The sequence below is a fragment of the Dipteris shenzhenensis genome, chromosome 17, assembly GCF_047967505.1.
Source record: "Dipteris shenzhenensis isolate YYH24624 ecotype China chromosome 17, Dip_SZ_1.0, whole genome shotgun sequence".
Lineage (NCBI taxonomy): Eukaryota > Viridiplantae > Streptophyta > Polypodiopsida > Gleicheniales > Dipteridaceae > Dipteris > Dipteris shenzhenensis.
In genome coordinates this window covers 34,457,898-34,580,440 of record NC_141612.1, presented here as the reverse complement: position 1 = coordinate 34,580,440, position 122,543 = coordinate 34,457,898, and the positions used below count along the sequence as shown (strand labels likewise).

Here is a 122,543-nt window from a genome sequence, read left to right as displayed (position 1 = left end):
AGAGATCAACGATTGTATAAGAGCCGTGCCTGAGCGTCGATCAGAATCTCCTTACGGTCATACGAGCCAAGAGGTCTAGTGGAAGTCTATATCAGCAGTTCTTTTCTTTACAATGAGTCCACACAGCTAGCCTCTCCTATTATCAATCTTGCCACGGGATGGACAAGAACTTTTGACAGTAAAATAGCTCAGAAGCTATCATAGAGCGAAAGAAAAAGACGAAGAAGGAGAAACGACCAAGCACCATGCATTATCCGTGGGAATCGAAGCTGCAAGGTGAATCATAATGGTTTGAGTGGGAGGCTTTATATAGCCATCAACGTATTTAGGCCGACCCAGTCGGTCCATATTCAAGCAACGTTTCACCTTATATGTGCATTTCCATGCAAAGTCCCATGGGCAATTAAAAATTTATATTCTCCAATAGCAATTCCGCACAGACTAGCATAAGTTTGAAAAAAAGTCATGGTCTAGCTTTTACGGTAAGTCCAGGAAATACTTCTTCCAAAAAAAGTACACACATAGGTGTGTGTGTGTGTGTGTGTGTGTGTGCCCAACTGTCCGCCCGCACAATCACAAACCCACACCCTATGAGGGTCACCATGTCCCCTCATAGGGAGGGGATCATGGTGCCCACCTTTAGGACTGAAAGACATCCAAACAAGCCTAGAATAGATCAGGAGTGTTTGATCAATGCTTCAGGAACACCAAATTATGAGAAAGTCAATTATAATCCCTAATCAAATTTTGAATTGAAAAAGTAGAATTAATATCAATTTTATTAGATCCTCAGTCTTGATAAAAAATGCGAACACGACAATGAATTTGCCCAGAAAATCTCAGAACGAATCGCTCATCATTTGCACCACCCAATGAGACAGTAGGCATAGGTCCACACACATCAATGTGAACCAACTCCAATGGTTCAAGCCTCTTCTTGCCCAAAGATTTTTTATGTGAAGACCGTGTTTTGCTTCCCATACATGCAATGCTCATACATGCTAAAAATTAAACACGGGAACATACTGCAAACCAAAAAGTATCTTCATTCTTGTCATGCTCATGTGTCCCAACCAATGATGCCACAAAGAGATAGATGGCTGCTCGGTCACATTGATTAGATTATCTCTTATGCCCGACACATGCATTGAGTACAACATTCCATGCTTGGAACCTCTAGCAATCAAAAGTGACCCTTTGCTAATTTTCCATGTATTGTTGCCAAAAAACACATGATAGCCATCATCATCAAGCTGTCCTGTACTTATCAAGCTCTTTTTCAGATTTGGAACATGCCTAACATTCTTGAGTACAAATGTAGAACCATTAGGAAGAGACAAGTGGATATCTCCCACTCCAACAATGTCGCATGGATAATCATTTCCAAGTCTCACGGTTCCTTTCCTTCCTGCATCATAAATGGTAAACCACTCCCTATGTGGAGTGACATGGAAAGATGCTCTTGAGTCTAGTATCCAATTCTGTGACAATGCATCATCACTAGTCACAAGAAAAGCATGCTCAAACATAGAAGCATAAAGAATGTCACCCTCATCACTTATGGCATTCACTTCCTCTATATTGACTGTGGATTTCTCTTCCTTCTTGGGCTGCACATTAGCTTTGCCTTTTCTTTTATTGCTCTTCCATTTGTAGCAATCCTTTTTAAAATGGACTTTCTTCCCACAATAGAAGCATTCCAAATCCTTTTTGGCCTGGGATTTTCCTCTAGATTTGCTTCTAGACTTGCTTGTATTTCTATCCTGGTATTTCCCCCTGGAATATGACCTCCCTCTCACATTGAGAACACTTAAACTTTTAGTTCTAGCATTGTTCTTTCTATTTACCTCCTCAGTGAGAAGGGTACTCTCAACATCACTACTTGTCAGGCCTCCTGCATGGGCTGAATTGCTTATAGTAGTCCTAAAAGTATCCCAACTTTTAGGAAGGGTGACCAATAAGAACATTGCCTTAACTGAGTCATCAAAGGCGATTTTCTGAGTTGAAAGTTGACTGAAAATTGTGTTAAACTCATTTAAATGGCTAGACATTGAAGTCCCTTCTTCCATGCGAAGATCTATGAGTTTCTTTAGCCAATACACTTGACAAGCGGCACTCTGCTTCTCATAAAGATCATGTAACTTTGTCCACACACCATAGGTACTACCTATAGTATCTTTCACATTGGAATACACCGATTTTGAAAGTGTGAGCATGATTGTAGAGCATGCAAGCTCATCCAATTCCTTCCACTCTTCATCATCCTCCTAGTCCTCTGGCTTTATGCCTTTGCATTTTATAGGCTTTACTTGCATCTTCTGCAGCAGAACATTGTAGATTTGCTCCTTCCAATAGGAGAAGTTTGTGCCATCCAATTTCAAAATGTTAAACAATGCATTCTCTGTTGTCGAAGCCATCACAATGGATGATAGAACAACCAGGATACACTGCACCAATGTACCAAACTCAAGCCCAAAAAATATCAATTGTAATGACAACAGCCACACTGTCACTGTCACAAATACATGTTCTGATGTAAGTGACGTCACGGCATCCCAAAACTAGCCAATAGCTTTTGCATGGTAGCTTCGATGCAAAAAGCGTAAATAGAAGAACTATAGCTTGTAGGAAACTCTACAACTTCTCAGTTTATAGGAGGTTCGAAATCCTTACATATTTCCTTATATCTGCTGTTGGAAGCCACCACCTGCAAACTTTTACTGCTGTAATAATAGTCTTCAATAGTTTTGGCCTGTTTTGAACTGTCAATATCTTCCCAACCGTACTCGGTTGCTTTTGCTGTAAACACCAAAGTTGTAGACAACCAATAGATCTATAAAATTCTAGTTTACTAAAGGTCCAAATTCATTATGGATTTTTTATATTCACTACTGAAAGAAGCCCCCTGCTCACTTTTTCTAGCCGCTGTCATAAACTGTCAAAACTATAAATCATGGGCATACCAGGAATCATAACTTTTTCTGCAAATCTCGAATTGACACGCTTTCAAAAATAATATTTTTCTACAAATCTCGAATTGAAACGCTTTCAAAAACAAGATTGTAGATTGTCCAAAAAACTAAAACTTCTTAGTTCAACTCAGAAGACAATTCCTCATGGATTCTCTGATATTCACTTCTGAAAACAGCCACCTGCTCACTTTATTGCTGTCACAAGACTGCAAACTACCAATCACCAACTTTTCTTGAAGCATTCGAGGCATAAACTCCAATGAAATAGCCCAACAATTCTAAAAAATTTTGTTCAAAAAATTCCCTTAGTGGGAAGATTATTGCACTAAAAAATAATCCCTTCCTGGGATACAACTTTAGAAAAACACTGCCCACTTATGCTCACTTTCACAGCCAAACAAAGGCTCAAAATGCATCAATTGTAAGCAAACTTTTAGCCAACGTTTGGCTTGATATATGCATCAACTTGAAGGCATAAACCCAACTGAAATCTGAATGTACCAGCCACCTTTGATCAATTGGAGTCCACCACAAGCAAAAGACGTTTCAGCTTTCGGGCCCCAAAAAAAAAAACTTTCGGTGGCTGGAATTGTAGAGCAGTAGGTCATTTTTTACCGTAGATGGATAATATTCCTTCTCCCCTGCTCAAATAACGCAATAGACTGTTCGGAAAGATGGGCCAGGTTGGAATATGTCAGTTTGTGCGACTCTGGGAGCCTATCGCTGCTGAGAGCACACAATCCACCCATTGGATTTTGCCGGTAGCCCAGCCTAGTGTAGGTAGTCATATGCATCATTGTCTAGCCACCATGATGTACGATTAGGTGGTTGCCATGGGAGAATTTCTCGGTTGACAAGATCATAATAATTCAATGGGATGAGGGGAGAGGAGCGGTGGCACATGCACCCAACTTGCTGGTAGCCCAGCCTAGCGTAAGCGGTCATATACATCATCATCTAGCCATGATGTGCCATTAGATGGTTGCCATGGGAGAATTTCTTGGTCATCGGAGCCAAGATCATAATAATTCAATGGGATGAGGGGGGAGGAGCAGTGGCACATGCACCCAACTTGTTGGTAGCCCAGCCTAACATAGGCGGTCATATACATCATTGTCTAGCCATGACATGCGATTAGATGGTTGCCATGGCACAATTTCTCGATCATTAGAAAATTCTAACAGTTTGATATGTTCTTATATTCTAACTCCAACTGAATGCTAATTTGAGCATGCGAACTAGATGGTCCCTCATGTAAATTCATTGTTATTACAGTCTAATTTTGACTCAATGCTAATCTGAGCCTGTGAACTAGACAGCCCCTCATGCAAAGTCATTGTTTATTATAGTCAACTAAAGTAAGGCAAGATCGAAACATGACATTAGATTAGCATTCAGTTAGTTCATCAGACTGTAATAACAATAGTTCTCAGTCATAAGAACAAGAACTATTATTATTACAGTCTGATGAACCGAGTAAATGCTAATCTAAGCTTGTGACCTAGATGGTCCCTTATGCAAAGTCATTGTTATTACTATCTAATTTTGGCTCAATGCTAATTTGAGCCTGTGAATTAGATGGTCCCTCAGGCACAATCATTGTTATTATAGTCTGATTTCGAGACTGAATACTAATCTGAACCTATGAATAGATGGTCCCTCATGCACAATCATTGTCACTAAAACAAGTGCAGCAGTTGTTTGGGATTAGTATACTATTTGGAATTTACAATTTCCTTTGTTTGGGATTTATTGATTGGGAAAACAAGCACGGTGGTTGTTTGTTATTTACTAAAGGTTATATTTTGTGGGGGTTGCAATTAATCCTAAACCAACAATTTCCTTTCCAATGCCTACCTCCTCTAGCCAGTTCCTACCTCCTTTAGCCTTAACTATCATACAACTAACCTGTCATATTCATGGCTAGGGGTGCCAAGTGTGCGACTCTATATCCCTTACATGTATCAGGGGTGTCTGATCATGTTGTTGCAATAACTGAGTAGCCAAGTGATTCTTTGTGGCATTGCCGGTTGGGCCATATGAGCCAAAATGGAATGAAACTCTTATGTTCTTTGGGTTATGTGTACACCTCATTTGAGTTTTTTTGACTTTGAATTTTGTGATTTTTGTCTCTATGGGAAGTAGACTAAATCACCCCATAAAAGAAGGGGAAAGAAAGAGCTTGAAAAGCTTGATTTGGTGCATTCATACATATGTGGTCCCATGCCTACATGGTCATTAGGTGGGGCTAAATACTATTGTAGACATTCATTGATGATGCAACTAAGAAAGTGTGGGCTTATGCTATGGCTAGGAAGAGCAATGTGTTCCAGGTATTTAAAAAATGACTGGCTTTGGTTGAAAATCCATCAAGAAGAACGCTTAAATTCTTACAGACTGACAATGGTTGAGAGTATCTCTCTCATGACTTTTAGCATTTATGTGATACATGTGGTATCAAGAGGGAGCTCATGTCCTCTCATACTCTAGAGCAAAATCTAGTTGCCAAAAAGATGAACCGCACCATTTAGGAAAGGTTGCAATGTATGCTTTCCAATGCGGGTCTTTCTAGTGGTTTTTGGGCTGAGGCAATGAAGATTGTAGTCCATGTGATGAATAGATCACCCAGTAAGAGTTTGGATGGTGCTATTCTTGAAGAGGCATGGAGTGGTAAGAAGCCCTCTTACTCTCATTTTCGTATATTTGGGTGTGAGGCATATGCACATGTGCCAAAAGAGCTTTGAAAGAAGCTACATTCTAAGTCTAGGAAATGCATCTTTCTAGATTATGGTGAAAGTGTAGAGATGGGCTATCGTCTCTGGGATCCAGACACAAAGAAGATCATATAAAGCCATGATGTGGTCTTAAATGAGAAGAAGATGCATAAGACACACATGAGGGATGCGGAAATTAGGAGAATCAGTTTGCAGGATGTGAATCCCCCTATATGTATGTTGATAGACAGCAAGCTATCCATGCACCGAATGTGTAGGAAGTGGTGCCACCAGGTACTCCTATAGGTACACAATCAAGGGCAGATGATGGATCATCTGTTAGTGGAAATGATGAGCCAAATGTGGTTGATATGCAGGCAGGACAACAAGCTGCCCTTGAGAAGATCAACTAGAATGTCTAGACCGCCTAATAGATTTGTTCCAGGAGCAGACTATGTGATGCTTATCAATTGCGGGGGAGCCTTCCTGCTACAGAGAGGCTATGATGCGCGAGAGGATCAATGCAAGTTGGAATATGCTATGCAATCAGAGATGGATTCACTCATGAAAAATAAGACTTGGGACTTGGTTCTTTGCCACATGGAAAGATTTAAAGCATTACCATATAAATGGGTCTACAAGATGAAGGTCACAGGTGATGATATGCCCAAGTACCAGGCCTGTTTGGTTGCTAAAGGGTTCAAGCAAGAGAAGGGTGTCGACTTTGATGAGATCTTCTCTCCGGTTGTGAAGACGACCACACTTAGATGCGTACTCGAACTTATGGGAGTAGAGGATGTGGAGCTTATGTAGATGGATGTCAAGACAACTTTCTTGCATGGGGATCTGCATGAGGAAATTTATATGATATAGTTGAAAGGCTTTAAAGAAAAGGGCAAAGGGCATTTGGTTTGCAAGTTGAAAAAGAGTCTCTATGGCCTTAAGAAAGTGCCTACACTAAAAGGGCTAAGGATAATAACCTGATGCTCCTAGCACTTTATGTGGATGATATGCTATTAGCTATAGCAAGAACACTTATGAGCTGGATGCATTGAAGGCCAAGTTTCATGAGGCCTTTGACATGAAGGATTTGGGACCTGCATGTCATATTCTTGGTATGTGCATCACACGTGACTGGCGTAGGAAACTACTTTGGCTTTCACATAAGGAGTATGTTACAAAAGTGTTGCAGCATTTCAATATGGAGGGGGGGAAGGCAGTAAGTACTCCATTTCATCCATATGTGAAATTGAGTCAAATAGATAGTCCCAAATCAGACGAGGATAGGGCCATGATGGCTAAGGTTCCTTATGCATCAATGATTGGGAGACTTATGTATGCTATGATAGCTACTAGATGTAGTGGGAGTTGTTTGCCGATATATGGATAATCCAGGAATGAGGCATTGGGAGGCAGTTAAGTGGATCATGAGGTACATGAAGGGTACCAAGGAGATGTGCATCCGCTTTGGCAGAGGAGAGATGCATGTACTTGGGTACATAGATTCAGACTATGCAAGGCATGTGTATAGCAGGCATGGATGATTTTTCCCTCTTAGTTTCATTAAGAAGCGAAACTTTTATATTGGAATCGAAAGTTTGTATGCCCTAATAAAAATAAAGGATTGAAACATTTGCCAAGATTTGAAACTTTTATGGGAAATTTTTTAAAGTTTCGCCAGGATTTACAACTTTTTCTTCAATTTTTAAAAGAATATATATATAATTGTAATATGTGCTATTGATATTATGAAACTAAAGAAACTAGCTTGATAAACTTTCGCCAAGATTTTATATTAATATATAAATATAGCTCCGATAAAAACATCCCTGATAGCAGGAGATCCAATTCTGGTTATGTGTTCACCTTTGCAGGTGGTACAGTGTCGTGGATGTCTTGCACGCAGAAGTGTGTTGCTTTGTCTACCACAGAGGCCGAGTATGTTGCAGCCACAGAGGGTTGCAAGGAGACTCTATGGCTTGATCAACTAGTGGGAGATTTGGGGATTCATACTGGTGTACCGACATTGCATAGTGATTCCATTAAGCTATAAGCACGGAATACGGTTTTTCATGCAAAGACCAAACACATTGAGGTTAGGTACCATTTCATCAACGAGATACTTGAGTATGATGATGTGGATACTATCTACAAGTTGGTCAATATGATGGGGTACATGGTGCAAGAGTTTTTTCTTATATGGTGCCTTGGGATCCTCTTTTTGACCCCATCAAGAACCTTATGCACTTTTGCCTAGTGTGGGTCACTTTGAAGCTCTTGCCTTTACCTCTTCTCCAACATATTTCCTCTATTGGGATAAGTGTCGGGTTATAGAGAATGTGAGAAGAAAGTTTCTCCTCTAGATGGCCCTTATCTAGCCCCTCTCTTGTTGGCAGAAACTTGCACAAAAAATTTGAATAGGTGCAGGCTTCCAATCTCAGCTAGAGTTGACGTACGAGAGCCCTAATCCCCATTATTTGAATCCATCAGCTCAATATTAGCTTCACAATGCCATCTAGACCACCTTTGTAGGCCAGCTGCACCATAATGAGGGTCGTCCCCGATAGAGGCTAGCGACATGTCGTCGCTATCTGGATTGCCATCTTCAGATGACGTTCTGGGGGGTCCCCAGGGGTATCCCCCAAACCTCCTAGAACATTTCGCTCCATCTGAGTCATTTAATTCTGAGGTCTAAATGTCTAACGCTGCTTGCAAAAATCATGTAGGCCCGTGAGTACTGTGGTCCTACGTGAAAGGTGTCCAACAATGGTTTTGGAAGAGCTCCAAGGTGACAAGTTGGTCCCTTTCTCCCAAGTCATTTGATTGCGTTCAATGCTGCTTCTAGAGATTACATAGGCTAGCAAATACGGAGGTCCAACGAGAGGTACCAGAGGTGCATCGTAGCAGTTTTGGACGGTTGGTATGAGGATATCGTCCACACTTTGGATGTCATCTGACTAGCTTTCTACAAAGAGGCGCTGCATCGTCACTAGCAATGGTATGGCGATGGCTCATCAGGGTAAGATGTAACAATGTGTAAAAGGTTGTCCCCATGGAGCACAGGATGGTTTTGTCAAAATGGCTGTCGTCTTCATAGGCACCTCATAAAATAGGAGCACTTGCATCTTCCAACATGGTTGCAAAGGGTACCCCCCTACCTTCTACAATTGTCTAGTGATGATGTCGGAGACTCTTCATCCTAGAGTCCTAGGTGCAATGGACTCTTCAGTCCAAAAGGGTGGGATCCACCACCTACCCCACCTTATCACACCACCTTGAGAAGACATTGTTGCACCATAGTTTTCCACTGTATGGGGGCGGCCTCTACAATTAGAACTTGGAACCTTTTCCTTTGAAGTTTGCCAAAAGCATGTAACCTTCCGACATGAATGAGGACGGAATGAATGTTGAGGATACACCGGACATGATTTTAAGTGCATTCAACTTTCGACCAGAGGACATCACTCATTGAATCATCATGCATTGCTCTGGATTATTGTTAGTGTCTCCATAGTCAGCGCTGCCCATTCGCTGTCATTAAACTTAATGCAAAGTTATATTCTCCCCATTCGCTACAAAATCCTTTTACTCTCATGCACGTGGAAACCCCATTCATCCCAGATACGTTCCTGCACCTTGAAGATTTCCTTTCAGCTCGTCAACTGCAACTAGTCTACTGCAAGATTTCTTTTCAGATCACGTTCACTCTGAATTGCTCTGGTCGTCTAGACTCGAGCTACCTCCTGCTCGTTGATTCAATGCTGCTGGCCGAGAATTTCGCTGACTGCAAAATCAGAACTTTGGGCGTTCAGTAATAACGGGCTGCAAAAATTTATATGTTGATTACTTTTGAACGATTCATCGACCGGGCACGATCAGGGGTAGATATAAAATGTATTGCTTGTAGAAACGCGAGAGATAAATTGCATGGAATTGTATGAAGATCAATCAGAACTTTTTCGCTGCTTATACTAGGTCAGAAAAAGGACAATATGTACGTACAAACGATTAATGCAAAGGCAAAATTTGCAGAAATTCAATACTGTTGCCTTGGTTATGAAGTAGCACGCTAGCCTTTTTTCTACGTTTTGAATAACAGGTTTAAGTTCCGATTGCCACAGTCGGTTTGTAAATTTGATATTTTCATTAGTGAGGAGCAGACCTTTGGAAAGCAAAGTTTTGGCAACAGAAAGCAAATAAAATTTTTTCTGTTTTAGAAGCAGCCGTAGCTTAATAATTCTTAAACAGGAAAAGAATTGATGTACGTATGGAGGTAGCGAAAGGAGAACTCCTCAGCGCGTCCCAGGATCTATAAGAAGTCTAGTATGAATTGCTGGAAACTTAGGAAAGTTTTTGGACACTTTACGTAAGAGAACTGTAAATTTTTGACGTGTAGCAATTGTGCTTCGCCTCTAGAAACATTGTTGTTTTCATATTAATACCCCAGAAATGCTACAACATGGATTCAGACAGCTTCGACAGCACGAATATCATCACTGGACGGCGCCACCACCAAAAGTCACTTGCACGCTACATGCTTAAGGTGGTGAGCCTTCAAGACCGTCGCTTAACGTAAACTTTACATCGTGCAGCTCCGGAATTTGGATTTAACGATCATCGCCAAGTTAACAAGACCGCAAAGGAGTGTTGCCGGGGGAATGGGAATTTGAGCCTTCTACTCCTTCGTCGTATGGGTGTGGACAGAACGAGTCAAAACAAGGGTGAGTTTGAAATGCTGTTGGTGCTAAAATTACAGAATTCGTATGCAGCTTGATCAGTACTGGAACAGCTCAATTCAGCCCAGCTTAAAAAATTTCTCTTTGAATTGGACGATCGAGTTCATAGAGTGCATCCTAGGAAACATCTTCTGTCCCGGAGCGAGCACTCCACTGGGGTCGTATCTCGCCTTCCTTTCTATGAGAACTTCCCATTTGTCTTCACCGAATTGGCGTTGCCAATCCACCGTTTTGGAGATGTTGGGCAAGTATTGCTTCTCACCAATTCCGGCGCTCTTACAAAACTTGAGAATGGCCTCGTTCTGCTCGATAAGGTCCTCGGTAGTGAGAGCTCCAGGCAAGGCGGAGGGGGATCTCAGGAGGGCGACCAGATAGAACACGTCTTCATCAGGAAAAGCCACAGACGTGCGAGCGTCCCATCTACAAACAATCAAGTAGGAGTTAGTCCGTGGATGAATTGGTGACCATCTACCGCCAAAAGCATTTGCAGTGAACACCATACGATTTGCCTGCTCTCCATCTACCACTACGAAAAGCATTTTCGGGCTTCTACTTGACCATCTACAACAAAAGACTCGTGCAGAACTTGCCAATATTGACGTGGTGCTTCGCTTGCTTGCTAACTATTTTCCAAGACACAACTAGATCGAGAGGTTTGTGCCGTGCTTACTTGCTTCGATTCATCGGATATACGAGAACCGGACCTCCACCCTTGCTTCCAACAATTCGCTTGAACACTACTGCGTCAAATTCTGCGATCTTACTACGAGGGACAAATAGGTTGAGCCAAGGATGCGGGATGTCCCAGAGTCCCTTTTCACGTAGTTTGAGCTCGCCCGTATGAACGCGATCCAAAAATTCCACATATGAGATGTCAGTGCTGTATACCGACGACGGAATGCAGCGAAGAGGAGCTAGCAAAGTCGCCACCTTCTGTAGAAAAACAAAACGCTCCTGAATGACGTTTCTTCAAGCAGAAGAATCAATTTCTTCTTTCACGTCCCACCCCCCCTTGTCTCTCTCTCTCCTTCCCTTTCGTTGTCTCTTTCTCCTTTTCTCCTCCAGACAAAATGCAAAAGTTAGTAATTTAATGCAAGTTGCAACCCGCATGCGGAAATCTATCAACAGCCATTCTAGAGCAACAGTTGACTTACCTCATCTATCGTATCCGCTTCAGCTGCATTGTAATTCTTTGTAACCTCTAAGTAATAGAGGACCTCTCCACTAGCTGGTGGCCGTTGCAAGCCGCCTGCGGTATTCTGCGGCTTAAACAACGACGATCTCCAGTTGTCTAGTAGGCTTTCCGAGTTGGCAACCACAAATCCTTCTACGTAATCGAACGTTTGACCTTTGGGCTGTGAGATTAGGTATTCTTGATCTTGTGTGAAGACGTCGAAATCGGAGTAGAGGGCTCGTATCCACCTCACCTGAACAGTTCCACGACAATGAGATGATTAGAGAAGACTTCTTAAGATATATTGAACTCATGAGAGGCAGACAACAAGCAACGCTGACCGAGACCAACTAACGCTTCTCTGCCAGAATGATCCATGAGTTTATGGGATTTTCTGTAAACTCACCCGCTCGGGTGCGGGTTCCAGAGCAATTCGTGCCTTCGTGATAATTCCATATTGGCCAAGCCCACCGAGTGTCGCATGAAACAGATCTGAATTTTGATCCGGAGTGCAAACCATCGTGTCGCCTTTGCCTGCATGACAGTCATCCTCTTGTCGTGAGTTATTCAACGTGCTTATATCTACGACGTTTAATGGAGGGAATACAAAAGAGAGTACCGTGTAAGCTCTTAAACATGAACTCACTATACCTGTAACTACTTCAAGCTGGTACACGTTGCTGATCTGCGGGCCGTGTAGAAAGGCTTGTCCACTGATCCCAGCATTCGAAAGTGTGCCTCCCACGGTGAGATAAAGGTAGTCCGTCCATGACTTCGGAGCAAGCCCCTCTTTCAACGTTGCGTGCAAAACATCTATCCACAGTTCTCCACCTCGAACTTCTGCGTATGGCTGAGTCCGTGATGAACCCTTGTAGACTTCAATTCCACGCAGGGACGACATTTCTATCACCACACCATTTGCAGTTTGAGCTTGTCCGTGTAGAGAATGAGCATGACCTTTGGCAGCCACCGTAAGGTTCGAGGAAGGCCCCAAGAGGTAAATGGCCTTTACTAGCGTGGAGATGTCCTGGACGGAAGAAGGATATAGCACAGCTCTAGGCGAGGAGTTTGCCATACCGCCAAAGTCTCGAGCTGCTTCCTTAAGATTATCAAAGGCAAGCCGACCCTCAAACTTCAAAGAATTGAGGAAGCCACACTCAGCATGAGACAGCGCCGAACACAGTTGTAGGTCAAATGTAGCTCCAAGAGCAACAAGAAGTCTGCTGATTATGAGTAGTAATAGCATGGCTGTGCCTCTACTTTCGTTAATCCAATGGACGTCGTTCTCCATTGAAGTTGCCTTAGTGTTTCAGAAGGGTCGAGAGACCTTAATCTCTTGAGCTGTTTCTCTTGTCTTTTCAAAGACTCTCAGAAGTGTTGCTTGCCTCTCCGCCTCTCTCTTCTTCCCTCTTTGGGTGACAAAGATGGAAGACTATGAATAGGGGGAGCTCGAAGCCTCCTTAAATGGAATATACATGGCTTGCGCAGTGCTCTGCTTGTGTATCTTTATATGTCCAGTAAAGATTTGTGGGCGTCATTCTCTGCACCCCTCGTTTCCCGAGCCTAATGGAAATTATTGAGAATCCCACATGCGATTTCACCTCTCGATTCTAGGAAGAGAGGCTGGCAAGCGCAGCTAGCAGATGTACTTTGGGTTTGTAAAAAAAAGAATGGAGAGAGTGGGGTCGAAAAGAAGGAGTGTGACGAAAGAGCGGCAGGGAGGGAGCAAAATGCAGAAAGCAGCAGGGGGGATGACAACAAAAGTCAACCGCAAGGGATGTCTGGGAGGAGAGGCAAAGCCGCAAAGCAAACAGCAAACATTGCAATCTGGAGGCCGAGAGATCAGAGAAAAGGAGGGGACTGTATATAGATGGTGGAGTGGGATAGGGTCCCCGGAGGAGACTCATCAGAGAGTACTCTCGCCGTGCCCACATCGTGCTCCAATTGCGTCTCTCTGCTCAATGCTGTCCTCAGCTACAGACTCCAGACCACTTCACGTGGGGTAATGCAGCAGGCTACTATCAAGTTTACGTCATTTTGGGTTTGTCTGTGACTCTGTAGAGCAGCCGTATGCGCAGTATCAAAGATTTTCAAAACGCATGTTCACAGAGATGTAGATCGATCAATGCGGAGGTACTTGAAAGAATACGATTATCACCATAAGATGATATGCGTGGGGTTGCCTGTCGCCTCTCCCACTCCAGGCTCTTCTCTCCAAGGTACAGCACCCCCACGGGAACATATTTCTGTCATCTCTTTGCTTTTGCAATTTTATACTGGGATCCTAGATCTCCGTATACGTCGATTGACGCCAAGAAAGCATCGAGCCAGCGGCTCGAGTACCACCTTTCGACAACACAGCGTTGTGTTTTATTCTGTAATATATGTTTGAAAAAACCTTTTACCATCCGCTTTTGACATCCATTTGTTGCGTCTGGTTGTCTTCTGTGATGCGATCCAAATTTTAAAATATTCGGGTGATAAAATACGACAAAGTACGAAACCAGACCATATACTTGTAAAACCAAGTAGATATACAGGCAACTTTGTGTCTCTTTACAGGCAAGCAAATTCGAGAAACTAAATAGATCACAAGAAAAAATGCTCGATCGGAAAAAAGAAACAAGAGAGAGACAAAAAATTGTCTTGCTAAATTGGAAGTACTGTTTTTAATTCTCAAATCTGCAAATTCTCAGGAAAGACTTTCAAATTTTTGAAACCCAAAGTGTTTAAGATTTGTTGAGAATATTATTTTCTTGAACAAACACACACCTTTTTATAAAAAAAAGAACTAAAAACACACACATAATATAAGAGAGAGAAAAAATGTTTTGTTAAATTCGAACGAATGGTTTTGAGAGAGAGAGAGAGAGAGAGAGAGAGAGAGAGAGAGATTCGAATAAAAAAGAAGAGAGAGAAATGCATTCGAATTCCCGAAGGCCAAAAAACGCCTTTTCAATTCACAAGGCGTGATGACGTCATCGACGACGTGGCATGACGCCATTCGGGGGGCTTTTTTGTGTTGGGGCAGGGTGGGCCACGTGCACATGACACAGCATGGGGGGCGCGTGGTATTGGGCACTGTTTGGGCCCAGTGGCACGTGCATGTACGTGGGGAGGTGGCAAAACGGGGCCAGACACGTGGCGAGAGGCGGTAGGAGGGGTGGCGAGGCATCAAAGAGGGGGCTTTTTGCGGAAGGCAAGATCGTGGAGCGTATCTGGAGTTTTGTTGGCATCGAAAGATTTGTCATTAAGAGCCCCCCTTCCCTTTCCTTCCTTTCTTTGTTGGCTGACGTGCTTCCTTACAAAGCTTCCCTTTTGTTTCATCAGCAACGTAATCTTTCCTTCTCTCCATTTAGTATAATTTCCTTCCTCACCCCTAGTCCTTGTCCCTTCCTCTAAGGTTCATCTTCGGGCATTAGCATGTCACTTCGCACTGGTTGCAATAGTAGTGGTTGCACACTAGTGCTTGCTAGTTTTCAACCCCTTTTGCTAGGTGGTTTGCATATCCTTAGCTACTTCAAAATTGGTTGCACACTAGTGCTTGCTAGTTTTCAACCCCTTTTGCTAGGTGGTTTGCATATCCTTAGCTACTTCAAAATTCTACTCGATGGTTGCGTTTTTGCTCACTTTTCACTCAACCTAACCTCAAATTTTATTCTTTTCCATTGCAAAGGTTGAGGGGTCTCCATCTCTAGAACCAAATTGTTTCCAACCGCTCACTCTAAACTTAAGTTTCAACATTTCAATAAAAACTATTAAGATTGTCATATGGTCTATATTCGACCAAATGTTAAGGGGCCTCCTATTGGCAAGGCATCTTTCATTACCTACAAAGAGGAGAAAACTTGTTTAGCAATAAGGACTCCAACAAAACTATAGTAGTTTGGTTTGCCAACAACTGAGAGCATGGATTGACAACTAATGTAAAATGATGCATTGTCCCAATGGTTTGGATAAAAAAGCTTGGCACATGTAGTCATAAGTTGGCATGCTTTCCCAAGCATTTTGGGTAACTACCAAAAGCGGAGAGTGTGTGTAGGTTGGTGATTGAGGGTCCTCGTTAGTGGAATTCATGTTTAGTCTGTGGAATTCATGTTCAGTTAGTGAAATGTGAATTTGCAGAGAAGAGATATGGATCTCACATTGTCACGAGGTTAGCTCGAACGGTAAATGATGAAACGAAGAAGGCATCTTCAATTATCGTCAATGGAGCGCATCAAAGTGAAGCTCGCTGGCTGAACGTATACATCCTGATTGAGCTCAGCTTCAAGTTGTGAGGAAGAGTGCAGGCCCCAAGGATCCAAAGATCTTCGTCGCACAGGGTTGTCACATGAAGTTCAGCTGATGAGCAGCATAAGCGACTGCGGCGCATGAGCTACCACCATCCGCAACTGCTGATGAGAAGGATTGCCTGATGTGCATTGCAATTACAAGCCCACGTGATTGAGTGGAAACATGCTGCCTAATCTGCCTCGCACATTAACTCTCCGCAGGGGCCTTTCTTCACGATTCTACCATTTCACGGCAGCCTGATGGATCCCCCCTTGACTCGTCCTTGAGAGTGGACGCTCAACAAGCAAATGCTTCAGGCGTCGTTTTCACCTTCAAGACTCTATGTAGTATGGGCTGCAAGGCGTGCTTGCTGTAATAACTTGTTGGCTTGCAAATGGGTTGGTTGAAACTTGGTTGCCGTGTGTTGTGACATTGTTCTTTTTTGCTGAGTTTACGTGACAACAATGATAAAAATCTCGACTCTCTGATTCAAAGCTTGTCTAGAGCAGCCTGTCTTTAATATTTGTCCCCTGATTCCAAGCTTCCAATACGATTGCACACCTATATACAAGAAAATGCCAAGCCCCGAGCAGATCCGAGATCAGAGATTCAGAACCAACACAGCTTTCCTGTTTTGCTGCACCCTCAGCACGGGGTCACATCTTGCTACTTGAAAGTTCTGCAGGTTGAGCTTGAATGGGCTTTTCGTGGTGATTTGGACAGTGGAGGGACCTTGCTTGCACAATGCAGACCCAATTCTTCTCGGGTGTCTTTTACAACAGTTTTCCGTTGTTTTACCCAATTCCCCACGTCCTGCCGAACATATCGTTTTCCCAAAATCTCCCCGATTCCTCGTCTTCAGACGTTAGTCAGCGAACTATAGTCTCGCACAAGCGATCATGGCATGTCGTCGCAACCGCCAAATTCCCCTGCCTTCCCCACAGCGAACGGCGAGCCATTGCAGTTTCTGTACAGGGTACGTAGAGCACAAACGTCCTAAAATATCGCCTTCCTATACAATAATCAACCCTCATGGCTCCTCTCTCTCTCTCTCTCTCTTTTCAAAACGCCATCACCTGCCTCTGGTGTGAAACTTACGATAAATGATCACCACATATACCATCATGCTCTCCTTTTCCCAACGTCAAGGATAACATCAACCATACTTTTCTAGTGGGTGGAAAAGTTTGCGAGCAAATCTTGTACTGCCACTATTTGGATTTCATCCCAACAATTCGCAATTTGCAATCATTGCTGAAGATTTCTTCGGCCCCAACTTCAGGGATTGCCAAGCTAGTACTCTCGAAAACTTCCGATCAACCTTTGGGATTACAAGTTAACACCCCACTTGGTTCCCAGCATCAAATTTTTCTAAGGGATAAGATTCCCCCATATGCCATATCATCATGCACCAAATCTGATTTGAACTTACAAATGCACGGTTATTTGTGCTCCATCAGTTCATATTCCTCTCGATATCTCTCTCTTATATGCCATAGCATCTCCTCAAATCTTGTTTGAAGTTAAAAACGCATTATTTCTCTTCCCCTCAATCAAATTCATATTCCCTATACCCTTCCTTGTGCATATTCCAAGGTACAAAAGATGCTAGATGTCTACTTATTCTTGGATGTTTTTCCAAGCCAAAATTGGGGGACAATGAAAAGACTTCAAACTTAAATGGTAAGGTAGAGTTGTGTTATGACTTTGACAACTCATTATTTAATCCAGACACTAACAAAACAAGAGACCCTGCAGTAGCACGGTAGACACTACACTTACTAATAAGTAATAATATTCCCTCAAGGTGTTTTGCTCATCTCAAACATTTAAGCATATTCGATAATTTAGTAGAAACCTCCCATCCTAAGAACTCCCTAACCCTCCTTGATGCCATTTCTCGCTGCCCAAAGCTAAGGAAACCTTACAAATCCTATATCCAATCACATAAGCATGTCTTGTGAGGGTGCATATAAATGTACATGCGGGGCCACATGCTTGAAAGAGGAGATAAGCAAACATATGCATCAATATTAAGCCTATTTTCATACAGTCCATCATAATTATGATGTTAGTTTATTATTCATCCTTGAAAATTGAGATACCTCATTACTATCTTTTAAAATTTATTTCATATTGCCTAAAGAAAGACATCTGCATGGTTTTGGGTCTCATAAAGAGAATTCAAACCAAGACTTTCCCATACATCCCAACAATTTAAATGGTTTTGTGAGGCTATGGAGACTAATCGTAAATTAAGTTTTTGGTGTTTATCCTCCATCATTGACTTCATTTGTTATCTTAAGATTACAAGTGGCATCGTATATTTCCATTGCAATACTCTCTCTCTCTCTCTCTCTCTCTCTCTCTCTCTCTCTCTCTCTCTCTCTCTCTCTCACGCACGCACGCATGCAAGTGGCATGCGCACGCGTGCCCACACACACACACACGTGTACACACACACATGCGCACGTGTGTGCCCACATGGTGTTGAGTCATGGGTGTCATTATTTTTCCATATTAAGTCCCTCAAAGTTGTAATGATACCATATGACATCTTAATATTAATATCTTACTCAAGTAGAAGTTGACTACAGCTTCCATCTTTAAGTCCCATAAAGTTGTAATGATCATAAATGGCTTCCTACTCTTAATATCTTACTCAAGTACAAGTTGACTAATGCCTTTTTAATCTTAATCTCTTGCTGAGGTAGATGGTGAATTAGCTTACATAACTTTATAGTTATAGAGGCCTCAAGCATTCCATTTTAAACATTTTAAGTATGCTCTAATTACGTTTGTTACAAATTTCTCACTAGCTTTAGACTTCACAATATGATATACTTGAATGTATTCTCGGTAGGAAAGATATAAATATAAATTATCTTACTTCTCACTTTATGTGGAAAAGTCTTGTTTATGTGACTTTTGGTTTCTAGGAATAGCAACCTAAAATAAACAAAGGTAGCTTTTGATTTGTACCAAAGGTACCTTTTGATCTGTACCACAGAACTTTGAATACATTTTCTGAGGGCACTATTATTTTTTTGTAGCTTGTTTATGAGAATCTAACATGGCATCTTGATGACTTGTTGGCATTGGGCATACTAATTTACTTTTCGTAGTACATATGAACTCTAGGGCATGCTTGGTTGTCACTATTGATGGGTTTTAAGCTTTTTTTAAGAAAAGGTTTTACAAAGATATCCCCTTGTTAGGTTCCATTTCATGACTAAAATATAGTGTCACTATGTTAAAAGCATATATTTATTATTTTCCTATAATCTAAAACTTATTAATTTCTTCTAATGTATTCAAATTCAAGTGGGCACATGAGAACCTCTATCAAAACAAGGAGGTAGCTTTCACTCATGGCTCCATTTAAACAAAGGACCCAAACTAGCTAACATCTTTTTGAGACATATCCATCTAAAGATCACTGATGGAACATTGGGTATTAAGTTTGTCCTGGCTTGTTGAGTAGGAAATCAGACTTTTCCAATTTCTTAACTTTTAATTAGGTGGAGCTTTGAGGGTTGGCTAAGGAGAAATTAAACTATAAAAATTGTATGGGCATTTGTTCCACTACCAATACGCTATTCCTTTGAAGGTAAAACTCTAGATATTGATGCTACCTTTTTTCTTATCAAAAGTCTTTATGATTTCATTGTAATATATATTTTCATAATATTTTGAATTAGTTTGTCATTATAAGGTCTAGTTGTTAGTATGGATGACCACTACATCTCAATGCCATACTTTGGTCTCTCTTTGCATGCTCCAAATATTTTTTAATTCTTTTTCTATTTGATTGCATAATCAAGCAACTTGGCCAATCCTTCCTCTCTAATCTCCTGGTAATCTCCTTACATTAGCATATCCAAAACCACTTCTCTACCAATAGTTCTCTCTAGCTCCTTTGGAGTGGGATCCAGTTTCATCTTTGCACATGAAACCAACATTTCCTCCACTATTTCCACATTACCCCTTTGCATTGGAAAGATTCATATCTTTAAATTTTCAAGATGAAATTGTATTTTTCTAAGGCGTTGATATTTTTGAATCAAAAACCAAAAATTCTAGATTTTCGAGCCCCATATAATGGACTAGTAAAGGGACTAATACCCTTGGAGCCTTAGTCAAAACTCCCTAAAGCTCTTTCTCTTGTACTTGCAAGGTCTTTTTTAAACAATTTGCACACACCTAAACTCATTCCACTAAACAGACAAGGGGTTTCCATGGAAAGTTCTCAAAGGGGTTAGAACTTAGCCTCCATGGGAATTATTTCATTCACATGTGTCTTTTGAAAATTCCTTCAAGGGATTTATCAAATCGAATTAAAAAGGATTGACTATCCTTCCATTATAAAAGGGATTCTTTGACTTTTGAAGCTAAATTAGTATTTGTAAATGATTATGGCAATCTCCTACCAAAGAAATACCATAAAACAGTTGACCCTTCAAATGCACTTGAATAATGACCACCTTAGAATCCAACAATTGATTTCTTAAGAAATTTTCTAGTGGCTATTGGATGTAATTTTACACTTCATTTAAAACATTAGTCATGCTAGAATAAAACACTACTACACAAGAGGTTATTTTCATCATTTATTTATGATGCTTTTAGGTATTGAGAACTTCTTTTCAACTAAAAAAAGACGTTGCATTATTTCAAAGTAGGCAAAATGTCAAAAGTCAAGTTGTGGTTAGTATATCTATCATAATATCCTTGGTATGATCACTAGCACCTATTTCATTGGTAGTATCAACATTTATATCGACACTAAGATTGCTAAAAGTTTTATAGGAATTGGTTTTGAATATCTCAAATAATAATATTGCTTTCTACTTTTGATAGAAAAAAGATAAAATTTGAGAGATTCCACATCAAGCTAGGGTTGAAAAACCTTCATATAATCACAAAATGAAATATCATTATGCAAATGCAAGATCACTAGCACAAGAAGAAAAACTCTATCCATGATGAATTATTCAAGAAGTGGTATTATATTGTCATCCTCAACCAAGTCCTACATCCCAAATATGTCTATCTCCAGTTGTATCCCTAAGTCTCCTATATCATTGAGAGCTATAGTAGCTAAAATTTGATCCTTTGGTGGTGATGCAATAGAATTAGTAGAAGATGTACTATCCATTAGAAGACGATGAATTGTCTTCTAAAACTTCGTCTCTAGCAATAGATGGATCAATGGGGAACATTGGCATCTCCAAACCCACTTCTCTATCTTCAAAAGATCGTTTACCTCATGTAATAGCTTGGACCACATACCACCATCTTGGATCAAGACGATTTGGACAAAAGATCAACCATGGTCTGCATGAAAATACCATTATTAATAAACATACAAGAATTGCTTTAAAGCGAGGTCATGATTAGATTAATTCATTTTTACACAACTACTCACATTGTTCAAGAAGAACAAAAGTATCACTTTCATATGTCTAGAGTTTGGTAGAGTTCTATGGAAAGAAATCCACCTCTGTCTTTCCTGATTGTAGCATTGGAACCATTACAGATAACTCTAAACTATTCTACATCAAATTTAAAATAATAAATTGTTTAAACCCACTTCTAAGATATCTTGCATGGTCCCACAATTATCTAGCTATACGGTGAGAAGATCATATAAACGCAATGTATCGTGTTGTCAAGGCCTATTTATAAAACCCCTTAGTTGTAAATTGTATTATTAATGTAATTCACCCTTTTGCTATTCAATCTATAAATGTATTTTCAAAATCCTTTTTGTAGCACCATTCCATATGTGAAAATGTGAACAACAATAAAATTAAATATGTGCTTTTGTTGAACTCACGTGATAGTCACATATATTCTTGAGTGACCTTCTTAAGAAGAAGATGGACATTTGAAGTACTTTCTTGACTTTATTATCCATGATCCCATATCCAAATATGTTATTCTTCTAATCAATGCATTCACAACAACACAATGCATCCATAGACGTGCACACAGACGCATTTCCTTAATTTTAAAAAAAACTTACGAGCGTGTCTATTTGCGCATCTATTAGCGCATCTACAGACCTGCATCTATAGGCATGTCTATATAACAGACAAACGTGCCTATAGATGCACTATTAGATGCTCTATAGAAATTTAAAAAAAAAACAAAAAGACATGCTTATAGACGCTCTGCAGATTTATTTAGTGTGGTTGAACAGAATGCTGTGTATGCTGTGTGATTGCAGGAATCCCATTTCCACAATGTGTAATGCAATTTTTGCGGCCAACCACATTTTAATTAGCACGATTCCACGCATGTCTATAGCCGACGATTACAATTCTAAATAAAACATTACAACTCCAAAACGTTTTGTTCACAAGGCATTCATTGATAGAACATTGCACAAGGAAATTGAATGCCAAAAAAATAAAAGGAGTGTATATTAATTCATAGCCCAAAAAGTGCTTGTATGTAAATATAGCACAAGCCAAGCCACCTGTGGCTTCAAGTATAAAAAATAAGAGGAGTGTATATACAAGAGAGGAACGAAGCCAAGCCAATGGCTTCAAGTACAAAAACGAGTAGCTAGCACTAATTCTAGCACTACTTCTACGACTAATCTAAGTCATCCGCGTCCTCGCTCTCTTCTTTGTCACCTCCTTCATCGCCTTCTTCCTCCTCAGTATCCTCACCTTCTTCCTCCTGAATATCCCAGGGGCCTATAAACGAGGGACAACATGTATCAATGTATGAAAAATCAAATCTTTATTTACAATATTAACATTATTTAAGTACTTTAAATACCTCGGGGGGCACTCCAGAGTCTATACTACCGACTCCTGGGGGGTGTTTTGAGTACTCGTCATGTATGTGTATATTTCCTGAGGAGTGGGAGGGTGCCCCAAAAGGTTATATAACTACTGTAATACAACATCTCGAAGATCAGGCAAGGCTCCTAAAGAGCTTCCTGGCCACATGATGAACTAAAGAAAAGAAGAGAAGAAGATTTCCCATCATGCATGCCCTCTTTCCATCATGCATGCAATCCCGTGATTTCCATCCTAGATGTTCTCTTTCCATCATGCATGCAATCCCGTGATTTCCATCATGCATGCCCTCTTTCTATCATGTGTGCAATCCCATGATTTTCATCATGCATGCCCTCTTTCCATCATGCATGCAATCCTGTGATTTCCATCATGCATGCCCTCTTTCCATCATGCATGCAATCCCGTGATTTCCATCATGCATGCCCTCTTTCCATCGTGTGCAATCCTGCTTTCCATCATGCATGCCCTCTTTCCATCATGCATGCAATCCCTTGATTTCCATCATGCATGCCCTCTTTCTTTATCCCACCCTCATGCTGCAGTCCAATTTCCCTCATACAATCACTTATTTCCATCATTCATGCAATCCCTTATTTGCTCACGAATGCCCAAGGCATTGAAAATTCAACTTAAACATGCATGCAAGGGAAAGGAGATTAAAAGGAAAGAAAAGGCAAGATGGGAGAATGGAAGGAGGAGTGAGAATGGAAGGAGAAGGCGGAATGGATTAAGGGGAAGGGGATTGAGGAGGGAGAACGGAAGGAGAGGGGAAGGGGAAGGGGAAGGGGAAGCAGAAAGGGGAAAAGGAAGGGAAAGGAGAAGGCGAAGGGGAAAGGAGAAGGGGAAGGGAAAAGGGAAGGGGAAGGGGAGGGGAAAGGGAAAGGGGAAGGGCTAAAATGCATGTTTGGAACTGTCTGTCGGAGTGCATCTATAGATGCGAAAAACAACGCATCTATAGGTGCGACTACCTATTTTTCTAAAAATTTGACGCGCTGTTAGATGTGCCTTAACACGTGCTCCAACAGATGCTTTTTGACAAAAAGGTGAAAAGGACATGCACGCAACCCCATGCTTAATAATATCAATCTATATTGCATGCTTAATAGTGACGTGATGAAAAGATGGGTGACAAGATACGAGGATGCAAAGGCAAGAAGACAAGGAGAAAGGGCCCTCTTTCATACACACCATGGATCTCATGTGTCATACCCTCAGCATCTAAGAGCACTTCCAAAGGATATTCATTTGGATTGGCTACTTGAGGAAATGGAGAGAGCAGAGAGAGACGAGGGGATGCATATCACAATGGAAGAATGGGAGTATGCTAGAGGCTGCATGCAAAAGGTCGGTATATATAATGTTATGCATAAGTTAGGAGCTTTCAACAATTTAGGTTTCTTATTCAATTGATTTTGTCTTGGTGTAGTGTACTATGTTCAATGCTATATGGTGTGAGGGCAAAAATTTTGCGGACACAACGGATTGATGATAAGAGAAACACACAAGATTGCGGTGTCATTGCTAGCTTTGAGGAACCCAATGGAGCCATGGATGATTATTGTGGCATAATCCAAAATATTATTAAGCTTGACTTTTGATGCTTCTTCGTGTATGTTTTGGATGTGAAGTGGTTTAAGGACATGGTGGAAAGAGGCCCTAATGCAAAAATCAAATGCCATGCAAGTGGCTTTGTAACTATTGACTCCACAAAGTTTTGGCAAAGCAAGAGCACACTAGTACTACCGCAACAATGTGAACAGGTACCATACACATATATAAAAATACTCACTTTTGAATATTTGATACCTTTTATGCAAGGAAAATAACATGATTGTATTTGTGTTTGAATTACCTTGTCTATCAACCAATGGTTGATAATAATAAGTGGTGGCATGTCATACCTATTATGCCTCGTTCCAAAGTGATGTATAGTACATTTACTAATATGGAGCATATGGAGGATGATCATGGATGGAGGTGGTGATGATTGTGATACGAAAGAGGAGGATGATCATGAGATAGGAGATACAGATATTCAGGCCATTATCCATGAGGACGAGCCTGCCAACTGTGATGCTGATTTTGATGAGCACATGAGTAGCACAAGTACTAGTGGACTGAATGTATTTGTAGATCTCAACATTGGTTTGGATTTTGAAGTAGATAGTTTGGCAAGGGTTGATTTCATTGAGGATGAGATCGAACCGTAGCCCATCATTGATATTGGCAAAACTATTTTATATATTATCTCATTCTCCTCACCTCACTTAATTTTTGTACATGTGGGTTTGCCAAAAAGCAGTAATATTTTTATTAAAATTATGTGCTTTGATAATCATGGGCAATGTTTGGAAATTAGTAATGCACATTTATCAGCCTAAAACAAAATTTTACTCTGTATTCTCTGTTGTGCATTTCTAAACGCGTCTAAATATACATCTAAAAGACAATGTAGATGCACTATTAGATGCGTTAATAACCGTGCTATTAGATGCGCTAAAAGATGTGCCCATATTTTCACTATTCTATCTGCACCTGTAGACACGCCCGCTATTTTGCACGTCTATCAGGCACATCTATAGCTGCTTTGTCTTGTTGTGATTCCACAAGAAAGTGGCACTCATATAGCCACACACAATATACTTCTTGTACTATACTATAAGGTATTGAAGTTATAAGCATGCACATTACAGTGATCATGGACATTGCCTGTAATTTGCAACAAATTATTATAAGTATGAGCCAAAATAATAAGTAGGAGCTTACATGCAGATCACATCCCCTTGTGTACTCCTATTAACTCTCATTGTCTTCCCATTGCTCTCTTCTTAACGAAGAGCTTCTTGTATCCAATGACATGACATGTATTTGGGGAGAAGAGAAATGTATGTTGGATATGGTTGTCTTATGTCTCTATCCAAATCTTTCCTTGAAGATCCTCTCTTTGTTCTAGCCCCTCTTCATATCTATTTGTCCAAATTTTCATCTCATTGCTATTGAGAATACAAACCTTATTTATACTGAGAATACAAACCTTATTTACCTTCTCCCTTAAAGATTTTGTCATCTTTCTTGTAATCCATTATCCTTGAGGAATATCACCCACCACAAAATTATAATCTTTAAAATTGCCAAAGGGCTCAAGGGGTCACTACTTGAAAACCATATGATCATGTGCATTCAAGGGCTATTATTTAAAACTCTTATTTTGTAATCATAAGGCTTTAAAATGGCCCATACAAACTAATGTTTTCTTTTTCAATAGCCCAATTAAAAAACCCCTTCTATAAGTATATTACTATTGAGATTTATAGATTTTTTCTATTTACAAAACCCTTCTATTAATATGATGAGTGACCCCCCCCCCCACCCCCCCTTTCCCCCCAAGAGTTAAAGGGGCGGAGGCATACTAAGATCCATGCAATCTGCAAGGAAGTTTGTGATATATGCTACAACTCTTGCACCAACCAATCCTCTTCTTTGCTACCCTCAGGCCTATACATTAGGACTCTTGCACCAATCTTTCCTAAAAAAGAATGATGTAACCCTTGCCTCCTCTATGGAAGAGAACATGCATTTAGTAGTTCAACATTTCTATGGAAGAGACCATGCATTTAGAAGTTCAACATGCATTTCTATGGAAGAGAACATGCATTTAGTAGTTCAACATTTCTAGAAATCACTATCCAATTCTATGAAATCTAATGAGGAGGAACTGAGATCCAAGAGAAATGCTAGAACAAAGACTATTATGAGATTTGATGATTTCTATCTTGAGAGAGAGGAACTGGATGTGATGGTGGCTGATGGAAAGACACCTGGGGAGGATGGCAAATCTTCTCGAGATCTACAAAATTTTATGGGATCTTGTAGACTATTTTCTCTTGCTAATTTGGCAGTAGAGTGTCGTAGAGAAACATTTGCCTTGGAATTTGAATGGGGGCATCATTAAACTTATTAATGCTCAAGAAGGCAATAAGGAGGAGCTCAAAATTGGAGACGTCTCACTATGTTGAGTTGTAGTCATAAGATATTTGCTGAAGCCTTAGCTCTTAGGGTACAAAGAAGAATTTAAAAAATTGGATCTTACAAGAATAGAACGGGTTCACTAAAATATTTGCTAAATCTTTAGCTCTTAGGATACAAAGAAGAATAAACATTTTGGATCTTACAAGAATATAAACGGTTCATTAAAGGCAAATATATTCTTGAAGCCACATCACTATATTTGCAAAGGATGTGAGTATGCAAAGGAAACTCATTAAGATATTTGCATTCTCAAAGTTAAATTTGATAAGGATTATGATAGACTAGAATGGGATTTTATAATCCAATCTCTATACTAGTATATGGGACTTAGGCCTATCTTTGTGTCTTATGTTCAAACTATTTCTCAAAAATACTATAGCCAAGGTGAGTGTCAATGTAGAAATGACACACATCCCTTTCTCCTCAAAAGATCTATTAGACAATCCACTTCCTCCCCTCCTCTTGAACATAGTAGCTAAGACCTAGGATGGCTCCTACACGAACAAGTGGAAGAAGGTGGGATTAAAGACATTGAGCTTCCCACTACAAGACACAAGCTACTTTTCGACATCAATACCGATGCTAAATCAGAAGATTTTTTTTTAAAAACAAGTGAAAGTGTCAAAAAGTCTATCGATGTGGACGTCGCAAAGAAACTATCGGTGCGAGAGTCAATGTCACCGTCGGTAAAATATGCTCGACATTGTTGGTATGGGACACTGTAGTGTTGGTACAAGCGTCGGTATATACCGACGTTTTTATAGAAGCTATAAAAAAAATTTGTGGGGCAGGATGGGGCTTGTTTCAGGCCCATCTTGCCCCACATAATTTTTTTCCCATTAAAATCATGATTAAATGTTACAAATGCGAAGGTGTACATTACAATTTTGTAAAGAAGGTCTACAAAGTAATGGCAAATGTGCCGAAGCAATGTGCTACAAAATGGCAAATCCGTTGAAGTAATGCACTAATGCACTACAAAATGGCAAACGTGCCGAACTCCAAAATGGCAAATCCATCGAGATAATCTACTACAAAAGGGAGAATATTGAACGACTAAATGTTCTATCCTACTATTGCTCCTCCTTGTCCTCCTCCCCCTCCTCACCCTCGGTCTCTCCGCGTGCACCCTCCTCGCCCTCGATCTCTCTGCATGTGCCCAATCCCTCGCCCTCCTCTTCTGCTAGCCTAGCCGCTTCTTGTTCAGATCTAGTCCCTCTGTCCGGATCTCCATATGGGTTGAATGTTCCTCCCTAAGAATGAAGCAAGTCAGAAAAACTAAGAGCATTAATTGTAAGACAATGGTGATAGTTAAATGATAATGAAGAGGAATAGGGTATACTCACATGATGCACCCTTTCCCAATCAATGTGGACTTCTTTCTCCTTCTCCTTAAACCATTCTTGGCTCCAATTTTGAACGCCCTTCTGTACTCCTCATTGTCTAGAGGCCTTCCTATCATAGATTCCTGTGGATCCAAATTCAATTAGTTAGATATGAATGACAAGACATTTGAACAATTGAACATATTAGAAATTTAGTAGAAGATAAATATATACTTACCACCCATGCCTCGTGCCGATGCCACCACTCCAAAGGTGCGAAGAACCTACGATCTCTAGGAATATCCTCACTGCCCTCCGCTGAGGCTCAAACACATCTAGATTCTCCTTGTAATCCTTCTTCGCTCTCTTCCAATCCTTCGGGTCTGCCCACCTTGGCTTGTGCTTACCATCCTTAACATCCCTTAATTCGTATCTACGAGACTTAAGGAGCTACCCCATCCATGTAAGCATGGCATTTTGATCAAACTCATACTCTTTAGGATTTGGAAATTGTCTCTTGAGGGAATCTATGATGGCCTCCTTGGCTTTCTTGTCTTGTTGGTTCCAAGGTTTGAGTATATCATTGGGGAAGTGGGTGCTCACCAACCTCCTCATGTATCTTGTGATTGCCTTCCTGTCCTCATCCTGTATAGCCTCCCCAACGCTGCTCACTCTATAGGATAGGTCCTCAGGAAAAACAAAGTCTGAAGGATTCGCAGTGGATGGAGTAGCAGAGCTAGAGCATGGGGCAGAGCGAGCGCTTAAGGAGTGAGGGAGCTAGTGGTCTCTGGTGTGCTCTGGCCTATGAGTGGAGAGGGCAAGGGACCTGACTGGTACTATGTCTCATGATATAGGGGAGACCTGGAGGGATGGGAGTGTGCAAACTCCTTTACATCCCTCATTCTACCACAGCAGCCTCGACCCTTACTACTCTTTCTAGGCCTATGATGGGCATGCCCAAGTGATGACCCCTGGGATGGTTGTCGAGTAGGTAAATCCATCAATGTCCTTGATCTACCCATAAGGGGTGTAAGAGAGGGAATAGTTGAAATCCTCTGGGATAGGAGAGAGAAGAATCTTGCTACCTCCACGTCACTCATGGATGAGACAAACCCATCAGGACTCCCGCGTAGTGCTCATGGATGAGACAAACTCATCTAGACTCTCGACGACGAAGCCATGGGCTGCTAGCAAAGGAGTTCCCTAAGGGATAGTGGAGTTGGTCCATGAGGAGTCTCATAGGGGTAGGCCCCTAAGGAGTTGGTTGAGTGGAATCAAAGTCCTCTCGAGAGTACAACCCATGACATCTCCTCCTATGAGCGGTCCCATCACCACGAGGTCTGTGCTCTCTGGACGTGTGATGTGCTGACATGGCTAATTTGGGGGGATTGGACAAACACAGACACAAACAAGAAAAACACAAACAAAAGAGTGGGTAAGAAGCAAAAAAATCAATAAATACTTACAATTTACTAAAACTATGAAAAGACAATTTACTTAACATTATATATTATACATTACAATATGTATCCAAAAGAGTATTCATATACAAAATTTGGGTCCACCAAGAGTGTTCAGGTACAAAATTTATCTCCAAAAGAGAGTTCATATACAAATATCCTCATAAAAAGAGTATTCTTAAAGAAAATTTGTCTCCAAAAGAGAAATTCTGTAAAAATTCCAAAAGAGAGAAGGAGGTCTACTGCTCTGCATTACTATCACTTGTATTATCCTCTTCCTTGTGGCTAGATGGGTCACTTGGGACCTCATCTTGCACATCTTCTAATATATATTGATACTCTTCTTGGACTATGTACTCACGGTCCAAGAAGAAGTCTACACAAACCAATATGTCTTTGATAGTCTCCTCCTTGTTAATGAGTGGCTCAAAGCAGTCTCTCCAAAGCTTGCAAAGATCCCATAGGTTTTTTTGTGCGACCCTTAGAAAATGCCGCTCCCGTTGATCGGTCTGGACCCCACCCATGGACATGCACTTTGACGTTAAACTTTATCCAATCTGCATCATGCATAATTTTTTTTGCTACATGTGATAGCAGAGTATTAATGTCCTGAATGACAGCAAGATGGGGAACTGGGCTAGGGTTTACAAAAGACTGTCAAGGACAAGTGCATTCCATTTATAATGTGTTTGAAAAAAACAACCAAATACAAGCATATAAAACACATTTACAATTCGTATCAGGGCAATCATTCAAGATCTGTAAAAAAATTCAAGGCAAACAAGCTACATTGTCATTCACTTCTATTCAAAAAATTATATATAAGCTACAAACAAGGTACAAACAATAATTCACTTCTATTCAAAAAATGATTCAAGGTACAAACAAGCTACATTCACATTCACATTCACTTCTATTCAAAAAATTATATATATCACACAAGCCAATATATTCCAAAAAGATAATTCTAAGAAACTTTATTGCGTCCACTCTCCTTTATTCCACAATTTGTGCCAATCATATCCCCTATCACCCTATCTGCTTTATCCTCCTTAGCTTTTGTATGTTTGATTCTTTGCTTTTCCCATCTCCACTTCATCCTCCCTCAATATTTAAAGTCTCCCCTCCTCTCTTCTTTGTCTCACACCACCCCCCTGCTATATCTCTCGACGTTCCCTTTCGGTCTATTGCTAGTTCCCTTCTTGTTGCTCTCATGTCATTGCCTTGTTGTGTTCCCCTCCTTCCACTCCTTCCACTCTTTTGCTCTCTCGTTGCTTCCTTCTCGTCACTCTCTCTTATACTCCCAATGGCCCCTAGTGAAGAAGCTCTGATAGCATACTTGGAGTAGTTGTACCGTCAGTATTACGATATAAAGCATGGGGAGGTAGATGTCCCTAGGGTGCATCTATATCCCTCCACCCACACCATGGGTGAGGATTATCTGACTAGGACAAGATCGATCGCAAAATCTTGGAGGATTCTATTCAGTGTATGTTGAGCTACATCCAAGAGGAAGGTCACACGCCCAAGGAAGCTCCTTGGAGTAAGGAACAAAAGAAAAAAGAAGTGAAGGATAAGAAGAAGAAGAGAGATGACAAAGGAGAGGGTAGCACTTCATCGAAGACCAAACGATGAGAACACCTAAGTATTCTAGAGTACTCCGATTTGAAGAATGTAATTATAGTTTCTAGTATATGAGAGGGAGCCCTCTCTTGGATATTTTTTGTAACCCCTCTTGGATCTTTGTTATGCTCTATGATGAGATTATGTTGTATCCCTCTCTTTGTTATTTGTTATGCTATATGTTTTTGAAAAGAGAGAAAAGATACGGGAAAAAGAGAGGAGAAAAGAGAGAAAAGAGAGGAGAAAAGAGAGAAAGAGAGGAAATAAGATAGAAAAGAGAGGAAATAAGAGAGAAATAGAGAGGGGAGAAAGAGGGTGTGAAAATAAGAGCAAGGGAAAGGGAGAGGAGTGAAGGAAAAGAGAGGGGAGAAAGAAGGGAAAGAGAGGGGAAAAGAGGGAGGGAAAAGAGAGGAGAAAAGACAAGAGAGGAAATAAGAGAAGAAAGGGAAAATAGAGGGGGAAAGAGAGGAAAAGAGAGGGGAGCACGTTCGGGGGAAAGAGAGGAGAAAAGAGAGGGGGGAAAGAGAGGAGAAAAGAGAGGGGAAAAGAGGGAGGGAAAAGAGAGGAGAAAAGAGAAGAGAGGAAATAAGAGAAGAGAGGAGAAGAGAGGAAAAGAGAGGGGAGAAAGAGACGGGGAAAGAGAGAAAAGAGAGGGGAAAAGAGAGGACAAAAGACAAGAGAGGAAATAAGAGAAGAGAGGAAACAAGAGAAGAGAGGAAACAAGAGAAGAGAGGAGAAGAGAGGGGAGAAGAGAGGAAACAAGAGAAGAGAGGGAAAATAGAGGGGGAAAGAGAGGAAAAGAGAGGGAAGCACGTTTGGGGGAAAGAGAGGAGAAAAGAGAGGGGGGAAAGAGAGGAGAAAAGAGAGGGGAAAAGAGGGAGGGAAAAGAGAGGAGAAAAGAGAAGAGAGGAAATAAGAGAAGAGAGGAGAAGAGAGGGGAGAAGAGAGGGAAAGAGAGGAAAAGAGAGGGGAAAAGAGGGAGGGAAAAGAGAGGAGAAAAGAGAGAAAAGAGAGGAGAAAAGAGAGGAAATAAGATAGAAAAGTAAGGAAATAAGAGAAAAGAGAGAGGGGAGAAAGAGGATGCGAAAATAAGAGAAAGGAAAAAGGAGAGGAGTGAAGGAAAAGAGAGGATGGAAGAGGAAAAGAGAGGGGCAAAGAGGGAGGGAGAAGAGAGTAGAAAGGAGAGGAGAAAATAGAAGAGAGATATAAGAGAAGAGAGGGAAAGAGGGGAAAAGAGAGGAGAAAAGAGAGAGGAAAAGAGATGGAAAAGAGAGGGGAAGAGGAAAAGAAAGGGGGAAAGAGGGAGGGAAAAGAGAGGGGAGTAGAGGGAGGGAAAAGAGAGGGGAAAAGAGGGAGAGAAAAGAGAGGAAATAAGAGGGAAGAGAGAGGGGAGAAAGAGGTTGTGACAATAAAAGAAAGGGAAAAGGAGAGGAGTGAAAAAAGAGAAGGGAGAAAATAAGATAAGAGAGGAGAGTTCCTACTCCCATCACTATCACTAGCGCTTAAGGTACTAGCTGCAGACCAATGTATTCACGAAAAGAAAAACAAGAAAAGAGAGGAAGCATGTTCTTACTTGGAAAGTACGTGTCCTGGCACCGCCAGATGATCTCGCTTGGAAGAGGAGGTGTTTTGTGTTTATTGCCCTATAAAAGAGAGGAAACATACCATTTAAAGAAAACTAATTAGTGAAAGGAGGAGTTTGGAGAAGCAACATTCCAAAGGATACGGATTGAGGAGACAAAGAGAAGCCTACAAACAAGGAGAAAGCATGAAAACAATAGGTAGAACTTTCACACTCTTCTCTTTCATTATTGTTTTTCATGTATTGTTTCTTCCTTTAGAGAAAGAAAAGGAAAGGAAAGGAGGAGAGAACATTTAGAGAAAGGAAGGGAAAGTAAAAGTAGAGGAAGAGAAATAAGAGGAGAGGTAGAAAGAAAAACAAAGAAACCAAACATAGTTGAAATAGAAGGGAAAGATAGAAATTCTTACCTTGAGATGGAGAGGGAGTTGCAGCAAGTCTTGTAGGTACAAAGGAACAATGTAGAACAGGATGGAGAGGTGGGAGGGGGAGGGAAGAGGCAGGAGCGAGAAGGAAAGGGTTGCAGGTGATTGCGAGCTGAAATCAAAAGCAAGGGAGGAGAACGCACGAAAAATTCAGTGGCATCGCGAGACAAACTGCGAAGGTTTTTGGTTCCCAGAATTTGTCTATACGGACAATGGTATGAAAATGGGTACACAAAAGTAGAGTGTCGATATGGACATTGGTATGGTCGTCAGTATATATTGATGCCCATACCAATGAAATAGGGGTTTTGTGGGGGTTTAGGGTTTAGGGTTTTTGGGGGGGCTTGGGGGGCTTAGGAGATTTTGGGGGTTGAGTGGGTGTTTGAAGGGATTTAGGAGGGATTTAGGCCCCAGGGTGCTTGGGGAAACAGAGGGATAAGGGGATTTGAGGGAATTTGGGGGATTTGGGGGATTTGGGTGCTTAGATGTTTGACTTGACTTGGGGGGATGGTTTTGGATGTGTTTAGGTGGAGAGGATGAGTAGTGACAGCTCATCAAATAGGGGGCCACCTCTTGGGAGTTTGGAGTGGCTTTGTGAGAGATTGTCTTCTCCTTGCACGCATTGTAGGTGAGGGGTTTGTCATTAGCATCGTATTGTCATGTGCCACTTGCAGATGTATGGAGAGGTGCCAGCAAAGAGGATATTGGTTGACGTGCTAGTGCATCATCGGTGAACCAATGATATTTGAATGATTCATGGATATTTATATTTATATTTGAATGATTCATGTTGCACACACTAACCTTGTGCCATTCTATTATATTGGATGAGGAGAGCAGTGAGGGAGCACGTGCACCACCACCACAATTTGAGCAAGATGATCTTGAGGATGATCCTCTAGAGGAGGACAAGGGTATGGCAGACATGATGGATTCTTTTTTTGGAGGCACCATAGGAAATGGGGGTGAGATGTTTGAGCATGAGATCGTGATGCAAGATTTGGCATCAACAATGTTGTCTAGTGGTACAAGGATGTCAAACTATGAGCTTGCCTCTCGATCTTGAATTTGCAAGCAAAGTATGTATGGTTAGACACAAGTGTCTCAGCCTTGATGAGTTTTGGAGCCTTGATCTTAGTATCTCATTCCTAATTGTTTTAATTATTAGTATCTCATTCACAAGGTTTCTTGGATATGCAAATTGTAATAGGTCTCTCCAGAAGATGTTGCCTGTCCCAAATACCATGCCCAATTCTAAAGATGAAGCAAAGAACATGCTGACGATGGTTGGGATGTATTATGACATCATCCACGCTTGCCCTAATGATTGTATTTTGTTTCGTCATGAGTATGGCAATTCGGTTAATTGCCTGGAGTGTAGAGCACAATGCTACAAATAGGACTTGCTGGGGGAGATGATCCCAGTGAAGGTCCTGATACATTTTCCCATCATCCATAGAATACAACACATGTTTAGATGCAAGTCCATTGCACAACTGATGATGTGGAATGCTACACACTGGTCCACCAATGACACTTTGAGGATCCCTGCAGATTGTGCTGCATGGAAGCACATAGACAACATGTGGTCGGATTTTGCGAGGGAACCACACAATTTACATCTTGGGCTCGAAATGAATGGCATGAACCCTTTCAAGATATGCTCCACATCTTGGTCGGCATGGCCCATAGTCTTGGTGAACTACAGTATCCCGCCATGGCTTACAATAAATAAGGGACACCTCATGCTTTCCCTACTTGTGACGCGAAAGTATAAGGCCAAAAGTATGGACATGTACATGGCACCCTTGATCAAGGAGTTGCAAACTATGGAGGGGCATACGTATCTATGATATTTCTAGAGCCCCGAGCCGCAAACATGTGTATCAGGGGAATTTTGATGTGGACCATGCATGACTATCCAAAATTTGGGGAGTGCACAAGTACGTGCTTTTGCATGCCTATTGATAACTTTATGCTTTATTGTGGCATGATCTATGTATGTCTAATGACCTATCTGTCCATGCATATATTATGTAGGGCTTAAAACACAAGGGTACCATGCTTGTCCTATTTGTGTCCCTAGTTTGAATGCGTGACACTCCAAACATATGAAGAAGATGGTTTATGAAGGTCATGCTCAATATCTTCCGCTTGATCATCCTGCATGTGAAGGTCAACATGATCCACCACCGGTCCATAGGAAGGCAAGTCACTAGATTCAGGATTGGAGAGCTAATAGTGAGGAGCCTCCTCTTGGTATGGACTAGCTACCTATCTTTCACGAGCTTCCATATTGGGGCGAGTTACAAATCAATCACCTCTTGGATCCCATGCATATCTTCAACAATGTGGGGGCTTCTATTTGGGCACACTTGGTTGGTGACAAAGACACAAGGGGAGTGCAAGAAGACTTGTAAAAGTGCCTCACTTATGGCCCTAAGAGCATGTGCGTATAACTCAAGAGCATGGTTCTACAACTCAAGATGGTGGTTCAGAATTGTTCTCCCAAAGGCACCATGGATACTTTCCAAGGTAGAGGAGGCAAGGGTCAAGGCAGATATTGCATCTTTTTGGACAACCATATCACACATGCATTGCCTCAAGGGAGCATTTACAAAGGACAATAAGCTTAGTGGCCTCCAGTCCCATGATTGGCACAAGGTCTTACAGGTATTCTACATGTTAGCTTGAAAGAAGAATAGAACTAAGATTGTGATGCTTTCGTGTAACTTATATGATTGTGACACATTGTTATAACTCCTTTCTTGCTTGGGTAGTTTATCCTCCCAATTATAGTGAGAGGATGCTAATCAAAAGATGTTAGAACCACTATCTACAAGATTAGCATGCATTGTCAGCTACGCTTACTATCATATCACCATTGTTATGGCCTTGTCAACTATGCTTACTATCATATCTTTTTCTAAAGTTGAATTAAAAACCCCTCCTGTTATTGTAAATCTGTTAAATTTTTTCCAAATTTTCCATTAGAATATCCCTCCTTTTGAATGCATGTGGTATACTAAACTTTTGTGAGGTGAAACCCTAGAGCCTTGTTGCTATCTAACTCTACATTTCTTGCTAGTGTCTCTCTAATTTTGTTCTTGAGAAGTTAATTAGAAAGTGTAGATATTTTATTTGGAGAGGGAACATTAACAAAAATTATCTTTTTAGTCAAGTGGTCCTTCTACCCAAAACCAAGGAGGAAGGAAAACTAGGTGGTGTGGACATTCAATAGGCTAATGATAAGCTATCAACTTCTTGGTGGATAATAAAGGTCATTCTCAACCTTCATTTTATTTGGTCTCAAATTTTATTTAGAAATATTTATTAGGTTAGGCTCTAAGTGTATCTTGTGCTTTTGAGGTTAGGCCTTTGAGGGCTTTAAGTAGAAATATTTATTAGTTTAGGTTAGACCTTTGAGGGCTCTAAGTGGAAGAGGTATCTTGTGCTTTCAGCACTTTACAACAACCATGAACCCTACATTTCCAAAGGTAGCCCTCATGGGGAACCCTTTGATTTTCCTTTCAAGCCATAAAATTTCAAATTATTTTTTCACGATTCGGAAAGGGAGCTTTCATGAGTCTAGGCTATGTTTGGGTCTTCACCATCTTCAAAAAGAACACCCCAAATGACATAGAGTTTATCAATGCCAATTTACTATTTAGAAAAGGGTTTCAAAGTTGGGCGTAGCTATGGAAAAACACCAAATGGTGTCCATGAGGGCATGGGCAAATTCAAAGGGGAAATACATGCTAATGCAAAAGAAAAGTAGTGTTAATATTGACACAAAGGCCACAGACAAGGAACAAAGATGAAGACCAATGAATGAGATCTAGCCAGTGCAAATGCCCAAGGAAGAACAACGAAGCTCGAACTCCAAAAAAGTTGAAAGGTGAAAGGCAAAAACATAAGGCAAAGGTGGAAGGTGAAGGCAAGAGGAAAAGGTAGAAGCAAAGGTCTAAATATGGAAGTGATGAAGCAAAGGAGATGGACAAGGTTGAAAGCTATAGGTAAAAGGTGATGACCCCAAGCACTGATAAGAAAAGCAATAAGTCTATAAGGGTAGGAAACTCAAGGAAGTGTGTTTGACAGGCACTATACATTGTGATAGCTGAGACTTGTAGACATCAAATAAAATGTTGTGCAAACTGTTGGAACGTGGGGAAGAATAGATGCATTGTGGCAAGAGGAGTGAGAACACATAAGATATTGAAATGGGTGTTATATTGATTTGAGAGGGAAGTCCCTCTTTTATAGAAATGGAGAGAGGGTATCCTAAATCAGTGGCACCTCTCCTACATCAAAGGAGGCAACTCCTAAATCATAGCAACTCCACAGTCATAGGTACCACCCCATGTGGGCGGCCTTGCATTACATCATCACTTATGTCATGGCCTATCGCACAAAGTGTGCCTCTTCTACACACACACACACACACACACAACCATATGGCTACGAATGAATGCACACATGCACCTAGCAAGCCCTTGATCACACATATCCCAACATACCCCCCCTCAAGGGTTTGCCTCTTGCTATGTCAAGGATACATCTAGTCACATAGTTTCACAAGCCTCTCATGGTGGTCAAGGATAAATCTATGGCTAGGATCTCATGCTAGCAAAGGTGCCCAAGGGTCAAGGTTTACAAAAATGGGATACACCCCCCCAAATGGTTATCTCCCTTGCATGTACAAGGACTAATAAGCCTTTGTGTGGACCTAGTTTCTCATGTCTACAAGAGGTACCATGGGGCCAAACACATATCACATGGCCTACATCACATGGTGACCAGAGGTGATTTACAAAACAAAAAATGCATAACATTATTTTTGGAGTACTACTCCAAGCAGAGAACCTCAAAATTGACCAAGTGATTATAAAAAAGCAAAAAATTTAAAGTCTTTATCTTCTACCACAAAGTTTGATTCTTCATTTGCTGATGGAGTTCTCTCTTTTAGCAAGATTTGCTTTGTTGTTGATGTAGCTCTTTTCCCTATTCTCCTTGATCTTCTTCTTGTCTTCAAGCTCTTCCTCAATGTGGTTGGTCTTTCCACAAAAGCATTCTAATATTTTGTGAATAAGTATCTTCATCTTTTTAAGTGCTTACCTTTGGCACCAAATATCTTGTCAAGTGTCTTCCATGCATCATTTGAAGTGTCCTTCCCATCAATGTGATGAATATATTCATCAATAAGACCTAAAGCAATAATTGCTAGAGCCTTTTCATCTTTCACTGTCCATGCTATTTCACCTTTTCTTGTTGAAGATTTCTTCTTCTTTCCACAATCAATATTCCACAGACCTTTCTTCATGAGAATAAACTTGACCTTGGTCCGCCAAGTATGGAAAGAATGACCATCTATCTTACTCATGTTAGCCATTAGGAAGGTCTTACATCTTACAAGGCAGTGTCTATTCCTTCACAAAATAGCATTCAAACATATCCAATTCAAAATATATCGTAAATGCATCATGAGAATTTACCAAAAAATGTCAAAACGCAGGATAGTGCTCCAAAGATAAGACTGAAAAATGCCTCAGATCACCTCCAATGATTTCACGACAACAAATCAACGGGCGGTTATCTTGTCGACACACACAGTAGAGGCAAGCATTCCTTAATTCCACTTGGTCAAATATTTGCCCCAAGACGAGGGATCTTTAGCTCAGAGGGCTTGGCAAATGGCACAACAAATGAGGAGAACGAAGCTTAGCAAAATTTGGAGAGAAAGGATGCAAAGGGGGAAAGAAGGTGGAGGATAGAGAAGAAGATGATGTGGCAACCTAGGAGTCTAAAAGCTCAAGGAGGATCATAGCTCTTATACCACATGTTGGAACATGGGGAAGAATAGATGCATTGTGGCAAGAGGAGTGAGAACACATAAGATATTGAAATGGGTGTTCTATTGATTTGAGAGGAAAGTCCCTCTTGTATAGAAATGGAGAGAGGGTGTCCTAAATCAGTGGCACCTCTCCTACATCAAAGGAGGTAACTCCATAATCATAGGCACCACCCCATGTGTGGGGCCTTGCATTACATCATCACTTATGTCATGGCCTATGGCACTAAGTGTGCCTCTTCTACACACACACACACACACACACACACAACCATATGACTACTAGTTGATGCACACGTGCACCTAGCAAGCCCTTGATCACACATATCCCAACACAAACTTGCTTCTTCCCGATACTTGCTAGGCATGTTCTTAGTCTACATGAACATTCAAATGGTCACATAGTTCTCCCTTTTTTTGCTACACCATTTTTCTATTAGTGTTGTACTTCATTGCCTCACATGTGAGCCTCCACATGAGGAGGACATTGAGCTAGTTAATGGGCTAAATTTAGACTTCTCAATGAATTTGAAGCATAGGCTAAATTAGGACTTCTCAGCAAAACCAAAGTATGAAGATACTTGATATTCTTAGAAAAGCCAAATTACCAAGAGGTGTTTGCTTGGCTGGCACCCATTGAGCTTCTTCTATAGCTCAGTTTCTACAAGGAGCACTGCTTTATTGACCTCGCCGTATACACATGGGTCCACCTTCCCACTCCTTGAGACTATCAATTGGGTATTTCTATGTCTTATCACACTATTGCATATTGAGAGTGGATGATGGGCCGATGGCATACCTAGAGAGAGTCGCATTTGTACTCTATATTATCAATAGGAAGTTGATTTGGAGGATCACTTCACTTTGGAATGCCCTTTGTACTATGAGATCCAAATTCATCACCATTGACTCTTTAGAGATGGTTTTGGCAAGAGATTGATTCAAAGGAGCACTTTGCTTTTAGCTGCCCTATCTACTATGAGATCCAAAGTCATTACCATTGTTGTGTGGAGTCTTAAGAGATGGTTTTGGGCCACTCTCTAATTTCTTCCCTTACCTAGATTAGAGATGCCTGGCATCTTTGAGGCAATCTGACACAAAAAACATCCAAGAAAGATCAAAGTTACATCTAGACTGCAATTAGAGCATTCTCACTGAGTTCTTTGTGCAAACAGCACTAACTAGCAGGTTCAAGGGAGACAATGAAGTCAAGGTCTAGAGACAGAGATATGTTAGACTCGCCAGTGGATTATGCAGGCTTGGGGACCTTCCCTCCATGTTTACCAGACTCGAGGCACAACCAATGGGGGTAATAGTGGCACTTGTCCAACTCAAGAGACCACAATGAGGCACACATACTGGCTATCACTAGTGCTCTATAATAGATTTTATGCCATATACCACTAGGATCCCCATTAGGGTTGACCTCTATGTCAACCTCCAATGGGTCATTGTAGCGATGCCATACCATGGCTTCGATCCTCTCCATGGGCTTAGACATTTTATGTATCAGTGTTTCTATGATTATGTTTATTCGTCTTTGGATGTCATCTTAGATGCTTCACCCATTCAAGTCATTATATTGGAGAATTAGCTAGAAAGGGGAATAAGTTGGAAAGGAGGCAAAAGAGGGTAGGAGAATTAGCTAGAATAGGTTAGGGGTTGGGTAAAAGAGGCTAAGTGGGGGAGGTTGGGGCATGGGGGATAATGTAAATCATATTAACTAGTTAATTTAAAAATACCACAAAATAATAAATCAATTTAAACAATGCCACAAATGGCACAAGGGAAAATAACAGGAGGGGGGGAGAAACACGAATATTAATTTAACAAAATTAATGTGTGCCATAAAACTTAATTAATGTGACAAAAAATTTAAGAGAAGTGTAAATACAACATAGGGGGGGGGGATTTGTTTATTAATGTTAGGTGAAAGTAAAAGGGGGAAAAATAGGTGGTTTATAGTTAAAATGTAAATATTAAGTGGGTCTTAAGGGAGAGAGTCAAGGAGAATTTACTCACTCTCTTTACTACAAATTAAAACAAATCTATATAGTGCCAATAAGTAACAAGGAAGAGGGGTATTTTTATTTACTAATACAAATAGTGCGAGTAAATAATTAGGAGTATGATTTTAAATCATGGAAATTTACCCCCAAAAATCAATAATTAATTAATCAATTAATTAGTTTGGGGGGGTAGAAGAAGGGGCATGTGTGTGTCCCATTAATATGAAAAGGGGTGCAATAAAATAATAAAGGGGGGGAGGTACTTCAAAGAAGTAATCTTGGAGGAGAAAGGGGATGTGTGTGTTTAGATTTAATAATCCCATCAATAAATGGACCATACAATTAATTAGATAATTTGGATGATTACGAAATGTTGCATATTAGAAACATAATGAAATATTTGAGAAACCTAAATTGAAGTAAATTTCAACCATCTTGCAACCAACATTATTAGGGCCCCCTAGCTAACAATTGGTAGGTCCTTTTAATACATGAGCTACAAGCTAGTCTAAAAGAGAACCCCTACATCCATATGATAGGTCTCCTAGTACATGAGGTATTGCCTTGCAAGCATATATATTACATATGATCCATGAGCCACAAGCTAGTCTAAAAGAGAACACCTACATCCATATGATAGGTCTCCTAGTACATGAGTTGCCTAAGATAATGGAAAAATATTGATGGAGTATATATGTTTGCATATTTGAAGGCTATTGTTTTTGGGTTCTGTGTTGCATTTGTTTGGATCTGTAGACATGTTTTATTTATGCAAAACCACATTTTGGCTACTATGAATTTGTCATGAGTCATAATATGAATCCAATGGTTTGGAAGAAGGTGTATGCAATGAACATGAGTCAATATCCTATTTGAAATTTCCTAATGTAGATCATGGGTTCTTGCATGTGGAATTCAAGTTGTTCATTTTTCTTTTTTGCAGTTCTTGCAAATGTTTCCACGAGAAGCGCAAATGTGTGTTACATGACGGAGATTATTGAATAATATAATAGTAGAAGTGACTATACTCTTTCATTAACTTGATGCTTGTGTGTTGCAATGTATTTTTCTCTTTCAATAATTTGATGCTACATGTGTAGTACATGGCATATTATTTCTTGGTAGATGAAGATAGTAACAATAAGATTTATGAAAAATATAAACAAAGTTCCACAATATATTTTTCAATTTCAATAATTTGATGTTACATATGCAGTACATGGCATACTATTTCTGGGTGGAAGAAGATAGTAACAATAAGATTTCTAGATGATTTATTGTGGTTCCAATGTTTTCTAGTTCTAGGTAGAAATCCCGGTTTTGTGACAAAATTTGTGGTGCTTGGCTAGTTTGTGGCATGGAAATCTATGTAAATAGGCCCTCCTTGATGACGAGATGTTGAAAGATCGAATCTTCAGCATCTCTGAATGTGTCATAAGGTACCTCATTGTCACTTGCAAAGCTGGCTCATCAACCAACTAGTCTTGTAAAACATTAATCTCTTCCTCGAATTGTCCTTGAGTGTTGATTTGTGTCCCTCCTTGTCATGCACATAGATGAGTCATTGGCAAACTAGTCTTGTAGAATGTCAATCTCCTCTTGTACCTACCCTTGACTACTAATTGATTTTTATGTCATCGTCAAGACTCATCACCTAGGATTTGAGTGCTTTTTTTCTTAGATAGATCCTCCATTAGGAAAAAAGGGAGCTCATTTTGGGGCCTTTTAGGGTTTAGAAAAATACGCTCTTGACCAATCACAAGAGGGCCAACATAATGTTGGAAAAATATCAAAAACCATGTAAAAATATAAAATAAGTCATATTCAAAATCTTTTTCTTTTATTATGTCTGACATACATGATCTTTAAAAGATGCTTTTTTGTGCAGTATTTGATTATTCTAACATTGCCAGCACATTCGGAATGGGCCAAAACCCCCAAATCGACCTTGAAGACACCGAAAGCCGATGCTCGGAGGCCCAGAAAAGGGCAAAAATGCTCGGAATGGGAGCTTTGCAAAAAAACGCGATTTGGTCAGCTGGCATTATTACTGCACAGAAAATCAAGGATCTTATATATGCATTTAATGTGAAGCCTGAGTACTAGATTGACATTTTTGCAGTACGTATCTGTATTTTATATGGAATTTCCCATATTTTGAGTGCAACAAAAATAGGTAAATAGTGAATTTCTTAGAGGGCCCCAAAATGAGTTTCCTTCTTTCCTAATGTATTCAAATACTTAGTGCATCTCTTTTTATGAGTGAGGAGTCGAGTTGAACTTTCAAAGTTCCCTTAGAACTCTCCTTCTACTACAACTCTGCTCCCACAATTACCACTTCCTTCTAATCAACTGTAAATTTTCTTGTATAGCACTTAGACACTCTCACTAGACTTAATTGCCTTTTTGGTACTTTGTAAATGGTTTCAATGATTTGGATGTAGGCGCTTTTATACCTTAGAACACCCCTTGCAATATGACTTGAGGAATGCCTTTAAGTATACCTTTAAAGTATCTAAGAGTGTGACTTCGGTAACGGAAAAATAGTTCTTTGGAAAGGGTTATATAAAAGCATTATTTCAAGGTATTTAATGAAAAAGGATTTTGAATATAAGGTGTGCTTAGGGGCTCTTGGGAATGCTCAAATCAAGTATATACTCGAGTAAGGAATTGTATCAAAGTGTTATATAAAAGTCTTATTGCAAGGTATTTATGACAAAAGGATTTTTAATATAAGGTGTGCTTAGGGCTTTTGGGAAGCTCAAATCAAGAATATACTCAATAAGGATTATATGAAATGATAAGCATCGATAGAGTGCTTAGGCAAGGTATGCTAGAGTAGGCACTTGAATAATGTATATGGATAAAGATATGCTCAAGGACTTTGGATGTCGAATTCAAGTGCATGTGATGCTCAAGTGAAAATTACATGTGAAGGTCTTATACTAAATTCACAGGAATATGCAAAATTCAACATGGAAAATAGAAGGGAAATAGGGGGAACCATGATAAAAAGCACTCCATGCTAAGTCCAAACTCTAAACCTTAGGGTTCTATTCCCCACACTATTGAGAACTATTGATGTGACACTTCTATACTATCGATGTGACATTTCTTTACAACCCTCTCTCATTTTCCCTTGGATTGTTATGTCATGGCACCAAATGTACAAAATATGCTCTTCCAAAGAAAAACCATCCTTATTTCCCCTATGTTTCCCATCCATGACATAATGCCCTTAGTGAGTTCAAGTATGGAGAAATCCCAAGAGCATACTCATGCCCCATCATTAGAGTTCATCATCACCACCTTACTCCATTCTACTAGCTATATAGCAATCATTCAATTGTATCAAGACTCTCCCTTTTGCACAAGCACTTTTGAGCATGCTACCAAACGTCATCTTTCCTCCCTCATCACCTTTTTGTGATCTCTCCAATGAGTTGCCTTTTGAAGTGCTTGCCAAACCTATGGTGGTACCTTTACTATGTGCTCAAACACTCTTATTATCACTCTCCAACATCGTCATTTTTAGGTACTAATTACCTCTTGAAGCAATCGATTATGTCACCTCATTATAGCTAGTTACTCTACCTAGCACAGCAAGGTGCTTATCATTGCCATTCACAAGCCTTTGAGTCATCAGGAATTTCCTACCACCTCATGACTTTAGCATTAGAGCTTGCAATGCCATTTGGAACTTCCATGGTCGTTTAAGACATCAATTGATATGTATCTGACTTCAAGCTCTTCTCCAACCCTCAAGGGCTTATAGTAATCCCATATGTGCTTTTGTCAGATGCAACCGACCATGTAAAGCAATCACGTGCTCTTTTGACTTATGGGAGGGAGCCACTACTCTCATCTCACAAGTGCTCTAGTGATGCCATGATCCTATTGCTCTCGATACCTCATTAATGTCATTGAGACCTTACATGATGCTTGTGAAACCCCTATGTGATGCAGACAAAAATTGAGCAATCGTATAGAGCTTTCAAATGAATCCCAACTACCATCTATGTGTAAGAACTATCAAAACTACAATTGATGACTTTGTGACTACCTTGGCACACCTTGGTAGTCCTTGAAGACTATTACAACCACCTCAATTGAGTTGCAAATCACTCTTCCCCTCTATGGGTCTTTCACAACAACCATGATCTTAATGAAAGGCTTCTACAAAGTACTTTAGGCATCTTTTGCTTTTGGAACTTCTCCAACCTACTCACCCCTCTCTTGCATGACCCTTAATCTTACAAGCCTCACAGACATCAAAAGCTAGAGGAACTAAGGAAACTCTTATTACCATATGAGGAATAAGGAGAGGATGAGGTAGAGCACATGTAGTAGGTAAACACATGAAGCAAATGCACTATACTCTCTTTGGGTATAGGGATTGCACTAAGGAATCTCTGATACCATGTGAGTAATATGAAGAGGACATGTAGGTAGAGAGGAAAGGAGAATGCTTTGCATAAATGAGCTACAATATACATCTATTGAAGAAAACAAATATTTTATTTATTTATTTTTTAGGCAGAAAAGTAAAGTGTCTTTATTGCTTTATAACATGTAATACATTAAATAGATATCTCCTGAGATATCAGCTCTGGCTATAACAGCAGTTACATCATGGAGAAACACAAAAATATCAACTTCCAAAAAGTCTAAGAGGGGCTTCTCAAAGATGGAAGGAAAAGCTAGAGATTTCCTCTTTGGAGTCTGAAGCGGCAGTAGCAGTAGTATATGAAGAGTGTCCATGAGTAGCAGTAGTATCTATAGAGTGACCCTGAACAGCACAACAAGGCCCTAAGAAGGGTCAATGGACATAGAAGTCAAGTCTTTACCTAAAATAGGGAGAACCACTGCAAGACCCTGGGTATGTTCAAGAGGGGTAGGAGGGACCCTGGGTATGTTCAAGAGAGGCTACCCACAATAGAGTGGAAGGGAGGGACAGCAGCATCAGTAGCAGCAAAAGTGGTAGGAGCTTTGCTTGAAGAGCCATCGGGATGATGACAGGCTGAACCTGGAGAAGAGAGTAAGGGAGCACCAGTTGCTGCAGATTTTCTTTGTAGGAAGGGGAGTAATTTGGCATGATCATCTAAAATGAAACAAGAACGTTTGTGTTTGGAGATATCTGAGCTTAATCTCTGGTGTTCAAGGTTGTATACACTAATAAAGAGTCAAGTCTCCTCTTTTCCTATCCCACCATGCAGCAAACATAGCATTAGTACAAATATCTTTATAATTAAATTGAAAATTATTTCTAAAGACCTAGATGAACCAGAGAGCATGGGCCCTAATTAGAAACAAAGGCTCATGCCTTATTTTGCAAGCATCTCCTAGCAATATAGCTTTCTAGTTTATAGACTCACCACACTCCATCTAAATGAACTTCCAAACTTTTCTGGCATGAGGGCAAGCAACAAAAAGATGGAAGACATCCTCTACAGAGTTGGTTGGAGATATTTCGATGAACTGTCGATCCCATTAGAACTATAGGATTCTCCATCGAGAACTCGGGGGAACCTGGTCATGTAGGGGTATCTGATACATATAATTGAGATAAGCATCTCATACATTTGCGATCACCTTTACCAACGCTGAGTCCTCTAGAATTAGACCAAACTGCCTTAGGAAGAATTAACCAAGCAAGACAAGACATTTTTAGAGGCACATTTCTATTCCAAATTCTGTGAAATCTGAGGTACCATTTGGATCTTTCATCATTCAGTTTCCACCTGTTGTTAAGGGTTCTAAAAGATCCTCCATGTCTGTAGTGGGAGTTGGAATAGATAATAAAGAGGAGCACCCTACCTGGCTAAACTCTTTGTGCATACATAGTACTGAGCCTCCCTTCCAAATCACTTCACCTTCCATAGTTCCCGTCTTCCCATGATCAATCTCTGATGTTGATTGGTTAAGGAGAACTCCCTTGTAATTTCAAGCCAAGATTTCCATCTGAAAAGCTCCCTATTCCAAAGTTGATTCCAAGTTTGAAGACCTTTCTTGAATAAGCTAGTTGCAACTATAAAATGCTCATCCGGCAAAGTGTCAGATCTGAATATTGATGACACCCAAATAGAATCAATGACCATAAATGTGCCTTTGCCAAAGAAAAGGAGGTAACAAATATTACATTTAGTTATCCATATGTCGATGGGCTTGATCCCATTATCAATTATACATGACCCTTACCCTATATACAGATTATCCAATATTCAACTCTAACGACCCTTACGTGCACACCTATGTGCACCAGGCCAACTAACAAACTATTCTCACAAGATATGTGATTGAGAATTACAGGGCCGTAATAGACTATCATAGAAGAAAAGGCATAATTGTCTTTAGCCAATGGCACACCGTTGTTGCTCATTCGTCTCACAACCCATAATCATATTTTTGTATGCCTCTCACCATCACTAACTTAATTTGTTGATGGAATTCTCATAGATTATATACAAGAGCACTAAAACACCACCAATTCACTTTTCAAGATTGAATTGTCTCACTCTGACATTTACAATCACCCACATCATAACCACATAATAATCAATGCAACTACAAAAATATCAAGCAAAAAAGAAGAAGAAGGTCCATTGACCAAACATTTAAAAAAAAAAAGATAAAATTAACATAAATCCAAGGAAACAACAATACATTGCAATCTACAAAAGCATCCCTATTTGAGTTAAATCATGTCGACAAAGTCCTTAAAGTTCAACAAGATAAGCTTCAACAAAAATGAGTGTAAGCTAGACATGCAATTACACACCTAAATGACAATAAGTCTAAAGTGAATGTAAAATGGTTAGCTAAAGGGATGACTAGAGAGAGAGTGCATCAATTTTATGTAAGGATAATCTACATGATGAGACCAACACACTACAAAAGGTATGTTGCATTAGAGAAATCCTTATATTATGCCCTTCAATCCATAACTATAACATTTAATATGTGCTATGTAATAAAGAGATTTCCTCTAAATTTCAATAAACAATTTGCACTTCATGTGAGCTACAAGAAAGAAGAGAGGACTATTTGCTTGAGCACATCATTAAGTCACGAATGAACTTGAGAAGTGAATTACTAGTGACCAAGGGTAAAACCAAAAAGAGCAGGCAATGTTTGCTGGACTCCATACTTTTTAAAAATTGAAGATGAGGAATTAATTGGTAATGACCAACGGTAAAGTAAGAACCAAGGATAAAGGGCGAGGCAAGGGGTAAAAATGGACATGGATTTTCAAAAAGAGAACCAACTCAAATGGTAACATTACTACCTTTAAACTAAAGCCAATAAGATTCCTTATAATATATGAAGTACCTTCCTTGTGGTTTGCTGGAAGAGTGAACATGAGGCATCTTCATAATGTGTTCATTAGTGAGTTACTTGTTGCATGATTTGAGAAATTGTTAAGTCTTGCATTCTTTATTTAGTCTCATGTACATCCAAAGTTTTAAGACCTAATTTTTCCTATAAGGTTGTTTTAGTGTTTAATTTACAAATTATATACTTTCTTATATGTGTTTAACATGGCATTATAAGCTCCAAATCAAAAATCTTATGTCCGAATACTTTTTTCTTTATGTTACCTTACCATAAATCATGTGTCACAACAAACAATGTAATTCCAAAGTTCTATTAAATCTTTAACATGTAAGTAAAAAATATTAAGTGAACTTTTTGGAACATACGCCCTCTTCTAGAATCAAGTGATTCACACACACACACACACACGCACACACGCACACACGCACACGATGAACGATAAGAAATATAAAAATTGATACATCCCACATACATGTCTCTATCAAGGAGCAAGAATCTATGACGGACCTATTTTTACACTTGAAAGCAAGTAGTTGCCATTTGGGCTTCTTCTTTAATTATAAATGTGTACGTGCGCAAGCGCGCACGCATGCACATGTATGCACATGCATGCGTGCACGTATGGGTGGACGTGCACGTGCACAAATTACTACATTTGAAAGCAATACTCCCCACTAGAACTTCAAAATCTTACAATACAAAAACAACAGACTTTTATTCTTTACTTGCAAACATACTCTAGGTTGTCAATCCAAACAATCGTTGGAACTTTATCACGATATGACACTTATCGAACTCAATTATAAATATTTTTACATTGCAAAAGATGAAAATTCTAACCCTATTTAAACTTGGAAAACGTCTCAAGAACTCAATGAATATCATGTGGATCCGCTCAAAACTACTCGAGTTCAAACCTTTTCATACAACACAATTCCAAATCTCACAAAAGAGAGATGATGTACTAAACTTTTTAACCCACCTTTTTCACGATTTCAAGGACTCCCAAATATTGATATGTTCATTCTAACCTAGCAAAAGAAAAACACGAAATTAACATCAAAATCAAACAAGGCCCTATAATTTTTAATCCATGTGCAAAAACTTAGATAAATTCCATGCATCAAGTGTCACTCCTTTTTGCAACAATGAAAACATCCTTCATATATGTAAGTGTAAAATCTTTAATAAACTAAAAATATTTCATTTTCAAGTGATGCACATTTATGTCAAAGCACTCTATCAAGAATCTCTATAATATTAAACTTTAAGAAGATAGAAGTGTTAATGACTTACCAACCTAATTGGATACCTTTCACATATTAATCAGCAAGCACAATTTCTAGCTTGACAACTCCAACTACATCTAGAAAACCTCTAAAACATTCTTGTGTACTTGCCAAATTACTTTCTCTGGATTTTTTAATGCCCATGAAGAAATCTAGTAGTGATTTTGTATGCATACTCATGATGGCGAAGCCATATAAGATACATCTTAAACCTTAACACAAGAAGATATTTTCATTGGATGCCCCAATCATTTATAAGCATGGCAACCTACACTCTATAAAACCTTCTTCCACAACAAAGGATCGTATTGCACATCTTGACTTGCTTCTTTTCTTGAATACCTAATTCTCACATATTTAAAGATTCAACTAGCCTTGATGCAAATGCCACACCACTAGATCCTTTGTTTAGGCAAACAAATTTCAGAAATGGTACGTGCAATCAATCTTCTCATACATACGCATTAACTATTTCAACTTTCCTTTGCATGGTCACACATCTCAATAATAAATTATTTTCACAAACAAAGTTATGCCCCAATTTCAGTCTTGAAAGCTCCATTAACGTGTTTCATTAAAGTAAAGATATATAGTCCTTAGAGACCTATCTCAAACTAGGAGTGAATTGTATGTGCTTTTTAGATCCAATTGTCTTACGTATAAACTAACATGCATCTTTATATCCAAGTGATAGTTTCTTCCTAAAATCACCAACAGAATTCATTTTCTTTTCATGGACTAGCTTAAACTCTGTGTTTCATGTACTGACACTCCCCTTGCCTATGACTTCCATGCTCGGTCTATTTCAATGCAATTAATAAAGCTATCCTTTATAAGTGCCTAGCTAGCATTTAAGGTCTTTATATGTATGTATGTATGTATGTATGTACACACACACACACTCTTTTTTTTGGGGTAAAAATGCACACACGCGCACGTGCACGCACACACACACAAGTGATTTGAATTCTGATGTACAACAAAATCTAAACAAAAGATCATGTAACTAGCATTCATATATCTCATCATAAATCCCTTCAACTTGCTTTTTAGTTCAATATAATTAAGCTTACTATCACTTCTTAAACACAAAATTTTGCAAAGTTGAGCTCCCTTATCTTAGCTTGATAAACTATTGGGACATTAACATGCATGTCCAGAAGAGAGAGAGTGTAAGCTCTGGATACATAGCTACTTATGGATGTTATTGTGAATGTTTTGTTGGACTTGTCCAGATAACAAGAGTCCACATGTGCCTTTAAAATTGGATGTTCAATGATTGAACAACTACAATATGAAAAAGAACAAACAAACCAAAACCCATGAAGTACGAGGTGAACAAGAAAGCATCCTAATTATCGCTAAGGACGACTTACATTTGTTCCCCAATGATGATGATGCATAAGAATTAAAGCATTCAAGGTTGAAGACCTTGTAGAGTATAAGAGCCCAAAAGAGAAAAGTCAGATACGAAAGAAGCACCCATTTCAATGTACCTTTAGCTCTTGCAAGATAGTAGAGTATCTAATATTACATGGAGATGTTCTTAGAGCTCCTGAGGATTTCTAATTCACTGCAAATAATCTTGGTTGGATGACAAATGATTTTCCCATATACAAGTGACAAAGCCATACCAAGAAATATAATACTATTGAACACACAAGAAGGCCTAACATTTGCTTTTCAATTAGTGTAGATTTGGTTAGCGACGTGAAGGCCTAACGTTTACTTTTCAATTCGTGTAATTTTGGTTAGCAACTCAATCCTCTGAGGTGAACCTTTCTATCAAAAGAATGTATTAAAACACCACACTTTTTTCTCAGAGTTGGCAAGAGCATCCATTAACGTCAACTATCTAATCATAAGTGCAAAGCATTTGTTTCTTAAAAAGGACCATGGCTTTCACAAAATATTCTTTATTGAATGTTTTGATATTTTTACAATTATGAGACCTAATAAATACGATGCAACTAAAACATGCAAATCACTATTTTTAATAGCTCTAGTTCCACCCCAAGCTAATTGGATAAAATATTACGCTCAGCAAGGAGATGTAGGATAACAAGGTTTGTTTCTCGTTTACACAAGGTAACCTATTTGAATCAATCAAAACTATTAAATGACTAGTAAAGCAAACTCATAAGTAGCATTTGAACCCAAAAACAAACTAACTAACTAACAAAGCACCTTTCAAACAAGACACCTTGTTGTTAAGTGTAAGATGGTTGCACTTTGTCCAAGAAATTGATTTCAAGATTGTAGTGCACCTAAGGTAGGAAGCGCAACTAAGTTGCTATGTATCATATATATTATTCTTAGCAACTACCAAATGTTTTCTTCAATCTAGGTATACTTAAATAAATGAATTGTCATGATAAACACTCTCGAGGTGAAAATACTACTTAGAAAAGCACAATCTTTTTAAAAAGTCTCACATATAATATCACCATCAAGGAGTTTAACACACGAATAGATATGTCTTTTTGCCATGGTAAACTGCACCATTTACTAAGGTCTAGATAGGTCCTTAAAAGGGAGCATAGAAAAACCGTAACCCTAACCCTACAGGTAGGTTGTTGACCCCATTTTATCTTTCCTTTTTAAAAGAAATGTACATTGTAGGTCCTCTCTCACTCGCAGCCTGTCTCCTCTTCACCTTTGCATGGTATTAGAGCTCAAGTACCAATGGGGCCTATACTCTTAATGAATGTTAGAATATATGTATGTATTGCCTACCATTGGGGCATTGATTTCTGCACTCTATCCTCACATATCTTAGCCTACATGAGACATTGCATGTGTAGCACTCCCACATCCCTTTCATTCATCTCATAGAGAGTGATGTCGCCTACATTTTGCTTAAGTCCTCCCACATTTGACTTCTTAGAACCCAACTAATGGACAGCTCAATTCATTTGAGAGAGAAAGAGCTTACAAGGTTCATAGGGTATTTTGGTTCATGCTCCAACGAGACCTTCAATATTTTTTTGGATATAAAAAGATAGCAATATTTTTCTCTACCTTTGGTCGCACCCAAGCACAACCTAATAGAAACCACTACAAGTAATCGACAAATCAAGACTAGACACTCCAGGATGCCTTGCTTTGGCCTGAAAATTATTGTAATAAAGCAAGCCTCTTTGCCTAATGATAGTCTGTCGCTACATAATGATTATAAACGGATTAAGGTAGAGGGTTGTTACAACTAGAAAATTTGTTGCAACCAAGGGTACAAGGATCCATTATAGAGACCACAACAAACCCACTAGAAGGGGATAAGATAAGGAGGAAGTAACCAGTAAACCTGACCATGCAAAGAATACATAACACAAGCACATGCACATGCATAGATTCAATTCACCCACTCACACCGTTGTGATATAAACATAAGTAGTCCACACTACATACTAATCACACAAGCAACACCCAATATCACAAAACTCAACCATGGCTCACACAAAAACAACCGGCAAGGCTGTCTAAGATAGTGAAAGCTTGAGCTTCATCGAGATTCCTCTCCTGTCTTGATAAATTTTTTCTCGAAGGCGCTCTAGATTCTTGACATTTGCGTTGCAAACCTTTATTTCCCACTAATTCAACAAATTTTTATCAACGACAAAAATGTTCATCAATCGATATTACAAGGGTCATGAGCTTGTGCAATGTATTTGCATCTATTTTCTTGGAAGCTCGAGCAACCTCAAGTTTTTTGTGGAGCATCAAAACACAAGCCAGCAATGTTGCAACACACAATACAAAGCACATAGAGTAAAGCAAGCACCCATGCAATCAATAATTGCAAGCAAACACATAGTCTCATGCGAGTGCACACTATAACAATTGCACAACACTCAAACAATAACAATCACACAACACACAAACATAAAGAAACATAAACAACATGCACATAATTGCAAACTAAAAGCTAAGCAAGCACAAGTGCACCTGTAGGAAGCACAAACAACACACAAACACAACAATCACACAACACACAAACACAAAGAAACATAAACAACATGCACATAATTGCAAACTACAAGCTAAGCCAGCACACGTGCCACCATAGGAAGCAAGGGGACAAAGACTCAATAGACACCAACAACTGAGGGTGGAAGAAATGACAAAATCACTCTATTCTCCACTTGCAAGTAAGACCAACTACACATGAATGACATGTTGTAGAGAAGAAGCAGTCATGTCATCTACATGACATGAAATAATCACAACTTAGGTATAATCATAACTATGTTAGATATCAATGCTCCACTCTCGTGTAACAACGCGGGAACCAGCTAACTCTACTTGTAAGCCCCCCATATGAGGAGAACGCATTTGAGTAGCTTGGTTATCCGGTAGGTCTTGGTTTGGATACCAGATGGGGGCCGCATCCCATGACTGACCGCACTGAGGGTAGACGGAGCATTTCTCGGGTCAGCCCACTCTCGGGCTACAGGGCCCGTTTGGAGCCCCAGATGATCCCGGATGCTCTGGGCCGAACGATAACCATAGGTTAGTTGCTCTATTCTGCGCCACGGTTCTAACGTGTGGTCGGTGACCTATTTCAAGACCGACCTCCGGTCGGCCGTTTTAGGCTCGACTGGGTCGAGTCTAACCAACTACGTATAAGAGCAAGCCCGTGAAGCCCATAATCATCACTGGCTATAGTAACCCTGATTCCTTAGCATCCAGCCTCCGTCCTCTACTGTTTCTAACACACCATTGAAGCTTCGCACATAGGAGCGCACGGCTGGGAGGCAGCGCCATCTATTGTATCAGTTTTACAGTAATCAAGTTTTTTATTCTCCATACTATCTGCTTTTCTCTCTTGCATACGAGATCCTGTTATCTGTTGAGCACAAACATTGTATTGTTTTCTTACATGGTATCAGAGCTTGGGCTCTAGCAAGAAGATTTGGTAGTGTGTTTCTATTTGCGAGTAGATTGTGTTTCTATTTGCAAGGACTGGAGAAGATTCGACTTTCTCGACTGGATCAAAGAAAGGTAAGGGTAAGGACTCTGGTAACCCATCTTCTGATGATAAAAAGAGAAAGAAGAAGATCAAGTGCTTTATTGCAACAAGGCAAGGCACAAGCAGAATGAGTGTCGGAAGAAGATTACAGCTGAAAAGAACGGAGTAAAGAAAGAGTCCAGCAACAGCGCGCAGGCAATACCAATAGAGCTGTTCGTAGCAATTAAGGAGATTTACACGAAGGCAGTTCATGTACCTACGGATAAACCTTGGATTATTGACAGTGGTGCATTGCGCCACATGACTAGTCGGAAGGATTGGTATACGTCTCTACATCTGGTAGGAAATGACATCCTGGTAGCAATCGACAATGATGCAAAATATCCAGCAAAAAAAAAAAGGTACGATTGCTCTTAAGTCAGATGGAGTTGTAAAATAGTTGTCCAATGTTCTTTATGTGCCAAATATCAAGAGGAACTTGTTGTCCGTTTTTGCGATTACGGATCGAGACCTCAAAGTTCACTTCGAAGTTCACTTCGATAAGAATGGCGCACAGATTTTGGATCTTCAAGAGAAGGTCATTGGTAAAGGTACACGGCGCAACAACATCTACGAACTCTCAGCTTTCAGTGCTCGAGCCGATGTGAGCAACACTAAGCTGTGGCATGAGAGGTTTGGTCATCTAAACCTTAGTTCTTTAAAGGAGATGCATAAAAGTGGAATGATTGCACACCTACCAGAAATTACAGATCTGCCCAATGTATGTGAAGCTTGCATGATGGGCAAGCAGCATCGGTAGCCCTTTCCTAAAGAGGCCAGCAGAGCAAAGGCTCCTCTAGAGCTCGTTCACACGGACCTCTGCAAAAACATGGAGACGAAAGCTTTGGGTGGTTCTTACTACTTCATGACGCTGATCGACGACTACAGTAGAAGGATATGGATATACTTCCTCAAGACTAAAGATGAGGCTTTTAGTAAGTTCAAAGAATGGCATGTAATGGTCGAGAAAGAAACGGGGAGGAAGGTGAAGAAGTTGAGATTAGACAGAGGTGGTGAGTTCACATCAAGTGAATTTGAAAGTTACTGCAAAAGTCATGGGATCAAGAGGCAGAAACCCCTGCCACATACATCACAGCAAAATGGAGTAGCAGAGCACAAGATGCGCATCATCTGCGAAATGGACAGAAATATGATGAAAGGAAAAGATTTACCAAAGACTTTCTGGACTGAAGCATGTAACACGGTAGTTTACATTCTGAATCGTAGCTACACGAGGCTGTGAACGGGATGACTCCACTGCAGGATTTTTCTAGTAGGAACCTTCAGCTGCATATTTCAGAGTTTTTGGATGTGACTGTTTTGTGCATGTCCCTGATGCTAACAGGACCAAATGGGAACCGAAGAACAGGAAGTGTATTTTCTTAGGCTACAGTGAAGAGGCAAAGGGTTACCGTCTCTATAATCCTGTTACCAAGAAGGTAATAGTAAGTCGCGATGTGGTCTTCTCAGAACAGCCGCATCAATTGGAGGAGAATGCTTCCTTCCCAGACAACCAGGACCAGGATATCCATCCAGTACAACCACCAACAGCAGACCGAACTCCCCCAATGGTGCTTGGGAGGATTCAAGATAAAGAAGAGAAAGAAGAGCGTGCACAACAACGTCAACGGCCATTTCGAAGTGGGTAAAGTAGCTTTTGGACGACAGAGAACCTCCAGCCATTGAGGTGGAACCATCCGAACACCGTCGATCCAAGAGATTAGAGAAGCAAAGAAGGGCACAGAAACACTTGGTCAACTACGCTTTGATGATAGAGGTGATCCGTGCTGAAGAACCCCAAGTGTCTTGAAGAAGCACAGAGTAATGATAGGTGGATGGAGGCTATGCAGTCAGAGTATGGCTCCATAATGAAGAACAACACTTGAGACCTTGTGGATCGACCACCAAAACGCAAGGTAATCAGCACCAAGTGGATGTACAAGACCAAGTACAAGTTCGACGGCACGCTGGATAAGTACAAGGCTCGGCTCGTAGCAAAAGGATTCGCACACGTACATGGTTTTAATTATCAGAATACTTTTGCTTCCACAGCTCGACTAACCACAATTCGCAGTGTTTTGGCTTTAACAGCACAGGGTTGACCCGTGTTTCAGATGGATGTAAAATCCGCCTTTCTGAATGGAGATCTCAAGGAGGTATACGTGAAACAACCACCAGGTTTTGTGATCCCCGGTTCAAAAGGCAAAGTTTATAAACTGAAGAAGGCACTTTACGGGCTGAAACAGGCCCCATGAGCGTGGTACCAGCGGATTGATGTCTACTTTCTACAAAACGGGTTCAGGAGGAGCCCATCTGATGCGAATTTGTATATCTACAGAGAAGGAGGCAGATATATGATCGTGGTCCTTTATGTGGACGACCTTGTCATAACAGGGAATCATGAAGAGAAGATCTCGCAGACAAAGCATTTGCTAGGAAGAGAGTTTGAAATGACAGACCTCGGACTGCTAATGCATTTCTGTTTGGGGATTGAAGTTTGACAAGAGCCAAAACATATCTTCATTTCACAACTGAAGTATGCTGGAGAGATAATGAAGGCATTTGGCATGGCTGAGTGCAAGACAGTTGGCACTCCTATGGAGGTTGACGTGAAGCTCTCAAACGAGGATTCATCACCACTGGTGGACGAAGCGAAAAACTGAAGGCTTGTGGACAGTTTGATTTACTTGTGCAACACACAATCGGACATCAGTTTTGCGATTGGTGTACTAAGCAGGTTTTTTAATAAGGCTCGGGAGAACCGTTGGAGGACAAGGATGCGGGTGCTGAAATACATTAAAGGCACACTTGTTTATGGCATCACCTATACCAAGGGCAATACCTTGATCGGATTCTGTGACTCGGATTGGGCAAGAGACATGGACAGCAGGAGATCAGTGACAGGTTACTGTTTCTCACTTGGATCTGGAGCTGTGTCATGGGTCAACAAGAAGCAACCCACAGTTGCTCTTTCTTCTACCGAGGCTGAGTACAAATCAGCATGTTTTGCCTCTTGTGAGACAGTGTGGTTGAGGAGGATTTTAGGAGACATGGGTGCAGTACAGAACAAGCCTACGCAGTTATCATGTGACAATCAGACTTGCATGACAATTGCAAAGAACCCTGTGTTCCACGCTCGCACAAAACACATTAAGATTCAATATCACTTTGTACGTGAGTTCATCATGGATGGAGAGGTCGACTTGATGTACTATCCGACTATAGAGAATGCTGCAGACATCTTCACGAAGGCTCTTGGAAGAGACTTGCTAGAGAGGCATCTTCATCGACTTGGCATTGAGCCGAAAAAGTTCACTTCCGGGTGGACATTGAGGGAGGGTGTTAGATATCAATGCTCCACTCTCGTGTAACTACACGGGAACCAGCTAACTCTACTTGTAAGCCCCCCATATGAGGAGAAGGCATTTGAGTAGCTCGATTATCCGATAGGTCCTAGTTTGGACACCAGATGGGGGTCATGTGTGGCCTGATGGCTGGACGGCTTCAGATAGAGTTGGCACACTGCCAACTAGGCTACATGCAAGTGCGGGAAGGCATCCCATGACTGACCGCACTGAGGGTAGACGGAGCATTTCCCGGGGCAATCCACTCTCGGGCTGCAGGCCCGTTTGGAGCCCCAGATGATATTGGATGGCTCTGGGCCGAACGGAGAACATAGGTTAGTTGCTCTATTCTACGCCACGATTCTAATGTGTGTCGGTGACCTATTTCGGGACCGACCTCTAGACCCATTCAAATCTCAACTTTCACATACTAAACACCCAAGTTTTGGACAAGTTTTCCAAGTCATAAGTATTATTTTTCGACATCATTTCCAAGGCTAACCATTGCACATGTTCTAAGCAGTATGTTAGATCATAACTTTATCAAAACAAAACAAAATCCAATATTGTCTTCACAAGTAAGTTTCCTACAATAAAAGCTATACTTAAAAGCCCTAAAAATTCTCAATTTGCATTTTCAATATCAAATATGACAAGAACTCATAATGAACCCGTTTCCTTAAACCAAAACAACAAATTGACTATTCAAGTTCATATTATGAATACTAAAGCTATACAACATTGTCAATGAGCATCAACATAAACATCATCCTTAACAACAAATAAAATAAGAGAACTCTGTGAAAAGCAAGCACACTCGGATGAAAGAACTTGATTGGCACTTGATCTAACCAACTTCAATATCAAGATCATGATCCCAATCAAGAAGGAAAAGATATGAGCAATGAATGCACAAAGAGCATTAAAGAACAAAATGCATAAAAAGAATTTAACTCTATATTAGAGAATTTCGAAATCTTCCAAGTCTCTCAAAGAAGCCGTTAAGATTTAGATACATGGTCAAATATTCACACCTTATTTAAACGTGGGACTTAGTAGGATACCCCAATATAGTGTTAAGGGAAAATTCCACTTTCAAGTAAGGGATTACGATTACGATTTGACCATGTAGCCAAATCTTAAACCATATTGGGAATTCCCAAACTATTTGAAAATTCCCTATTTCCCTAATAGAGAACAGATTTAAGGCAAAGAACACATCAAGAATCATAATCTTTAAAAAACTTGCAATGCAAAGAGGATATCATGCAATAAGTCCAAACTACATCCAACTTAGACATTATAAAAAAGTTGACATCAATTGGCCAAGAAACACAAAATGAATGGCTAGTTCAAATTGCACCAAATGATCTTCACAAGAATTATGAGCAATTTGTGGCATCCATGGCAGAGAGAGAGAGAGAGAGAGAGAGAGAGAGAGAGAGAGAGAGACAAATACTGGAAGACATAATGCCACAGTGAACCATCCACATGGCTAACCAAAAATTATCAAGAAGACAAAGAGAAGTCAAAACAAATACTAGAAGACATAATGCCAGAGAGAACTATCCACATAACTTTCCAACAATTACCAAGGGGGGGAGGGAGAGAGAGAGAGAGAGAGAGAGAGAGAGAGAGAGAGAGAGAGAGAATAAATACTAGAAGACATAATGCCAAAAAGAACTAACCACAACACTTTCCAACAATTACCAAGGATAATCTGTATCACAACAACATCATGGTCCTTCGAACCAGAGAGAAACATGGAATCCAAGAGGTAGAGGTAACTCCAACAAAGGAGGTTTCCTACACCATTGAAACCCCAAATACAAAAATTGATACCTCAATGTTAGTAATAGACAGCACAATACAAACAAAAATCCACGATGACATTAGAGAGAATTTGTTAACTTTGCCAATGAGCAAAATCAAATTCAACCCCAAGAAAAAAAAATTCAACATGAGATTCTTATTTGATAAAGTTCAAAGGCAAAAAGTCCAAAGAATTCAAGAAATGATCAAAGTATTTGGTGGTGTGACTCAAGTGCAAGTAATCTTATATCTCATAAGCAAGAATGGCTTTCAAAAATGCATCCAAACTAAAATGTAAAAGAAAATGTAATTATGGGAAAACATTAGATGAAAGGGATAAGAAATATTTCAAATCAATGTGTTAGGGGAGATTTGGGGTCTTGAAAGGGCCTCATAAGGAATGGATTAAGTTAATTGGAAATGAACCTACTATGGTAACCCATGGGCTAAGGGACTTGTAGCATTGACTCAACTAACATGGGTACCTTTATTTTGAAATTAGGCGACCTTAGCCTTTGGATGGAGGTGGATGGTGGATAGATCAAATGTCTAGGATGCCTTTAGTGGATGGTAGATGCACTTTGGTAGGCTCCAAAAGGCAAAATTTAACTCTGGTGAGGCCCCATTAAGAGAGGAAAGGTGGGTTTTAATATGGGCCCTTGATTCAAGTCCAAGATCAATGGTTGAGATTGAGGTGCCTAATGGAGGATAGAGATTGAAGCGCATTTTGGAGAGCTAGGATTGAAGCGCCTATTTGATAGCTTGGATTGAAGCGCCATTGCCCACTTGTAAATCAAGGACTCGGATTTAAGCGCCTTTTTCCCTCATCTCATCCCTTGATCTACTTCCAAATCTAGGGCCCAAATTAAAGCGCCATTTGCACTCATCTCCTCCCTTGGATCTACTAGCAAATCTATGACTCATATTGAAGCGCATTTTTCTCTCATCTTGTCCATTAGATCTTTGTGTTGATCAAGGATGGAGATTCGATCCTTCTACTTTTGAGACCCCAAAACTCCCCTAATGCAAACATCACTCGTGCTATTTGGAAACACTTGAGATATGAACACACTTACAAAGCATGCATTATAATTCTCTTTTATTTAGAGGCTCACCAATTTGATAGAATCTAATTACTTCATGTTAATAGTAAGCAAGCAAAATTTTAAAAAAATATCTTGGAAACTAGATATTGAACTGAAACAAGTGGACTAAACCATTATTCAAACTACTAAAGGAGTCAATATATGTAACAACTCGTGGAAGTTACCATGCCTACAAAATAGTTTTCTATATTAATAAAAATAAAGTCAGTAGTATTGCATGCAATGAAACCTTTATTACTATCTCACCACACGCAAGGTTGCACTTCTACATAGTAAGTCTCCCATAATCGTGATCCGCCTTGGTTCTATTTGATCATTACCTATAGAATGTGCGGCACTTTCTTAAAACCATAAGTAGAGTGATATTGCCATCAAATTTTGACATGCATCATCTAATGAGCATGAATCTTGAAGGCAAGACTCCATATTAAAACTTAATAAGTACATGGACACTATCTTTCCATGTAAACCGGACTAGATGGACAACTTGACATAATAGTATTAACATAGTTCTCATGTTTAAATATTTTCCACGCTGTAAGTGAGCAATTCTTTAAAGAGATTCAAGAGATCCTTCTTATACCAAAAAAGGAGAAATAAATAAAGCTCCAAGCCCACAAATATCGTAGTATCGAAAACCAAATATATATCGTGTCACAATTTATTATTTCAATTGTCTTTTTATGTACACTTGTTGAATGATACAAAAGCTTCACTAAATCTTCTAGTCATACTCATGATCCTCATCTCACTAATGAAGACAAGGAATTCAACTATGCCCATCCAAGGGATTCCATAGGAGAGAAGGTGGGCATCACTAGGGCATACGGAGCATGCAACCAAATTAACAAATGTTTGGCTCCCTTCTCTTGAAATTAAGAATGTCTAGTAGACTAGTACTTGTGATGTTTGTGCATGGATTCAGTCTCTTGGAAGCTCCAACGCATGACCACAAGGTCTTGTAGATGTACAAGAATTGTTGTAATGTGAAACAAGTGTGTGTGGAGAAGGTTCATTTCTATGGCTTGGCCATGGATTTAGACACTACCAAGAAGAAGTCCTAACCATGTAAATGCTTGAACATCTTTGTTGTCAATAGTTTTTTATAGTTGTGAATGATTTCAAATCTTTAAAATGATAGATAGTTTTATATAATTGGGAATGGTTTAAAACTTTTTAGAGTGGAAGATGATCTCCTTGTTGTGAATGATTAAAAATATTTTAGAGTGGTAAATAGTGAATGATTAAAAATCTCTTAGAATGGGAAAGGGTATTTTGTTATGAATGAGTTAGCAATTGTATTTTGCAACAAAACTTTTGTATGTTTTTCCACTTTTATCGTGCCTCATGCCCCTCTTTGGTTTGAATTTGATTTTTTCTAATGAGAAATCCCTTACGTACATGCAATTAGAGCTTCTAAATCTATAAATTAAACTCCTTGGGACACTAGGACCTAGTTGAGGTGGATGTCGAGGGGGAATATTTACAATGTACACTTATGTATCTTGGGGATCCATCCCCAAGTAGTTTACCAAGCCTCCATGGAGCATTCAAGCTTCAAAATTCCTAACCAACCATACATAACGTCACTGAAGCAAAACAAAGATTATGAATATTAAGAGAATTGTATCTATGTAAATGTTTCCTCAGCATAGTAGGCCTTGTGAGAGGTTAAGTTCTCTCAACTCTAAGATAGAAATCAAGATGTCAATGTGAGGATTACACCTAAGGTCTTACGTAAGGGAAACATGAAAGGCCTTACTAGATTGAGATTATTTTACTAAAGTGAAATTCTCTCAAGTGCCAAAAATCCATGTAACTCTTTGTAACTGGTTGACCACACAAAACATTACATCATGTTTCAACATGTATGTATATAACTGCATGTGTGCGCACGTGCGCATGTACATGTGTGTTTTGCCCCACACAAACACACATATAAGACACATGTATGTATGTGCATATCACACCTATACATGTACATATACACATACATATAAGATAAAGCACTATAGTATCAACAAGAAAGAGGCCATATGTTACTAAAAATAAATATATGGTTCATAGTGCACTGTCTTAGCTATAACATAGAACACCTACTGCATATTATACCTAAGCAATACACGTGCTCACACACGCAAGGAGACTATATGCTCAACAGAAGATATGCCTAATATAATATAGGTCAAACATAAAAAATATGCTACCAACAAAGAGGCCATCTATATTAAAAGACATTTTGTATTTGGCTAGTTTCTACGAAATGAGAAAATCAAGAAGCTAATACCCTACCAATAGAAGATTTATTACACTGTGAATTTCTCCACCTTTTTTCGATTCATTCATGATTCACTTCCCAACTACATTTACATCTTTGAACTCACATACTGGATGTTGAACTTTCCCCATAACAAGTCCCTCAAAACAAAGCCATAATAAGGATCTATAGTTAACCACAAATTACAATTTCAACCAGGAGCCACATGCAACCAACCATCCAAGATGGCAAATTGTCAAATCTTCACCTCCAAGACTTGGATGAATGGCATGTGCTGGATAAGAAATGTGGACTCTAGAATAAAGGAAATTGCTTACGAAGACACCAGGCTATAACTTCAATGTCCTTCCATCACAAGCTACTAATCTTTCCATTTGGAAATGGTCTCTTCATTGTCCTTTCATAGATTTTGTCCGATGTAACAAAGCCTAAACCTATGTCTATCTAAATTATTATCGAACTCATGCCCCTTGTACATGTTTCGACACTTGATTTCTTGGACCTTAAAGAGAAGATATAAACTAGTATGTTTACATTAACAAAATCCATCCAAAAGAGATGTTAAGGTCTCCAATAAAGTGCACTGTAGGAAAGATTATGAATCATGTACCTTACCGTGTTACTTAGGAAAGACATAGAACAATCACTTTTGGACCCTTGATAAGAAAACATACATGCAAATATTTAGGCTGGCATGCAATTCCAACTACAAAGCCACAATGCATTTTACAATCAAAATGCTAGATTATGAAGCATCATGAAAGAGGCTTTTCATTTTCTGAGCAAAAACCCTCGAGCAACGAGCGGACAAAAGGTGAGGGGGGTCAAAATATATAGGCTCAAGTCATTTTTTGGGAGCAAAAAAATTTAAATTATTTCAAAAAATATATAAGTAAATGTGAAATATTCATAAATAGATATAGATATAAATATACCTTTATATAATATACATATATAATGTCCAAGTGGTGACTTATTTTATGACTTTCAAAAATCCTTTCTTTTCCTTTCACCATTGGTTGAATCATGAAATTTTGAGCAAATATCCCCTTTACAGTTCCTCAAGATGACCTAAGAAAAATACATAATACCTTTTTAATAGACCCAAGTGTATTTTGACAGAGGAATATGGTTTGAAGAAGTTGCCTCAACCCTATTTTGCCGGTGGAATACCCTCGGAGAGCCTAAGCAAAAGGGGTCATAACTTTTGCTCCTTAGCTCAAATTGAGGAGCTGTAAAAAGAAAAAATGTTCAAAATTTCATGATCTATGCAATGGGAGGCTTACAATTATACTTTTTATAGTTATAAAAGAGAAAAATTAAAATTTTCAAGGTATATATGAGAATGGAGTTCAATAGAGACCATATTTTCTTATAATACTTAGATTTGGAGAATTATGAATATTTTAAAAATCCCTCCCTTGCCTTTTCATATTTGATGATGTATTAGAGATCAATTTATGATCGATTATAATGGCTTCACGTGTGAGGTTTCCAATATCTTTTTCCTATTTATCCAAGGAATATGGTATATATTGTTATATGAGAGCTTCAAATATGGGATTGCTAAAGATTGGGAAACTCTTTTAAATTGATTGAATTACCATAATTCTCAAAAGAGAGTATGGTAGGGAGATATTTATATGAGTTTTTAAAGTGTTCACTATTTGTTCATATATAGATAATGTTGTATAAAATGAGGGTTATAATGAAAACTAAGTATATGGTTCCATAAATGAGAAATTAAGAAAGAATTGTATATTCCTTTGAGAAATATAAAAGCATGGTTGGTGTCGAAAATTATCACTCAGACTTTTCTGCTCGTAGGTTTTTACTTGAAAATCGTGCACATCCATCATGAAAGAGGATGAATAGTCCTCAAGGCTGTGTATTCCTAACTACATTTAATTGTTGATCTGTGTTCATACATATTTTACAAACCTTGAGAATTATAATGTGTTGGCTTTAATTAACCCTTCCCTCGCAAAGAACATTAATAGATAAAACCCACACTTTAGAAAGCATTATTCATACGTAGACATGTACACATGATTTTTGCATCATTCATATGTAGTACATGTACACATGGTTTTTCTCTCAATATTAGGATCTTCATATAGAAGAGGTTGCTTCTTTCAAAAGGTGTTGTAAAATCAAAATGAACATGAAAACTTCATCATCAAAACACTCACTGATGATACCCCATACACTCTATCATGCATAGCAAGGACTAGGAGCAATGATATCCCCACCACCAACAATCATGCATAGCAAGGTCTAGGAGCTATGATATCCCCACCAACTTCTACCCATATCCAAGGATGGATTGAAGCAATGTAGACACGTGTTGCTAACACAAGCATATCTTTACACACACCACTTATACAAATGGCTATCTACCTATCAAACCTTCAAATGTGAGAGCAAAATCAATAATAATGATTACCATCTAATAATAAGGCAACGACCTCTCTCTTCATCCAAGGTGGAACTACTAGTAAGGAGGATAAGATTTTACGTTACATTCTCTCAAATAGCTAGTTCTCTATACAAAAGATAACAAATGTACTCAATACAACACTGTTGCACTAAAAATAAGACAATTAGTAAGATACCTATCGATCACAACTTGGATTTAAACAATGTCAATAAGTCAAACCATGTCTTTTGAAAGCAAAACAAATAGTGCAACAATATATATGTAGATCAATTAAGTAGATATCAAAACATATATTTCCACAGGGAAACAAATCGTGAGATTTCAACCTCATAAGAATCACCCAAAGGTAAACCACATACTCTACCACATTTACCTCTTCTTTACTCAACTTAGGGAATCCAAACAAGCAAACCTTGTCCTATCGTGACCCCTACTACCCCCTCATTGCCACCCCCCTCTCGAGTTTGCTATGAAGATTTGAGCTACCATTGACAACACCAGCAAACATTTTGATGTTCCAACTCACTACATTATGTTTTAGCCTCAGTACCAACCATCATGTGGCTATCTTTCCACTATACCTAAGGACAAACAAGTAATCCAACACCCAACAAGTATCTAATAATGCATGCAAGGCATCTCTTTTTTTTTTAAGCATTAAATATAAAATCATCCCTTTAGAGAACTTCGATAGGTGGAAAACAAGTTTAACAAATGCAGTCAAAGATTATGGAGCTCATGCTCTTACACACCATCTCATCCTCATCCACACCATTATCATCTTTACCTTCAACACATCACAAAGTTGACACAATTAGCCCACGTAATACCCATACTCATTAATTAGGTGGAAGACCAACGATGATGTCAATGATAATGGCATCCAACTATATAGTTAGCACAAGCTCTCAACAAGGTTCTTCTAAAATATCACTATTCTAATCTATTCCTTGTGCACTTGTAGTGTTTATTGTCTAGGTAGTTGAAAAGTTAATGGAGGGCATTGATCACCAACCCAACAATATCTATTATGCAAAAAGGTACTAGTATACTTGTAACAATGCTCCAACTTCCTTCACTAAGAGTTTGAGGCAATTGCAAAAAGACCTTCATGGAAAGGGGTCATGACAAATCACAAATTCCTACATTCAACATCCAAAATCGAAGTTGATTGTACATTTTTGAGTGCTAAATAATACTTCCTCTCATAGGTACCTTGCAATCTCATTTACACCTTCACTAAATTCATTTTAGCTCCATTATTTTTTACATGAACACGAGTCACATATTTGACCAGTTAACTATAGGCTAAGGACATGGACTATGTATGCAATGGATAATCCTTTCTCCCACTCTTACCTTAAGTAACATTGCAATAGTTTCAATTTTTTTGCATAGGAAGGCCCATCATATCCCATCTTTGCAATAGTACAATGGGTTGCATAACTCTTGATTCATCCATATTTGTCATAAAAGATGACCATGTTGATTTACGCATGGGAGCCATTCACCTTCACTTTGAATTCCATGTAATATGTCCAAGTCTCACCTTTCCTTGGACAAATATACAAAAAGGACACATTCTTGACTCAAGCTTTACAATGTTCAACCTATCTTTAATCAATTTTAAATGCAATTTGCACCAAAGAATGCCATGTTTCTTATACCTCAACTTTTATGTCCACCTACAGGTTGTACCTACCTTTTGAACTAAGTGTTATAGTATCTTTCCCTTGAAGTTCGCGATCTTTCTTTGCCTTGGTAGTCTCTAATTTCCTTTCTTTTGCTAGGTATTCTTAATTTGTTCATTAAATTGAGATGCTCCTCTACTCGCTAGTAATCGAAATATGGAAGTTTGAATCTCTTCTCATTTTTAATCACTTAACAAAGCTACATAAGAGGCTAGCTTTATTTTCTCCCTTTCTTTTTTTCTTTTTCTTTTTTTGGATGGATGGAGGACACAAGCATCTCTACCAGTGGCAGCACTTACCACATCACTTTATCACAACCATTTAAATCAAAGTCTTGAACTTAGATAAAAATCCAAAGGTATAGCCATGTTTGAATTTTAATAAAGCCTAACACATATAAATGCTAATAAAATAAAATAATAACCCTCTCTCAAATTACCATATTTCACTTTATTCTTGCAAAAAATCCTTTAACAAATGGTTTCTACATCGTAATCCAAAATATCCTTAATCACAACTATAGATGACACACATTTTTACTAGCAATACAAGGTGCAAACTAGTCAGCAATGCTTTGAGTAATGTTTGTATTGAATTGCACTTTTTTTTATCTTTACCCACAAAATGAGGAATATGATCAAATGATTATTATAGAGTAAATTACATACCTTTCATTACCACAAACTTTCACTTAATGAATGCAAAATACGTGATCATTATAAAAAGTTGGCTTCACATTATATAAATTTTTTTTCCCGAAATATTTTTTTCAAGTGTTTACCACATGCGCCTTCAGTGATACTCATCAAATGGTTACTCCACCTCACACCTACTTACAACAACAACATTTCTTCCTCATGCACCCCTTCATCTTGCTAACCAAAGGCTTGCAAATCTTGAGACCCTATCCAACCACCAAATTTTAGTCTACCTAATACCCATCAAGATTTATGAGAAATAGAATTGGTTTATAAAATAGACTAAATACCTATATCAATGTAGTCTCCAAATCATTCTGCCTCCAAGGAACCAACCCACTTAAGGTAATGATTATGTATATGAATTCCCAACATAATATTTTTAGGCAAATTTTCACACATCATATAATAAGATACTTGTTAATACTCAAAAGGGGTTCACAAAAAACTCCCTCTAGTGTAGCACCACTAACAACTAAATAGGCAAACAACATATTGCTAGCCCTTTAAGAAATATACAATGTTGTGAAGTGCAAAGACAAAACTGATCGAATAGGTAATGAACTACATGGTGCATGCAACAAACATACCAGGCGTCATGCATTCTTCCTTATACTTTTAAGTACATAGCTATCTTGAAGAAAGAATGGCAATTGGCTTCACATGTTCCACACACTCAAATCTTCAAGAAGATGTGACATCTCTTGATTGGTCACCCTTACAAGTTAATCCAGGCTTAAAGAATTCATGAGGCATGAGCCCATAAAAGAGAGTTCTTAAATGCTTTTAAGATCTCTCAAATAAGAACTGTAAAATTTCAAGGAATACCTTGAACCATTTTCAATTCTAGCAATGGGAACAGAGGGTCCAATGCTCAAATCATGAATCCCAGGTAGGGCACTGGCACCCATGATAACTCTAACCAAGCCCATATGATCACTCTCAAAGACCCGACATCTATATCACACATGCTCTCATTGTATAACGTCTGCACTCATCCCTGTGTGCACACGAGCATGCATTTACACAAAGCTCTCCACATTAACTAAGAATCATACTTGTGAGGTGAAGAGCAAACCCATTTCTTGTTTTTCCAAAAAATGAAGAGCATGTCCATTCATTACAAAGACTAGCACTAAAAGAGAGGATTACCTATGAATACTATTACCTAAGAAGCAAAGCATTTCATTTTAGTCCCTCCCATCCAGACATTCCAAGCCTCATTGGCTTGGAAAGGATAGTTTAGAGGACACACTACTCGCAATTCCAACAAGCCACAACTAATGATGTAACACATGATGTTCCTTGCATCATAAACGATTTAAGGAATCAATAGTTCAATTGCCGTTCAACATAGAATACAAAATTTATGGAATACTTAAGATGATATTGGTCCACTTACAATTCATAGTTTAGAGGTTAGCCGTGAGTCAAGAAGTCATATTCAATTGCAATTCAAGAGTGAGGTGACATTGGCAAGTTTGGAATTGTTTAAAGTCTTTCAAAAAGCTTCAGTTGTTATATTCAAAGAACCTTTGATTGCTTGAAAGCTCAATCCTATTGGGTACAATTGATTTTTCCATTTATTGTAGTACATAAGCTTACCAAGATAACCCTTGCCTAACTTTAACAAGATAAAAGTGTGGCAAGATCAAGAATAGGTTATTATTGATTAAAGAAAATATCAGCCTAAACCATTATTTGGCTACAATATGATTATTACATCTACATTTCATACTGTTATATTGCAATTGTTGTTATTTGTGCCACTCATTCAAGTTTCTAAAGCTTTTACAAAGGGAAACTAAGATTATATATTTCCTAAGCAGGGAGTGTTTTGCATTGTAAATTCTCTTTTATTTCTATATGCACTTTCATAAAACCTCCTTATCCTTGGAAAGATCAAGTATTTCACAAATTGAATTATATATTAATTCTGAACATCTACTTTGGTCTATAAGCTCTTTTAACCTTGACTTGTATATTATAAGCTCTTGCTCTTTCGAAGTTGATTCTGCAACATAGTGAATATTGATTTGAATATTTCCAAATGTTTTTTCCTGCATTAATATTTTGGGTGTAGCAAAATTGTTGTTTGTCCCAGATATGCAGAACTTTGTCATTGTGCAGAATTCCTTACACTTATCCCAACAAGTTGGTCAAAGTGGGTATGATATTTTGAATAAGACACTAGTTGAAATTGGCATAGTTTTTGTGGTGTTGATCTCTACTCCTTGGATGGCAAATTTGAGTTCTTATCAGTTATTACTATCATGTCTTACCTCAAATTGCATGGTTTCAAGCACCCTGCAGTTAAGACCTCTTGGAATTGCATATTGGATTTCATCCTATGTCCTTTCAAATGCAGAAAAGTGTTCCTTCACCAACTCTCAAATACTATTTGCGAGTAATCCTCACTGATAAATAAACTCTTTAAAATGAAAATGCTGACTGTTTAATAAAAGACTGATTATATTTTCCTGCCTTCTCTTAATGATGTACAGCTCCTTTTCACATTTAAAAAGAAAAAAGACTGAAAGGTCACAGGAGTACCTGGATTCAGAGGACCTTTGGGGGTGTCAATGTGATTGTGGAGTCTCTTCAGATCCAGTCGGATTATGCATCCTTCGTAAAAGGGAAGCCGCAAGCTGAAGAGTTGCTTGAAAGCGATTATTTCTTTCAGCCTCTACAATTCCATCCTCCTGAGTCATCCCTGCTTCAGAAGTTTGCCCTGCAGCTGTATTTGGATTTGATACCAGGCCATTAGAGCCGCTGTGTTGCAGGCCTTGATCCAAAGATAGCAGTTCTGGTAAGTTTGATCCTGGATGATTAGTCTGTGCTGGGTTTGGTAATTGTAATTGAGAATGGATGGTCGTTTGTTGCTGCACAAACTGTGGGTGTTGTTGACTGACCAACTGTTGAGGTCGCTGTAGAAAAGTTGCTAGCTGGTTGAGATCCTTGGTAGGAAGACTTAGCAGTCCTCCAGGCGACCTTAAATTAACATCATGAATACCAGATACCTGGGCAAAATAGCTCTGAGCATCAGTGGCAGAAAGTGAATTGGGCAATACTGTATTTGGCTGTTGCTCAGATTGATGGTGTGAATTCATGTTTGTGAAGCCAAGAGTAGCCGTGGGTGCAGACCCAGGCCTTTGTGCTGAGAAGTTCTGATCACGGAGCAAGAACTCAGCACTCTTCATGCCTGAAACTGTACTGATGACATCAGATGCATTTGTCCCTCCTGCACCATCAATTGGACCCTGTCTTTGCACAGGTAATAGAGAAGTCAGAGAAGCAATCAATTCCGGCGTCAATGACAAACCTGCTGACTGATTTGGAGGTGTCACTGTATTTGATGAAGATGCACTCCAACCTGCCAGAGAACCAACAGGTGGCTTCAAATTGCCACTCAACTCGTCTGGAGTTGGCTTGAACTGAGGCCGAGACAACTGTTGTAAATGATTTTGTTCCTCCAGCAATGTTTGCTGCTGCTGGTGCTGATGCATTGTAGGAAGACTCCCCACCTGAGACTTAATGACCAGTCCAAAAAGTAGGTCACCGGGAAGCTTCAATATCCTCTCTGAAAACTGAGAAGGAGGCACTAAAAACAATGTTGTCCCATCATTGAATTTGGCTACCCCTGCACGTTGCTTATCACCCAGGTAGCGAATAAAGTCCCGATAGCATGCAGTTTCACTCTCCCCGTCTGGGATAAAGAAGATGACCCCAAAATCCACAGCTTGGTTAAAGTGTTGAGCTAACATATCTAGAGAAGTTCGGGCAACACAGTTTACCACATCTGGTCTGCAGGCACACATTACATGTCAGCACACGGAATACAACAAGCACTGACCTTTATGTCCATCACCACAAATTCCATGTCACATAAAGGTAGTACTATACCACAAGATAGACCCTTCCCTTATGTCCGTCATCCCAACAATCCTCTAAAACAATGTAAAGCAGGATTAGAAAACATAACGTGGAAACGCAGGTCCTGCACATAAGTTCTTGTATTGACTCAGTGATGCTTGGATTAGGAGCTGCGAGAACATAGAGGTGATTGTTAAATAAAGGTGCAAAGTTACTTACAGAGTAGCATCAATTCCTCTGCCAATAGGAAAACTTTGCGCACGGCAGACAAAAGTTCCAGCCTTCGCAATAGCCCCTTGCCACTTCCATTTTACTTCTGCCACTCCTATCCCCTGCATTCTGCTTAAAATTCCTGGTGCGGGAATAGATTCTGTAGTTGCTGGCCTTGATACGCCCACTCCTGCATCCACATAAGAAGAGCCAGGGTGTGCTCTGAAGTTTAAAGGATGTTCAGCACCATTATTCCCGTGTGGCAAACCTCTCTTAAGTCTTTCAAGGGCTTCTCTACCCACAAGATGAGCATCAAAAATTGGAGCCCTTCCTGGGAGCCCAGCAGAATTTGGGTTTTCTACTTTTGGTCTTTTAAACTCTCTTTGGCTGAAGTCATTATCGGGCAAGTTACGGCCATCCATTATAGGCCTAGATGTGTTTGCACTCCCAATCTTAACTGGTGGAGGTGCTATTCTACTATTCATACGCATACCAGCACCCTCGAAGGGAAACAGAGTGTCAGGACCTCCGCCTCTCACAAGGGGATTACTGCCAAATCCACTGGTTGGAAGAACTCCAACTGGCCTTCCCAAACCTCTTCCCCTGATGTCATGGTGTAGAACAGAATGTCTTCCTGACATATTGATGTTCATATTGGAGCTGTTAGGACCAAACCTCTCAATGGCACCAAGGGAAGGCCTAGGTCCTGTCAAATCCATTAAGCCATCCCTCCGATGCAATGGAGAGACAAAAGACCCATCAACTTTAGTAGTACCTCCCAATCCACCTTCATTGTTAGAAAATCTTATCTGCACTCGGGGATCATTGAAAAGCCTACCCTGAAGCCCTTCTTTCGCACGGCTAGCCTCATCTGCGTTCCTGAATTGCACGAAGCAGTAGCTTCGATCTGGAAAAGTTTTGATTCTTTCAACTTCGCCAAACAGGATAAAAGCTCTCCGCAAACGTTCCTCATCCACTCTGACAGAAGCAGGAAAACCAATCCACAGAGTCTCACTAGGCTCCCCTTCCTTACTTCCTTTTTCTTCAACCACATTGTGAGCATGCACATTTCCCAGGGCCATCTCTGAACTTGATAGGTCCCCTCCCATCCTTCCGGTAATACCCTGGATAGGAATAAAGTTAAATTTATTGGTTTCACAAACAATATCAAACCACTGAAGAGAACAATGAGAAACATGGGAATGCAAACTTGAGGATTTATATACCTAGATGAGTCCAGGAACATGCCCAAACTCATCCTTGAGGATTTCTTTAGGAGAGATGGTTCCTCGTAACACAGGTATTAGCCAGTAAAAAGTGCTACATTAGCAACTTCACTACATTTCAAAATACATAAAAGTACGACTAAAGAAGACCACACTGCTCTGCCCTGTTTTGCAACGAAAGTTCCTGCAAGTTAAAATTTTGAAAGTAGGCACAGAATGAGCCACCACACAACACTATAAAAGGACCATGTGAGCTTACCGTGGGTAGAAAAAAATTTGCACGCTCTTTTAGTAGAGTGAGCAAGTTTAAATACACGGCTGAAAACCCCCTTTGAATATGGTAACACCTCTTGAATCAAAGCATGTGCCTGATGCCGCTTACATCACCCATCAGCCACTTCGCTCATTGCAACAACAAAAAATTGCAACCAGATAAATATATAATGACAACTTTTTTAAGGTCCTACTAGAATCCTAACCAAACTTATGAGATTTACCCATTTTTAAAAAGATATAAACTTACAGCCAGAAACAAAAGAATCACCGAAGTGACAATCTACCCTATGACTCCCAAAAAGGCTCCCGAAAACATGGAATAGAAGGGTAAACACAGCACCTTGTCTTCTATCCCTTGGCATTTGTTCATGCGCGAACCCTCCGATGGCTAAACTAGCCTATGCATTTGGCCCTAACAGGATAGAATAACCCTTGCACAAGAGCCAGGGCGAATGTTAGCAATGACAAAATCCATTATAACTGAAATGGACCTGGTACTCTGCACTGCATGAACGTGCTCTTAGAGGGAATTTCGATTCCCTATGCCCAAGCCACCACAAACACCATCCCACCAAATGTCTCCTTAAGCGTAGCTTGACTGGTCCACTTGGTAACATCTTGGCCTCGAGCATACCCAAGCAGCGTTCATTATTTTACTCCGCCGCCTTGCAGGAAGTGGCTTGCCATGCTGCCTTTGTTGCCTTTGGCTACTTGCTCCATGGGCATAAATCAAAAAAAAATCCAAGGTCTATTGTTCTTGACATCCTTTCTATATTCTTTCTACACTTGCGACCAAGCTACAACCTCCACTCAGCCTACCATAAAGTATAGTATCACAGCAATGCATTTCCTTTGAGTAGTTTGACTTGGTCTAGTTGGCCAAAGAGCACATGATTGGGCTTGAAACACACTTATACGAGCATATTATTTTGACTCTTGCAAGTTGGAGCAAGTGGACTATCACCAAGTGTTCTTTCAGCATAGCAAGTCTTGAGTTGTTGCACTTCCACGTCAAGTATCCACACGAGTCCACATGTTACATGTTCCTATTTCCACACCAAACTATCATGTATGTCTTTTGACAACCTCTAATTTGGCATAGCCCACTCCTAAATGAAATGCCCACCACAAACCATTAAGAACTTAGTTGACTCTCAATTGCACGCTTCTATAAACTAAGAATCAAGGGTAACATCAAGTTCGACCACAACCACAATCAGATTGCTTGTACTAGGCCTTTGGTAAACACGCAATGAAGTCCACTGACACACTTGTAAGGAGATAGGTAGCCCCTACTGATACCCACCCATCCCTTGAGAACATGAGGCCTGTTGACCCTTAACCTAACTAGGCCCCGAAAGAGCTGTACCATGATAGCTTCTCACCACTATGTTAGAAAAGGCCACTACCCCATCTGTGAACCCCATATGAGGAGGACAACAGACTTATACTTAACAAAAATGATTTTGTTATCAGAATACCTGGTATTTTGTGGTCATGGTGACACATGTTCATCCCAAAAAGATATAGCCGCCTATGAATGTACAAGGTATGTCAGATCATGTAACAAAGGGAACCAAGTGTAAAGCCTGTCGGAAGACTTCGAACTTGGGACGAGAAAGTGCCTTTGTAAACAGATCTTCTATGTTGTCCTCTGTGGGAAGATAGGACAACTCTATGTCTCTTGCTGACAACCGCTCTCGAACATAATGATAGTGAACTTCAATGTGCTTGGTACGCGCATGAAACACTGGGTTACACGCAATGGCCCAAGCACTCTGGCTGTCAGTGTAGACCATGGTGGAGGATGTCTGGCGAATACCAAGATCTGTAAGTAACTGTCGAAGCCAGACACACTCTACTGTAGCGGTGAAGGCTTCCCTGTACTCAGCCTCACAGCTAGATATGGCAACTATTGGTTGCTTCTTGCTAAGCCAAGAGATACATGAATTGCCAAGCAAAAAACAATTGCACCATAGAAAACCTGCTGAGCTGAGATACTGCATACTGTTAAGTCAGGTCTAGTGTGACAGAAGTAAATGAGACATCCAACAGCCTGCTAGTAAAGAGTGATATCACATGGTGGGCTCCCATCATGAGCTGAAAATTTGAAACCAAGGTCCACTGGTGTAGAGATTGGCTTGCAATCCTCAAACTGAAAACGATCAAGAAGCTATCCAATATACTTGGACTGTGACATCATGACTTGGACTGATACATCATGATACCCCCCTCAACATGAGCAAACTGAATGCCCAAATAATAGTGAAGCTGTCCCATGTCTGACATTTCAAAAACCTGCTGCAAATCAACCTTGAAAGCTGCAATATGCTGAGTATCTGGGCCCATGATGAGCATATCATCCACATATAAAATCAGCACTAAAAAATCAGATCCACTCCCACGGACATAAAGAGTGGGTTCTGTGGGGCTATTCTGAAAACCAAGGGATAGTAAGTGTGCATGAATTTTGGCATACCATGCCCTGGGTGTCTGCTTCAAACCATAAAGGGCTTTTCTAAGCCTGCATACCTTGTTTTCAGAATTAACATCCTCAAAGCCAGGAGCTTGTGTGACATAGACTTCTTCCTGCAGATCCCCATGAAGAAAAGCAGTTTTGATGTCAAGCTGGTGCACTTGCCAATGATGATGGGCTGCAATGGCAATGACACATCTAATCGTAGTAATCCTGGATGTGGGAGCAAATGTCTCTTCAAAGTCAATGCCTTGTTGTTGGGCATACCCTTTTGCAACAAGACGGGCTTTGTGTCGATCTATACTGCCATCAGATTTCCTTTTTAATTTGTAGACCCACCGGGTACCAATGGCATGCTTGCCGGGAGGAAGATCTACTAATTCGCATGTGTCATTTTTTGCAATGGATTGTAACTCAGCTTTCATTGCATCCATCCACTCTTTGCTGTCAAAAGCATCTTTATGGCACAAAGGCTCTTCATTGCAAGCTGTAGCAAGGAGTGCAAACTCAAGAAAGTGACCATGCATCTATCTGTTCCCTGACCTTGTCCGGGCAGCAAAAGGCTGATCTTGTTTGCTATCCCTCAATGTATCAAGAAGCCATCTGGGAACTTACCTTTGCTGTCTATTGACAGCTCTTTCTTCAATCACTGCATCATGAATAGTGGGATCATTTTGTGCTGGAAGAGAAACCTGCAAATCAGCATATGGGGTATTGGCTGATCATTGCTTGTTGGAGGGCCTGCAGGAGGCTCATGTTGCTGGTCAAAGTCCCCTTCTGAGGAAGGCAGAGGTAACCAAGAGTCAAAGGCATCAAACATGTCAACTTCTGGCTAAGCTTTGCAGTCCACAAGAGGAGAGGCCGAATGTTCAGCAAAGATTACATCTCTACTGACAATAATCTTCCCACTATTTGGTTGGTGTAACCTATACCCTTTGCTCTCCTGACTGTAACCAATAAATATGCATCTGATTGCCTTGTCATCAAGCTTATGTCTCAGCTGAGATGGTACATGAACATATGCAAGAGACCCAAAAACTCTCATGTGTGAAAGTGAATATACCCAGCAATATCTTGTGAAGTCATCAATGAGAGTCACAAAATATTTATACCCCCCAATGGCATTTGTCCTCATTGGGCCACAAACATCACTGTGCACTAGCTGCAATTTCCTTTGTGAGAGTTTTGGACAATTCTTTTGAAAAGGAAACCGATGCATGTTACCCAAAAGACAACCCTCACACACATGTTTGGAAACTGTGTGAATTTGAGGTACATCATTTGCCATGTCCCGTGAATGTAACTTGGCAAGAGCTCTATAATTGAGATGACCCATTCTCTCATGCCAAAGATGAGTTTCAGCAAGCTGTGAATCTGAAATAGCAAATGCTTCAATAGAGAGTGCAGCTGAGTGATCATCAAGGTGATAAAGGCCCTTTTTCAAAGTGCCAGTGAGAACTATGGCATTGTCATCACGAAGATCATATACTAGGCATCTGTATCCATCAAAAATCACTTTGAAACCTGCAGTGGCAATTGCTGAAATTGAAATCAAGTTGACTTGAATTCCAAGCACAAAAAGAACATTTGTCAAAGTGACAGGATGGCTTGAAATGGATGTGAGCTGCACATCTCCAATTCTTTTTACAGCATAGGAAGCATTATTAGCACATGTAACAGTCCCTCCTCGAGGTGCATTAGCTAAGGAATGAAACAACTGTCTGCAAGAGGTGACGTGCTTGGAAGCACCACTATCAAAATACCAGGACTGAGCATCATTAGCAGTAAAAAGTGCATCAACTTGGGAGGGATCAAATGAACAATGGACAGCCCATGCCCAATCATCCTGGAGAGCATGTGCATGTGAAGCATCTTCTGGCTCGTGGAATTCAATTGCATGTGAGGCATTAACTGTCAATCCTGCTTTCTTTTTCTCCGAAGCAATGCGCTTCCTACATTTTGAAATGTCATGTCCAAGCTTGCGACAATAGTTGCATCTTTTCTTCTTTGACTTATTTGCTATATTTTTTGATGCATTGGAGGAATTGCCACTGTTAGGCGCAGATTTAGGCTTGCCCATAGGCTTGGAAGCCTTGCCTCTTCCTGTCTGCTGTGAAGCAAATGCATGATCAGGAATAATAGCTTGTCTATTAGCTCGACTTTGCTCTTCCTGCAAAAGCAATGTGACTAGCTGATCAAAAGAGTAGTGGTCTGAATTACCCATGGCCACTAATCGAAGGGTTGTAGCAAACCCTTGATATGTATCTAGCAGTCCATTCAATGTGGTACTGACAAGCTGAGAATTTAGCACCACCTCATCAATATTGGCAAGTTGTTCCATGAGGTCGTTGACCTTTGTCAAGTATGCATCCATAGAGTCACCTTCATTCATACTGACTTCCTGCAATTGCCTTCTTAAATATGCAACACGTGCCTCATTGCGAATCTGATAAAGAGAAGCCAATTTGTCCCAAGCATCCTTTGCTGTCCTGCAAGACCGGATGTGTGGAATAATGATTCTCTTGCATGATAAAGCAATGCAGGGATGTGCATTTGCATCTCTGGCATCCCATCTTGATTGTTCCTAAGTTGGGGGAGCAACAGCAGGGGTGCTAGAAGATAAGGCATCAGGAGGAGTATCCTCTGCAGAGGGACCAGCGGTAGAGGCAACCACTGTAGCATTGGCTGGCCTCAGATCAACCCCAGAAACAATATTCCACAAGTGCCTTGCAACAAGAATATGTTTCATGAGATAGGACCACATCGGATAGTTGGTCCCATCCAACTTATCATCTTCACGAAGAATGCCAAATAAGTCGTGATTATTCCCAGCCATTGTAAATAGTACTGATAGAAATGCACTAACAAAGTGACCAAAGTATAGCCTCAAGGCTTTAAACTGCAAAAATATGATTTACTGTCCCAAACACCTGTGAGCTAACAACAGATATTTCCAAGAGGCTGAAATGGGCCTCAAGGCAATACTGTGCCTTTCCTTGCTCAGATGATGAAATAGAAAGAGCAAATAGACCGAAAATATGTGCAGCAAGGTATAGAAATAAGGTTACCAGCTGAAATTGAGCTCCCAACACAAAAGCCCCAAATTTTGTTGACATGAGTGATGACGTGGCACAATGTGACAGTCCTGAACCTGAAATTGACTGAAAACTTCAATTTTTGGAATGATTTCAGTTGTCAACCTTGTCCAAGGTGTTGTATTGACAGGTTGAAGGTCTAGATGTCAAAAGCCCTAATTTTTCTGTTGGAAATTAGGGTTTGACAATGAAAACTGTCAAAAAAGGTAAAAGACTGCAAATGTTGCTTGTGAATCAGCTTCTGGTCCTCTGAGCTTATGGCTGAGACTTAAAAGACCTCTGTAGGTAGAGTATAACAGACCACGGAGCTGCTGCAGCAGGTTGAAGTGCAAAAGGCGGCTGGAGCGTAGCTGGAACAGCCCTCAGACACCTCGAACTGAGTGCGTGGCTGCTAGTGTCTCCTTTGGAGGGCTCTAAACAGGTCGTGATAGTAGGACGTCTCCTACAGATGACTCTGGAGAGGTCACGGGAGCTGGGCACCTGGATATGCAGTACAAAAGTGGCGACAGATGGCCACGAGTACTGTAGAAGACCTCGAAAATGCTGCACTTTGTGGAAACAGCAATGACGCACTTTGTGGCGACGAAAAGACTCTGGTACCCTTGGACAGCAGCTGGAGAGCCTCGAACAGACTGGAGCAGTGACGACCAGCAGAGGAGCAGACTTCCAATGAGTAATGGAGGGCTCAAGGGGATCAGGAGAGCTGGAAGACAAGTGTAAACCTTGGCTCTCATAGCACTGTAGGATCGATAAACGAGAGAGCAAGTACAAGGTACAAGAGTCGAAAGATAGCAACCGTTACGTCAACTAGAGTATTATGAAAAGAAAAGTACATAGTACTTGTAGCTAGACCCTAGGACTAAGTGTCCTAGGTGTCACATAGGACTAAGTGTCCTATGTGGCATAAAAGGCACAAAATAAACTAAGTGCCTATAACTATGCCTACAAGGCACATACCAGGGCCCTCAGGGCATCACTAGAACTGGGAGAAGATGGCCTACAGAACCTATCAAACAGTCGTCTCCCCTAAATTCATCTTGAATTTTATGCCAGCTCCCCGCAAGTGCACTGCTGAAGAGGCTTATCTGGACGATCTACCTACGGTGTCACTCAAAAAAAGAGAATCACCAAAGTGAGGTAAGAGAGCTACGACTCTCAAAAAGGATCCCAAAAACGTGGAATATATGGGTTAACACACCACATTGTCTTGTATCCCTTCGCTTTTTAAGCAGGGTCATGCACAAACCCCCATGGGCTAAACCAGCCTATGCCTTTGGCCTTAACCCTTGCACAAGAGAAGGGGCAATTTTGGAAGGGACAACGAAAGCCATTTTGGACCTTGATCTTCTTGAGTACATGACCCAAAATGATGGCCATTATGACTAAAATGTCATGGTCCCTATACCTGCACCTTGAGACGCATGTTCAACAACAAGAACTGGTTCAAGGTAATGCAGCCCGCACATCCAGATTCATTGATGACTGTTGGACACAACAGAAAGAGCTCAGTAGAAGGAATTGGGAGCACTTCATGCACCACAAATTCAGGTGCGAAAAAGGTACTTACAAATGTCCTCTATATACATGCTCTATGCAAGGATCTGCTTTCTATTAGGCATATTACAAAGAATAGGTTGACGGCTAGATTCGATGAAACAGAAGTCTTGATCTCATCAAAGAATATTAGAAAGATCATGCCAGAGGAATGGAGGAACACAAGTTGTACACGATCAAGTCATTTTTGCCCATGTGAATGCAAACAATATAAAGTAGTGACATTAGAGATTTGGGCACGTCAACTACGAGATCTCTCAGAGATGCACAGCATTGGATTCGTGGATGGACTCCTACAAATCGCAAACGACAAAGGTCTGCTAGCTTGCATGGAGGGCAAGCAATGACTAGGAGCATTCTCGAAGACAGCTACACAGAGAGCCAAAGTTCCATTAAAGTTACTTCGTTCTAACATATGTGAAAAGATGTCTACCAGATCATTCTCGGAGCCAGGTAATATCTTACTTGTATTGATGGTTTCAGTAGGATGACATGGGTTTATTTCATTGCACATATTAGATAAGTTCAAGGATTGCCAGAGTCAAGAAAGAGTCAAGAAAGATTCCGAACAAAAAGAGAAAGAGAGTTCAATTCAGAGGCTTTCAGCGCCTGTTGCAATAAACAAGGGATCAAGAGACGGTTCAACACTGCACACACATCCCAGCCAAACGAGGCGGCAGAGAGGAAGAATCAAGTTATCACAGACAAATTATCACAAAGATAGGCCTATATATGCTGAGGGGGAAGAAGCGTCCCAATCCTTTTGGGTGAGGCAATCCATGTGGCGATTTACATCTTACCAAGACAGACCAAGGCGGTTGAGAGGAAAACTCCATACGAGGCATACTATGGTAAGAAACCCATCATTTTTCATTTGAGGGTTTTCAATTCTCATGTTTATGTACATGTGGACAAAGCAATAGAACAAAGTTAGATCCCAAGAGTAAGGAAGGTATCTTTGTAATTTACATCAGCAAAGGCTTATCGACTATATGACCCAAAGACAAAGAACGTGGTGGTGAGCCAGACGACGCTTTCAAGGGGGCAGAGTCCAAGCCACAAGCAACTGCATCATAGGCTCTAGTTGTTCCTCCTCAAAGACCCAAACTTGCTATTACGAAGAAAAGGAGGCAAAGGATCAAGAGACTGAAGATTCAAAGTCAGTATCAAAGGCATCTAAGCCAACAACAAGGACCTCGGCAGAGGACATGAAGTTACCAAGATGATACTTGAAGACCTTGGAGTAACTCCAAGAGTCACAGACATTCCAAAGAGCAATTTGGAGGTGCGAAGATCTGAAAGCAAAGCTCCAACCGTTAACTATGCTCTAATGGTTCACATTAAGATGATCCTGAACCAAGGATCTTTGAGGAAGCAAAGGAACTCCAAGCAAAACTGAAGGCCATTCTAAAGAACCATACACGCAACTTGAGGAAGATCATACGAACCAAGTGGGTTTACCGCACAACCTACAAATCCGATGGGATCTTGGATAAGTACAAAGCAAGACTTGTCATCTATGCACAAGCCGAGGGAGATGATTACAGGAAAACATTTGCTCCTACAGCCCGTCTGCCTCATCTTGAGAAAGAAAGAAAGAAAGAAAGAAAGAAAGAAAGTTTATTAATATCTTCAAAAGACTCAAGGGTCTTAAGGCTAGGAAAAAAACCAAAATACAATGAAAGCTAAGGCATGGTGTCACTAAAGCAAGTATCCACACCCAAAGCTGGTGTCTGAGACGAGAAAATAAATACGCTATGCTGTCGCTGTGGGAGAGTACCAAAATGCAAAGGACAAAAGGGGAGGAGGTCCCTAGCAATCGCCCATCAGATCAAACAGCCATCTGAGAGATGAACCCTGTATGCTATTTGTGAGACCAACTCTGCTGGTCGGCAGAGACGATCTAGGCTCGGTAGTGACTTTGGATATGGTGAGGACTGACAGCAGCGAGGAAGGAAATCACTAATAGACTTGCTGTACTCCTGATGACCTGATGCTGTCTGCAGGGCCTATAAGGCCTACCCTTTGCTCTTTCAAGAACAGGGCTTCTGCTGCCCTTTTACCTGCCCCTTCTATTGGCCCTCTGCCCACCATCTAGGGCACAGCAGCAGCCTAGTGCCTCCCTCTTAACAGCAGCCACTTCCTCTGTTATTGCTGCCCACATGGCAGCCTGCAAGCTGGCTGTGTGGCAGCCCTCTTAGATCTCTATCTTTCTGCAGATACACCTCCCCCATGTCATTCCTCATAACCTTGTTGTGATCTTCAACACCACCAAGGCTTAGCTTTAGTATGAGTCATTCATTTCTTGCAAGAAAGCCCATTGAGATTGTCAAATCCTATTGTGTTTCCTCACAAAACCCAAGTTCACCATGAAACCAACAGCCCAAGCATGACTCATTATGGGCAAAGTTGAAACGCCAGCATTTAGGTCCTTTTTTAGAATGTGAAGACAAAATCCCTCCTCGTTGCTTCTCTACTTGGACCACGTCTAAATGTAGGGGCCTTTTGGTGAGTGGGTTGGATTCAAGAGGTTGCAAGTTATGATGCTCTCACGCATGATCCGGGGGAAGAGATGCAGCCCCCAAGATATCAATTTTGTAGAGTTCGAGAGAGACGATCACTTACCTCAACCAGCCTAGTAGCCCATTGACAAGAGTAAACAAGGACTATAGTGGGAGGCTCTTGTAGCTCACAGCTGATGGGATAAGATGTACTGCTACATGAGGGCCACTTGATGGTTTCACTCTCTTCAATAACCTTCCTCGCCCCCTCACCCCTAGATGCCCCCTTCCAACACTTAACACAATTGGAGATGCATCCAGCAATCAAACACAATACTTCCATCACAGCTACATGCTACCTAACCAGCATACTACAAAGAGAACTTCCTTAGCCCGAGCAAGGGTGGCTTCATTTAGGCATCAAGTACATGCAGATCCACCACTCAAACATAGTAGCCATAGCCATGGACCAGCTCCAAACATCATCCATGGATTCCAAAAGAGGAGGAACGAAAGGTTGCAGCCCATGACACCGTCAAGACGAGACTATGCACTCTATGCAACATATACCTAGATGAATCCAAGAACATTCCCAAACTCTATGCAACATGCATGAAGTGGAGACAAAAAAATGAAATCCCAAGCAGCTGTGAGATTTGAGGTTGATGCGATTTGCTTTTTCGACCACAGTTTGTAACATTGAAACAAACCGTTGATTACCCACAAATTTCTTCTTTGCAAGATGAATGTAGGGCATGAAACTCTAAGCCCACACTCAAGAGACGGTGAATTTGCGAGAGGTTGAAAATAGGACCAGCACGCTCACATCCCATTCGGGGCACCTCATTGCAACGTCATAGCTTCAAGCTACCTCGCAACATTATAAATGCACCCCACCAAGTGGAGCAAGGGAAGACAGCAAGAAACCTTTGACATGTTTCAAAGACACGAAGATCTCCAATGGGACCCAAGTCGGGGCCCACTAGAGCCCAAATCATTACATGTCATATTAGAGGCTACACATGCACACCTAAAGTGTATCTACATTCCAGATTCAGCTTCAATTGACATAGAGCTACACACCTCTAGTTCCCCTCCTTCCCATGTGCAACTCTAACTTAGCCTCTCGGCCACTACAAGGCATCCGATCTTGAACCTAACCCTCATATACACCAAAAATACGATGAGGCCAACAGCAAGGCAACAAGCATGTGCCCGATTTGAGGGCACCCTCTCCGCCACTTCGCAGTGTTAGGTTGCCTCACGGCATTCCCAAGTAAGACAGCAGAGTGGGCCAAGAGAGGACAGAGATAGATCTTAGGTATGCTCTAGAGGCATTCGGACTCCATCAATACCCTATCCCATGCACAACTCTGATCACTCGAAGCAAACCTTCACCAAAGGCCACTCACCTTATTGTTGGGGGTCACTGTTGAGGTAAGTATGATCAAGGGCTTGCTCCATGGTGCATGTGTGCATCTAGGGGAGTCACATGTATGTTTGTGTGTGTTGTAAAGGCACATCAAGTGCTATGATGTGTCTAGTGTGTGACCTAAGTGATGATGTAAGACAAAGGCAATCCCACTAATGTAGGGATTGATTTCCACTGATGTAGGGGCTGATTGCCACTGTGTAGGGAAGGTATTACCTTCTCCCCCTTTCTATAAGAGAGAGTCTTCTCTCTCACAATCATAATAGAGATTTCATTGTGCTCTCACACATCTTGCAAGATGCATCTATTCTATCCTACGGGATCCTACAAATGGTATCAGAGCTTTAGGTTCTAGATCTAGCCTAGCCTAGCATTGGATGCTATCTCTAGCATAAACTACAAGTTTCTTCATCTTCTCCATTTTCCTCCTCCTTCCCAAAATCTTTGAGAGCTCTGTTCTCTGCCTACAAACGACCATTGCCCAAACCCTCTGAGCTGCAAACCCCTCTTGTATGGGCGAACTTCCAGCTGCAAGCTTTTGGTGAGATTTCGATTGTACGTGAAACGCCAACACTCACACTCTCTGACGAAATTTCGCGCAATGCCGCCTCTGTGCTTATCCTTCTATCAATTCCTCTCAGCCCGAGCTGCACGACACTGAAGGGAACCTGCTGTTGAAATCTGAGCTCATTTGGACAAGAAATGGAGGCGCAACAGACGAAAAGCCAGTCGGTCTTCTCAAGCTTGGCTATGGCGACCTGACGCAACATTGCGCCCCTCCTTGCTGGTAGCCCTTCTCTGGTACAAGGCCCTTCTTCCTGCATAAAAATCCCCTTGAATAGAGCTATGAGCTGTGAGAATTGCACCCTCCAAGTTCAGGTCTCTGTTTTGGACAGTTTTGACAATGGTGTGAGTTTGATGCTACATTAGATGCTACTTTAGCATTTCTGATGTTTTAAAGTATTGAATAGCTTCAATACAACTATGGCTACAGCTTTGCTTTAAGTTGCTACACCTGGATTTGCTTGGAATGCTTTCATTTAGCCACCTCTATGAAGCATGCAAGTGAAAGCATCATTTCCATTATGTTTTGTAGTATGGAATTTGGTTACAAGTCTTTGCTACTCTAAATGCTTGTATTTTGAAGCTCTTCAACTCTTTCTAGCCTTGTAAGAGAGTAGACACTGCCCATTTTGGGTTAGACCCTCTCATGGCTACCATCTTGAATATGGATAAGTTCAATGGTCCTATGGCATTATTGCCCTTGGCTTAGGAGATGACTATATTCATCACATTTCTGATTTAGAGTCTCCTTCTGAAGCTTGGCAGAAGCTTGACATTAATTTTGGTGCTAGCTCTCACATCTCAAAATTATCACTTAAGATTGCTTTCTTTGAATTGAAGATGGCTAGTGGCACTCCTTTGGCTGCCCATGTTAATTATATGCGGAGTCTCATGACTCAACTTGCTTCTATCAACTCTCCAATCACTACAGATGATGCAATGGCAGTATTGCTCAAAAGTATGCCTGAAGATTATGATCATGTCGTTACCACTCTGAAAAATCTTCCTAATCCTACTCTTGAAGGTCTTATTACTGCTCTTCAAGAAGAAGAAAGGCACATGGAACTCCGGAGAGGCAATGACACAGCCTACCAGAGAGGCAATGACACAGCCTATGCCATAAAAACTCAAAAGGGGAAGTTTTCACCTTGCAAACATTGTGGGAAGACTAATCACCTCTCAAAAGATTGCTTCAAGATCAATCCATGCAAACATTGTGGCAAAAACAATCACCATGAAAAGTATTGTAAAGCCAAAAAGGAAGAAACTACAAAGTCAGAAACTGCCAATCTACTTTCATTTGATGAGTCTCCACATGATGAAGACTATGCTTTTTAGGCACTTTGTCTTTTTGTTTATCATCACTTGGTCAAATTTTGAGGTTCTCTGCCTGGAGTAGTACTCCAAAAAGAATATGTAAATCACCTCTGGTCACCATATGATGTAGACCATGTGATATGTGTTTTGACTATCCTATTTCTGTAAACCTCACACCCTTGGGAACCCTTGCTAGCATGAGATCCTAGCCATAGATTAATCCTTGACCACCATGAGATGGCATGAGAAACTATGAGACTAGATGTATCCTTGACACTGCAAGAGGCAATCCCTTGAGGGGGGTTTGTTGGGGTAAGTATGATCAAGGGCTTGCTCTATCGTACATGTGTGCATCTAGGGGAGTCACATGTGTGTTTGTGTGTGTTGTAAAGGCACATCAAGTGCTATGATGTGTCTAGTGTGTGACCTAAGTGATGATGTAAGACAAAGGCAATCCCACTGATGTAGGGATTGATTCCCACTGATGTAGGGGCTGATTGCCACTAAGTAGGGAAGGTATTACCTTCTCCCCCTTTCTATAAGAGAGAGTCCTCTCTCTCACAATCATAATAGAGATTTCATTGTGCTCTCACACCTCTTGCAAGATGCATCTATTCTATCCTACGGGATCCTACAGTCACCTTCCACCTATGAGCCCCTTCATGTCTTGGTTGTCATATAATACATCTAAGGTTCTCAACTGTCTATGCAATTCTCGTGATGTGTTAGTGCTGACTCCTCCTAAAGTGTCCAAAAAAGAAGGCAGCTCTTCAATGCAGATCCCAAGAGGGTGGGGGATTGAGGGAATCCTTGCTTCACATCAGCGATGCCACTCACATCTTCGGACATGCCTTGTATGGTGCACACGTTGCCTATGAATCTTTCGTATGAGGTCATGAGTGTCCAATCGCTGGTACAGTAGGCACCTGCTTGGCCAGGCCTTACATAGTCAGCATGGTCGCGGAAGGTCGGGTGGCAGCCTGATTGGTCACAAAAGGTCGGGTCGTCAGCCAGTTTGCTGACTCAGTCGACCAATCTAAAGGCTTTCCTAGCCCTATAAAAGGGCGTCTCTCTCTCTCTCTCTCTCTCTCTCTCTCTAAAAGGGCCATTCCCTAGCCCTATAAAAGGGCGTCTCGCACACACGCAGTCCCTAGCCCTATAAAAGGGCGTCTCGCACACACGCAGTCCCTATAGTCCCTCCCTTCCTCCCCTCCTCTCTTGCTCCTGCCTGAGCTCCTTAGACCGTTTTGCAGATCGTCTGTTCAGCCCGCCCTTGCAGCTTGAACTGGCCATTGCAGCAAAACCTGCCCTAGCCACCACCATAGCAGCTTGAAGTTGATCCCACCATTGCAGCAGAACCCGTTCCCCGCCCACATACACAGCTTAACCTGCATCGAACAAGTCGCATTTTGCAGCTTGACTGATTCTGTTTTACAGCTCATTTCACCTCCACACAGCAGCAGCTTGAGCTGCATTGTACACAGCTTGAACTCTTCAAAGCTCAATTGAGCACACACCCCCACACTGCAGCAGCTCAACCTGCGAATAATTACTTTTCCAGAAGTACACAGCTAATCAGCAGATACATAGCTCTGGCGTTCAAAGTTATGACTGGCAGGAAGGTCAAGTCATTTGCTCAGGTGGTGGCTTCTCCCCACCTTGCCTTGTACCAGAATGGACACACATCCTAAGCCTGCAACAGCAGATCCAGGACTGCAAACAGGAAAACCTACAGCTCAAAATGCATATGGCACAGCTCCAGAAGCACCTGTCTACATTGGAGAATCAAATCAACAAGCAGCTCAGTTCTGATTCAATCAGAGAAGCGGTACATCACCACCCACCCACCCCCCCCCCCCCCCCAAAAAAAAGGAAAAATGTTATCTTTAAGCTCAAGTTGCCAATCCACATTGCTCAAGTGGTGAGCATTTTGTTTTTTGCTAATCAATTGCAACCGAGATTGAATCATTATGACACCATGGTTACATAATTTCAAATTTGTGGTTACTGGTGCGAGCTGCCTCTCAACCTGCATCCACCAAAGGAGAGGATGCATGTATGTTGAAGTACATGTGTGGGTTTGCATTATACAATGTCTCAATGGACTCATAGAGAGAGACAGCTTCGTTCTTGGACATGTGATCAAGCATGGATTTGCATGTTGTTGCATGTGATCAAGCATGGATTTGCATGTTGTTGCATGTGATCAAGCATGGATTTGCATGTTGTTGCTTGCGAATAAGTTTATTGGAAGGATGAAGCTAGAAGACTTTTATATTTCTAATTTTGGTGGAAGGACAAGATATCCATGGATTTCTACAGAGAAGCGATCAGAGATGATCGATAGGAAAACTAGCATTCATGAACTATGATAGATCGTCCGTTCAAAGAGAGGTTGAATGCCATATTTCAACAAACTTTATAGGCTAAGAAAGTATTTTACTGTTGATTCTCTTGAAATATAACTTAACTGTTTTATACTTTAGAATACAAAAAAGCCGCTTGAATTGCAATTTAAATGTGGAATTTGTCTGATTTCCTTTCTAACACAAAATTTCTTGCGTAGAATTTCGTGCCACGTAGTTAAACGACTACGTTTTGCAATATGAGGGCGCAAAACTTTTCCCACAAGATATTTCAATCTTATAGATCGTTTGAAGATTGAAGACCATGGAAATTTTGGAATTGTTGTTTTCAAGAGGAAGCACTATCGTAAAAAAGAAATGTGATCTTGGCATGGTTGTTGGCGGTATTCCAAGCTTATCACAACAAACTTTATAGACTAAGAAAGTATTTTACTGTTGATTCTCTTGAAATATAACTTAATTGTTGTATACTTTAGAATACAAAAAAGCTGCTTGAATTGGAATATTTGTCTGATTCCCTTTCTGTTAACACAATTTCTTGTGTAGAACATTCATTCCATGTAGTTAAACGACTACGTTTTGCAACATGAGGGCACACGACTTTTCCCAAAAGATATTTCAAACTTATAGATCATTTGAAGATTGAAGACCATGGAAATTTTGGAATTGTTGTTTTCAAGAGGAAACACTATTGTAAAAATGCAATGTTAGATCTTGGCATGGTTGCTGGCGGTATTCCAAGCTTATCATATTACTTTATGTAAACACTAGTTTGGTAACATGACATAAAGAACATCATTCACTTACTAAGTTCATGGAATTTAGCAAAGTTGTAATTTGCGTCCGATTCTCTTTTGGCGTCCTCATAACATCTTGAAAAATTTTTAAAAAAATTCTCGAGCATACTCGACACGCCTAGGATGTCAAATTCAATGCAACTAACCTTTGTATTAGAGTGCTTGAGGTAACAAAAAGGATTGAAAAGCCACATATCCCTGTGATTGAACATGGCTTTACATTTGATCACTAGTAAGCAATTCTATTAGACAAATCACACAATATATATTCTCTAATTTCTTAATTTTTTCAAAGGGTGATGTGTGTGCACGCGTGCGTGCGTGTGTATCAGTGATATTTGAGTTGATGTGAGGGATCATAAATTCAACACAGTATACTCAAGTTCTTTGTCGTTTATCATAGATATGAACTTCTAAACCTAAAGAAAATTAAGTAATACTAAGATCCAAGGAACTACAATAGCTTCCACTAGGTGTACAATAAAGTTCACAAAATTCACGAGTATAAATTTCTCCTCCCAACAATTAAAGGACAAATAAGTCAGCTATGAACCTCCTAACCTGACAAAGTTTATGAAGAACAATCTAACAAGTCTGAGAGATCAATAGTTGCATAAACTAAAATTCGTAAGTAAAAAACTAGAAGTTAAGAATACATCACGGATGCCTTGTTGGAATCAAAAGTTCCCTAGACTTAAGAACAAATTATCTAAAAGAAAGTTTTAATCAACGAAGGACCTCTTCAACATCTTTAACCTTTGTGCACTTTTTAAGGTATTGCCCTTTTGAATATGAATCTAAAAGAACCTGATTTTAAAATTTCAGCCAACGAAAGTCAAAATGCACATCTACTTTTTTAAAATTGTAGCTGAAATTTTGTGAAGCTGAATTCCCTATTCGTGACTTCAAATCTTCAAAATCGATCTTAGTTAAGAAAGCGATAGAATCAAAAGCCCTTGGCCTAACAATGATACATAGTCTTTAGCAGCCTTCAGCTTGCAGGTGTGAGATACATGAAAACACACTTTTGTATGGGGATACGTTCACTTTTGGAGGATCTGATGTATAAATGACTTTTGGCTATCTACTTGACTGTATAATCTCCAGATATGCACATGTTTACCTGTGAGATCCTGAGTGTCAAGTGATATCTATTCTTGTAGGATAAAGTTGTCACCTAGTCACAATCCTTAGCAACATTGAGCACGCATCAGCCCTCCCCAAAAAATTGTCCTTGTTTCAAACTTGCCCTCTTCTAGTTCCTTGTCATGCCATGACTCAGACCTGAGACAACCATGTCGGCCAAGCAAGAAGGTCAAGGAAGCTAACCCTTGAGTGCTAGATTGTTCATGAATGAAGGTAGATTCTCCACATGTAAGCCCCCCAAATAAGGAGAGCACAAGGGACTCGGGAGTGACATATACCTAGATGAATCCACGAACATTCCCAAACTAGTGCAGTTTCAATCTCATGATAGTCACTCAAAAGGTTGAAAACCATAAACTCCATCATGCATAGCAGGGACTAGCTACTATGACATCCCCACTGATGTCATCAGCGCCCAACAGTGGGTGTAGACCATAGTATAAAAATATTCTCTCACATACAAATCCGCACACCCACACATACTTGAGCATCCATTTATACAAAGTCTTTGTACTGAGTTTCTGTCGGCACTCCGGAGGTGAAGGGCAGACTCAGCCATGACGAAGGCTAGCACTAAAGGAGAAGGCTAATCAAAAGGTAGTCCGAAATCTCTTCATTCAAGCTACAACTGCTTGTGAAGTCTAAACGTTTTCATTTTAGTCTCTCCCCAACAAGCATCTAAATCTAAATCTAGCTGATAGGGCAACGCACCATTTAAGATAGAAAGAATTATCACAATACCAGCAGGCCACAACTTGGACGAAAACTTCACAAGGTGAAATTTGCATGTCCGCTAATACGGCGAAAGCATATACCTAGATGAATCCAGGAACATTCACAAACTCATCCTCTAAAAACACAACATAGTGTAGTTTCAATCTCATGATAGTCACTCACAAGGTTGAAAACCATAAACTCCATCATGCATAGCAGGGACTAGCTACTATGACATCCCCACTGACGTCACCAGCGCCCAACATGGGTGTAGACCATAGTATAAAAATATGCTCTCACACATAAATCCGCACACCCACACATACTTGAGCATCCATTTATACAAAGTCTTCGTACTGAGTTTCTGTCGACACTGCGGAGGTGAAGGACAGACTCAGTCATGACGAAGGCTAGCACTAAAGGAGAAGGCTAATCAAAAGGTAGTCCGAAATCTCTTCATTCAAGCTACAACTGCTTGTGAAGTCTAAACGTTTTCATTTTAGTCTCTCCCCAACGAGCATCTAAATCTAAATCTAGCTGATAAGGCAACACACCATTTAAGATAGAAAGAATTATCACAATACCAGTAGGCCGCAACTTGGACGAAAACTTCACAAGGTGAAATTTGCATGTCCGCTAATACGGCAGAAGCATATACCTAGATGAATGCAGAAACATTCCCAAACTCATCCTCTAAAAACACAACATAGTGTAGTTTCAATCTCATGATAGTCACTCACAAGGTTGAAAACCATTAGGTTTTATGTCAGTGATTGGGCCATCAGCAGAGGTGGCCAGGCGGGCATTGTTCCAGGGACGACACTATCCGACCATGCGCCTGTGCTCCTCTCATTAGATTCGGCAGCCCAGACTCTCCCCCCCCGATCATGCAGGATTCCCGATTCCATCTTCTCGAGGGTGGACGTCCGTAGCAGCATTTGCAGTCTTTGGGACAGAGACTGGGGGGAGGGCATGGATCTGGTAGACTCGGTCGCGCAGGCTCTGCAGGAGTCCAGCCAGATCTGCCAGCTCGCAGCCCTACAGGTTCGACAGGATTGGTGGGGCAGAGAGAGAGCTCTTCGGAGGGACCTCGCCTCCATTCAGCGACTTCAGCAGTCTTCCCCGGGCTCGGAGGAGCTTCGGATCCAGGCCCTTCGAGCCAGAGCCCTCTTGGAGGAGACCCTCCAGCGTCGCTCCGAGTTCTCCTATCACGCCTCTCTCTCCTTCTGGGCCCGGAAGGGTGACCGGATGTGCAGGGAGTTCTTCAGGACACACGGCCAGAGAGCTGCAGGTGATCAGCTACGGAGTCTCAGGACAGCGGATGGTCACATTGTTACGGACCCGGGGGAGGTCATGGGGTTGGCCACTGACTTCTACAGGACCCTCTTCCAGCAGGAGCCACTTGCCCCTCGTGCTAGTCGTGACCGTGAGGAGGTGTGGAGGCACATTCCATCCCTGGTCCAGCCCAGCATGCAGGCGTCTTTGTTGGCGCCGTTCACCGCGGAGGAGATGTTGGAGGCCTTGATGGCTATTGATGGGCAGAAATGCCCAGGTGAGGATGGGCTATCCCGAGCTTTCTTCACCTCCTTCTGGGACCAGATCCATCAGCCCCTCCTTGCAGCTCTGCAGGGGATTTTCAGCAGCGGTCAGATGCCAGAGAGCCTCTCCTCGGGACTGATTTGCCTCATCCCGAAGGGAGGAGATAGACAGGAGATCCGCCAGTGGCGTCCGATCACTCTCCTTACCACTGCCTACAAAATCCTCGCCAAGATGATCAGTGCCAGAGTTCGACCTCTACTCCCAGACCTCGTCCATGACACTCAGACAGGCTTTGTCCAGGACCGCAGTATCCTGGATAATGTCTTCACCTTTTCAGAGGCGGCGGAGTGGGCTCAGTACAGCGGTTCACACCTTGCCATTTTACTTCTCGACTTCGAGAAGGCCTACGATCGCGTGGATTGGTCCTTTTTGGAGGGGACTCTGGAGCGGCTAGGTTTCCCGGCAGGCTGGATTCAGGGTATCTCAGCTTTGTACAGGACAGCGTCTAGCAGAGTCATCATTGGAGGCAGGATGGGTGAGCGTTTCAGCTTGGAGAGATCAGTTCGTCAGGGTTGTCCCCTGGCTCCTTATCTGTTTCTCTTCTTCGCCGAGGCCATGACTTACTACCTTCGGGCGAGGTCCACAGGGCTCAGGGGTGTTCGCCTTCCACTCCGGGAGGACACGGAGCTTTTGGACTCAGAGTACGCAGATGATACAGCCCTTTATGTCCAGGACGATGAGAGGATGCTAGAGAGGGTGCGGATGGCCCTGGAGGTTTTCTGCTCGGCCGCTGGTGCGAAAATCAACTGGAACAAATCAGTTGGTTTTCTCACAGACCCGGGGGCGTGTTCTCAGTGGGGGCGATTCCTGGGCTTCAGATGGATTCCACGTGGTCAGACAGCTAGATACCTTGGCTTCCAGGTTGGCCTAGACATTACGCCAGCTCAGCAGTTTCTCCCGGTGCTAGATTCCATCCGACGGAAGCTGGCTTTCTGGAGCACTGCTAAGCTGTCCCTTGCAGGTCGTGCTTTAGTAGTTAACCAGGTCCTTCTAGCCACGGCTTGGTATGTGGCTTCCTGTTGGTGCTTCTCGAGATCCAGCGTGGCACAGCTCAGGAGGTTGGTTCGGAACTTTCTTTGGTCTGGGGAGGATGGGCAGAGAGATACCAGAGCCAGGGTTGCTTGGCAGACAGTCATTCTTCCGCAGGCGGAGGGGGGTCTGGGGGTCATTGATCCAGAGCTTCAGAGTCAGGCCTTGTTAGGCAAGCTTATCATCCGCGGTTTGACCCCAGGGGGGCAGACGTGGAAGATGTTACTCCAGCAGGGAGTCGGCTCTTGTGTCCCGCGCCGAGGTGGAGAGTGGCTACCGTCCTTCAGGTGGATCTTCACTTCCGCCCCGCTCACTCAGCCCCGCTCCCCACTCGTTCGTAGCCTCCTCATGGTTTGGAGGCGGCTCCGTCTCAGTCTCATTCAGTCCCAGCCCAGCTGTCAGGAGGAGATCGATCGCCAGCCGCTCGTCTGGAATGGGCAGGTCAGAGACGCCGAGGGCCTTCAGTTGGGGGAGAGATCACATATCAGGTGGGACGGCTGGATGAGGGGGCCAGCCCGGTCCCTTCGAGTTTGGAGGGATACGTACAGACATCTGGAGATGGCCGATCTGGCAGACGCAGCGGGAGGTGCACGCGGAGTCCAGGCGAGACGCACGGAGATCGACGGAGCGATCCCAGCCGCTTGGTTGGCTCCACCTGAGCCTCAGGTCCTCATGCCTGGAGACACCCACTGGCTGGGACAGTTCACCCCCCGTGGCATCCCACTGGTGGTCGCAGGACGTTTGGATGACTCCTCTATCGCCTTCTTCGCGGTTTCAGGGGACGGACGACTCAGGAGAGAGGATGCGCTCATTGACCCCCTACTACCGTGGCAGAGGGTTAGGGTCGTAGGCCTTCTGGGGAAGGTCTGGCATACCGACCCTAGTATCGAGCAGGACCAGTTGCAGCTTTGGCGTCTTTGGCTCTGGGAGGGGCGGGCCTTGTCAGAGCTTGAGTGGGACCCAGGAGAGTGGTGGTGGCCAGAGATTGTGACAGGACAGGGGCAGACTTCCTTCTTCGCTTACAGCACGACTCTGGGCAGGCGAATTCTCGGGAGGATGCAGAGCCGCCCCCCCACCCAGCGTCCTAGCTGGTACGCACAGGGTATCTCCAGGTTCTTTTTGCAGGCTTTCTGGAAGGCCTTGTGGGAGAGCTGGCGGCCGCGGAAGATCTCGTACTTCCTGTGGCTTCTTACCCACAAAGGTCTTCCAGTGGGGAGCTGGTTGAGGCAGATAGGCCAGGACGGTTGCTGTCAGATTTGCCATGCGGATGAGGAGTCACCAAAACACTGCCTGTGGAGCTGCATGCGCGCCCAGGAAGTGTGGAGGTGGACTTTCGGGCTTCTTACTCGTGCAGCACCAGAGCTAGGAGTGATCACTTGGGGCGCGTTCTGTTGGTGCAGCACCGCACCTGGTCTTCATCACTTGTTCGAGGCATGCCAGCAGGACCCCACTTTCCTTATCACACAGGGGACGTGGGGGCCGCTCGAGGGTATCCCACAGCACCTAGCAGAGGCTGATACAGGAGTTCGGGAGAGGCAGCCAGTCTGGGAGATTATCAGCAGCATTACAGGATGGCACATCTGGACCTCGCGCTGCGCGCAGATCCTCGGTGGCACCTCCTTATCGACTGCCCAGATCATGGCGGAGATTTGGAGTGAGATTATTCATACCCTCAGAGGCCAGTGGGACCAGATTCAGGGAGACTCCCGGGCTGGTCAGGAGAAGCGGAGACGCTTCCTCCAGGCTTGGGATTCACAGAGCCTCTTCTTCGAGCAGACTACGCAGGGCCTTCGGTGGCACTACTCACCACCCCGATGGCTGTTCATTCACACTCAGCATATTCCTCCGTGAGAGTATGATTTATTATGCTACCTTTTGGGCTGCGTCCGGTTTGTGTACGCAGCCCGTCAGCTATAAGCTGACCTCTTGTATCTTGTTCTCGAAGTAATATAATTAGAACTGTTTTTTCGGAAAAAAAAAAAAGGTTGAAAACCATGAACTCAAGCCCCAATTCCCTAGATGGATCTAAAATGCCACATGTCTTCATTCTAGGGTATCTCTTAAATGCATATTTACTACCCCTCTCTTGGGATATCAATTTATTCACATGCCCCTAGGCAAATTTTCCACTTAATGCATTTAAGACCCATAGCCTTAGACCAATCTAGTCAGTGCCTTGTCACCCTCATCAAGGACCTTGACATTAACCCCTTTGACCATTTACATGAAGCCCAAATAAATATAATACAAACATTGATCCTTTACAAAGGAAAATGTCGACTGACCCTTCTGAGGTCATGTTGCCTCAACTTGAGCGTAACATTCCTTTCCTCTTCAGGCATCAACATCCTCGATAATAAAGTCCAGGGACACTCTCCGTAACTGGTATACGGATTTCCAGGTAGCTTCTGATAGAGGTAAATCATGCCATGCAACCAACACCATGGGTATCTTCCTATTGCGTACTTGCATTGTTCCTCGGTCGAGGATTCTTGTTGGTAGCCATTATAAACAAATACCCAAGCTCTAGCCTCTCTTTTATTACTGCACACAAGGCTCCCAACAAACTAAGGCTGGTGCGTTGAGTTGTGCAATGAAGCGATGAACAGCCATATGGACATAGCATCCATCAATCATGACAATCACGAACGAGTTCACCAACCACCAGCAATCTAACACTATAACGACGACGTGAACTCCTGCACCCATGCAATCTCTATGGTCTGACAGGCTCCCCACAAGACTCTCGACCTTTCAACGTTTGCTCAAGCTTAAGGCGGATAATGATAGAGAGCTTCTTTTCCAAATGCACACTACGCAATGCATATTCGAGGTAACGATTCCAACCACCTAATACGCTTCACCCATCACACCCTCCTTTTCTCATCGCTCAGTCAAGAAATGTGCCGCCATATCAAAATTTACTTCATCGTTCAAACCTTCCAAACCAAAATCCGAGTCACGAACGATTTCAAATTCCATGTATACATGCAGTCCTCCCGCACAAGCTTCCAAACGACCTTCGTGACCCGACGCTCCGATACCAAATGTCATGATCACTAACGTAGACCTGCTCAATTCTCCCAAGTCAACGATCAATCACGGGGCAGGCACTCAATTTCCTCCCAACCAATTCTCGGTGGTAGCAAACTCTCTGAAAACAACAATCCTACGTGAAGGCTCCAGCTTGCATATTCCACCAAGCCCCAATTCCCTAGATGGATCTAGTATGCCACATGTCTTCATTCTAGGGTACCTCTTAAATGCATATTTACTACCCCTCTCTTGGGATATCAATTTATTCACTTGCCCCTAGGCACATTTCCCACTTAATGCATTTAAGACCCATAGCTTTAGACCCATCTAGTCAGTGCCTTGTCACCCTCATCAAGGACCTTGACATTAACCCCTTTGACCATTTACAAGAAGCCAAAATAAATATAATACAAACATTGATCCTTTACAAAGGAAAATGTCGATTGACCCTTCCGAGGTCATGTTGCCTCAACTTGAGCGTAACAATGACATTACCATGGGTCCTGGAAATCTATTGAAATGAAAATTGATATTCTGTAATTTTTACTTTTTGGTTGCTGAAAATGTAACTCTACTATGTAACATTTAGCCAAATCATCCCCTTTTCTCGAAATGCCTTTTAAGGAACTTTCAGGTTCAAAACTTTGCAGAATATTATGTCGTGACATTTCAAACAACAAGTAGTTGAAATGGCTGGAATCTGAATTTTCTTTCCTATTTTGCAAACTCTAGGCTAAGTCTAGAAAGCTACGCTTCCTCTGGCTGATCAAAAATGACACGCTCGCATGTTGTGGTGGGAAAATGTGCACCCACACCAATGCGGTTGCTCTTTCCTCCTACGAAGGAGAATGATTGAGTGGATCTTGGCTGGCACGAGTTCTTTCAGAATGAGTTCACCATCCTAAATTGCAACAACTAGGGTTGCATAGTAATTGCAAAGAATATGATGTTCGATTTGAATCAAGATTGGATACATTTTATTTTAGAAAAGATCCTCAGCAATCAATCCGTCTTATAAATTGTCCAAGGAGAATGAAATAAAGTCACTCAGTCAGGAACACAAGCACATTATAATGCTTCTTGAAATTGGGGTTGGAGGTCAATGCTACACTCTCCAAACGATTGATTTTTTCTTAGTTGCTCACATGCGAGGCTCCCATATTAGGGGAAGAGCATTAGGATATATCAATGTGTATATCAGCCATTCTTGGGTTGAAATTTTGGATCTTGCAATGAGCAAGGCATTGCATGGAATGGGCCATGTGATGGGGCTCCAATTAGAACGCATACATGTGCTGGTTGCACATGTGTATGCAGCAAGGCTGCCATATTGCCAGTCGGCCATACATGTGACAAGTTGGCCACAGATGGGAATGGTTGCTCAATTGGCCTATGTGGCAAAATCAGCACGTTTCTGGGCTATTAAAGGGTTGGGTCGTGCCCCTCTCCATCAAACCTCAAGTATTCCTATCCAACACTTGGGACGACATCAAAAAGGCACTTCACTGGGACGACATCAAAAAGGCACTTCACTTTCAATACGAGCACGTGGCATTGAAGCGTTTTTTGTAATCTTCTTTAGTAACTCAAGGGAACATCTTAATTCACATCTCCTTTGTTCATTTTCATCCTCATCATGTTTGTGGATCGCCTTGAGTTTATTGCTTCCACTTATATGCATCTGTGCATAGTGGTGCCCACTCCCAAGTCAATTCAATCAAACGTATTTTATCCTCATAGAATCAATTTTCAAGGTCCACCTATGGCAAACCTATACAATGATTAGTGAGGACATAAGTCTTCTATGAACAAGGGGATAATGTTACGTCCTCGGTGGCAATTCCTGTGATCTAACCTAGAAGGCTAGGGATTCAAATAAAGTCTTGCACCGGGGAGGGTGCAACCAACCTACAATGTGGGTAAATTTTTAAAAATAAAAAATTGCTTACATCAGCAAATTTTTAATTCATTCAACCAAAATAATTAAAGTTTTAGAGCCCATGGGGATTTATTATCACCCCCTAAATGCAATACTTTCTCCCTCCTGAAAAAGACTTCTATAAAGAACAGCCCAAGGCACAAATACATCATCCATAACATGAGAAACAAAATGGTAAAATACCGCTGAAAGAGTATAAGGATAAGTAAATTCTGAAAGAAACCAAGGCTGTGGCTGAGAGTTCCACACCATGCAAGTAAAAGACTCAGAGAAAAAAAGATTGCTTCTCCAATCTCTAAGGAAAAGCATCCTCCTAGCCGATGTAGACCACGAAGTCCCGTGCATAAGGTGTATACAATATCTGTCCAAATGCTAGCCAAAGTAAGGGCTGGGTGGACCCGGGTGCCATCTATAGCCTCTATACATCTAGACCTCTGGGTGTGCCAAGCAAAGATGCTAGCAACAATCTCCCAGCTCATGTCCACCGAAGCAAGAGGAGGCCGTCCTGTTTCTCAGACAAAATAGGCCTTGTCAAAAAGAGCCAAGCCACCGAGCAACAAGAGTTGCAATCCCAGCCCAAATGATCCTAGCCTGCCTAAATGCACTTTTTAAGTAGGTCTTTCAGTAACGGACCCCTCAAGGGCAAGCAAATGCCAGCAAGGTGTGCTTTAGACTATGGCATCTTCGGGATACCTATTTATGAAAGGCAGCCTATATCAAGACAAGCAAGATGTTTATGGCATAACCCTTGATTTTAGGGCTGGATGGTAAATACAACACAGCTAGTCTTATAACTATAAAAGAGGCCTCATTGTAGCTCTCATTTAGGTCTTGGTAAGAAAGCACTTAGATCTAACTCTTATGCAAAATGTCTAGACCTCAAGTTTAAGGGTAGTTCAATGTATGGAGAACCAATGTAACCTACTAGCTCAATCCTTGGGCTCTTGGATGGAATGTGAGCCTTGGGGATCAGATATGAATTCCGATTAAGAATTGCATGCATGGCTGATTACGTTTGCTTGGATTGACAAGTATGAGAGACTTCTACTTTAGGTACATGCCTTGTTATGAGTACTATAACTAATACTGTAAGTTGATGAAAATATCACGATGTAGTTCATCACTCAAGCAATGTTGTCATGGACATCCACTAACCATAGTTTGGGTATTGGAAATACAAACCAAGTTACAAAAACATAAGATATTGCTAATCAAAAAGTAACCGACAAAGAATATGTAGCAATTCATATAACACTCAATATTAAAAAAACTACATATGAAGATGGCTGATTATATTTGTTGTTTGACAAATACAAGATATTTCTACTCCAGGTGGATACCTCATTGTAAATATCATAACACTTGCTTTATGTTGGTGTGAACTTCCAATAACCATAGTTTGGGTATTGGAAGTACAATACAAGTTTCTAAAAAGTAAGATATGGAGCCAACGAATAATAATTAGCAATTCATATAATTATCGTAAAAGAAATAAATATATGATGCTTTGAAGCCTTAAGAAAACATCATAATAGTGGTGCATACCATGTGGCCAGCCGTTGTGCAGGAGCCATACAATTTGCATCTCAGGCTTACAATGGATGGCGTGAACCCTTTCGGGTTACGCTCCACATCTTGGTCGACATGGCCCATAGTTTTGGTGAACTACAATATCCTGCCATGGATTTCAATAAAGAAGGGACACCTCATGCTTGCCCTACTTGTGCCAGGGAAGTATGAGGCCAAGAATATGGACATGTACATGGCACCCTTGATCGAGGAGCTCCAAACCCTATGGAGAGTTGTACGTGTCTTTGATGTCTCTATAGCTTCGAGGCGCACCGCAGGCATGGATTTCAATAAAGAAGGAACACCTCATGCTTGCCCTACTTGTGCAAGGGAAGTATAAGGCCAAGAATATGGACATGTATATGGCACCCTTGATCGAGGAGCTCCAAACCCTATGGAGAGTCGTACGTGTCTTTGATGTCTCTGTAGCTTCGAGGCGCACCGCAAGCATTTCCATCAGGGGAATTTTGATGTGGACCATGCATGACTATCCAAGGTATGGAGAGTGTGCAGGTACGTGCTTGTGCATGCCCAATGATACTTTTATGCTTTGTGGTGTGATCTATGCATGTCTAATGATCTTTTTGTGCATGCATGTAGGACTCAGAACAAGTGGGTACGCACATTGTCCTATTTGTGGTCCTAGTTTGAATACACGTACATGCACTTGCAAGATTGCCACAAACACTGAACCATGCCTGATAACATGTGTAGTCTCGATGCCTTATGCATGATTTAGTACTTATAAGTCCAAACACTGTCATCTATCAATCACCATAAGGCAAGTGACACACAAGTCTTTGATGTGTCAACACTTAGACTTCGTTGGCACTCTATGGATCGTTTTCGGCAGCTAACAACCAATGTGGGTGGAGGCAACAAGCACATGCTCAAAATTGTCATCACAAGCAAGCAGCATTAATGTGTAGGTTCGTGCATGCGGGCGGGTGTGTGTGAGTGTGCATGTGCATTTGCAACACACATTTACACACACACCCATGAACACATACACACACGCATAAACACGTTTATGTGCCTGTATATACACACACATACATACATATAGCCATGCGCACATGCACACACATGACGAATACACACTGTGTGTGTATAGAATGAAAGCTCCTTGTCCAGTTGTCATCAATGAGAAGTATGCAACCATCCTTAACCCCACCCCTGCAACTTGAGGAAATCATTGACTTTGAAAACATATTGGACCTTGGTCCATGTCCCTCTTTAAGGATATAAGATGTACAACCCTCCACTATGAGACTTACACAATCTTCTTTCATTGCATGCATCTTTAAAAGCTTCGTCACAATACCTTGAATCATCTTGAGCCCTTTTTCTCACAAGTGAAAATGCCATGCTTTGAAAGTCGCACACATTCAAGACCTCCCCCATGCAGCAAACTCCTACAAGAACTATCTCACCAACTTGTCACTACAATATATTTTACCCAAATATGGGCACATGCAACCCTCAACTAGATTTGTAAGCCAAGTGTGCTAGATTTAGAGGCATACCTCAATATTAATTGTAGTTTGGACAATTCTAAGTATCGTACACATGATATCTAGACCTCAATCAATTATATCGCCGTTCTCAACCTTCGAGCATTGCCAACCCAACACTTTTAAGAAGGGGACGGGGGATGTGTTTCTTCCGCTTTTCCCAACCCACAAAAAGCTAGTGAGCAGTTGGTAACTCACCTAAAGAAATTCTGATACCCATCTTCAAAATGATGCTGCTTATAGAAGTTCTGGTCAAGCTTATGCGCCCTGTGTAGTATCTTTTACATTTGAGATAAAAGTGCAAATACTGTGTTTTCAAAGGGACCTCTGAATCTTGAACAGCCTTGGCTGCTCCAGGGAGCCCAAAAAGACCAGGGGACACAAACCCACAAAGCATAAGAGAGAAGCAAAAGAAGGCTGTCTCTGGTAGTTGCTAACATGTACCACTGCTATCTGTAAAATGAGGAACAAGGAAAAGAAGACAATGTACATGAGTTTGAAATCGAGAAGATTACTAAATTTCAATAAAGTGACTTAAAATCAAAGGCCCAATATTGTTGCTACTGTCTTGTAACTCCCTCTTTATTGGTTCATAGACAAGACTGTGACATCCTTACTCATCTCGACAATTACTTCAACTACCTAAAGGTCACAGCCATAAAGCCACGTTCATTGTCGTATTTGTGTATTTAAACAGGACGAACATGCTGGGCACCTGACAGTTCTCAAGAAAGAAACAGTACACTCATCCACGGTAAAGGCTTACAGCAAAGAAATATTGACTGTTGCTTCATGATAGAATCTTCTAGAACATTTGATGAAGCAATATTTAGAACAATCCAAACTTTCCATTAAAATTTGTGATCTCCTAAGCATAGTGATTTTCAGCATCCAAAAGATATTATAACCAGGTGTCTGCACAGATTACCAAGGGTACAAGAATCTACAGAATTCAGAGTATATTGCCCCAAAGCTGTTTATACATAACAATTTGAGAAACACACAGAGAAGATCATTTCAAACTGAAAAATCAGTGCTCAGAAACAACAACGGTTTGCATGATGATTAGCAGGGTGGTTAAGTTCATAACATACCCGCTTCAGTGGCTGAGACCTGAGAAAATCAACCCGAAGCTCCTCACCACCCATGTTTCTTTTATTTAGCCCTTCCACAGCAGCACTTGCATCTTCGAGCTTCTTATACTCTGCCAGAGCACATTTGCCATCCCGTAAAATCTTGAAATCTTCTAATGCTCCGAACTTTTTGAATTCTGTCTCAAGTTGTTCTTTGGTAACAGTTTCGCTCACTCCCCAAATCCATAAGTGCCTGCTTGGCTTCGCCTGGAATTCAGAATCGTAAAAGAATGTGAGCATCTACATCACTTGATGATACACTGTCATTCTTAAACAGGATATAGGATGCCATTTATCAATATACTGCTAAAATTCCTTGGAGGTTGAGGTTTAAACAAGAAAGTTGTCCAAACTCAATGGAGGAAATGAAACCTACTTATATTTAGTTGCAAGTTAAAGATAGCTTACCATTTCCTAAACCCAAAAAAAGGTGCCCCTTTCGGCCTGTTCTCTTCTTCTCCTTCTTCTTTTCTTGTCCCTTTTTCTTTTGGGATCACATTAAAGCCTCCTTTTTTGTTTCCCTGGAAGACCTACCAGGCAAACAAAGAAGGAAGCTTTTGTGGAGTCCTTCGATGCCTACTATATGATGGCTCTGAAGTTGGTGTAATGGACTTCATGACGGTTGCAATGCAGGCATTGGCAATTACTGATGATTTGTGCAGCAAACGCTGTCAAAGACTTCATCTCGGAGACCGGAGAGCTAAAAGCTGCGGAGAGTACTGCAGATACCTTGAAAGAGAGGATTCCTTACAAGGAGCAGTGATGGGGCAGGAGCTTCTCAAGAGAAATAGAAAGTGAAACGCATGAGAATAGGCCAAGAGGGACAAGAATCTAAAGGCTGGCTAGGAAAGCATTTGCTTGATGTGAGTGTGTAAGAGTGCCCCTATTTTATAGAGTTTTGTGAGGGATACAATGTGGGATTCCCAATATTACGCTTCCATAATATCATGTGATTTGTCCAGTTCTAAAGGAAAAGCTTTGAGGTGGGTGATGCTCCCAATCCAATGTAAAGGAGGGTGGGGTGGAATGGGGTGGAACATCTACATAACTCCCACATCACCCTTATCTATCCCCTCTTATTATAAGGTTGCATCTCGTATAGAAACCTCCTTAGCCTCAATATTTGGCGGTTCAACCATTACTCTCCCATTAGATGCGACCATTTTACTTGTACTGGGGTTCTACAGAAGACGCACTATTGGTTGCTAAAATCAAGGTTAATGTACAAGAGGAAGCTAAACTTTTACAAAAAAGTTCAAAAGGTTCTTAGGTTTACCTCAAAGTAGAAAGCATTCTATTATACAACACTCTACGTCAGTAGCTTATCTCGTACTACAACAAACAAGAACTAACAAGCAGCCATATCATCTGAAGTCAGAGGACTTGCAACAAGTCTACCAGATGATTTGGAGCTCTAAGTTTTTTGCTCATCTTGGAACAGGAGCTCTTTGGGAAGCACCACCTCAATTTTCCTAGATCACTATTGAGGACATTCACGAGGCAAGTGAGTTGACATGTCAATCAAGCAGCAACTACACCAAATACACCAAGTTACAGCCAAGCAGCTGCAGTTTGCTGACCAAGCAAGGGGGTTCGCCACTTTTGGCAGGCCAGTCCATCTAAGTACATATGAAGGGGTATCCAGCCATGCTTGTTGCCCACGCCATGAGACTATAAGGTTAAACGTAAACCCAATGCAGGCAGATCAGCCCAGAAGCACATAAATGGGCAGCTATGGGAGGAAGTGGGCTAACGCTCTGTCTCAAGGACAAACCTGTGAGCTTAGTCTAGTCTGTGAAATACCAGGCCATATGTCTCTGGAAAAAAAAACTCCAAAGAACAGACAGAATTTGATGAAGGGCCTAAACTGGAGCTCCACGTCCAGACATCTAAGAGTGACACTTGATCCTGAATGCTTTGTAATCATCGAATAAGCCCAACGGCCTTTTTAATAAATTGAGATCAGGACTTAGTAATCTCCTGTGCATGGTAGAAGTCTTATCAAAGGCACGACTGCAAAGTCGCATGCACAGTGGGCACTTTCACTACACTGCAAAGTCAAAAAGTGCAAGTTGGCATCCTCTAGCACAAACGAAGGAATTCTAGCCTGAGAAAAAGAGGGGGAGGGCTGGGGGGGGGGGGGGGCACTGTTTCATCTTAGGCTTAGAGAAAAGGTTTAAGAGTTAAGAGCTTGGGCACATGATTGCTTTCCCATTCTCATGTTAGAGCCCAAGATGTTTCTTTTCCATCATTGTCCATAGCAAAAATATGGCCAATTTAACAGACATGGTAGTGTGTATTGTGCTGGTTGCTGAAAAACAGAGGGTGGCAATAAGATTGGCGAGCAGCTTGGAGAGGAGATCTGAGTTGCAAGAGAAGTAAAACACGGCCATTATTTTGCAATTTTGTGTCTGTTAAGAGTTTGTTAACCAGGAGGCCGCATTTTGAATCATAGTAGGGCTGTAATCTTTCACTGAGGACAGTCCTTGCTTTGTTACTGTTATACAAGTCGATAGAATAAATAAGATACTGACTTCAGTTTAGCTGTATTAGCTGTGTTGCAAATTCAAAACTTGAAGTTGAACTTTACTAGACAAAGACGATAGCTTGCCTTGATGGAAAATTACCTGGTAAGGAAGTTCCTTCACCTTGAAAGCACAACAGTCGGGGTATTGCCTTGGGAGGGATGCATTTCATGAGTATCATGAACAAATTGGTATTTTCGCACACATGCTCAAAATCAGCACTGCTATCCTCTGATTGTTTATTATTTGTTGATGGATCACCTTCATTTCTGTATTATTAGGAACACATCTTTGGGAATAAGTTTGCTAGATTGAAATAGATGTTCATATGTTTTGTTTAGACCACCATTTACAGCATATTATGTCATATGCCATGCTGAAAACTGCCATCCAATTGTTTCGACACAATTGTTCCGACTATTGTGCTAACACTTTTAAAAAAGTCAATGAAAAAATGACTTGCAAGATATTTATTATACCGGTGAGAAGAAAAAGAGTAAATGCAACTTGTAGGGATATTAAAAAGCTGTGCAAATATGTGATTGTAAGATAAGGAAGAAATTGGGCTGTTGAACTGTTGTCAGTTCACCATAATAAGGCATGCTTGCATGAAAATGATGGAAAACGACCTACACAGATAGCCCTATTGCATGCACTCTCCAGGATGGTGTTCATGCAAAATGCAAAAACTTGGACTTTGGACGTATGATGACATAGGCATTTATAAGAAAGGTATTTGTTGATTTTCATTGTTACGATTCATCATCCTAAGACTTTAGTTTGGATTATTCAAGTAAGCCCTCCAAACTTTTAAAAGCAGGAACACCTACCAGTTTTTGGGCTATTCATGATACATAAATTGCCTGTCTAAATAAACCCTAATTTCAGATTGGTCGAGCTTGGAATAAATAGCTCTACCCACTTTCAGATTCAGAATAATGGCGTGATGCAGTTCCCTGATAAGATTCAAAGGCAGCAACGTGACGATATTGGATCTATAATCGCTATCACTATCACAAGAAGGACTTCACCAACTCCCTGTATAGCAATGCTCTATCGTTTGAGAGCATAGGTCTTCAACAAATCCCTAAGGAGAGTTGTCCCAAAACCCCACCCTATAACGAACTCGCCTCGAGTCATCTATATGCTGCCAAACGCACTACACCTTGAAGCTTTGCAATAGGAAAGAAACGAACCCTTGACACTCCAAAAAATGGGCACACAGACACTACAAAGGGGTATGTAGTTGCATCACCCGCGTAGGCTTTAAAGGAACGACCGAAAGTCTGAGCGTACGTTGGTAAGAGGAAGGTAGGCACGTAGACAACTCCCCGGTAACCCCCAATCAAAAGTGACAGTGAGCAAACAAGCATGCAAAGTATCCCATTGAAATTAAAATACAATCTCAGAAACCGAGCAGCTACCGCTCGAAGGCGTGTACACACAAATCATAACTCAGCGGATTTATGTTCCAAAATCAGCCTGTAACGAATCTATTCGCTCACCGGCTTCGCAAATTCAATCCGGAGTGCCTGGCCTTTCACGGGTTGCCCCTGCATTCCTGTCTTCGCTGCCTTGGAATCCTCTAGATTCCTGAATTCAACAAAACCATAACTCCTTTGAGGATATACCGCTACGTAGTCCACATTCCCGTACTTACTAAAAACCTGCTTCAGAACGGCCTCTGAGGTATCTCCAGAGACATTGCCAATCCAAAGCAAGCGGGAAGGGACGTCCTCGTCGTTGGACTTTTGTGAAGAAGGTTTGGAAGGGGCTGTCGGCTGTCGGTTGTCGAGCAGGCGAGGCCCATAATCAACGGGAACTCCACCGACGAGGGGAGGAACCATCTGTGGGGATGAAAAAGGGAAAGTTATAAGGCAGAGTCTTCGCGGAATAAGCAAAAGCGAATGTAGCAAGAGAACTAACCGGCGAAAGGGCAGCGCGAGGGAGATCTACACCGGGCCCGGTTGGGGGAGGAGGCTGCATGTTGGAGGTCGAAGCTATGGAATTGGAGGAGGAAGCGTATTGCAACCTGTGAAGGATAGTAAGCAAAGCCGGAATCGCCAAATAGCTGAGTTACAGGTTCTCTGTATTTCTCGCGGAGCTTGAAGCTCGAAGCTGGAAGCTGGCGGTCTTCCTCGGCTATTCTCTCTTTCTCTGGTTCTGCTCTCCGGTGGCTTCCTTCTTCCTTCTCCTCTTCTCTTCCTTCTTCCTTCTCTGTCTCTCCTCTCTTCCTCTCTTCTATTCCTTCTTCCTGGCGGTGCCCCTGCTCATGCTAGCTTCCTCTCTATTCCTCCACCGCTTCTCCGTTCCCTTCTGCACGTCCCGCAGTGTCTCTCCCTCGCACCGTCTGTCAAGTCCCTGCCCTGCGCGCCCGCTATATCTGGGTCTGCGCTGCTCTGCGCGTCGGGACGAGCGCTGCTGCTGGAGTCCTGCTCCGGCTGAGTCCAAGGGGACGCGGGGGGGGGAAGGGGAGACTCTTTATAGGCAAGGAAGGGAAGAGGGCCGTATAGTGTTCGATCTCGTGAAAGGGAATCCGTGCAGGGGGGAGAAGGGAAGCTATGAAAGCTCGAAGACCGAGGAGGAGCAGAAGCTCGAAGAAGGAAGACGAAGAAAACAAAACTTACGAAGTGTGAGAGATAGAGAGCACTTACAGAGGAGACGAGGTACCTAGAGCTTGCGTACGTGCCCACTCGTGTGAACTCTTTGTTTTTTTTTTTTTTAATACATAAATAAATCCAAGATCTCCCCTTTTTTTAGAAACCTTCCTTTCCTACACCACTCTTCCCCCCTCCCCATCTCATCTTCTTATTTGCCTACCCCTAAGCTCCTCCTTCATTCCCGTGCCCAGCAGTATTGGCAACATGAATTCCGGCTCGCCCCAACTTGCGCCGATCGAGGCTCGAAGCATATTGGAGACGGGAATTTTGGCTCACCCACCCGACCAAATAGAGGCTCGCCGCCGAAAGATACCCAGCCTCTCTTCTCCTCTCTCCCCTCCAGCGTCACGGAGGGAGAAATTGTGCGCGAGGTTGAATGGGCCCGGAGAGAGAGCCTTTGCAAGTGCATTTCCACCACCTCACACCATGATCACTTGTAATGCTATTCCCCCCTACCTAGCCTCAATGAAACAAATTCCTGAAGTCCATTCTAACAAGAACTACCCCTTTGAGCGAAGTTGAATACAACCCACAACTCTTTAGGCCTTCAAAACAACATACAAGGTCACAACGAAAGCTGATACCATTTCAAATGGCTTCCTCCTCTACGTCCTCCAAAAAACTTTTCCTCTTACACTCACAAAAATTACTCTTATAGTTACAACTAGATGTATCATTGCAACTATCCCACAAGAGCACCAAGCAATTGAGAGTCACGTAGTGTGGTTTTCCAAGTGTGTTTTTTTTTTAATAACTTTGTTAGCTATGTGGTTTTCCTTCCTTTCTAAGTTACTACTTTTACAAGCTCATGTCAAGGGGAGAGATCTTACCTTCCAATTTTCAATGCATTTTACTTGCTTGCAACCTATTTCAAAAGTGTTTCCTACTCCCATAATATAAAAAGTCGATAATCAAGGGAGAAGTAGCATGAGAAGAGAATCAAATGGCAAGGAAGAGAGGGAAGTAAGGTCAAGAGGGCACAATGAGCAATCTAGTAGAGGGACTGGGCATGGTGGGAAATCAAATCGAGGGAGGAGCATCTTTTACTCTATTTCAAATAGCCCCTCCCATGACATAACAAAAATTTGAGACGTGGACAAATTTCCTCGCATGACATCAACCCATCAGATTTGCTCTCTCTCTCTCTCTCTCTCTCTCCCTCTCTCTCTCTCAACCATGAGGTAGTGTCCATAAGCATTCATTTACTAGGTTGTCAATCAAATCTCATGCCTAATCACAACCCTATTGGAGACCCATCATAATTCACCCCATATCATAATCTCTCTCTCTCTCTCTCTCTCTCTCTCTCTCTCTCTCTCTCCCCCTCTCTCGCTCTCTCCCCCTCTCCCCCCCCCCCCCCTCTCTCTCTCTCTCTCTCTCTCTCTCTCTCTCGTGTCCACAAGCATTCATTTACTATGTTGTCAATCAAATCTCATGCCTAATCACAACCCTACTGGAGACCGAGCATAATCCATCCCATATCATAATCTAGGAGCAACCTACAAATCCATGACCTTCCAATTCTTGATCGCATGAACATCACGTCTAACCATGGTTATTATTACCCAACAAACACATACATTTGACCTCAGCATACAAACGATAAGCAACACCAACCATTTCCTCTTCGAACATTACTACAAACTACAACATTTTGAGCAAGTATCTAGAGCAACTCCCCTTAAGTGCCCACACATGGTAAAATTCAACGTGCCTAGCAATGTGTAGGCATGTTGAAAACCAAAAAATAAAGATACATAACAACTAGTAGTGCATGACCAATCCTACTTGCACTATTTACATTTGTCTCAAATGCATCGTTGTTGCACAATATGACCGACTTAGGTATTGCTTCACACTTTCTTGAACCTTGATCTTTTCTTCTCAATGATATCCAAAAGCATTGTTCTAAACCTAATCTTTTATATATATCTTTTATAAATTTTTTTTGTTATGGAGCACTTTATGAAAAACTCATTTGGTTGCATTCATTTATTGATTGAATGGGATGTCCTATAACTCTATCTCATTATGGAGTGCACTATCTCTTTTGGAATATAATCTCAATTTAAGAATTTTAGCTTTTTTTTTAGGAGGTAGAAAAGGAAGTATGAAAGTTAGAGATGAGATAGAACATGAAGTCCATCGAGCCTAATACTCCCTATAAATATCGGGGGTAGTGCTTTTATTATTCATGATGGACTCATCCATATCTCATCTATACATATAATGCTAACTCAATGGGTAAAAGAGAAAGAATCAGTCTACTAGAGAAGCAAGATCCAATAATCTACTACAAATGTGCATATCAAATTCAGAAGGTTTGTTGTTACTAGACAAATCCAAACATCCTGAGATTAACAACACGATGCAAAGGATCTATGACCAAGCCTATGTTGAATACCACTGATCCCATCAACAATGATATGCCACTTGTGCTCATGCTCCAAAGATCATCTAAGTGCCTTGTGCCCAGTTTCAACCTCGAGTTTATAGTTTATCTTGGCTTGTAGCCTATTTTTATTCACTCTAGGTTTTTGCCATGTAACTTTGAATAGTGAGACCATCCACAGTGCAAGTGTAGCCAATATTTATGAATTTGACAAGGAAAACAATGGGTATATAGAAATTTACTCAAACAATAGCTTGTATACATCAGTGGGCTACATGCTCTTCAACTTCACCTAAGCTCCCACTTTCTTATTATACCCGCCTTTCATCATTGCTATTGAGCTTCTGATGATAATCCCATGTCACAAGGCACTTTCGAAGTAGATTGTGAGTATCATTCCACCTCTTTCCATCTACGACTCTCTAGTCTCTTCTCTTCGTCACTCCAAAACAAGGTTGTCCCCCATTTATCCCTACCCTTTTTGAATTTAACTTTAATCTTATGCTTATTTCCACTCTCAGAAGGATGCTTTCTTTTAGGCTTTTCCTCAGGGCTAGTTTCCAGCTCAAGCTATATGTATTCATCAGACTAAGGTAGAACGTTAGGTGAAAATACATAACAAACGTTTGGCTTTGCATTGGTATTTCTATTGCTGCACCCTGCCACATTGCCATATTGAACATCGCCAGAAATATGCACCATATCCTTCATAGGGACAGTAGGATCCTCCTGGATGGCCATAAGCATTTCACTTTGACTTATTGCAATGCCTTTTTTGTATCGTACATTAAATGCTATTCATTTTGAATCTTACTACATCTAGAATTCATTGGTGTTGAGGGAAGGTATGCGATGGACAAGGATGGTAATTGGATATGTTTCATGCAATTTTCTTAGAGGTTTGAAAGGTAGATATGAACTATAGATATACAGATAATAATATGGTGTTTTTTGGCATGAATATGAGGGCATTGGATGGATTTCTTGGGTCCATCGATAAAGTGAGTTACCTTGTTGATCTCCGTTTGGCTCTTGATCATTCCTATCAAGTGTGTCCAATTCATTGATGATGGGTCTGGCAACAACAAGAGCTGTGTTGATTTGAATTCGCAATTCATATGCTATGCAAACAAGGGACCGTGAACACAACAACAACAATTCATGAATTCAGGATACTTGGGGAATCTCAAAAGAGATTTGTTGCCAGGCGTGCATGGTTAGAACCCGGTTAGAAGGCCAAGAAGATCTTGTTAAATGAGCCGTGAAAGTGGTCGAGGCATCAAGCATGAGGGTGGAGGGATGGGATAGATGAAAGGACTACCTTATTTTGATAGAAATGGCCAAAGATGTTTGTGATGATGTGACTCTGTGATCCAACAGATATCAAAGAGGGGATTTCGTGTTGCTACAAGTATGTGGTGATGGGTTGCAAAGGAGAAGTAGTGGGAATCAATGTGGCTTAACGAGAGGCCAAGAATTATTTTTATGGACTAGGTTGGTCATGTAAAGAAAATTTTATGCTGAAACTATAACCTAGGTTTTGATATTTGCATTGTCATAACACTCAAGTCATGTTTGGATAATTTTTTATACTACTCTTGTCAAATGTGCACTTATAAAAAACTCAAAAGCCACTTCAAAGATTGAGAGAACTTGCCAATTGAGAGCCACCATAAGGCACACCAAGCCTTCTAATGGATGACGATTAGTCTAGTTGCATGCAATGGTAGGTTATGTGCAATTTAATTGTAAGTAAGAAGAAACTACAAAATAAACCAAAAAGAGAGAGACTTTATAGTATGATACCTTCAATGATGTCCTTTTTTTTCCCTATGAGATCAATGGCATTTGTAGCTCTTTCATGCTTCAATCACATGTTTTAGTGTCCACCAAAAAAAAAACAAGAGTCATCTTTATATGTTTCTTGCATCATTAATTAGCTTTAATGGCATTTGTAATGGTAGGTCAACCCTTTCATCAAACCATTTTCTTGAAATTTATGTCATTCCAACAAGGTTATTAGATTGATGAGAGATACTACTTATAATATAGGAAATTGATTTGTTTATGGAAAATATGTAAGTTGAACTAAAGAATGCAAGTACAAAGCCTCTTAGGGTACTATACAAGAGTAAAACTTTCATTGATTTGATTATTTGAATTTATGATATGAGTACTACTTTTGTATTCGACCTTTTCTTTCATGGATCATCACCAACTTTATATCCTACCTATTAGTTTGCAGTTGACTCCTTGCTCTTGAGTAACAAATTGCTTTTTTTATTGGGAATGAGTGGGGAAGATCAAAGGTATACATTGATTATGCATAGCTATTGGCAAGTCCTAACGATAATGAGTAGCAAGTCTCAATAACAATGGGTAGTAAGGCTAGAAATAGAAAACAGATGTCCAAGATAGCATCATTCCCAATTTTGATGTATTCAGATGTGAAATGGTGACAACTTTTGTATCTCCATTACATCCTCTATGATGAACTATCAACAATTCATTACTATGTGTTGTCACGGCAAACAATAGATGCAATATAGTGACTAAACAAGTGTAGCTCAAACCCTTGCTTTGTTTAAGTTAGGGCTAAGACAGTTGTATGGTTATGAAATTGATTTCCTTAGTTATGTGTGGACATCCCGTGACTTTTGTCATAAAATTCGACTATTGCAATCAAGTGGCAGCTCATAATTGATACATAAATTGTCTTTGGATTCTTTTCATTATGAAAACTAGTCAATACTTGTGATATTTTGTAGTTCTAGGACCCCGTGAACTTTAATTATAGTAGAAGTACTTTTAATTTTCTTTTGGAGAGGTGAACTTTAAGTACTGTAGAAGTACTTTTAATTAAAGATTACCTTGCATCTTTCGGAGAGGTGAATATTGCAACTAGGGGCACACAGAGAAATTGATATAGAGAATCAAGCGAGAAAGGGAAGGCCGTCCCTCTTGCAATTGCTATCGATTTTGACCTATCCTAAGTGTGACATGAAGTTTGAAACTTTGTGCATATGAGGGACCTAGCAAAATATACTACCTATTCATAGACTCTATCTAGATGCCAAAGAGGCAGTATATGTTCAAATTTCAGCTTTAAGAAAATTCAAAAGTTGGGTCTTAAGGCAAAGTTGTGAGAGCAACGATCATAGGAAAATATTGCACTTGACATTAAAGAAGGGACAAATAGTGTCCAAGGAGCATCAAGAGGAGACTAAAGGGTGGGCAAACACAAAAGTAGTGTATAGGTTTTTTATGAGGCATTTATGCTTGATGTTAGCTTTAAAGAGAGACTTTTGAGAAGGAAAGACATATCTCTCAAGGCAAAGATGCTGGGTCAAGTGGGCAAGGGCCAACTTGACAAAGCAAAGGCAAGAGAAAAGATGTCATGCATTCCAAAAGAAATGCACATGGTGTTACACTTGGGTCAAGGTAAGCATACAAAAGGGAGATAGTTTGGTGAGGAAATCATGTTTGGTTCTAATTCCCTACTAACTTTAAGAAGATCATTCTATAAGGGAAAGAGAATAAAAATATTGATAGAGTCTCGAAGTTGGAGGAAGACCACATACTTCTCCATGAGAGGGATACACACAATATAAAGGTAAGGACATTGCCAGAATTGGCAACATGGGAAAAGAGACTTGATTTAATTTCTTAGGTGATGACCAAAAGGTTCATGATGGATGGCTAGCTACTAGGAAATAAGGTAAAGCTACAAGAATTGCTAATCATAGAATGATTTGATTATGACTCAATCATAGAATCTTCAAGGGAGTTGTAATAAACAACAAGCCCCATATTTGCAAAAGTTCTCCATAGTCGACACTAAATGTAGTCACTTCACAAGAATTTAAATGCAATAAAGGAAACTTCTTTTGGCAAGGTTTGAGTCTCACATCTACCATAAAATTGGTTGAATACACATGCATAGACTAAGCACTGAGAGTAGATGGAAAACAATCAACAATGTGTTCATTCTTGGATCTTGAGCATTATTAAATCAAAGCAAAAAGCAACCTCACTATCGCATTAGTCTATATCATACATGGGCTAACCAATCTCCATGTGAAGTAATATTATTCAAACAACTACTATTGTAAGAGAGGGAATACACCATCACATATGTAGATAACACTAGTGGCATAAATCATGGAAAGTTGAAAGAAAGAGCTTGATGAGTCCCTCACTCTTGAGGCCTTCCATATAAATGTAAAGATGGATTTTAGATCATTGTGTTGATGTTGATGTCTATGAGATGGCTATTTGGGTATTTTGTAGCCAAGTGTCAGAACTTGACCTCTGGTTGGAGTGCCAATGTGAAAGGTGTTTTGTTCTTTGTGAGCTTGAAAGGTCACTTTTGAAGTTTGGGAGTAGATTAGATTAGATTTGATTGTGTGACACTATTTGATTAACATCGTCAGTGAGGTATGCATGTATGGAAGAGAAAGCTACCTCAGCCTATAAAATAGGCACTTTGTACTTGTTATCTATCCAATCAATCTATGAGTACTTGTTATCTTTCCTATCAATCTATGAGTACTTTTGCCTCATCCTATTGTCTCCATCATGTGATCCTCACACTCTCTCTCTTCCACCATGATTGCCAACATCCAAGCTTCATTGCACCCTGATATCTAACTCAAAGATGATAGAATTTGTTGTCTCAATGGCCTGCAACAATTCAGATCTATTGGGAGTAGGCCACAATTGATGTCTTTCTCTGCCCATGAGCAGCATCAACTACAAGTCAATAATTTTAATCTTACTGCTCTGTTTTTTTTTTTGTCCAAAACTGTGGTGCCTCTCTTCTTGGTCACCCCATTGTGCCTATCATCACCATTCTAAAATGGCAATCAACGTCAAGCACACAAAAAATGGATCCCTACCAAAAAACCATGAATTCGCCAGCTCTATGATGCATTGGAAATAGATCAATTCTTATTCTTTTCTCTTGTATACTTTGCTGTTATTTTCTCTAGGGTGATGAATGGAGGTCTCAATGGAAGCTATGCCATTCTCCCCACATTTTTTAATGAAATGGCTAACTTCAATTATGGATTTTCTACTGTAAGAATTGACTCCCTTCCCTATGCCTGACCTATTTTCAAAGGCAAGTCGATCTACTGTACCCTAATGATTGTCATCTGAAATTTTTTGCATCCTTTCATCACTCAATGCTTCTCAAACTAGAGCCTGGCTACATGAGTTTTGTGTAAGGTAATTTGATTTGTGGGACTATAATACCAAACAATTAAAATCAATTGATTGATATGTAGAGCACTGTTCGAGATCTAGTTTTGATAAGAGCTTTACCCTTCTGTGTCACCTCTTTTTTTTAATTTGGCAATCGATTTTGTTGTAGTTGGTTAATTTTTCTTGAGCACATTACTACTCAGGCTCACCACTTCATAGCTTCTTTGTAGAAGAAGGGGTAGGAATGCTTATCTAAGCTTCAATCTAAGCATTGGTATTCCTTGATGTTGTGCTTTGGTGGTGAGTTTCTAGTTTTCATCTACCAACATAGCTATTTCCATCATATCTTTGACATGGTACATTGTGTATGTTTCTCATTTTGTAGATCAAGAAAGCTTGAGGACTTGATATTGGGCCTCGATATATCCATGTAATTGCTTAGATTTAGGCAAGATAATAGGGATGTTAGGCAAGATTTAAGAAAGATACTAGGGATGTTAGGAAAGATTTAGGCTTGAAGATGCTAGGGATGTTAGGGATAGAGGGAGATCACATTTGAAGTCGAACAAGGGAGATGACATCCTTGAGGACACACATGAGGATAGATTTTTAATGTGGGATGGAGGACATGATGGATGCAATATTTAGAGGCATGACATCATGTATAATATTCTAAATTTACAAGCAACTTATGCGTGGTCAGGCACCAGTGTCTGATCTTTACTGATGTGAGTTTAGAGTTTGGATTTTGGGACTAACGGATTAGGACTTAGGGATTGGGGTTCTAGGTTTAGGGATTAGGGATTGGGATTTCAGGTTTTGGGTTTTATCAATCATTATGTTATCATCAATCATTGGGTTTGGGCTTTGGGTTTTATCAATCATTGGGTTTGGGTTTTAGTTTTTATTAATCATTATATCATCATCAATCATTGGGTTTGGGTTTTGGGTTTTATCAATCATTGTCATCATATTATTAACATTGTGTGAGAATGTGATTTGGTATAGGTTGCTCCAAAAGATGTTGCCAATACCAAATACCATGCCACTAACAAGACATGAAGCAAAGAATATGTTGATGAGTGTTGGCATGGACTACAATACTATCTATGCTTGTCCTAATAATTGCATACTCTTTTGGCATGAGTATGGGGATTTGGTTACTTGTCCAGATTATAGGACTATGAATTCTGTAGTTCTATGAATTCATTAGACATAGTAGTTATAGGGACAAACCATCCTAATAAAGGCATTGACACACTTTCCTATGATTGATGGGAGCCGATAGATATTTAGGTCCAAGGTCATAGCAAAATTGATGACATCGCATGTTGCAAATCATTCCACGAATGATACGATGGGGATTTGTCTTGATTTTGATGGTCAAAATTTGTAGAGGAGTTTTGTAACTACATCTTGGACTTGCCAAGGATAACTAGAATTCTTTTGGCATATGCTCAACATCTTAGTCAACATGGCTAGTAATTTTTATGAACAATATCTCTTCATGGTTTACCATAAAGGAGGGATACTTATTCTTACCCTTCTTATCCCATGGAAATACAAGCTCAATACAAGGCCAAGAATATGGATGTGTACATGACACCATTGATAGAGGAGCTCCAAACCCTATGGAGATAGATTCGTGTCTTTCATATCTCCAAAGCTACAAGGTAGGGTCATGACATTTTGATAGTGGAATCTTGATGTGGACCATGCATTTGCTTATGTGAGAGTCCTCTTCAATCACACACACACACACACACACACACACACACACAACACACACACACACACACGTGCACGCATGCACACACACACACACACAAAAAATAATTTTGATTAGTAAATGTATCTCACACACATAGACAGTTATTTCTTTACCCATGCACACACACACACACACACACACACACACATGTATACTTCCCCAAGTATGAATTATTCTTTTATGTCCCCCCCCATGAAATCTCCCCTTTACATTTTCTTTTTAGACACCCCACACAACAAGCACACTAATCCTCCCATACCTCCACTAATCCCTTCTCAACCCATGCACTCATGTGCTCCTTATGCTTCCTAGGTAAAGTGATAACAAGTTGAGGAAAACAGGCATTACCTATCTACCCAAACGTAACTATGATATTCTAACACCTAGTTTGTTTGGATGGTGGCAGGTAAGTGGACCCTGATCTCGGAACCTGGACTACCTGAGGATTCAACATCTTTTCTTAGTATTGTGTCTGTTAAGCTTGATATTATTAAAAATACTTAATTTTGGTGGAAATTTTTGCAAACTCTAGTTGTTGCATTTTTCAACTTAGATGTCTCAAAACATTTTTTTCTTTATATGCTCCCTTTTTTTCAACTTTTTATACAATTGATGGAATCAATTCTATGACTTAGTTATTGATGCAAATTTTTAATCTAAACACACACTTTGATTTCCCAACTAGCCTTTGATTGAGCTAGTGCCATACACTTGATTCACATCCATTGGATAATTCTTTAGCATGGATAGTCCCTGGTCATTTTGTGATCTGCCTTAATTTTTAGTAACTTTTATATATTTTTTGTAGAAGTGGTTTACACATTTACTATTAGCATCATTTTTTCATTTTGACACTTATCATATAGATTCACTTTTATTCACTTATAAATCTGTAGGTGGGGAGTAAGTTCCACATGGTGAGCTTAGTGGTCTTACCCTCTAGGTTAGGGGTGGGACACACACACACACACACACACACATGTATACTTCACAATTTATGAATTCTTATTTTATGTATCCCTCGTGAAATCTCCCCTTTATACTCTCTTTTTAACCACCCTGCACATCTAGCAAACTAATCCTCCCATACCTCCACTAATCCCTTCTCAACCCATGCACTCATGTGCTGCTTACTCCACTTGTGACTTAAACTTCACTTGTGACTCAAACTTTTTTTTTTAAATTATAAATTATCTAAGAATCCATATAGTTGTCTATATTCCTAGGTAAAGTGATAACAAGCCGGGGAAAACAAGCATGTTCCAACACTTAGTTTATTTGGATGGTAGCAAGTAAGTGGACCCTAACCTTGGAACTTGGACTACTTGAGGATTTGACATCTTTTTTCAATATTATGTTTGTCAAACTCAATATTATTAAATATTCTTGATTTTGGTGGAAATTTTTGCAAACTCTAGTTGTTGCTTTTTTCAACTTAGATGTCTTAAACATTTTTTTCCTTATATGTTCCCCCTTTTTTAACTTTTTATCCAATTGAAGGATGGCTGAATTATTGATGGGACTTTTTAATCTACACACACACACAAATTTATGTATACATGTAGGTTTGTCAACACATGGGTACCATGCTAGTCCTATTTGTGGTGATCAATTATTGGTGCGATACTCTCATCTAAAGAAGATGGTACATGAACTTCACATTTGGTGCCTCCAGGTGGCCATCCTACATGTGATGGGATCATTGGTCCCAATAGACCCAACTTGAAGTCAAGTGATTGGATACAAGCATGGAGAGATAATGGAGACTTTCTACCACCTGAGATGGAGAGACTATTGATCTTCCATGAGCTACCTTATTGGGGTTAATTATAGATCAATTGCTTCTAAAACACCATGCATATAATTAAGAATGTGGGGTGGATCATTTGGGAGCATTTTGTTGTTGTGAGAGACTCAAAGGGAACATGAGAGGACCTAAGGTGGAAAAGCCGAGGGAGTTGTGCAGCCACAAAGTAAAGGCAACAAGTTGTTCTTCAAAAGGCACCATCCATACTCACCAAGAGAGACAAAGCAATGGTCAAGAGTATTATTGCATCATTTTGAACACCAATGGGACACATGCATTGCCTATAGTAGGAATATTTCATGTATAACAATAAGCTTAGTATCCTCAAGTCTCATAATTGATCTAAGTTCTTACAAGTGTGCTTTTTTTAAATGACACGCTCTTCATGATTGTGTGACCTTGTATATAGAGCTTATCATTCTTACAACATACTTTCATAAATGTACTTTATCCTTCCAATTGTGGTGAAAGGATGCTTGTTAGAAGTTGTCGAATCTACAAGATTAGTGGCTTCATGAGGTGTATTTACAATCCATCATTAGATGTCTTTATGATATATTGGTATGCATTTGGTCATGAGTAATGTTGCAATAATATTTGGACATGTGTAAATTTAAATGTGGATGTCTTTGAAGGAGATCTCCCTATCAAGCATCAAAGGGTTATGACAATTTAAGTGCACTTGCTTATGTATGTAGTGGATGAAAAACATAGCAAGTGCGCATAAGTGGGAGTTCGGAAGGAATGTGATCTACATGTAAGTTTCTTACTTATTAATGTGGCTTATACTCTAATAATTTGCTTATGATGGCCATGGCCATGGTCACTATAATGTGCATGCTCATAGTTTCAATGCTATTTTACTATAGTACAAGAAGTATAGTGTGTTGTGGTGGTCATAGGGGAAAAATTTTATGGAACACATTGTTTTGAAGAGTACTATAGTTGACTATGGGATAATGACTAACTTCATATAAGAATGTTGAGCAAGTACTTTAGATGTCAATCTTCTTACCTCACAGTTAGATTACTGTGAGACCATACAATATATCTTAGAACTTATATTTAGACAATCTAGTATTTTCATACTTGAGGAAAGTGGTTTAGAGTATCTATTTGATGGTACTAATGCTATAGTGAGGAAATATGGAAGTGGACTTTTGCCCATAGACTTCATCAAACTCTAAACAAATGAAAGTAATACTTTTGTTCTTCCAAAATAATGTAAGTGGGTACATAAATTTGAATTAAGATGATCTTGACCTCACTCTGAGGCATTTCTCATATGAATTAAGATCATCTTGACCTCTCTCTGAGGAATTTCTCATATGTTTATTAATAATGCTATTTTCATGTTAAACATGGTGATCTTTCATTTGGATCGTTTTGATCAAAGATGGTGGTATATGATCCAAGTTGCTATTCAAAGTGAATCATCTTTTCAAGATATAATTTTTTCCTATTAATCCACCTATTACTGGAGAAGAAGTCTTAGAGGATGATTCATTATATTTTGAGGGATCCATGGATAGTACATCTTCTATTGCTTCTACTACATCATCGTCACCACCAAAGATCAGGATTTAGCTGCTATAGATCCTAAGAAGGAGAATTAGGGATATAACTAGGTATAGAGCTGTTTGGAATGCAAGATTTTATTGAGGATGAAAATGTTGATGTAAATACTACTACTTATATAATTTATAATGGACGAAACTTTTCTTCCTTTGCCAATTAACTTGTATGTGCATAATGACATTTCAATTTTTTATTTCATCATGATTATATGAAACTATTTCAACCCAAACTTGGAGTGGAAGTTCCATTTTCATCTTTTTAAAATCAAAAGTACAAAGCAATATTTTTTTAAATAAAAAAAAGGGTGGTATACAAATCAAACATCATTTTGTAAAACTTACAGTAGTCTCAATGTCATTATAAACACTGATATTACATCGGAATATATGCTAATGATCATGGTTTATATTAATGCAAATATCAATGACTATACTATCGATAATACCAATGAGTATATTGATGTAAATATCGACAATTATTTCGATAGATATATCAATGATGACTTGGTTACTGACACGCCACTATTTTTTTGAGAATGCCTTTTTCTAAATGAAGAAAATTAAAAGTATCTAAAAGTGTTAGAAATAAGTGATGCAAATGGCCCTGTGTGTATGAGTGATGGATGATGGACATTGGTTGTCCACCTTTCATCTCCAAATTCTCAATTTATTGGCATGATTGAGAGGAGACTGCATACCCTCAACTATCTTCGATATTATCTTATGCAAATCAAGAGCATTTTTGTAGTAAACTTCCATAGTAGATAATTCATGTGTTTTGACGATGATATATCACCTACTTGATCTAGTCTATAGTAATTGAAGCAAATTCATGCCAAAATCTATGCAAATTCAATCTATTTTGAGCTAATAGTGTTAAGCTTTCCAACTCTATAAATTTATATGCTTTTCCAAATTTTTCACTCTATGGATTTATTCCATATGACCAAGTGGTCAAATTAGTATATTGACTTTTTTTTAAATTATGTAGTAAACCTCACACTCTAATCCTTCCTTTGGATCAAATAATCCATATCACTAATGCTAGCATTGACATGTTTATGTCATTTACTATTTCCAAAACGTTCCAATTATAGTAGAACTTTATAGGTCAATTTGTATCATTATTTACATAGGTTCGAGGCCAAACATTATGGTGGCAAGGACGATGGAGCCCAGCAACGTACAAAAACTTGAAAACTTCTATGACTCATTCTTCCCTCCCTTGCTTGTTTTTCCCATACCAATATTT

General features: G+C 40.6%; 2 protein-coding genes across 5 annotated transcripts; both read right to left on the bottom strand.

Annotated features, from left to right (window-relative positions):
* Nucleotides 1–10,097: 10,097 nt before the first annotated feature.
* LOC147892027 (cytokinin dehydrogenase 9-like) lies at nt 10,098–13,059 on the bottom strand. The gene is made up of 5 exons (XM_087388153.1): nt 12,248–13,059; nt 12,003–12,130; nt 11,577–11,849; nt 11,093–11,355; nt 10,098–10,842 (listed from the first exon to the last, which is right to left on the bottom strand). Exons 1-5 carry the CDS (start codon nt 12,885–12,887, stop codon nt 10,482–10,484), a joined length of 1,665 nt encoding a protein of 554 aa, XP_087244279.1. The 5' UTR covers nt 12,888–13,059; the 3' UTR covers nt 10,098–10,481.
* Nucleotides 13,060–49,110: 36,051 nt separating this feature from the next.
* On the bottom strand, nt 49,111–108,539 carry LOC147892026 (flowering time control protein FPA-like). Of its 4 annotated transcripts, none has more exons than XM_087388053.1 (7): nt 108,179–108,539; nt 107,806–108,094; nt 107,385–107,726; nt 103,316–103,561; nt 72,081–73,195; nt 70,542–71,792; nt 49,111–49,353 (listed from the first exon to the last, which is right to left on the bottom strand). In XM_087388053.1, exons 2-6 carry the CDS (start codon nt 107,863–107,865, stop codon nt 70,568–70,570), a joined length of 2,988 nt encoding a protein of 995 aa, XP_087244179.1. In that variant the 5' UTR covers nt 107,866–108,094; nt 108,179–108,539; the 3' UTR covers nt 49,111–49,353; nt 70,542–70,567. The 4 variants fall into 4 exon arrangements, with proteins under 4 accessions (XP_087244179.1, XP_087244181.1, XP_087244178.1 ...); XM_087388055.1 differs by lacking the exon at nt 49,111–49,353 and having other exon boundaries at nt 69,936–70,915; nt 71,009–71,792; XM_087388052.1 differs by lacking the exon at nt 49,111–49,353 and having other exon boundaries at nt 69,939–71,792.
* Between the last annotated feature and the right edge of the window lie 14,004 nt (nt 108,540–122,543).

What these genes read in the sequence shown, in the direction of transcription:
- LOC147892027 (XM_087388153.1), bottom strand. Translation starts at nt 12,887, where the DNA reads ATGGAGAACGACGTCCATTGGATTAACGAAAGTAGAGGCACAGCCATG. An exon ending in TGGAACCCGCACCCGAGCGG is followed by an intron (nt 11,850 to 12,002) that starts GTGAGTTTACAG and finishes GGAACTGTTCAG; the next exon opens with GTGAGGTGGATACGAGCCCT. An exon ending in AAGCGGATACGATAGATGAG is followed by an intron (nt 11,356 to 11,576) that starts GTAAGTCAACTG and finishes GTTTTTCTACAG; the next exon opens with AAGGTGGCGACTTTGCTAGC.
- LOC147892026 (XM_087388053.1), bottom strand. Translation starts at nt 107,865, where the DNA reads ATGCAGCCTCCTCCCCCAACCGGGCCCGGTGTAGATCTCCCTCGCGCT. An exon ending in GGATTGAATTTGCGAAGCCG is followed by an intron (nt 103,562 to 107,384) that starts GTGAGCGAATAG and finishes TCTGAATTCCAG; the next exon opens with GCGAAGCCAAGCAGGCACTT. An exon ending in AGAGGAATTGATGCTACTCT is followed by an intron (nt 71,793 to 72,080) that starts GTAAGTAACTTT and finishes GTGTGCCTGCAG; the next exon opens with ACCAGATGTGGTAAACTGTG.